Below are 143,459 nucleotides of genomic sequence, written 5' to 3' on the forward strand. Positions count from 1 at the left end.
TTCTCTAAACACGGATCTATGAGCTATTTGGAGTGACTCCCGAAGAGAAGTTTTCAGTACGAGTGCGGGACCCCGGCCCAGGCAGAGACTGAGGCCCCCGACAGGGTCCGAGATCCCCCGCCCGGCCCGCGCCCACCGAGCGGCGCGTCTCCGGCCGTGCGCCCGCGGCCCGAGGGACCGAGGACTACAAGTCCCGGCAGGCCGCGCGCCTCGGCCGCGCCGAGCGCAGTCAGGTGGCGGAGTAGCGCACCGCGGCCTGCGAATTCCCGCTACCGGGCTGCGGCGGGGACCCGGCAAGGCGGCCCTGCTTCTCTCGGGGTGAGTAGCGGCAGCTCGCTGGAGGCCGGCGCACAGCCCGCACGGACCCGGCCGCCGGGGCGGCATGGCGCATGTTGCGCGGGGGTGCGAGTGTGGACACGCCAGGCGCCAGCCCCTGCTCCGGCTCTGCAGTCGCCGGGGGAGCCAGGAGGGAACTCTCGCCTCCTCCCCGTGACCTTGTCACCCCGGCCTGGCGCGCGGCCTCGTGCCTCAGGTGACCCGCAGTGCTCCGCCCCATCCCTCTCACCCCTCCCGCTCCCCGCAGTGACTCTCCAGCTTGGCGCACCAGTGGGCTTTAGTGAGGACTGTCCACTTGGGTGGCACAGTCTTGCGTGCACACGGGTACGTGGAGCTGGAGGAGGGCCACAGGTGGTTCACCCTGACATCTTTACCCTCAGGTGGGCTTGTGGGCTCCGAGGCAGAGGCAGCTGGGGCTGGAGCGTGGTCTGAGCAAGAGCAGGGGGCGACGCACATATCCCAGCCCTCCGCTTGGGCTTTCGACATCCCCCAGCCCACTACTTGCCTCCGGCACCTTGCAAGGCCTTGCGCTTCCCAATTGCATAATAAATGTGTGCTGACAACCGTGGGTGTATGGAGAGCAGCTTTTAGAGGAAAGACACATAGAACAGCTCGCTCTCTCCCAGGGTTAAGTGGTATTTACTTTCTATTAATATTATAGTAACTAGGAAGTCATTCAACAAGTATTTATTGATTACCTCAATACTCAATAAATTATCGATGCTTGGCACTTAGTGGGTGCCCTAGAAAAATTACAGTGTTGAAGTAAATTAGACTTTGTGCCTTCACAAGTTTTCTTTAAGAATTTTCTTATTGCAATGGTTCTCAAACTTTAGTATGCCCAAGAATCGCCTGGAGGGCTTGTTTCAACACGGAATGCTGGATCCCCATCCCCAAAGTTTTTGATTCAGTAAGTCTGGTATGGGGACCAAGAATTTGCATTGCTAACATGTGCCTAGGGGATGCGGAGGCTGTCGGTCTGGGGACTAAACTTTGAGTACCACTGTTTTATAGGAAAAAATCCTGTGAACTTAAAACACCAACTCTTCACACCTGGTTATGGGTCTTTCTGTCTTTATTTGCCAGTTTTACTTTTGTAGTTAATGTGAACACGTGCATATTACTTTGTACACTAATTCCCCCCGTATTTATGTACAGGTTTTCATGTAGTCTACGCTTGTCATTTTTCCTGGTTATGTCATATTCTACCTTATCGTCTCATCATTTAGTTGGCCATTTCTCAACAGGCCTTATGGATGTGAGATTTGACCTCTGCTAAGACAGTTTGTCTTTTATTCCTTTCTGATACACACTCATATTCTTGTCAGACAAGGAACCTCTAAGGTAAGAATAGTGCTTGGTTCAGCCACCCATTTCTCCACCGGGGCAATTCCCTGAATGCTCACCTTAGGTTTAGATTTCCACGTCACAGGGACTCCAGTGGCCCACTCTAGAGACCTGCTTATTCTTGTGCACCCTTTGCTGTCTTGGTTAGAACTGTCATGCCTGGATTGAAGTTCTGGGTCTATCACTTATTAGCTCCTTGGCCAAGTTTCTTACCTTTTCTAAAACTCTACTTCCTTATCTGGAGAATGAGGCTCTAATAGCATGCACCTCAGAATCTAGTTGTGCAAGTTACGTGAGATATTTGAGCACTTGGCTCCATAGCTCTCCTGTTGGAAGCTCACTCACTTTTCTTCTCTTACCTGCTGCTCACTCTTTGCACCTGGCTCTCTACTGTTGTCCTTGAGTCCTCCTTCCCTAGGATGAACTGAGTTGAGAATTTTTTTCTTTTTATTTCTTTTAGAGACAGAGCCTTGCTGTGTCACCAAGGCTGGATCATAGCTCACTGCAGCCTCGAACTCCTTTATTCAATCAATCCTACTTCCTCAGCCTCCTGAGTAGCTGGGATTACAGACATGAGCCACTATGCCCGGCATGAATGGAGAGTTTCTGTTCCTTGCCTGGGTGACATTTATTTTCCTTGTCTACTCTGGGATCTTGGCACCAGTCAGGTGTTCCTTTATTTAATCAATATTGATTCAAGTACCTTGAGTGCTTGGGCTTCAAGCACTAAGAAAGGGAGTATGATTAAAATTTGGTTCCTGCATTAGATTATATTACTATCTGCAGGGCAGACTGTAAACCTGCTTAGGCCAACTATACACAGTCCTTTGGTATTGACCTAGCATCTTTCCAGACTTGAGATGTGATGGTACCGTCCACCTTGTTTGCTTCTTATCCACATCAGGGACAGGTTTCTCTGATCACTCCCTCTAAGGGTATTTTTGGGTCTTTCCCATTCTTGGAGGCAGACAAGAAGAAATAATTTTCATTTGTCTAATAGTATCTCTAGGAAATAGGGGGAGGCTGTGGTCACCCTATGGGATTATTGGAATTAGACCCCTAAGTGTCTTTTGTTTATGGTAATTCTCACTTGTGCACCAAGCAGGGAGAGGTGATTCCAGGCCTATAGTCCTGGAATGTGGCATGGGGAGAGGGCTGCAGATGGATTGTAACTGAAAAGACTTAGCCACTTATTGACCCCATGAACAATAAGTGCTTGATTTCCTATTTAGTTCTGTCCAGGGGATGGACATTTCATGTGTCCATCAACTTCCCATTTGTAGAACTTTCAGATTCTCCTGTTGCCTGGTTTCATGATCCACTGGGGTGTTTCCTGGGGCCCATGGAGATGGATTCCATTCTTGTCATTGATTTGACAGTAAAACAGCTGCGTCAGCTTTGCAGCTCTCCTAATGGTTTTATAGACTGAAATGGCTTATTTCTAGCGAGGAGCACTGGTTGATCTTGTGATGTGTTGTTGATTTACAGGGCTCCAAACAGTGCCTTCCACATGCCTGGCACTGTTTGGGTGTGGTAGAGGATCAGAAATCATAGTCCTTGCCCACAGCCCCTGTTGCATTTACTTGAGAACAGTAATAAGATCCTTAGGGAATAGGGGTCCAGGTGTCCCTAAGGGACTATCTAATGAGATGAGTGTAAAGTGCTCTGTGAAGGTTAGTTAATTGATAATATTATTCCTTCTATTTTTTTTTTTTTTTTAGTAGAGACGGGGTCTCACTCTTGCTGAGGCTGGTCTCGAACTCCTGACCTTGAGAGATCCTCCCACCTCGGCCTCCCAGAGTGTTAGGATTACAGGCATGAGCCACCGTGCCCGGCCATATTGCTAATTATTATTATCTAGTGATTAGGTTTTAGGCTCTTGGTGGCCTCAGACCCCCTGCAAGGTTTGTGTGCTGTTATGAGAGGTAAATCAGGTGAAAGTCAAAAAGGCAAGTATACCACAATTTACTAATCCACTCATGTATTGATGGGCATTTGGGTTGTTTCCACTGCGCACGGTCTGGGGAATGGACACGGTTGAAGCTCTGACTTGGGGGGGTGGGGGGGCCATGGGCAATATACATAACCTAAACTTTTGTTCCCCCATAATATGCTGAAATAAAAAAAAAATAAAAGAAAGGTCAGTGCATAACAACTTAAAAAAAAAAGGCAAGTAAATAGAACAGGGCAGGTGATCCATTAGCAAAGGGTTTAATAATGAAAGGTGTATTTCTACGACAGACATATTTCACGCCTGACAGGGTCTTTTAAAATACCCTGAGGGAAGCAACTCATTTGCATGTTAAAGACTCACTAACACCTTATGGAAAACTCCAGCTCCAGTCTATTTAGACAAAGTTTGGCTCCTATATCATCTATTTTATGTATTTCAATTTCCACCTCTTTTATTATTGAGGACATTTGCACAAAAACCGGGTCTTGACGGTTGTGTCTGCTTTGCTGCTCCTTCTCCACCCAGAGGTGGTCTTAAGAGTAGGGGTGGCCTCACTGCATACAGGCGGCAGGTGTGGAGGTTTGTGTAACAGAAAGAGGGGGTTCGGGGAAGGACAGGGCTGGGAGCTGGTGTTGGAGGTGACAGGGGAGGATGACTAATGAATTATCAGCCCAGGGCATGTGATTTTCACCTGGGGACCTGTATTGTCACTGGCTCTGCATAGGCCTGATGGTGTATAATTTATCCATTCATTGATTCATTCATTCAGTAAATGCTTTTGGAGCACCTACTGTGTGCTAGGTCAGGATTTGGCAAACTACAACTTGAGGCCAAATGTGGCCACACCCGTTACTCTACGTATCCTCTCTGGTTGCCTTGTGCTACAATGCAGACGTCAGTAGTTGCATTGGACATGTTATAGCATGCCAAGCCACAAATAATTACTATATGGCCTTTTATAAAAAAAATTTGGAGGCCAGGCTTGGTGTCTCACGCCTGTAATACCATCACTTTGGGAGGCTGAGGTAGGAGGATCGCTTGAGCCCAGGAGTTCTGCAACATAGCGAGGCCCTGCCTCTACCAAGAAAAAAAAAAAAAAAACACAAAAAAAAACCCAAAACAAGCCGGATGTGATTGTGCATGCCTGTAGTCCCAGCTACTTGGGAGGCTGAGGCAGGAGGATCGTTTGAGCTGAGGAGTTTGAGGTTATAGTGAGCTATGATCAGGCCATTGTACTCTAGCCTGGATGACAGAGCAAGACCTTGTCTTGGGGGGAAAAAAAAAGAAAGAAAAAATTTGTCAATCTCTGTTCTAGACAGAGAGAACAGCAAGTGCAAAAGCTCTGAGACCAGAATGGGCCTGGCATGTTTGAGGATTGCCAAGGAGGCCAGTGTAATTGGAATGGGATGAGTAAAGGGGAAAGTGGCAGGGCCTGAGACCCTAGAGGAAACTGGGGGTCCAATCGCATAAGACCTTGTAAGCTGTCCCAAGGCCTTGGCTCTCCGTCTACATGAGGTGGGAGCCATTGGAGAATTTAGAGGAGAGGAGTGCCTAGTTGGATTTCAGTTTCCATGTTGACTGCGGAAAAAGTCACTCATTCATTCAGTTGTTTATTACAGTTGTCTTGTATTTACCTCTGATTTGATCTCGAGGGCTCTCTTAGGAGAGTCGTCATAAACTCTAGTCCTGCCTTGACAGAAATCCAGGGAATTTGGTTGTGGAAGTTTACAATGTGTCTTTGATGAGATAGTTCTTTACCCTGGTGGACGGCCTGATGCCTAAATGTCCGACTCATGACCAGGTGTCCTTCCCACAGGAAACTTGTTTATACTGGCAGCCACACTGGTAGCACTTGTCTGCCCTGCGTCCAGCTTATGCCTACCAAGATAGCCCCTCTGTAAGAGAGGCCTGGTTGGGACGGAAGTCAGGTTTGGGAGTGCAGGTCAGGTGAAACACAGAGGGGGCAGTGCAACAAAACAGAAGCCTTTTGTTACAGATTCACAAGAGAGGAGGTGTCCGTGAGGGCCCACGGAAGTCTGGAATTCAACCAGTGGGCAGGGTCGGGGTGAGGGGAAGAGAGAGAGAGAGAGATCTGTGTGCCAGCCTTTTTGGCTGGAGATCTGTGCCAGCGTGTCACCCAAGCATGTTTCCCTTGGGGAGTTCTAATGTGTGGGTTTAGGACAAGCAGACACAAGCTCCGTGGAGTCGCGCTGTGCCTGAGGGGTGGTCACAGAGGCATATCTGCTCAGTCCACATGGGGTGTTGGAGGTCAGTGAGGCAAGTCAAGTGGTTGTATGAGTGGTCCCTTGGGAGTGGTCGCCGGGAGGCGGTTGTATTAACAAAAGGTGGGTGTCTGGATCAATCCCACTGAGGAACTGGGGGAGGTGGAAAACTGGAAACCGTCAAGGGTTTGACATGCTTCCGGCATGAGTACGTAAAACCTGTATTTCAAAATGGATAGCAACTTAAAGTCATTGGAAGTCACTGCACGTATTTCTGCGTTTATTTATTGACAAATTCTGCCCTTTGTATCTAGTGGAGAAGGCAGATGTGAGACCAGATCATTGCAGATAAGCAGTATGTGATGAGAGGAGGGCGGAAAGAATGAGGAATTCCAAGCCATTGGCTCACAAAGCATTTCAAGGGGGGTGATGAGGGATTTAGCATGGAGAGAGATTTTGGGAGACGAAGCTGGAAAGGCAGGTCGGGGTGAGAATGTGGTGGGCCTTGAATGTCCTGCTAGGCAGTTTGGAAGTTTGGTAGGTGGAGGGGGTGGGGCTGGTATGAGTGCACTTGAGGATGGTGGTGACAACTTGAGTGGCAGAGTGAAGGTTGGTGGGATGTGGGAAGTCGCTTTGGAATAGGGATCGGTTGAGCAGTTCAGGCAAGAGATGATGGCCTGCCTCCTCCTCTCTATTGACTGTTCAAGGTTGTGCCAAATCCTGGTCGGGTGAAAATTCTACGTATTCTCTTCAGCTTTTCAGAGATGAAGAAATGAAGTCTAAAATAACAAGGAAAAGAAGTCTCATTTACAGAGCATGTTAGGCATTATGTTAAAGTAGCATCTCATTTAATTATGATGATGACCCTATGAGGTCGGTCCCCTCGAGAGCTCCCTTTCGTAGGTGATTACATGGAGGCTTCAGGAAGTTGTGATTTGCTCGTAGTCAGATAGCTGGTGAGCTGTCGAGCCAGGTCTCTGCCCTGCTCCAGGGGCTGGGCTCTTAACCAGCAGGTGCTCTATGCTGCCTTCTTAATGTAGGCTGCTCTGGGTGCCCCGCAGGAAGGGCCCCTGGATCACCCTGACAATCTTGAAGAAGGAAGGTGTGTAAGGAGCTGAGGTCACTCAGCCAAATTTAAGTCCTGCTTCCTGGTCTGATTAGGAACCTATGTCTCGGTGGAAACAAATAAGAGGGCCTCCCAGATTATAGGCATGAGCCACTGCTCCTGGCCTCAAAATAGACTTTAAAGAACATGAAGACACAGCTTGGGGCCAGGTGTGGTGGCTCAGACATGTAATCCCAGCACTTTGGGAGGCTGAGACAGGAGGATCGCTGGAACCCAGGAGTTTGAGACCAGCTTGGGGAACATAGTGAGACCCCCATCTCTACAAAAAACAAACAAAAATGATAACATAAAGAAAAAAGATGTTTGTAACAATACAAAGGGGAAACAGAGGCATATAGCAGGGAGGTGATGAGTAAAGACTCATGCCAGAGCATAAGCACACAGGGTGCAGGGTTTGCCCCTGCAGGTGGCCTGGTGGTCTACTTCTTCTCCTGTGTGGTACTTCTCTCTCCTCTGGCAGCTGCAAGGATTTGAATCTGATGTAAGATGCCCAGGAATGAAGGAGACCAGCCCATTTGGTGCAGTGGCCCCAGAGAACGACTGTGCAGTCACCTGGTGGACTGAACAGGTGCAAATAGGGTGAGGAAAGGTCACACTGACTGAGAGTGTGAGTTTGGTCAAATAGATCAAGTCAGCAGGTACACATTGAGCCCTGAACCATAAAGCACCCTCTTGGACTGTGAGTGGAAAAAGGAGTAACAGTCATGGTGTTTGCCCTCAAGGGGTTTACAGTCGAGACAGGGGCAGTCTACTCTAACCAAAGTGAATACTTTGAAAACCAACCAGATGTGGAGGGCTCCCCTGGCTGCTTCTGACCAGCTGCCGGCTTTTGACTTGAGCATAGAGGCCAATGATGCCTACATGTGCGCGGTGGTGTAATGATACTTACAAGTAGCAATGGTTAACATGCTCTTCTACTTTTCCTCTCTAAAATAGCATCCTTCCCCTCTGCTTTTTTCTCAGCATTTACTGCCAGCTCTGATATTCTAGTATGTATCTGTTTGGTTATTATCTGTCATCCATTCTAGAGTGTAAGCTCCACATGGGCAAGGACTTAGGTACTGGGCAGAGAGTGTTATGTTCACTCTCTGCCCTGTACCTAGCAGGATGCCTGGCACTATTGAAGGAAGAAGGACTTTGAGAATTGACTTGTGCCAGGTACTAAGCTAAGCATTTTATGTACATTAACTCATTTTATCCCAACAACTTTAGAGGTAGGTATCATTCTGTTTTATAAATGAAACTGAGAGGCCCATTGAAATTAAGAAAATAACCCAATGTCATACAGTCTATAAGTGACAGAATTGGGATTTGAATCCCAGTTTGACTGACTATGAAACCCTCTACCGCTACTCTTCCTTGACTTTCCTTTCTTCTGCAGGCTCTGGGGACATGTCCAGAAAGGCTCTCAAGCTTGCTTCATGGACCAGCATGGCTCTTGCTGCTTCTGGCATCTACCTTTACAGTAACAAGTACCTGGACCCTAATGACTTTGGCGCCGTCAGGGTGGGCAGAGCAGTTGCTACGGTAGGTTTTTCTCATTTTGTGGGTAGCAGAGGAACTGTGGTATTACTTGAGGGTGTTCAAATGTGTGGTAGATGAACATGCCTGCCATACACATGTGTCAGAGCTCCATCTACACTGTTGCACAGGCGTGGATACATACACAGCCTCTGTCATCTTGGAGTTAAATAGAATGGGATTGCATGGGTCTCTGTTCTGAAGCCTTTGCCTTTTAGATTCTGTATCTTATTTTAGTGACAGACTTAGAGGGTCAGTGAACACATGTGGAAGGAAGACTTTGCAGCCTTGATTCAATTGTACCAGAAAACTTGGTCTCTCTCTAATGAGCTAGTATGCACTGTTTCTGAAGCAGGACTTAGAGTATCTAGGCCTCAGAGAATTTTGGGAATCCCCTTTGATCCCCCCACTGACAGAGAATCTGAGTTGAACATTTGACATTTAGAGGTTTCTCCAGTGGCTCAACAGGAACCTCATCCTGGTGTGGTCACGTCCTCTTAACCCTGCTGACAGCGACTGTTCCAGACATTGCTACATAATTGCCCCATGGGTGGGTAGACGACTACATGCTTTGGGCATTCTTTCCTCTTTTATCCACTGCAGGATGAACTCATCCTTTCTCCCGCTTGGTGTAGATTCACTCTGACGCAGTCTGTTCTAGTTGTTGTTTTACCATTTCCTTAATTCTCAGTGTTGTCAGCGTTCTTCTGAACCTGGCTCAGGTGGTGCCTGTCCTCAAGGGTGAGCTGAATCACAGAATTAAGACAGACAAATGAACTTTGGATAAACAGCCTATGAACTATGAAATAATTCCCAAGTGCTTACTGAGTACCTTCTTTGGGCCCAGCATTGTTTTTTATGCTTGGAGGGATAGAAATGAAGTGTCCCGCCTAGACCCAGCTTTGAGGGAGCTTCTTGGTAAGGAGTGCACACATATATGAGTTCAAAACAATCTGAATCCGTGCATTATGTCAGGATGACTGCTGTGATGGTCAGACACAGGTGTGAGCACCGTGGCCTGGGAGTCAGGATGAGTGTTCTAGGGGAAGCGGAGTTTGAATGGAACCTTAGAGATTGAATAGTTGGAAAAGAGGGAGGAAGGTACTAACCAATGCTTTAGAAACCAGCCACTAAGCTGTCCATTCTTCAAAGGCCATGCTCTGGTCTTGATCATCCTTGAACACTGTTCCATGATCAGGTCTTGCTCGTGGTTGGTGTTCAGCAGGTATGAGTTGAATGGAATAAAACTCTGGGGAGTGCAGACAAAGGAACGGACCCTTCTTAATATCAACTTTGTAAGCCCCTTAATGTCTAGTGTCCCCAGTTGCTCAATTCTGAAAAGGAAGGTTTGGGCTAGATAGTCCCCGAGGCCTCTCTGCCTGAGATATCTTGGAGCCTATAATGTTCTGATGCACCAGGGATAAGGGGACCTCTCTGGGAGTTTTGGCCAGTCATGCAAACATAAACATACAATAATGTTTATTTGTGATACAGAGAAGGGTGATAAGTTTGTCCAAGAGCATTCATTCCACGAGTGTTTATTGAACATTTATCTGTGTTCCTGGCAGTGTAAAAGGTGCTGGGGGTTCCATGATGAACAGGGAGGACACGCCCCTGTGCTTCTAGAGCTTAAATTCTATAGAGGGAGAGACAATCCAGTAAACAAGGAAACACATGAGTGAGATAATTTTGGATGGTGATTTGTTATGATAAATAATTGAGAGTTCCTGCCTGGGGAGGGAGTTTGGCCTCTCTGCAGAGGTGGGCTTTGTGCAGAACCCTGAATGCCAGGAAGAAGCCAGCCAGGCTAAGATCTGGGACAGAGAATCTTAGGAGAGGGACTGGCCACTGCCCCAGACATAGCAGCTCGACACAGGGGCCTGCAGCTGCAGGGCTTGGGAAGCGTATAGTATTGAGTAATATTATACTTGAAGTCTGGGTGCTGAACTTTTCCCTCCCTTGGTTCACAGACAGCTGTCATCAGTTATGACTACCTCACCTCCCTGAGGAGTGTCCCCTATGGCTCAGAGGAATACCTGCAGTTGCGATCCAAGGTAAGGGACCAATGGGACCCATCTGAGCCAGGCCAGGACTGGGTGAGTCCTGAAGCGGCTGCACAGCTGGCGAGCTTCCTATGTGCAACTAGAGGTGGGTACAGGGCAGTGTGGGGGACTGAGGTTGGGGCCATTGGCCATGAGGGGTTTGGAAGGAAGGAGAGGAGGACCACCTCCTCCTTCATGTGGAGGTGTCTCAGTGCCGATGGTTGGGGGCCGTCAGATGGACATCAAGCTGGATCCCATAGTACTGAGGTTATTAATCTGTTAGGTGCTATTGGGGAGGCCAGTGTGTGTTTCTGGGGTGTACAAGTATCTGTGATGACTCGAGAGGGATGTAGGCTCTGTCCCTGAGACAAGTCAGCCGGCTTCTAAACTGCTTTGTCAGGCAAAACCCAGCTGAAAGAGATTAATTGCTTTCCTGTCCTCTGAAGGCTACTCTGGGGCCTCTTGTAGGCTTCTGAGTGGAGCTGTTGACCCCAAACTCTCTGTTCTCACTTGGAGCAGAGTAGTTGATGTTGATACTACATTTAGACATCCCAGGGAGTTGGGGGATCAAGCAGGAGGGGATTTTTGTGGATGTAGGTTGAGTTTGAGGTCAGGTACAGATACCTTTGGCGCCCCCAGAGAGAGGTCTGTGACAGAGTGGCATGTCTTTGCCCAGGCCGTCCCCTCAGCCAGGGGTGCCCTTTGCCTTTTAGAAAATTCCTAGTCATCCTCCTGGACTCAGCTCAAACACCCCCCTCTGTGATGCTTTCCTTCTCAGTCATCCTATGTGGATGGAATAATTAATTTTTAAATCTTTATTTAAACTTTTTATTATGGCAGTTGCAACCACCCACAAGGGTAGAGAGAATAGGACAGTGAACCTTGGTGGAACTGTATCCAGCTTCAGAAATTATCAACATTTTGCCCCTCTTGTTAGTCATCTACTCCCTCCTTTATTTATTCATTCCTTCATTTATTTATTTGTTATTTTTGCTGAAATACTTAAATGCCAATCTTAGGCACCATATGGTTTCTTCTGTAAATACTTCAGCATGTATCTTGAATAGACGAGGACCTTTAAGGAGACATAACCACAATATTGTGATCGTACCTAACAAAATTAACAATTCCTTAATAATCTCAAATAGCTAGTCCATGTTCAGATTTCCCTCATTGTCACCAAAATGCCTTTTTATAGTTAGTTTGTTCGAATCTGGATCCAAACAAGATACCTATATTATGTTTGGGTGATATTTCCTAAATCTTTTAAAATCTATAGCATTTCCTCACTCTCTCTACTTTTCTTTTCTTTTTTTTTTTTTTTTGAGCTACTTGCTTGTTGAAGAAACCAGATCATTTATCCTGTAGAATTTTCCACATTCAGGATTTGGCTGATTGCATCTTCAAAGTGTTATTTAATGGGAAACACATTTGAATGGTACACAATTCAAAATATATCATATTTGAAATGCACAAAATGACCCTCCTACCCGTGTTCCTCAGGTATCCAGTTTTCCTGCCGGGAGGCAATTATTTCTTCTTGTGTATCCTTCCAGAGATATCTTCCTATTTGAACTTAATTACTTTATCTTTATTGTTGCCACATATGATTGTTGGTTACATGTCTTTCTCTCTTTTTAGACTATGAGTTCCTTTAGATCAGGAAGTGGGTCTTTCTTTTTGGATCTTTCACCTGTAGCACTGATGCCTTGGACTGAGTTACTTTAATATTTCAATGCCAGGCTTTAGCTGCTGCCTCCTGGCCTTTTGAGAGGCCTCAGGAAGAGTCCAAGGTTTGTAGTCAGAAGACCTGAGTTTGTGTCTTGGCTTCAGGAAATTCATGTAGCCTTTTGGAGCTACGATTTCTCTTTTGTAAACTAGAGATGGTTATAGTACTTATTGAGGATTTTATAGATAATGTCTGAGTCAGCACCTTGTGAAATACAAGGCAGGTATCAAAACTAAGTCAGATGTCGCCTGTAAGTTACGCTCCATGAGGACAGACTTGGTCTGTGCTGTGTATCTCCACATCTGCAGCACTTACAGCAGTAACGCCCCCCTGCTTTTCCCTGCCCCCCCTTTCTCCATCTGACCGGTGCTATGGACCTTGGAACCCCCCTGACGTTCTGCAGGGGGCTCCAGGCCAGGACACAGGGGCAAGGCCTTTGCCTTGGGGGATCTGCAGAGCAGATGGGCGATCAGTATCGTGGAGTCAGTTGCCCATCACGTGTAAGTTATCTGAAAGGCAGTGGTGCCGCAGCTCCTGGAGAAGTTGACAGCTTTTGGGGATGCAGTAAGGAAAGTGCAGCCTGGCATTTGACAAGAGGGTAGCACGTGGTGGCTGGCACCAGATAACAGGGTGTGGACTGGCCTCTGGAGTTGTGCCTGGGAAGGGGGAGCTGGCTGGCACTAAAGAGCATGAGTAAATACCGCAGGAGTGTTTTCTTCCATCAGAACGCTTATCCCTTCTCGTCAGCAGGGCTGATAAAGGAATGAGTGAAGGGTAAAACATAATTATCTCACCTGTCAAGGCAGCATCTCCAGGTCCCAGAGTATGTCAGAGCCAGGAAACTAGCTCGGCAGGCGGTGACTTCAAGCAGCACTTCCAAGGTTGGCACTGGCAGGCTGGGATCTCAGTGACTCAGCTCTGCATCCAGAGGGCTGGGAGCCAACGTGCAGAAGTGTGTTCTAGAGGCACAGTAGCCCTTTGCTAGGCAACCGAGGGGCTGGGGAGGGGCTCAGGTGCTTTGGAGAACTAGATTCTTGGTGCTCAGGATGCTTATAAACTGAGATGTGTGTGAGCTGGCCTGCACGCAGAGCAGAAGGAAGTCATTGCAGGTGTAGACATCCAGGCAATGGGCTGGAAAAGGCAGGATGGAGTTGATTCTGACTAAGGGGTTGGGATGTAGTGGATACTTGTTAATTTTGCAGTTCAAGAGCCATTCTCGTTTTGGGAAACAGCATGCAGACTTTCCTTTGGGGAGCTACCCTATCTCAGGTACACTCTATGAAGTTTGGGTGGGTCTCACTCCACCCTCGTTAGCCAGGCAATCAGTGGAGTCTGTTCTGCTGCCCCTAGAGATTGATTCAGGGATGGGCACTCGAGCCAGTTCTGGCCAGCGGGCATCAGATCCAGGACTTTTTTGGGGAGAGTGGTTCTCTCTTTTCTGCTGGGTTAGCTGAGAGTGTAGGATGTTGGCTTCGAGCTGTTGGCAGCCATCTTGCCACCATGAGGGGAAAGCCCATCTATGAATGGAGCTAGTGTTGCAAAGAGATATGTTATTTGAGTCCCTAGATCTGGCTGAGCCTGAAGCTAGACTAACACTGGGATTTTCACTTACATCTCACAGGAAATTCCTTTTTTGCTTAAGGTGGTTTGAATTCAGTTTACTGTTACTTGCATCCAGTGAGTCTTGATATACTGGGGATTCTTAGAGAAGCATAAATAGCATTTTGATAGGTCACAGAAGTGCCCATAACTCAAGGGGAGAAATGAAATTCAGAAATTCTAGTGCTTAATGAAGGTGAGAAGAGGATTGGATGGAGCTGGGTAGAATTCGAGCCATTTTGGGCCTGGAGCCAGGTCCCCAGACTCCTGGTCCACTGCCAGGCACGTCTGCTTTCCTATCTGCAATGTGGTGGCAGTGGCCTTTGCCCCTGCTCAGTTTTTAAGAATGGAGATGAAAAGCTTAGCTTAATTAGACATTGTGGTCTGGGCGCAGTGGCTCAGGCATGTAATCCTAGGCCAAAGAGAGAGGATCGCTTGAGCTCAGGAGTTCGAGACCAGCCTGAGCAAGAGTGGGACCTGTCTCTACAAAAAAAAAAAAAAAGAAAAATTAACTGGGTTCAGGGGTAAGCACCTGTAGTCCCTCCCAGCTACTGAGGAGGCTGAGGCAGGAGGATGGCTTGAGCCCAGGAGTTTGAGGTTGCACTGAGCTATGATGACGCCACTGCACTCTAGCCCAGGTGACAGAGCGAGACCCTGTCTCAAAAAAAAAAAAAAAAAAAAAAAAGACACTGTGGATTATTTAAACCAGCCGGAGAGGAGATCCAGGACACAGGGTCTGCCTTGATAGCTCTTTTTAATTTTAATGAACAAGTTAATGATACTCTATTTTCCTCATGTCTTCTATATATTTATTAATTGGAATTCTGTAAGAAAGAGCTGTCCCTTCTCCCCCAGTTATTTATTTGTTATTTTTATCAGCATGAACGCATGGATATTTATTCAATGGGTTATACATCCCCTATATAACCCAAAGGATCCTTATCCTTTATAACTAAAACAGTCATTATTTTTTGCGTTACTCAAATGGTTCCAACTTTGGCCATTGGGAGCTTGCTCCTTCAGGGTGGCTCCTGTGTCCTTTTGATATGTCTCCAACCTTTTTTGAGTGCTGTCTTATTTTCATATACCACAAGGCGCTCCAGGCTCATCTTGTATTTTACTTGCCCGAGTCATGGCATCAGTCCCTTCTCCAAGGAGCCCTGGTTCCTTTGCTTGGAGAATGCTATTTAGAAACCAAGATGTGGAGGCTCAGTATGCTTGTTGCTGCTGGGGTGCCATTGCTTCTAGGCCCTTCCAGGAGACAGAGCAAGGAAAGATATGTCTGATACTAACTCATATACATGACAGTCCTATCTGTCTATTAAAAAACTATGGGTTCATATGTATGGCTCCAATTCTAGCCCAATACCGCAGAGTCCATTTTAGCTTCCTCCCTTATATGTCACTTCTTTCTCTGACTGTGAGAAACCTGCCTCTTATTATCTACAACATATTTTCTTATTTGTTTAACCTTGATATATACCCTAACATGACCCCTGAGGCATACAGGAGCAGAGAGAGTGGCCTAAGATGAGTGAAGTTGAATGAATTAAATTGGTTTGCAAAGGTGGGTAGGATTGAAACATGTAGCACTGGGGACAAGGAGATTTTGGCTGGGAGTGATGGGTAAAATTCTGGAGGTTATCCATAAGAAACAGATGTTAGTTCAATGTTAATGGTGACTAAGGCACAGACGAGTGAAAGGGCATACTGGCATGTAGGATTAGAGCAGATCACAGAGGGACTCAGGCCAGGTTTTACACCATAGGCAATCGGGAACCATGGAAAGTTCTGGAGTAAAGTTATTAAGCCTTCAGTGAATGGGAATGCTTAAAGTTATCAGTTACTAAATCATTTTTGAGTTTCTGCTCTGTCAGAAAGTGGGTAGAAGTGTGTGAATGTCTGTGTGTGTGTGAGAGAGAATGAGAGACAGAGCATGAGAATGAGAAACTTCTTCCTTCCTTAATCAGAGTCATAAGGTAGGAAGGGACCTTGATTGCTGCTGTGACTATGAAGCTTTCTGGCTGGGCTCAAATTCTTGTTACCAAGTGGGTCCCTGGGCTCCTGTGGTATCAGGTGCTTCAAGTCAGTATGTGTGTGTGTCTGATCAGTTACTATAGTACTTAATATCTGGATTTAAGGAAATAATGATTAATAATATCCTTCTCTTCCTTGCCTGAGAAGCAGAATGAGGAGATTGAAATGTCAGCTTCATTACTGATAGATGCTGGGCTGGAGCATGTGGTTTGGGTGTGGAACACGTGGGCTTGTTGAACTGCACCCCTGAATTTGATAGACTTACCTACCCAGGCACAGGCACGGCTGGACAAGCCTCTCAGATGGAGGGCCTGCCTCTTAGGGAAAGGAAGAGCTGAAAGTCCATGCTCTGCAGGTAAGCAGGCCCCAAAAGGAGAGCAGAGCGGAAGGAGTGAACTGAGCATGCTCTGTTTCTTCTCCTAAACCCTCCAATCCAACTGGTGATCCCTCCTCGCACTAGGAGTGAGAGGGAAGAGAGAGCTCCCTCCACGTGCTCGCCTGAAACTTAGGGTTAGGGTGTTTCTCTGCAGTACTGACTGAGAAGGGGAGGTAGCTATAAGTTTGCTTTAAGAACCTTTTGTACCTATCAAATTCTGCTAACCTTTACACCTTGTTTAGGGACACAGGCTGCTTTGGGTTGGAGCATAGGACGATTTCAGCATTACTGAAATCCACATTTAGAGAGAAAGGTCAGATGCTGTCATCTTTTAGAACCATGAGATATGGGAGGGTGTTTTGGGGGAATGGGACTCCATTCCTTTTTTTTTTTTTTTTTAATTTAACAGAGTTTAATTGAGCAAAGAATGATTCACAAATTGGGCAGCCCCTGAACCAGAAGGACTCCATTTCTTTTTTTTTTTTTTTTCCCCTATATATTTTATTTTATTTTTTTGTTTTTCAGCTCATTATGGGGGTACAAAAGTTCAGGCTATATACATTGTCCATGCCTCCCCATCCCCCCGAGTCTGAGCTTCAATTGTGTCCATTCCCTAGACAGTGCACATCACACTCATCATGTAGGTGTACACCCATCCCCTCCCCCCACCCCTTCCCCCCTAGTCAGAACTTCAAGCGTGACCATTCCCCAGGCAGTGCGCATCGCACTCATCAAGTAGGTATACACCCATCCCTTCCACCCAGCCCCGACCTCTGTCCGATACCCAATTGGTATTATTCCCAAATGTGCACTCAGGGAAACCAGTTTGCTGGTGAGTACATGTGGTGCTTATTTTTCCATTCTTGGGATACTTCACTTAATAGAATGGGTTCCAGCTCTCTCCAGGAGAACCAAAGAGATGCCATATCGCCATTATTTCTAATAGCTGAGTAATATTGCATGGTATACATATACCACATTTTGCTAATCCATTCATGAATTGATGGGCATTTGGGTTGTTTCCACATCTTTGTGATTGTGAATTGTGCTGCTATAAACATTCGGGTGCAGGTGTCTTTTTTATAGAATGACTTTTGTTCTTCTGGGTAGATGCCCAATAATGGGATTGCTGGATCGAATGGTAGGTCTACTTGAATCTGTTTAAGGTATCTCCATATTGTTTTCCACAGGGGTCGCACTAGTTTGCAGTCCCACCAGCAGTGTATGAGTGTACCTGTCTCTCCACATCCATGCCAACATGTATTGTTTTGGGACTTTTTGATAAAGGCCATTCTCACTGGGGTTAAGTGATATCTCATTTGTGGTTTTGATTTGCATTTCCCTGATGATTAGAGATGTTGAACACTTTTTCATATGTTTGTTAGCCATTTTTATATCTTCTTTTGAAAAATTTCTATTCATGTCCTTTGCCCACTTTTTGATAGAGTTGTTCGATTTTTTCTTACTGATTTTCCTGAGTTCTAAATAGATTCTTGTTATCAGTCCTTTATCTGATGTGTAGTATGTGAAAATTTTTTCCCATTCTGTAGATTGTCTGTTTACTCTCGTGACTGTTTCTTTGGCTGTGCAGAAGCTTTTTAATTTGATCAGGTCCCATTTATTTATTTTTGTTGTTGCTGTGAAGAATTGGTGCCCATCCTACATAAACTATTCTCCAATATAGAGAAGGATGGGATTCTCCCCAACACTTTTTACCAAGCCAACATAATCCTGATACCAAAACCAGGAAAGGATGTAACTAAAACAGAGAACTACAGACCAATTTCTCTTATGAATATAGATGCAAAAATTCTCAATAAAATTCTAGCAAATCGAATCCAAGTGCTTATCAAAAAAATAATCCATCATGACCAAGTGGGCTTCATCCAGTGATGCAGGGATGGTTTAACATACGCAAATCTATAAATATAATTCACCACATAAATAGAAGCAAAAATAAAGATCATATGACCCTCTCAATAGAGGCAGAAAAAGCATTTGACAAAATTCAACACCCTTTTATGATAAGAACACTTAACAAAATAGGCATAGACAGGGCCTATCTAAAAATGATACAGGCCATAAATGACAAACCCACAGCCAACATCATACTGAATGGGGAAAAACTGAAAGCATTCCCACTTCGAACTGGAACCAGACAAGACTGCCCACTGTCCCCATTACTTTTCTACATAGTATTGGAAGTCCTTGCAAGAGCTATCAGGCAAGAGAGCAGAATCAAGGGAGTCCAAATAGGGACAGAAGAGATCAAACTCTCACTCTTTGCTGATGATATGATGTTATATCTAGAAAACCCCAAGGTTTCAACCAAGAGACTCCTGGAATTGATCAATGAATTCAGTAAAGTCTCAGGATACAAAATCAATACACACAAATCAGAGGCATTCATATATGCCAATAACAGTCAAACAGAGAACCAAATTAAGGACTCAATACCCTTCAAAATAGCAACAAAGAAAATAAAATACCTAGGAATATATTTAACTAAGGAGATAAAGGACCTCTATAGGGAGAACTATGAAACACTGAGGAAGGAAATAACAGAACATGTAAATAGGTGGAAAACCATACCATGCTCATGGATCGGTAGAATCAACATTGTTAAAATGTCTATACTGCCAAAAGTTATCTACAGATTCAATTCAATCCCTATTAAATTACCAACATCATTTTTCACAGATATAGAAAAAAATAATTTTACGCTTTGTATGGAACCAGAGAAGACCCCGTTTAGCAAAAGCAATCTTAAGCAACAAAAACAAAATGGGAGGTATTAATTTGCCAGACTTCAAACTATACTACAAGGTTGTGGTTCTTAAAACTGCCTGGTATTGGGCCGGGCGCGGTGGCTCACGCCTGTAATCCTAGCACTCTGGGAGGCCGAGGCAGGTGGATCGTTTGAGCTCAGGAGTTCAAGACCAGCCTGAGCAAGAGCGAGACCCCGTCTCTACTAAAAATAGAAAGAAATTATATGGACAACTAAAAATATATACAGAAAAAATTAGCCGGGCATGGTGGCACATGCCTGTAGTCCCAGCTACTCTGGAGGCTGAGGCAGGAGGATCGCTTGAGCCCAGGAGTTTGAGGTTGCTGTGAGCGAGGCTGATGCCACAGCACTCTAGCCTGGGCAACACAGTGAGACGCTGTCTCAAAAAAAAAAAAACAAAAAAAAAAACTGCCTGGTATTGGCACAAGTGCAGGGACACAGACCAGTGGAACAGAACAGAAAATCCAAATATAAAACCATCCTCATATAGCCATCTAATCTTTGACAAAGCAGACAAAAATATACTCTGGGGAAAAGATTCCTTATTTAATAAATGGTGCTGGGAAAACTGGATATCCACATGTAGAAGACTAAACCAGGACACACAGCTCTCACCTCTCACAAAAATCAAATCACAGTGGTTAACAGACTTAAACCTTAGGTCAGAAATTATTAGAATTCTAGAAGAAAATGTAGGAAAGACTCTTACAGACATTGGCCTAGGCAAAGAATTTATGAAGGGGACTCCATTTCTGACCCGTGGATTTTGGTCGGGGGACAGAGTTAGGGGCTAATGTCAGATGATGACTCTATGTCCATTCCCTTGAACTTAAGAAAGACATCTTGGGCATCAGGTAGTTCAAACCTCTAATGTACAGATGCAGAACTGGAGGTCCAGAGAAGTGATGTGATTTCTTTACCTCCCCCCACACCCCCGACACCGGTTTGTGGCAAATCATGGGCTTGATCTTGACATCCAGATCTTGCCCAATCTCATGTTCTTTGCACTTTATAATCTGTTGTCTCCCTGTTTATCTGCTTCCAATCTGGGGAAAAGCAGCGAGTTGGATAGAAGGTGGAAACAAAGATGCCTGTGCAGTGGCTCTTGCCAGCTGGCGGCTGCTGCTGCAGCTGCAGGTGTCCCCTCCCCTCTTCATCCACCCTGGCCAGAGCCCGAGGCTCCCTGCTGCCTGGGGTGGGTTTGGGAAACACAGGAGGAAGAAGAAGGGCAATGGAGCCTTCTCCCTGGAACTTCCTTTACTCATTTAGTCAGTCAACCAAACCATTAATTCAATGAATATTTGGCATTTACCTTCCCCAATGGAGGAGACTGTAGACCCTTCAGTGGAATTGGGGGTTCCTAGATTTTTGCTTCAGGAAAAGGTTTCAATTCTTAAGCCATTAAACAACAGCCAGCTTTTGGGATAACCATACTACCAGTCTACTGAAGGCATAATAATTTAATAAACATTTTAAAGATCTTTTTGGTCTGCAAGGGGAAATATAGCAGTGTCTGTCTCATCAGGACTATTCTCTGAAACCTGGGGACTGTCCTGGCCAAACCAGGACATTTCTTTACTGTTCTTCTCTCCATCTGTTATTTCAGCCAGTGTTAGCTGAGCCTGCTCTGTGCCAGGTACTGGGTGAGGCTCAGAGGAGATAAAGGGAAATGAGGCTCGACCTCTGCCCTCAAATTGCTCATAGTTGGGATGGAGGGTACAGCAGGTGTGGAAACACTGGCTGCAGGAGGACTGATTTGTCTTTACTGTAGCTCTGGCTCCTGGTCTGGAATTACTGCTCCTGACCTCTGACAGCAACTGACTCCTAGCCAAGAGGAGCAAGGTCGGGGGCTTTGCTTGGGAGGTGGCGATGGGGTGCATTCCTCCTCTGGAGTAGTGGTCTTTAGTTCTACCACAGTTCCTTTGCACGTGCAGCCATTGTCGACCTGGCGTGGAAGGTTTTCAGTGAGTTTTCATGCAGCGTTCCTCCAGACCCCCTTCTGCTGCTTTTGTTTGTCATTTCAGAACATTCGCCTAAGAGTGTTCTGCAGCAGGGAGGAGGGAAATGGAATCCTTGCTATCTTGGTGACTGGCTTTCTTGGAGTTTGTGATAATTTCTGCAGGAGCATGAGCTGCATTTAATTTGCTCTGGTGGGTCATCTAAGGACCAGGCCTCTGGAATTAGGGAAACAGAGGCTAGCACCTCCTTTTTAGCTTTCTGTGTACCCAAACCATTCTGAGTACTGCATTGCAAATCTGTACAATTTTCTACAGTGGCCCTGAGCCCAAAGCCTTGCTGATTCCTGGAAAGTTCCATAGGAGTGTGTTATGTGGCTTGGGTGCGGTCTGGGGAGAGACATGGTGGCATCCACTCCCATCAGTGGGGTTCTTGGGGGAAAATGTGGTATGACTGGAACATCCCCCTGGAGATGGGGCTCACTGTGCAGAGGCTTCTGTGTAGGTCCTAGGCAACCAAGGTAATGCCAGTTACCCTCCTAATTGCTCTGGACTTGTTAGTTACCTACGGACCATGGCCAATAATGGTGTCCTATTTTGCTGTATCTGCATATACCTTGTATTTTAAAAAACATGAAATATTTAAGATTTAAGAAAAGGTATAAAAAATAATTCAGTGATCACCCTCATAGTCACTGTTCAATTTCAGAATTAATACCTTGCCCATACAATTGTAGCCCCTGGGTACTTCTTCCCCGATTCTAGCCTTCTTCCTACATGACCAGGATAAGCACTGTCTTGAATTTGTTGTTTATCGTGCGCATGCACTTCTGTATAACCAACTATTCAGATATTTCTATGATTTTTTTTATTCTGTTGATTCTTTTTCCTTTACTTGACTTTGTTCTAAGCAAAAATATCTGTGAAATTACAGGTTTGATTCTCTCTCTCTCTCTCTTTGTGTCTAACTAATGCATATGCAAATAAACGTTCTGGGTACCAGCTGAAATTGCCTTTTGTACCACCTTTTGCATACTATCACTGATACAGGGTCACACTGTGAGAAACAAGGTTATACCATCTGTAGCAGATGTGGGCCACACTCTGGCTGGCACCCACTGTTGCCTTGGTCTTTCCCCTGCTGTTTTTGGTCACTCTTTTTCCAGCTTTTCTCTTTCCTAGCTTACCCTGTTTATCTCCTGGGGTTTCTTTGGGCTTGAAGATGCCTGATGGGATGGTATTTGCTGCTGTGGCTCTGAAGCAGTGATCCCTTTCCAAAGGCCACAGTTGTAATGAAACAAAACAACCCCCTGGGTTTCTGGTGGTCCGAGGTTGTTGCTGTGTGCTGGGCGTCTCTCTGTTCTGCTCAGCACACACTCCTCTCATGCGTGTGTCTGTGGCTCCCTCACCTACGTGGGCTGCCTGGACACGTGGGCTGGCTTCCTGCTGCTGCAGAGCTGCACCTCCAGCTGCCCCTGCCACTGTGTTCTGTAGGATCGGTGGAGGCAGGCAGAGTGCCCTGCTCCCCAGAGACGGTGCTGCATTGAGGGAGGCACAGAGGAGGGCAGGAGCTGAGTGCAAGGCACTCAGGGGGGCAGGAGCTGGAGGAACCCCAGCTTCAGCCTGTCCTTGCCCATCTCAGACCCCATCCCATACTAACCCTGGCTGGGCTTTTCAATCCTGATTGTTTTTCCCACTGAAAACGCCTTGCAGTTTCCCATGCTGCCCTGGACTGAGTGCTTTCCCCATGTCCGAGCTGTTGCACCTCTGCTGAAGGGAAACGGGGTGAAGCTACATGATGAGGGCTTTGGGGTAGGCATAAGCTAAGACTTCCCTGTGGCTAAGGTAATTTAGTCCTAGGGTTGGTTACCTCTCTCCCATCCCCTCAGCCCTCTGTGATTTCTCCTGAAACCCTCTGGGCTGTTCATCCTGGACTCAAAAATCCTCACACCTTAATGTGTTGGGGAGGTTAGGCCACAGGGGCTGTGAGGACAGACTCATACTGGCTCGGACGAGATGTGTTTCTCTTGCCTCAGTGGCCACGTCTCCGGAATGGGACTCTCTGGTGTAGCAGGGGCGTAGATGCGAGGCCGTAATAGAACTAATAAAGTTGATGGAAGGCACTCTGCAGCTGTAAGGGTGATCGAGATGCTTGTTAACAGCAGTAATAATCTAATAGCCTGTTCTTGATTTCCCGCTTCTCACTGTCTTGGCCCCAAGCAGCTATTTTCTACCAAATTAAAATCCACTCAGCTCTCTTCCTGTCCCTGAATAAAACTACCCTCAAAGCTCTTGCCTGTTACAGCAAGACTTTTTAATAGACTTTGCCTTGTAGAACCATGAGACATATGTCCAATTAGCAGAATAACTTCACTTAAATATACAAATAAACTGTTGACTGATAACGGCAGGACATATGTGAGGCTAATTTAAGGCAAGGTGGTTTGGGAATTGGGGTGCTGCCTCCTCCTTCACCCCCCAGTCTGTCTCTAGGCCCCTCTTCCCCTCCAGTTTTTGTGTATGGGACAGATCTTTGCCCCCCACCTCCCATAGGATAAAGAGGGATGTCTCTATGCTGTGCCTGGCCGTGGTGCAAAGTAAGCAAGCCACTATTCATACAGCCAATTGTGCAGCAGGTATTTATTGAACATCTACTATGTGCCAGGCACTATGTGGGGTTCTGGGTATACAATGGTCTGTTTTTGCGGGGACAAGAGATAATTAACTGTTGATGGAATTCAGCAGCATGTCCACTCCGGAGGCAGGGGATTTGGTCTGTGTTGCCTGCTGCTGTGTCTGCAGTACTTGCAACAGTGCGGGACACCCAGTAGTCCCAGTGTGTACTTTTCAGTGAATCAATGAAGTAAATAGGTCGTTTATGCTCTTGCTAAGTGCCCTAAAGGAGATAAAATGTAGTCGTGGGATAAAGAGTGGCTGAAGGTGGGGCTGGGTAAGGGCTCTCTGATGTGAGGTTTTTAGGTGAAACTGAAGCGTCATCAAAGAACCAGTAAGTGAGGGGCTGGGGGAAGAGTGTTAGAAGAAGAGGCAGGGCCGGCGATGTGATTTACGGGGCCCAGTGCAAAGTGAAAATGTGGTGCTCCGGCTGGGCGTGGGAGAGCAGGTCTCCCTTCCTGTGGGCCTGCTGCCTCAACCCTCGGAGGATGGGCAGGTCCCAGGAGATTGCAGCCTCTGCTGGGATGTGCTCAGGACTTGGATCAGGGTGAGTGAGAGGTTCCTGCCAAGTTGCATGCAGAACTTGCTGTGGTCATTCTTGTCTAGGCCGGTGCTGGATGCTGCATGGCACCTGTGTCACCTTGACCCTCCCCTTGCCTGTGCCCTGGCCCCCCACAAGGATGGAGGGCTACAGCAGAATGCAGGCCTCCCCTGCCAATGCTCTGGTTGCCACCCTGGGTGGAGAGCAGCAGCGATGGCAGTGCCAGGGTGGGGAACGGTCAGCCAAGAACCCATTCTGCGGAGATGGGACTGCGTGGGAACTCAGTCTCCCAGCTCACACTCTTTGTCTCATCAGACTTCACTTACAAAACACAAATTCAGAAATAACGTTAAAGAATTTCAAGACAGCTATTATTAATAGTTTCCTATGGCAGTTATAACAAATTAGCACAAACTTAGTGGCTTCAAATAATACACAGTTATTCTCTGACAGTTCTGGAGGTCAGAATTCTGAAATGGGTCTCACTGGGATAAAATTAAGGTGTCACCAGGGCTGTGTTACTCACGGAGGCTCTAGGGGAGAATTCCTTTCCTTGTCTTTTCCAGCTTCTAGAGGCCACCCAGTCCTGGGCTCGTGGCCCCTTCCTCAATCTGCAGAGCCTGCAACATCTGGCTAAGTCCCCCTCCCACTGCCATCTCTCTAGCGCTCTTTCTGCATCTCTCTTCCACTTTCGAAAGCCATGGTGACGACACCAGGCCCCCCTGGGTAATCCAGATATTCTCACTCTTTCAAGGTCAACCAGATTTGCAACCTGCGTTTCTTCTGCAACCTTAATTCTCTTTGCTATGTAAGGCAACTCATTCATAGGTCCCAGGGAGTAGGATGTGGACATCTAGGGGGCCAGGGGCATTATTCTGACTTCCACAGTGACTGTAGAGTATTAAACCACAGGTGCAGGCCCTTCCTAGTGCAGGGCCAGGCTGTCCACCCACAAAGCCAGCCCTGGGAAGAGGGACCAGCAGGCCTACAAACCCCGAGGTGGCAATGAGCTTGGCTCATTCAAGGACCTGAAAGGAGGCCAGTGTGACAGTAGCGTGAACGACAGGGTATGTGGCATAAAATGAGATGAGAGAGGCTGGTACAGGTTGAGGACAGGGCCTCCAAGGCCCTAGTGAAGAGTTAGGAACAGCAGGCTGGGGTCTGCTGTTGTATCTTTAAGAAAAATAAAAAACTCTTAATAAAAAATTTTAAATGTAATTAAAAAAACTGCAGAGAATAATATGATAAACCTCTGTACCTGGCACCTAGATCTAAAATAGGTTGTCATAATTCTTTCATTTATTTATTTTTGCTAACGAATTTTAAAGTAAATTCTAGAAAGCATGACATTTTACCTGTAATTTCAGTGTGCATCTCTAAAAGCTGATTTTTTTCTAAGTAATTGCAATGTGGTCATCACAACTAATGAAAATTAACAGGAGTTCTTTAATTTCATCTGGTTTCTACATGTGTTCAATTGTCCCCCAAATGCCCTGCCTGTTGGTCTTCACGTTGCAGCTGAGCTTTGTGCCTGTGCTAGCTGTCTCTCTGAGGTTAGAGTGTGGCCTACTTCCCGGTGTCTTTCAGGGTTTTGTTTTCTGTTCCTTCCTACCAGCCCCCAGGGGCTCAAGGCTGTGAAGAAATGAAAAAGACTCCTGTTCCTCATACAGGCCCGAAGCCTGGGCAAGCGTGATACGGACAGGAAGGGAGGGGCTGGCTGGGTGCATTGTTCTGCTTGTGGCCTAACACTTGTTTGTCTTGCCTGTAATTGCCATTCCAGAGATGCCCCTACTCTTCTAGCCACAGAACAACTGTTGAGAACAAATTAATTATGCATCTTCTCAGTGTGTGTGATTAAGGGGCAGATGGAGGGAAGGGTTCTCTTCAGCTTTTCTGGCAACCCGGTTCCCAAATGGATGCTTTCCAGACCAAAGAGCGCGAGTCCTGGGCTCCTGTGGGCATCTGGGTTTGTCTGTGCGGTGGCAGCCTTGCTCGCTGGCAGGCGGAGTCACAAGTTGCCAGTAATAATATTATTAATCTGTTAAATTTGCAGCTCGTTTGCTATTTGCTGAGGGCTTGCACAGTCACATCAGCTTATTTGTTGGGATTTCAGGGATGCTGGAACAACTTTCTTTGCTTAATACCTCCCTTAAATCATTGTTGATGCTTGTAATTCCACCATTAGAGAGTAATTCTTTTGGCCTAAAACTCTGTTCCTTATTAAAATGCAAGTATCCTTGGCAGCTATGTGGCATGTTTTATTCATTATGCTTTCTCAGCCACTAGCAACTGCCCTCTCCAAACACCCCCCTCCTGCCACCTTCCTTTTAGGATGGCCTCTGAAGCTGAACCTATGTTTGGAACCTGCCCCATTCCATTGACCTCTGCTCTACGTTAGTTGCCATGGCTGGAAAAAGAAGCAGGGGAAGAAACTCTTGCCGCAGTGTCAATGACTGATCATAATTTCCCATCTCACCACCTGTAGGGAATATGTTTATTTTGACTGGAAACTTTGGGAAAAGAGTGCTTAACGCAGAGGAACCTGTGGCCCTTCATCCTGTCATGCCAGTGGCTTTGGCCTTAGCTCTCCCCTCTGTTGGGGTCCCTTAGAGAGGCCACCTTGAGAGCTGATCCAGTCTGTATAACTCATTGGCCATTGGCCTGGAGTGTGGTTCTTTGGGGGTAGGGGAAAAAGTGGGGCTGACCCCATGATAACATAATGCGACAAAACGCCATCTTACAGAAGGCAGACTGAGACATGTGACAACAATCTCCTTGGAGTTGGGGCTAGAATTAAAATTTTGCCTTTAGTGATAGAGTTGTAGGTTTTTAGAGTCAGAAGACACCTTAGAAACACTCTACCTCTGGGAGAGCAAAGACATTTCCTTTCCCAACTCCAGTTGATAAGTAGTGGTTGTCTGAGTGCAGGGTGGAGAGTGAGTGAGTCTTCATCTGGGCTGAGATGCATGCTGTTGTTGATTAGTGATGTCTGGTGTGTGCATGGGTGTAGCAACAGAGGAGGGACACGTATGCACACACTTGCTGTTCCTAATTCTGCTCAACCTCGTGATTTACAGATGAGCCAGCTAAGGTCCAGAAAGCTGAGATGATTTGTTTAGGATTGCATAAGTAGGGGCAGTAATTGGCAGAATTGGCCCAGAATCCAGGTCCCTTGAGTCATGGTTCAAAGCCTTTTTTCCTGAAAAATATAGGTTTTCTAAGAGGCATTTCTTTGTGGTCTTGGAGTCAGACTGCCTGAGTTCAGATCCCGGCTCTGCCACTAATTAGCTGTGTGTCCTTGGCCAAGTGGGCTTAGAAAGCAGGGCCCAGTCAGAGCCAAGACCTAACTGAGCCCAGGAGCCTCAGAGCCCAGAGCCCAGGTCCTCTCCCTGTTTTAGTCCAGCCATGCAGAGCCCTTGGGAACAGTGCCATTTGGGTGACCCTGAGGGGACCCAGGCAGGCCTTAAGAATCAGGAGTCCATGAGAGTCCTGAGCGCCTGGCCTGGAGGGATGGGACTCTGAGCTGACTCCTGCAGGATGAGCTGCCTGCCCCCTGCGCTATTCAAGGCAGTAGTGGGGACGGCTCTCTGGTGCCTTGTGACGGGCAGGTGGCTCTTGCTGAGTGAATCATCCACGAGTCCATGTCCTGACTGCTTGTTTGGGAAAAGTCCCTGCTCTGGATCCTCAAATAGAGTTCTTCCTGGGGTCTGTCCACCTGTTCCCTGCTGAGAAAGGGAGGAGTAGGGGCTTTGGGAAGGACGCCTTCCCTACTGGGGGATGGTCACATCACCGTCCCTAACATTTGGAAGTTCTGTTGCTCTGGGCCTCTCACCTTGGGTCACAACCTAACTTGGTTGCAACGTGGTCGTGCCTGGGGTTGCTTCCCTGCTTTTCATTCCCTGGACCTGGAGCAGAGCAGCTGGTCACCACCACGGAGCTGCGGCATGGGCTGAAGCCCAGTTTTCTCTAAGGGAGCCTCAGACAAAAGGAGGATTCTGAGCTACGCTCTGCCGTTAGTCCTGGTATCGGGGGAGACGGTAGCATTCTTTGTGAAAGGGGATGGGTGAGGAGTGGACAATGGGCCAGGTCAGGAGCAGGAAGAGGTGCGGGGAGGCAGGCCTGGGTCCAGGCTGAGAGGATTTTCACAGATGAGAAAGAGAGAGGAGTGGTGAGGTTAGGGAGACCCCGTGTAAAAGCCTGTGATGGTTCAGGAAGGGGCTGATCACTGTGGTTGGAGGATAGAGAGTGAGGCTACAGGACAGCTGGGCTGTATCGTCATGGGCCTGTAGGGCCTGGTAGGAGTTTGCACTTCGTACCGAGGACCTTTGAAGGGTTACCATTGAAGATTGTTCCCCTTTTCCCAGTGTGGCCAGTGTCCTGCCCTTCCTGGACCTGCCTCCTTGGGCTGCACAGTCCTCTGGCCTTGTCCAGTTGCTGTATCCAGAGTCCTCATGCCTCCTGGGCCTCCCTCTCTTCCTTCTCCCAGTGGTTCCTGATCTCAGTTTGTGCAAGGAGTGCTTTCCAGACCCGTGTGTGTTCATGAATTTGTTCCTAATCTCGGTGTTGTTTGCTGGGTTACTGGAGTAGCTCCTGGGAGCCCAGACATGACCAGGGCCATGTGGCCCAGCCCTGGGAAATAGCTGAGGCTCAGCCAGGGGCTGGGCTGGGCTGGGCTGGATGATGTGAGCAAGTAAGGGAGGGCAAAACTGAGTGCCACAGCAGGCACTGGCCACCTGATGTTTTCCTTCTAATTTACAAACAATGTTTAACAGTGTGGAAGGGTGGCAGAATTGAGTAGAAAGATAGGGTTTGAGGAATTAGAAGACAATGACTCAAACTCTGGATTTATTGTTTACTGGCTGAGTAACCCTTGGCAAAGCACCCCTAACTTTTTTGAGCCTCAGTTCTTGCATCTGTGCAGTGGGGAGAAAGATAGTACCTACCTCGGGGGCTCTCACCTGGATCAGGTGAGATAATGTGCGTGAAAGGTTTAATGCGTTGTAAAGGACTGTGCATTTAGTACTGAGGACCACTATTACAGAGCTTGTGATGAACAAGGTTTCATTTCCCAGTAGCTCATATCCTATGCTGGTACAGTGAATGAACAATTCAAATAGGAACAGATGATTATAGAGAAGCGTACATGAAAATTACAAATTAGAGATCTATTTATACTTGCATTGTGCTGACAAGGCATTTGGTAACTTAAGTTTGATCCTCATTTTAATATGAAATTATTAACTGAGTTAACTGTTAGTAAAACCTAAGATGATAGGAAAGTCATACATACTTGGGTGTTCACAGCCTTTATCGTCTGTTAATGAGTATTGATCGGTTTGAAATGAAGACAGGGAAGTTTTGTTTCAAAAGACTCAAGGTGAATATGTATAAAGTGTGACTGAAGTAACAGGATTCATTAAAAAAACATAATTTATATATTCTGGAATTAGTAGTGATAGTTGCACAACTTAGTGACTATCCTAAAAACCATTGAATTGTACACTCTAAAATGAGGAATTTGGCCGGGCATGGTCGCTCACATCTGCCAGCACTTTGGGAGGCTGAGGTGGGAGGATCACTGGAGCCCAGGAGTTTGAGGCTGCGGTGAGCTATGATTGCACCACGGCACTCCAGTGTGGGTGACTGCATAACACCCTCATCTCTAAAAATAAAATGAAGAATTTTATGGTACAGGAATTATATCTCAACTTAAAAATGAAAAAATTCATTAAAGCAATAACTATATCATTAAAAATTTAGGGATTCAAGAAAAACTTTATAATTTCACCAGATTGAACTCATTATAATTTTAATACACTCTCTTCTAACCCTTTCCCATTATATCTATAGTGTTCTATCAGTAAAATGAACAGTTTTTCTCTTTTAACATATTATCCTTAGCATTTTTCCATGTTACATGGTCTTTATGGTCTCCACTTAAATTGGGTACTTGTACTCCATGTGTGACTTTCGTAATTTACTTAACTAATCCCTTTCCCACGTTTAGGTTGCATCTACATATATGTTTTTCTATTATAACTGATACTGATGAACATCTTTGGGCATAGGTTTTTTTTACATATCAATTTCATTGCTCTTCTCACAGAAGCAATTTTTGGTTTCATTGACTTCTCTCTCGTTTTTTCTACTTCATTAATTTCTGTTCTTTATGATTTTCCTTTTTTTTCCTGCTTACTTTGGGTTTAATATCCTCTCTTTTTCTGGATTCTCAAGGTGGAAGGTGAGGTTGTTGTTCTGAGTCCGTTCTTCTTTTTCTAACACAGGTGTGTAGTGCTACTATGTTTTCCCCTAAGTACTGCTTTATGGCATCTCACAAATTTTGATATGTTGTATTTTCATTTTGACTCAGTTGCAAATACAGTTGACCCTTGAATGAGGCAGGGGTTGGGATACTGACTTCCTGTGCAGTTGAAAATCCATGTATAACTTTTGATTCCCCTCAAACTTAATTACTGATAGCCTACTGTTGATTGGAAGCCTTACCAATAACAAACAGTTGATTAACACATATTTCATATGTTATATGTATTCTATATTCTCACACTAAAGTAAGTTAGAGAAAAGAAAACGTTATAAGAAAATCGTGAGAGAAAATATATTCATTAAATGGAAGTGGATCATCATAAAGGTCTTCATCTTCATCATCTTCATGTTGAGTAGGCTGAGGAGGAGGAGGAAGAGGAGAGGTGGGTCTTGCTGTCTTGGGTGGCGGAGGCAGAAGAAAATTCATGTATAAGGGGACCCTCACGGTTCAAACCTGTGTTCTTCAAAGATCAACTGTTCTTTCTGATTTACCTTTTGATTCTTCTTTGCCCCATAAGTTACTTAGAATTGTGTTATTTAGTTTTCAAATATTTGGAGATTTTCCAGAGATTTTGCTGTTATTAATTTATAATTTGATTCCATTGTGGTCAGAGACTATATCGTGTATGTCTTGATCCTTTTAAATTTGTTGAGACTTGCTTTATGGCCCAGAATACTGTCTGTCTTGGTAAATGTTCCTTTTACCCTTGAAAAGAATATATATTCTGCTGTTGCGGGGTGGCGGGGGGGGGGGAGGGGGGCACAGTGTTCTGTAAATGCTAATTAGTTCAGATTGGTTGATAGTATTGTTCAAGTCTTTTATCTCCTTACCCATTTTCTATCTATTTGTTCTATCATTTATTGAGAGGCAGGTGTTGAAATCTTTGTTTATAATTGTGGATTATTTCTCCTCGTAATTTTATTTTTGCTTCATGTATTTTGAAGCTCTGTTATTTGGATGCATTAATGATTAGGATTGTATGTCCTCTTAATGGATTGACCCCCTTATCATTATGAAATGACCTTCTTTACCCTGGAATGTTCTTTTTTCTGAAATCAGTTTTATCTGATATACATGTTCTAGCTTTCTTTTGATTTTATTGGTGTGGTATATCCTTTTCCATCCTTTTACACCTATTTGTGTTTTTTGTGTTTAAAGAGCATTTCTTGTAGGCAGCATATATTTGGGTTTTTCTTTTTTATCTAGTTTGATAGCCTCTAACTTTAAATTGGGGGTGTTTAGGCCTTTCACATTTAATGGGATTATTGATATGGTTAGATTTATGTTTTTCATCTAGCTATTTGTTTTCTGTTTGTCCTTTTTGCTTGTTATTACTTGTTTTCTCCCTCATGCCTTTTTTTGGATTGAATATTTTTCATGATTGCATTTTATCTCCTTTGTTGGCTTATGAGTTATAATTCTTTCTGTCATTTTATTTTATTTTTTTGAGATGGAGTCTCACTCTGTTGCCCAGGCTGGAGTGCAGTGATGTGATCATAGCTCATTGCAGCCTAGGCTCAAGTGATCCTCCCACCTCAGCCTCCCGAGTAGCTGGGATTACAGGTGCTAGCCACCACTCCCAGCTCTTTTTGTTATTTTAATGATTCTTTTGTTTATAGTGTACATGTTTAATTTGTCATAGTCTATATTGAAGTGATATTATAGCCCACTTCACAGAGTATAAAAATCACAAACTAATACACTTTCATTTCATTCTTCCCAGCCTTTATGCTATTGATTTAATACATTTTGCTTTTATATGTTATAAACTCCCTATTACATTGTTGTTTTTTTTTTAAACAGTCATATATATATATATATATATATATTTTTTTTTTTTTTTTTTTTGAGACAGGGTCTCACTGTGTTACTCAGGTTGGTCTCAAACTCCTGGGCTCCAATGATCCTCCTGCCTCATTCTCCTGAGTAACTGGGATTACAGGCACACACTGTCATGCTTGGCTCCACTTACCTTTTGAAGAGATACACAATATAAGGCAAAATTTCTTGTGTATTTACTCATGAAGTTACTATTTTTGATCTCTTTTTTCCTTTGTGTAGATCCATATTTTTATATGGTTTCATTTTTCTTCTGCTTGATGGAGGTCCTTTAATGTTTCTTGTAGTGCAGGAAAATAAATTATATTAGCTTTTATATATCTGAAAGAGCTATTATACCTTTCTTTTAGAAAGATGTTTTTGCTGGGTATAGAATTCTATGTTTTCTTTCATTGCCTCAGAGATGTTGCTTCACTAACTTCTGCTTATATCGTTTCCAGTGAAACACTTGTCATTCTTATTTTTGTTCCTCTGTCTGTAATGTCTTTTTTCTCTGGATGCTTTTAAGAGTTTCTCCTTAACACTAGTTTTAACAATTTCTATATGTAGGTTTGCTCTTATTCCTTGTAGTTGGGCTTGAGATTCTTGAATCTGTTTATAGATTTTTAAAAATCAAATTTGAAAAATTTTCAGGCAATATTTCTTCAGATATTTTTTCACCCCTCTCTTCTCTTTTCCTTTGGGGACTCCAACTACATGTTTACTAGGCCGCATGAATTTGCTGCACAGCTCACTGGTGTTCTTTTCATTTTTAAAAAATAGTTTTTAAGGCCGGGCGCGGTGGCTCACGCCTGTAATCCTAGCACTCTGGGAGGCCGAGGCGGGTGGATTGCTCAAGGTCAGGAGTTCGAGACCAGCCTGAGCGAGACCCCGTCTCTACTAAAAATAGAACGACATTATATGGACAACTAAAAATCTATATAGAAAAAAATTAGCCGGGCATAGTGGCGCATGCCTGTAGTCCCAGCTACTCGGGAGGCTGAGGCAGTAGGATCGCTTAAGCCGAGGAGTCTGAGGTTGCTGTGAGCTAAGCTGACGCCACGGCACTCACTCTAGCCTGGGCAACAAAGTGAGACTCTGTCTCAACAAAAAAAAAAAAAAAAAAATAGTTTTTAAAATTAAAAAAAAATTTTTTTTGAGACAGAATCTCACTCTGTCACCCTGGGTAGAGTGCAGTGACGTTATCATAGCTTGCTGCAACCTCACATTCCTGGGCTCAAGCAACCTACTGCCTCAGACTACCAAGTAGCTGGGACTACAGGTGCATGCCAAGATACCCAGCTAATTTTTCTACTTTTAGTATAAATAGGATCTTGCTCTTGCTCCAGCTGGTCTCAAACTCCTGACCTCAAGCCGTCCTCCCACCTCAGCCTCCCAGAGTGCTAGGATTACAGGCATGAGCCACCATGTCCAGGCAAAAAATTATTTTTCCTCTGTGTGTTTCATTTTGAATAGTTTGTATTGCTAGGTCTTTAAGTTCACTAATCTTTTTTTTCCTGCAATGTCTAATCTGCCATTAATCTCATCCAGTATATTTTTCATTTCACACATTACACTTTTCATCTTTAGAAGTTTGTGATTTGTGATTGTGTTTTGTGCATGCTTGGTTGCTCTCTCTCTTTTATATTATGATGTCTCTGGTTACCTTTTTAAACATACGAAGTGCAGTTATAATACTTGTCTTAATGTCCTTCTTTACTTATTCTAACATCAGTTATAGTTTTTGGTTGGTTTTAATGGATTGATTTTTTTTCGTTATGTATCATATGTTTCTGCTTCTTTGCATGCCTAGTGATTTTTTATTAGATGCCAGACATTGTGCTTCAATTTTTTGGGTGCTAGATATTTGTGTATTCTTACACATATTCTTGAGCTTTGTTCTGGGACACAGTTAAGTTGCTTGGAAATAGTTTGCTTTATATCAGGTCTTGCTTTTACTATTTGTTAGAGGGGAATGGAATGGTGTTTGGTTTGGGATTTTCCCCTTTACTTAGGCAAGACCTTTCTGGGTAATATAACAAATGTCCTATGAATTATGAGATTTTTCCAGTCTGGCTGGAGGAAATAGGTCTTGTCTGAGTGCTGGGTACCCTGATCTTTTTGGGTTGTTATTTCCCTGGACTCAGGTAGTTTTTACATATACGTGTGCTGATCTGTATTCAGCAGAGTACACACAGTGGGCCGTCTGCACATCTTTAGTGTTTTTTCTTTGTACAGCTCTCTCTTCTTCAGTACTCTGTCCTTTGAACTCTTCCTGGACTCTCAGTTCTGTCTCCTCATCTTGGGGAGTCCTCTGGTCCCTGCCTGGGTTCCCTTCTTGGTGCTGTGGCCCGGAAACTCCTGGTACAATAAACTGGGGCAATCGTAGTGCTCCCCTTGTCTCTTTCCCGTCTCTCAGGAATCACGTCCTTTATTGCTGGATGTCCTGTTCCTTGAAAACCCATTGTTTTATGTATCTTATCCAGTTTTTTGTTGTTTCACATGGGAAAGTAATTTTAGTTCCTGTTTTGGGAGAGATGTCAAGGATGACATCAAGATTTATGGCCTGAAAAACTCTAAGTTTAGAGTTGCCATTTTTTAAGGTGGAGAAGAGTGTAGGAGGAGCAGATTTGGTGGTGGTGGGAGTGGAGGGAAAGTCAGGCTAAGTTTAAGGGGCCTTTTGGTCATTGGAGTGATGTCAAAGAGGCAGTGGGATGTGTCAAGCCTCGAGTCAGGGGAGAAGTCTGGGCAGGGGATACACATTTCTGTGTCGTCAGTGTGTAGATGGTATTTACAACCATGATGCTTGCTGAGATCCCCAGAGGGAGTATAGCTAGAGTATGTATTAATCATGCTTTTTATTTTCTATAGGTTTTCTGATACTTTGACATCTTGGGGTTTTGCTGGCATTGGAAGGACTTCTCCTTCTAGGGCTAACTAGTTCCTAGAGATAGCAGCAACTCTTCTAGGGGTATGCCTTTCATATGCAAACCAACCAATCAGGAGCTCAAGCTCCCACCTCCTTTATCAGGATCTTATTCTTTGGGCCCTAATCACCCCAGGGCCAGGTACCAAACAGCTGGAGATGGAATTATTCAAACTAGCCAGGCCCAAGCCTGTGTACCCTGCCTCACCCCTTCTTTCCCGTGCATCCACGGGGAGGGCTCTCATCCACATTTCCCCTTTCTCTGCCTTTGACCCACGCTGGTGTTTCCCCAAGTCCTCCTGCAGGGCATGCCATGCCCCCTCCTCCCAGGGATTTGTGAGTAAAGACGTCTTCCTTCATGATAATTATTTCTAAATTTGTGTATCTTACTGACCTGCTTAAAACAAATCCCAGATACCCTTACAATGTGTATAGAAATGCCAGTGCTGGCTACTTGGATACATGTATCACCTCACCTCATTTAATCTTCACAGCAGCCTTGCGAGGTGTAGGTACTATTATTATCTTTCTTTTATGGATGAGAAGACTGAAGTAGAGAGGGCTTACATAACCTGTCCAAAGTCACCAGCTTCTAAGTGGTGAAGTTGGGATATAGCCCAAGGCACTCTGATGTCCTGTGCTCGTAACCACAGAACTGTCCCCTGTGTGGTCAGAGTGGGATTCAATCTGGGGCCAACCTCCTGCAAAACATTTATAAACTGCAACTTCTTTTTTTCCCCAAGACATGATGAGTTTTACTTTGTTGCCTAAATGACAAAGCAAAGGGTAACATCCAGAAAGGGACCTTGGAGGTAGCCCTGGCCTGATTTCTTGGGGATGAGGAGTTACAATTCTGTTTTCATGATGGAAAACACACACGTGGATCCCGGCACCCTGCCAGGCCGGGGAGAGGTGCTGGATTCCTCTCTCTGACCAAAGCTGTCCAGTCTGCACGGCGGAGTCTTGTCCATTTAAAGCTGGAAAAAAAAAAAACAAAAAAAACAGCTGCACTTTTTCATTCCCAGAATATGATAAAGAAGAGATAATTAAAAACCAGTTCTCCCCCATTATTGATGTAATATATTTTAGTTATAAGAAATTTGGGAAATACAGAAAACCTATAAAGAAGAAAAAAATACTCCCATAATTTCATAGCCCAGAGATACCACTGTTAACATTTCAGTCCTTCAAGGCTTGAGTTTCTGACTAAATGAATTAACCAAAGGTCTATTTTGGGGGACTGTCTGTTGCCTTGTCTTTCAGTCTCCCCCTCTTTCTCTGGGTGTGCGTGTGTGTGTGTGTGTGTGTGTGTCTGTGTGTCTCTTCCTTCTCGGTGTCACACACCCCATCAGAGACATTCCCATTGCTGATGGGAGCCCAATGGATTCAGTCTGATGGTGGTTGGGGCCCTGCTCTCGGGGATTCAGACGTGGGTAAAGAATTGCCGTCCGTGGGCCTTGGCTCCATCGGCCCAATCAATAACTCTTCAACACGGCGTCGATCTTATTAGCTGTTCAGTGCCCCCCTCCCCAACCCCAAACCAAGCTGGCTAATGACAATGCTTTTAATTAATATGAGGCAGATTAAAACTCATTTCAGCAAGGTTATTGGTAATGAGATAATCATAAGGCAAGTTACTGAGCCGGAGTGAATAGGAAGCCGGAGCCGGGGTAGGGAGGCTGTGCCAGCTGTTCTGTGATACTGTGACAGGATGAGGGGAGAGCGTGGGGGCTCTGCCGTGAGGGTGCTGCTGCAGGGACACACCCAGACAGCCAGGGAAGCCAGGTGCTGGCTGAAGGCCAGGCTGGGGTCCAGTGAGCAAATGGGTGCTTGTAGTCAGAATAGTAGCAGAAGTAGGGAGATCTTTGGGGAAGAAAACCTGAAGTCTGTGTGTTTAGAAGAACACTCTGCAGCAATTTCATTTCTTATGCACTGGTGCTTTACAATTTAGATGACGGAGCATGAAATTAGCTATTAGACTGTGGTCCAGACTTGTTGGACTGAACCTAGTACTGTGTAGGGAATGGAGGGGCCTGAAGTGTTATTTTTTTTAGTATTTCTTTTTTCCAGGAAGATTAATTTTTTTCCCTTCTTTGTCTCTTTCCATTTATTTACTGAACACTGACTCTGCTGGACCCTGTGCTAAGCTCTTTTTTATGCATACCTTCATTTAATCATCACAGTGGCAAGTATAATTATTATCCCTCTTTCACTGATGGGGAAACTGAGGCTCCAAAGTTAGTTAGCCAGTCCAAGGTTATATGACAAGTAAGTAGTGAAACAGGATTTAAACTCCGGTCTTTCTGATTCCAAAGCTAATGCTATTAACCATTATTATGTTATATGGTCCCTCCTTGTTTTACTGAAGACCAAGTAAAGCTTGCATTGGCCTTTGAAACTGTATACACTCTACTCAACCTCCAAGGCCACCTGGCGCCCAGCCTGGCGCCCAGCCTGACGCCTGCTCCTGCACATGGCACACGCTAGAGTGGTTGGACAGCTATTATAGCTCTACTGCCTGCTATTGGCAATTTTGGTCTTGTGGGTGCCTGTCTACATCTAAGTCTACACTGTAAGCTCCGTACCCATGAAGACTGTGTCTGTACCTCTTTGCAGCCCCCCACAAGGCCTTGAACATAGAGAAATTCAATTCTTGTTCCCCAGCTCATGGTACACAGTATACCAGGCTGGTATCTGACAGATCAAGGTTTGAACACACTATGGTTTAACCATTTACTGGCTGTGCAACTTTGGGAATGTCACTGAGCCTCGCTGAGATTATTTTTTCCTCTGTAAGATCTTTTTTTACAGAGATGTTGGGAAAATTTAAAAACAACCTGCATTAATATTTGTGTTTACTGTAGGCCAGGAGTGGTACTTCGAACAGGGAACTAGATAAATGATTGTATGTTTATTGTAGTTGTTGCTAATTTATAAACCAGACTTGTCTAATATGGTAGGTAGCCACTGGCAACATGTGGTGACTTAAGTTTAAGTTACTTGAAATTTAACTATTTAAATGAAAATGTGGTTTCTTCCCCATCACTGTGAGTGCTGGAAACAAAACAAAACAAAACAATTCAGTTTCTCGGTCTCAGTAGCCACACGTCTAGTGCTCAGTAGCCACGTGTGGCCATGTAGCTAGCGGCCACCGTGTTAGACAGCGCGGCAGCAGAACATTTCCATCATTGCAGAAAATTCCACTGGACAGTGCTGTTCTAAACTAACTCTCGGCCGGGCGCATGGGTCACGCCTGTAATCCTAGCACTCTGGGAGGAAGGGGTGGGAGGATCGCTTGAGCTCAAGAGTTTGAGATCAGCCTGAGCAAGAGCGAGACCTCATCTCTACTTGAAAAACAAACAAACCAGCCCCCAGACTAACTCTCATTTACCTGCATGTCCCTCATGGTGCTTAAAGATATGTGTGTTATGAAGGACTAGATTTGAGGGGATGCAGAGGTCAGGAGATTCTGGAAGCTTTGCTTTTTCCAATGTCTACACTCACATGGCTGGGGGAAGGATCCCAGGAAGAGAGAACTCTGCAATCCCTGTGTACAATCCTTACTGCCAGCAGACTGTCTCTGTGTGTGTTGCTCTGTGTGTGGGGGTTGCTGTGTGTGTATGTGTGTGTGTGCATGTGTTGCTGTCTGTGTGCACGTTGCTCCATGTTAACTATGATGCCAGATGAAGCGAGTGAGTGCTGAGAGCAGGAGTGTCCCCTGAGCCAGTAGTTCCCTGGAGGTCTGAATGGGGCCTGGCTTCTGATCCGAAAGGACAGTGAACCTGGAGGAGCTGGGGCTGGGAAGAGACCCCGCAGATCAGAGTACCTGCTCTGTTCTTTAGCATTTGTGTCTTTTGGCCTTAAAAGAATATTTTAATTTTTTGGTGAGTAGTATTATCCATCACTTGTGTGTGTGTGTGAGAAAGAGTGAGTATGTATGTGTGTGAGTTGAGTTAGAATCAGGTTGAAGGTGACTTTGGGGCTTTTTCAGTGGAGATGTAGGTGCCATTTGCAGTAGGTGCTGACTCCGCTTCATGGGTGATGGTTTTGTGAGCGTATGGCCCACAGTCATCATTTATGGCATGTGTACGACTTGTGGAGGTACATAGAGTGTACAGGGGACACACATGGCTTCTGTCCCCAAGAGCTGATGTGCCAGATAACTGATGAGTCAGAGCAGACTGGCTTTTCTGGGCTTGTGTGACCAGAGAGGGCTGCATTGTCCTGAAAGTCACTGTCACTTTGTGCCAAGGGACACCCTACTTGGGACTGGTTCAAGCCACACTACAAGTGAGGGGCACTAGAATCCTGGCTCTATCCCTGGTGGGAGGGCTTGGCTGGGTGAGGCTGATGCTTTCTGAGGGCTGCCAGCAGCAGAGACAATGCAGATGTCAGTCCAGTCTAAACAAAGTGATGGAGCAGGTATGTCCACGTGCGCACACACAGCAACACACATACACACCCACACACAGCGACACACAGCACACACAGAGCAATACACACACCCACACACAGTGATGCACACAGCAGCACACACAGCACCATGCACACACCCACACAGAGCAACACGTGCATACACATAGCAACAAACACAGAGCAACACACAGCAACATACACACAACACCCCCCACACGTACATACAGTAGCACACACAGCAGACAGGCACATGTGCCTTTGCTTACATTGTTGTCTCGATCTGAAATGCCTTCCTTTCCCATCTTAATCTATTCAGGTTTAATTCCAAGGGCTTAACCCTGTACATCAGCCAGGGTCCAGCCACACCAGTAATTTGAACAGGGAAAATTTAGTATAAAGTATTATTAATTAGTAAAAGGTTGTTAACTCCTAAAAGGAGTAGAAGAAGATTCCAAGGGAACAGAGGTAGCAAACACATAAAGCACCTCCTCCTTTTAGGGCAGAGGGATAGTGAACAGAATAGAAGTAAGGACTTAGCCAGGATCCTCCTGCCCATGAGGCTGAGGGTCAAGCCTCAGTGGAGCAGGCTGCTGGCAAGGGGACACAGTGGAGGCCTAAGCCAGAGCTGGCCCATGGGAGCAGCCTGCCAGGGGGAAGTGGGCCGGAGCTGATCTGTAGGAGCGGCCTGGTGGGTGGTCAGGGCACTTGCTGGAGGCGGGGGCCTGAGTTGGTCCATGGGAGGGGACCACTGGGTAGTCCAGAAACTTACTGGAGGGTATGGGCACAGCTGGTCTATGAGGCCACTGCAGTGGGCACTGCCAGTCTCTGACCTGCTGGCTGTGTGCTACTGACAGTACCCTGGGACCAGCAGGGGAGACCCCTTGCTCCTGCTGTGGCCTCACAGTGTCCCTGCAGAGCCCCCACTGACAAAGCCTGCTGTCGAGCCGTCTGACAGAGGAGAGGGAACACAGGACCACAAAGCAGGCAAGGAAGAGTGGATTGGGCGCTGAGGGGCCGTGTGCTCATGACCGACACACACCCCGGTTCCCCCTCCCCGTGAGCCAAACCCCTCCAGTGCCAACCCTCTTGTTCTTTCATCTGTGAGTTGCCACGGTACCCAGTCCTGGGCCCTTTCCTCTACTTGGGGCTGTGTGTCATTCTCTGCTGTGCGAGCGGCTCTGTTGCCCTCCCTGGTGGTAGAGGGCCCGTGGCTGGGCCCACAGTATGTCCCCAGGGACTATGTGGTGGCTGATGTCTCTCCTGGGAGAACCTTGCAGAGCTGGGAGGTGGCCCTGTCTGCCCCCTGGCTGTGCAGCCCCAGTCATCACTCCAGCCCAGAGCCCAGCTGGGGGGCTTGGGCCTCTGAGGGTCCCGCCTTCCAGGAGCTATGGCCTCTGAGGAAGATGGGGCCACCGACACGTACATAAGACAAGGGCTCTCAGTGCCCTGGGGACCTGCTACTGCCTCCCACCAACCAAGTCAGCAAAGAGAGAGTGAATAACAATGGATTTGTGCTCTCTTAGGTGCCATGAAGGATGTAGACGTAATTAGCACATATCAGGGGCAATAAAACCATGCAAGGAGTTAAATAACAGTTGATAACAAAGATGGAAGACGGGTTCGAAGATCCTATATAATTAGTTGCCAAGTGAAGCACACAGGAAACCGTTACTTTAGAAATTCGGAGGAGAATGCTGCAGTCCCAAGCACCCTCTTCCCAGAGCCGGGGCTCGTTGGCCCCCCTCCCACCAGAGCAGAGCGATGACCCAGACTCCAGGCTCTAGCAGGCTGCCCAGGTGGGCATCCTCGTGGGCAGCAGGACGTCAGTTAAGGCTGCTCTGTCCTAGACAACCTGCCCTGCTGCCAGCTCCCTGTGCCTGATGCCCCCAGCACGGTTATTCCTCCAGTTAATGAGGAGAGCCCTGCTAAAGTTTACTGTGGTAAAAGAGCCTTAGATTTGGAGTGTTTTCTACACTTTCTTTTGACATTTATTAGCTATTGCTTTATAAACACAACAACTGAGTTTCTGATCTTTAAAGCTACTAACACCTGTCTCCCTGAGCTGCTGTGAAGATTAAAAGATGTAATGCATATGACCATGTTTTATAAATTGTAGAGATCTCAACAAAGTATTATTAGTATACCTGAGGGGTGAGTGGCAAGTACCTTAACTCAGAGTACCCTTGAATGAATCACTAGTAGATTAGGCTTGGTTAAAAGCCTTGAATGCTCACTTCTAGGGAGGGGGACCCAGACCAGGTAAGTTTGGATGGAGAGGAGGAGATTGGAAGCACTGGGCTGTGTATGAAGGCCGGCTCGGCATGAGGTTGGGGTTGACTGCTGTGTGTACCGGGAGACTGAAGGAGGACAGTGAGGGAGGCGAAGGGAGGAATGTGTGTGTATGTGAGTGTACATGCACCTGCTCAAGACACGGGGGTGGGGTGGGGCTGGGGATTAGAGTTTTCAAGCAGGAGAAGGGAACAGTCTGTACTCACACCTCTCTGGCCCCGGCCTGTCTCCCTGCAGGTGCACCTCCGCTCTGCCAGGCGTCTCTGTGAGCTCTGCTGTGCCAACCGGGGCACCTTCATCAAAGTGGGCCAGCACCTGGGGGCTCTGGACTACCTTCTACCAGAGGAGTACACCAGCACCCTGAAGGTGCTGCACAGCCAGGCCCCGCAGAGCAGCATGCAAGAGGTCCGCCAGGTCATCCGCGAGGACCTGGGCAAGGAGGTACCCGCCTTTGCTGGGGGGACAGGCCCAGGGTGGCATGTTCAGAAAAGGCCCTGGCAGAGTTCTTGTTGCCTGGGCCCAGGGTACCAGTGACACAGAGCCAAATGTCACAGCAACTCGGTGCCCAAATCAAAGAGCTGGAAGGAACCTCAGTGGCCCTCAGTAAAAAAATACTAGTTGAAACATATGAAATTGTTCGTGTTTGACTATTTTTGACCTACGAGGTAATATGATTCATATATTTCAATCTAATAATATCTATCACTTATTGAGGGCTTAATGCCTTACTGAAAGTTTAAATCTTTAGCAGGGCTTTCAAGATCCATCCTGTCTGGTTTCAACTTACTTGTATGTTTTGTGACTATACCTTGGGGTAGAGTAGCATTTTGGCTAGAGTTTGGGCTCTGGAGCCAGGAGCTTGGACCTTGCACAAATGATTGATCCTGTTGATACCTCACTTCCTTATCCATAAAGTGGGGATAGCCATGGCGCCCACCTCATAGGGTTGCTGCGAGGATTAGAAGTGATAATGAATATAAAGTGCTTAGTATAGTACCTGATGTGTAGAGCAAATGCTCAACGAATATTAGTTACTGCTAGTATTTTTGTTATTTCCCTATGCTCTAGTCACATTGTGCCACTTGTCTCAAACTCACTGTGTACCCTCAGTCCTCAGGGTCTACGCTCATGGCCTGCCATGTGCCTGGAATGTCTTTACTCTGCTCTCTACCTATCAAGTGATTCCAGGCCATGAGTCCATCTGTCCATCCATCTAGCAAATGCCAGGCTGGGTTGCTCGGTGCTGGGATTCCCATCCAGCCCCCAGCTTTTCTATGAAGTCTTCTGTGACTCTCCCTGGACCAATCTTATGCCTCCTCGGGGCTCTGCAGAACTTAGATCCCTGCACTTGTGTAACTTGTGGCTTGGTTAGTTGTGTCTAGGGTTTCCTCTGCAAGTCATAAAGTCTTTGAGGATAAAGATCATGATGGTCCTTTTACTCTGTGTCTATAGTGCCAGGACAGTATCTAGTACATGGTAGGTGTCAGGGCTTGTTTAATGAGCCAGTGGGTGAACTAGTGACAGCTTCCTTAGGCTATTTGGCGCAGGGCTGAGAGTAGGGGCAGAGGGTTGATAAAAACCACTTGGTTCCATTTTTATTGATCTATACGAAAGTGGCCCTATTGGTACCTTAATGTCTCAGTGACTGGCTGGCCTGGATGGGGGCCCAGACCTTGTAGGAGGTGAGCATAGAAGTGTCTGTGACTCCCTTGCCCCTTAGGAACATTTCTCCCAAAGGGAGAGACATTGAGTGAAAGGTAAACTCGCTTTGGGGCTAGAGTCAGGGAGCAGGCCTCATGCTAGGAGGGTCAGGGTGAGGATGGAGGGACCCCAGGTAGAGGGGACAGGATTGGCGCGATGCCAGCCCACACGTAGCTTTGCCTCTTGCCAAGACCGTGGGCCTCTGGCTTCCAACAGCAAGAGATTCACCCTCAAATTAAAACTAAATAAATCACTGTAATAACAGTGTGAAGTGCATCATGGCTGGCATGTGGCAGCTCACTGGGGGTGGATGTGCAGGAGGGGAAGGCAGCAGGAGATTAACCCCTGGAGGGTTAAATTACTTGTCTGGAAAACTGGGGAGAGGGACAGGGCAAGAGCAGGTCAGCCGCTGCCTCTAAGCCAGGATGAGCGAGATGGGAAGTTTGGGGTGTCAGCAGTCATGGTGGGTCCACCCAGCTGGCTGAAGGACGTTTGGGGATGGAAGATGTTACCTGCATCTTTAGGGACTCTCCTCCAGCCCCTCTGCCCCCTGCCAGGTGGTCGTGAGCACGGTGGCCATGTAGCTCCTGCCCTACAGTGCCTCTCAAGCCCCCAAGAAAGAAAGGCTAACGTCAAGTCGTGGTTCTGAGGGGGCGTCCCTCACAGCTGGGAAGCTTCTTACCACGGCCCCACAGGCACACAAAGCCTTCTCTCCTTTCCTCCTCTTCCTCCTCCTCCCTTGTGGGAAGACAGCATTTGTTCCCCGGTGACACACTTTTTTGGTCTGTGGGTGGAGGGAGGGGAAAGGGGCTGTGTGGGAGTGAGGGCGGAGGCAAGTCACTCACTGGCTCTTCCCTCCTCCTCCCACCCTCCCGTGACACTTCCTGGGGTGCAGTCTCACCCCCAGGATGATGTCTGAGTGGGCCCCACTCATCCTAGCTCCAGCGCCAGCCCTGGGACCTTCTGTGGAAAGCTCGATTCCATCCCTGGTTTCGGGAGTGTGCTCAGAAGGAGCTGAGTCTGGCACACATCACCGTCTTCCTGGGGCCCCGTCCCTGGAGAGCCTTGGGCGTAGCCTGAGCTCAGAGACTGCGTGCTCCGGAGCGTCAGGCTGTGGAGAGGGGCTCAGGGATGGTGTGCGCCAGCCTGCGCTGCTCAGTTCCCGTCAGCAGCAGCCTTAGAGGGCCGCTGGTGTCCTTAGACCTGTCCCTGCCCCAGGCATGTGGGGGTGTCCCTGAAGGGGTGTCCCCAGCTTGGGAGTGGGAGATAAGGTTGAGGTTGCAGCACTTTGGGACCCACGATTCAGTTCTGGATCAAAGTCCCTGGACATCAGCTGGCACCGTCGGTGTAGCGGTGAGGGGGAACGAAGGGGCATCATCCTTGCGTAGGATTGGCTTAGGCAGGAGAGTGCCGGGGGCCACACAGCTGGGGCAGGGACAGTGACAAGCAGCAGGATGAGACTTCAGATCTTCTGACTCCCAGGCCAGTGACTCGTCCCCTACATAACAGAGCTTCTGTGTGGCAGAAAAAAAAAAGTAGGGATGTGTATGTGTCTTGGAATACTCAGCTAATAATACCAGAAAGAAACTTGCTTTTTTCCTTTTATTTTGATATTAGGCTTATGTCCTGAAAGAGAGTTTCCAGGAAGCAGTCAGGAGCCCAGCCTCCAGGGGGTGGGATCACTTCTGCTTTCCCAAGGGTGACCTGGGTCTGGACTAGGATGGGGATGGTCTTACTGCCCTTGGGGCCGTGGGTCCGGATGCAGTGCTGACCTTGGCCAGAAGATGGCGCCTGAGCCTGCGAGTCAGGGAGGGGTGTTGACGACCGGCCCTTCCCTGCAGGGGGAGCCTTGAGCAGGTGGATGAGACTCTCCACCTGTGGAATGAGACTGAATGGCGCCGGCGCAGATCTACGCCATGAGGCTGTTGACCACCCTGGCCCCCATGAGCCCTTGGCTCCGTGTTGGAGACCCTGGCATGGTTCTTCATGACAACCACAAACCCAGCCTTACGCATCCTCATCTGGGTTAGCAGTTCTCTGAGGCTCCTGCAGGCTCTGACAGCTGATGATTCTGTGGTTCAGCACCTTTTCCGTCATTCTTTCATTGTTTCCTTTTCTTGCTTGTACACGCAGCTGGTACTTAGTGCAACAAGCACAGTGCTGGACACTTTGGGTGTAGCCAAGGACAGGTATGACCTCATTCCACCAGCCTCCGGAGTCCAGGGTCATGGGGAGGTGCACTCACTGTAGTGACACCTGGTCATGCGAGTGCCCGAGGAGTTTGCAGGAGAGAGAGGGGTCACATTTGGATGGACGGGGGCTTGCTAAAGCAGGTGGCATCTGACCCAAGCCCTCAGAGATGGGTGGGATTGGTTGGAGGAGGGATTCCTGATTAATGAAGTGGCTCTGCAGAGGTGCAGGGACAGGAAAACATAAAGCATGGAGGGTGAGCAGGGAAGTCCTGTTGGCTAGAATGTGGCCAGGGCCAGAGAATAGTGGAGCTGAGGTTGCAAAATTGGGGCCAAGGCCACATTATGAAGGGTCTGGAATGTTCTTTTCAGACTGTGAGCCTGAGGGAGAGGAGAACTTGGAGCGATACCTGAGCAAAGGAAGGGCGAAGAGACTGAGATGTACAAAGTGGGGTAGCGGGTGAGGTAGGGGTGGTTGAAAGAACTTTTCTAACAGTCAGAGTTTTCAGTAGTGAGGGAAATGAGGTCATCTTTTACAAGTGGCAGGGGAAGGTGTAGGTGGGGAGGTTGGAGGTGGGTGGAGAGCTTGGGGATAGAGTTATGGTGGGACTTAAAAAGAGATGACCTGTAGAACTGTCAACTGCACTGGTACAGTTATCTTTGGTTATGGACATACACACACACACACCCCCCCTATACCTGACCCCACCCTAAACACATACATGGTTGCATCAGATAGGTTCTTTCTAGCTCTGAAATTCTATGAGAAACTGAAGGAAATGAGGCCAGCCGCTGGAGTGGAGTGCAGAAGTACCTTTGTTAGGGGCAACACTCGTGTTGGTGAGTAGTGTGGTTTGGCTCGTGTACTCAAAAACACGTCTTATCAGCCTTTCATCCGTTGACAACCTCTCCCAGGGAACCTGATTTTATAGCTTCCCGTAGTACCCAGGGGCGAGTGCTGCGAGTTGCATGTGCTCGGCATTCTTGATGCACCATCTGCCTGGCGTTGCTGCAAGAATGCAGAAGAGAAGGTGTGGGAGCACCACTGCACACCGGGTGGAAGGATACACACCAGTTGTTTTGTATGAACCCATGGGTGCAGGTGGAAGGCAACTTTTTTGTCTTGTTTCATTTTAGGTTTAAGCAAAAGTTCAGGAAAGAGATTAAAAAAAAAAAAACCTCTTTCCCCAAGAACATCTACTGTTCATCAAGCTTGGTGGTGGTGGCAGAGGGGAGGCACTGTAGGTGTGAGGACCAGCATGAGCAAAGGCAAAAGGGGAGAGGGAAGGCAGGAGAATGCCTGGCCTGGGCGAGGGACACACAGCACCTCTACTGTCACATAAGGAACTTAGTGGGAAGTAGGAAAGTGTGGCCCCATCGGGCATCCCTTCCTCCAGGCTGTGGCTGCTATGCCAGGGCTGGGATGGAACTCATTCTTGTATTAGTCAGGGTTCTCCAGAGAACTAGAACCAGTAGGATATGAATGTGTGTGTGTGTGTGTGTGTGTGTGTGTGTTTATGTGTGTCTATTGGTGGAGGAGGGTGGTTAAGAGGGATTGATTGCTTTTAAGGAATTGGCTGATGTGATTATGGAGGCTGGAAAGTCCAAAATCTGCAGAGTGGCCTACCAGGCTGGAGACCCAGGAAGCGCTGATGCTGTGGTTCAAGTCTGGAGGGCATCTGCTGCTCAGGGGAAGTCAGTCTTTGTTCTGTTCAGGCCCGCCTGACTGTGTGAGGCCCTCCCATGTTGCGGAGAGCAGTCTGCTTTGCTCCAAGTCCACTGACTTAACTGCAAGTCTCATTCAAAAACTCTCTCACAGAAACACCCAGAAGAACGTTTGACCCAATGTCTGGGCCCTGTGGCCCAGCCAGGTTGACACATAAAATTAACCATCACAATTCCCCATGTGGCCCTTGGCCAGGACTATATATTTGTGCCCTCAGTCCTGCTTTAATAGGACGTCTCAGCTTCATATTGAGCCTTTGAGGTGGGCAGGAGCCAAACTGCCTGTTGGTTTATTAGCTTTGTGCCCTTGGGACGTTACTTACCCTCTCTGTCCCTCAGTGTGCTCATCTGTAAAGTTGAGATGGTAACAGTACCTGCCACGTGGGCTTGCTGTAAGGATGGGCTGAGTTGGTGAATGTGGAGCCCTTAGAGCAGCCCTGGCACGGGGCAAAGGGCCAGTAAACATTAGTTATTATTTCTGTGCCTTGTCCTGGTTGCTTTATGTGAGCAAAGAACTTGGGTTCCTTGGTTCTGGGAGACATAAATTGCATAGTTGGGCCTTTAATGAGGTTTTCTAATATCTGGTTCAGCTCTTTGTCCCATATACAATCACGCGTTGCTTAATGATGAGGATACATTCTGAGAAATGCGTCATTAGTTGATTTCATCACGGTGCAGGCGTCATAGAGTGTAACTGACACAGACCTGGGTAGTATGGCCTACTGCGTGCCTAGGCTACAGAGCTGTGTGGCATGTTACTGTACTGAATACTATAGGCAAGTGTAACACAATGGTGTTTGTATATCTAAACATATCTACACATAGAAAAGGTACAGTAAAAATAACAGTATTATCTTATGGGACCACTGTGGTATATGTGGTCCATCATTGACTACTGAAATGTTGTTATGCGGCACATGACTATTCTATTTTTCTAGAATAATCTTCCTTTCTCTTCCCCTCCTGATCAGTGCCCGGCATCTTATCCATTGGTCGGCTCCTTCCCTCCTGCTGTTAGAAATCCCTGTAGGCTGCATGTGGAGAGCCTGGGTGTCCAGCACACTGTCCCCCACCGTGGGGGCTGCTTGGCTAGTCATTGTTAATTGCAGCTTCCCAAGGCCCTTTGGCAGCATTTCCTCTGGGTTAGGGATAGGGACTCTGACTTTTGTGCTCTTAAGAGGGCTAATTCCATTGCTGGGGGGAGGAAGTTGGAGGAAGAAGTCTGGCTGCTGCCAAGGAGGAGCCACAGGAGCCCAGGGTCATGGGGTTTGTGGCCGTGCTGTATTCAGGACCCACCTCCATCCCTCCTCACTTGCAAGGTGGCAGCTGGACTCAGCTTCCCTTACAGTGTCCTGGTGGAGCAGAGTGTGGGGTGTATGTACGGGTGGGCATATCCTGGAGTGCCAAGGGAGCCCCTCCTACCCTGAGGGCCAAGTCCACCTGTGGGCCTGCAGCCCCGCTGGGGATAGATGCCCCCAGCCTCCCGTATTCTTTGCCGCCTTCTTTCCCATGCCAATCCAGCTTCTCCCTGTCCTGCTGTTATTTGCTTATGCGTATTTGTTGAGCACCTCCTCTGTGCCAGGAACTGTGTGAACCCCGGGGGTCTCTGCCCTCTGGAGCCCTGGCCCTGTTCTCCCACTGGCAGCGCCCGGCGGAGGTCAGCTTACCCTGTACCGCCCTGCAGGCTGCTTCACTGGCCTGACGCCACCTCTGAGGACACCTGGATGTCTTTAGCTGTCTTTGGATCTGCCTCTCCTGGTCCTGAGCACAACCTTTGTTTGTTCAAGCATCTGGGTTTCTTTGTCTCCCCAGACTGTCCCCAAGAAGGCCATCAAGTGAGTATTCTGGGAATGGAACAGAAGGATCTGGTGGCTGCGAAGCCATGTACCGGGAGGCCAGGGTGGGGGACCAGGGACAGAGATACCCCCTCCCAGCTCGGCCTCGTCCTGCTTTCCCAGCAGCTCTCAATAACAAATACATTTGTATTAAAAACATAATGAAGATAAAAAAACATTTTCCTCCCAATAATGCTGACGTTAAAAGGAGATTTTTATCAATTATGAGAGAGATTTTGGCCATAAAACGGCAATTTAACAAGAGGGAGATGGATGGTGGGAACCATTACTGTCAGCGGGACGGATGGCCTGCTGTTAGTCACCGAGGGAGAGGCAGGTGGCGTGGCCCTGGCCGGTCCTTCCCCTCCTGGCCCGGCCTCCCCCCGAAGCTGCTGCCCTCCCCCACGCCTGTGCCCCACTCCTGGCCTGCGAGTCTCCCCTGTGGGGCCCACTCCAGTCTCTGAGGCACCTTCAGTCCATTTATTTCACAGCTTCCAGATGTATCTTACGCAGCTCAGGCTACATCTCTCTTGTGCCCATGGAATCAAGCCCCGCAGTGCGCAAAGCAGGAGCTGCTCCTGTGTGCCTTCCACCTCCTCAGCTTCTCCACGGTTCACACGGCTCCACCTGGCCCTCCTGGGGACCTCCGCGGACCTGCAGGTGCATGCCCAGGACTTTCCCCGGTCCACCCTGTTCTCTCCCTGGGCTCCTTCTCATCCTTTAGACTCCAGGTCTAACAACCAGCACCGCCACCACCAGATACACGCACGCACACTCTGAATGCTTGCCGGGGGCCAGGCACTGTTTTAGAAGGTTTCACGTGGATCACCTCACTTATGACCCTAGGAGGTAGATGCTGTTATTGACCTTATTTTACAGATGGGAAACCGAGGTCCAGTTTCTAGTGAAATTTTCTTCCTTCGTCTTTTCTCGCACCTCCAGTCAGGATTCCCAACTCTGTTGTGTCTCCCCAGGATACTTCCTGTCTCCTACTGAAGCTCTTATGCAGTTATTTCTTGGTTATTTCCCAGACTTGAATCCTCCGCAGGGCCCAGCGTGGCCTTTGCACATAGTAGGTGTTAGCAAATGTTGTTGACTTGGATTGCAGAACTACTTCGAATGCCTCTGTCCTTCTGAAGCCTTCACGGCCCCCCTGGCCAGGTTGAAATACTCTCTTGTGGACCCAGGGCCCGTGGTTTGGACTCATAGGTGTTCTCACACTTCAGCCTGGCTGTGTGGTCATCTCAGTGCCAGGCTTATGCCCTCGGGCTGGCAAGTCTCCTTCCACTTATCTTAGGGTTCCCTTGCACCCTGCCCAGGGCCTGCACACAAAAGGTGCTTAATAATGGATTCTTACATGAACCTAGACACTCCGTCTGACTCAGGGCATTATGGCTGAGGCCCCGGGGCGTTACGGGGCCTGGAGCCCTCCAGTGGCCAGCTCTGCCTCTGTTGTTGGTTCTCTTGTCCCTGGGGCATTCCTGTAGGAGCCTGTGAGAGCCAAGGGAGGGTACATCTGGGACTGTTTAAACCACCAGCCGAGGGCAAGGGCAGGCTCTGGCTTCTAGCAGGAGCAAAAGGATCACTGCTGGGTCAGTATGGCATCCGGGTTATTAGAATAGGCTTTGGAGTCAGCCTGGCTTGAATCCCTAATGCCACCACATTCTGTGTCATCTTGGGTGGGTTTTATGATCCTGTTGGGTCTTGGTTTCCTCGTCTGTGAACAGGATGATGACAGAACCCTCCCACTAATAGGGCCATGGTGAGCACTGAGAGCTATGACTGCTCTAGAGTGCAGCGCCTGCGGTGTGGTAAGCGCCAGTGACTGTTAGCTGTGCTTATTATGTGTAGGGTCATTGTGAGGATGAAATTTGGCAGTGAGAACAGAACCCTCATATTACATATATCCGGGACCTCACCTAGTGCCTGGATCTTCCTGGGGTTCAACAAATGCTGACTCTGTTTGTTCATCTTCTGTTGTTCAGTGGCAAGTGCTTTAGACAAAAGTTACCTGGGAGAATCTCTAACTCACAGGTTGGAAGGGTTTAGAAATCATCTACTGCAATCCCTGCATCTTACAGGTGAGGAAACTGAGGCTCAAAGAGGGGAAGTCACTCCTAAGTGCACAACTGGTTGATGGTAGAAACAGGGTTAGAACCCAGGTGTCCTAATCCCTGATCCAGGATGGTTGTGTCCCAGGGTGGAAGCTTAGTGTCCAGCACTCGGAATCAGGCTGGCTTTGCTGTCAGGGAAAGCCAAGGCCCTCGAGTAGCCTTCCTCGTCCCTGAGATCTTGTGGTTTCCAGTGGACTTCAGGTAAGCCATGTTTTCAATAAGTCTATCCCTCATGGTGATAGGATTCTAGAGTGTTCTTTATGTCCTTCTGTGAGTGGCTTGGGGCTGTTACACTAAGGGCTCACCAGTCACCCTTAGTCCACAAGCCATGCTTGGGGTGCTTCCCCCTCTTTGGGATCCACTGCTCAGGGCAGCCCCCAAGCCCTCTGGTCAGCTGGGGTATCTGCAGTGTTCCACACGCTCTTCCTGCAGGTAAAGGGCCTCAGCTCACGGCAGCCCCATTCGCTCACCTCAGGAAGGTGGACCCACCACCTGTTGGTTTGCTCACTCAGAGAACACAGATTTGTTGAGCAACTGATGCGTTCTTACCTCTGTGCTGCCAGCACAGTGGGGGATATAGCAAATGTCAAGGCCATGCCCCTCCCTCCAAAGCCACGCAGACAGCACCATGCACAGAGGGAGTAATTAGAGCACAATTAAGCACTCAGCTGTGGGGCTGATGGATTGAAAGTTCAGGGGAAGTTCAGAGGCGGGTTCCTGGGGGAGGTGGGCTTTGAACTGGCCCTTGGAGAATGAGTAAGATTTGAAGAGGGGAGGTCCCAGGGCATGCGAGGTTGGCAGTGTGGCGGTGAGTGGTGGACACGGGTCGCTCGGTGCCCAGAGAGCAGGCCAGCTGGGCTGGAGTGAGTGGCAGGGAACTTTGGATGGATGATGTGTTAGTTTGTTAGGGCTGGCCACAAACCGGCGGCTTAAACAACAGAACTTTATTGTCTCACAGTTCTGGAGGCCAGAAGTCTGAGATCAGGGTATCAGCAGGGTTGGCTCCTTCTGAGGGCTGCGAGGGAGAATCTGTCCCAGGCCTCTCCAGGCTTCTGGTGGTTCCCTGGCAGTCTTTGGTGTTCCTTGGCTTGTAGAAGCATCACCCATCTCTGTCCCCATCTTCACGTGGTGTTCTGTGTGTGTGTGTCTGGCTCTGTGTCCAGATTTCCCCATTTTATAAGGGCATGGTCCTGTTGGGTTATGACTTTGCCCTACTCCAGCATGAGCTCTTCTTAACTAATTACATCTGCAGTGACCCTGTTTCCAAATAAGGTCTCATTCTGAGGTACTGGGGGCTACGACTTCATCATATGAATATTTGGGAGACATAGTTCAACCCACGATAGATGAGTACATTAGGTCTTTTGTGGTTGTAAGGATCATAACCGCAACTTGAACCAGCTGAGGCAAAAAGGCAGGTGTGTTCCAGCTTAGACAGCGTTGGGTGGAGGGGAGTCTTGGAGTGCTCTTCCAGGATGCTGTATCTCTCCCCTGACCTTCTTTCTGTAGGGCAGCTTCATTCACAGTTGGTTCCGTCCACGCCAGCTGCCACTGGAAGCTCAGCCTCATTTTTCCCCAGCTTCGCCCCCAGGAGGGACTGACCCTGCTCCCAATTTCATTCTATAAAACTCCAGATCAGGATTCTGATTGGCTTAGCCTAAGTCTGATGTTGTATTGGGTTAAATGATGTCCTCTTCCCTCCCCACCCCCAAATTTATGTCCAGCCGGAATCTCAGAATGTAAAATAAGATCTTTGCAGGTGTAATTAGCTGAGTCAAGATGCAGTTATGCTGGAATAGAGTGGGCCCTAAATCCAGTGACTGGTGTGCTTATGAGAAGGCCATGTGACAACCAAGGCAGAGATTTGAGTGATGCAGCTACAAACCAAGGAACTCCAAAGGTTGCTGGCAATCCCCAGAAGTTAGGAAGAGGCAAGGGAGCATTCTCCCCCAGAGCCTTCAGAGGGGGCATGGTCCTGCCAACACCTTCATTTTAGACTTCTAGCCCCGCAAACTGCAAGACAATACCTTTCTGTTGTTTTAAGCCACCCAGTTTGTAGTCATTTGTTGTGGCAGCTCTGGGACACCAACACAGGTGTACAGTTCTCAGACCAATCACTGTGGCCAGAGGGTGTGTGTAAAAGCCTGTGGCTGTCCAGCTTGGAGCAGGAGCCTGTGCCCAGGCCAGTCTCTGTGGCCGGGGAGCTGGGGCCTTGCGAAGATGTTGTCCTCTTAGTTAAAGCCCCAGGTCAGAGTTGGGGTGGGAAGCAGCACACAGGCAGACAAGGCATAAAGATGGGTAAAGGAAGACAAACTGGAGACATTCATGTTAGTGGCTAATAGCATGTTGTTTCTATTTATAGAGTGTTTGCCATGTAGTACACGTTGGCTGGATGTGTACAGATATTGTCCCTAATCCTTACAGTGATTCTGCAAGGCTGGTAGATTTTGCCATTCTGGTTTTCCATGTGAGGAAACAGAGGTCCCGAGAGGTTAGCAATGGCCACAGTCACGTGGCTAGTAAGAAGCAGAACCGGGATTTGAACTCTGATGACTACATCCCCACCCCTTCTGCTATGCAGCTGCCAGCCACGAGGAAGGCCTGGTTTGTGGAGGACATTAAAGTGGGCCATAGGCATTGGCCCTTGGTGGGGCAAGTTTTAGGGGGTTGCTTTACTTTACTTAGGCCCCAGGGCTTAGAAGTCAAATGGAATCAAATCAGCTAATATTGTGTGTGCACGTAAAAGTCCCCGTGACTGAGAAAGAGGCATTTTAGGCAGAGCCAGCCGACAGTGCAGGATGGACGGAGGGGCCCGAGGCAGTAGCTCTGTAAGGAGGTGCTTCCCATCATCCATATCTGGCAAAGGTGAGCTCTCCCTGTGGGGCCTTTTTAGCTGTCTCCCTGAGCTGGGACAGGGCCAGTTTCTCCCCTCTCACCATCCCCTGTGGAGCCCAGAGCATGATGGTCCCAGGCTGGGCAGTGAGTCAGGAGGACACAAGCTAGAGGACAGATGCCTTGGCTCTCAAAGGAGCTGTCCTGGCAGCTGACCCCATGCCTTCTGGAACTTGTGGCCTTCCTTCCCCTCCCCAGGTGGCAGGGCAGTGGGTCTCCTACCGCAGGCTACTCGGGACTGGGGTTGGTGGTGTGGGCAGGGCGGGTGTGATTGCAGTGGTTTCTGACGCCTCCTTCCTGTCTCCTTGTGAGCCAGCGGATTGTCGCTCCTGGTGACACCCTGAGTAGAAGGGATGATTTGGTGGGGAGGTCTCAGACCCGCCCCGTCTTGCAGGGAAACTCATTGCCAACCTTGACCAAATGCTTGCTGAGTGACAGGTGCTTGTCCCAGTCTGGGCTTTCCCGAAAGCAGCCTCCAGGACAAGAATTTGAGTGAAGGTGGGTTTGTGGGACTCTCAGGTGCTGCCAGAGGGAAGTGGGGCCGTGTTCAGGGAGGAGGGGACAGCTGGACACTGTGCTCCGAACCTGGCTGCCACCGTGAGGGAAGGAAGCTCAGTCCTGTGGAGAAGCTGGGAAATGGTGCCAAATACGCTGGCTTAGAATTACCCACTGAGGGCCAAGGGAGAAGGTAGAATTTTTATGCACCAACTTCCTAACTTCAGAAGGCCTGGGGCTGTCACCTGCTGAGACTGTGGGGAAGGGGCCCTGCGCACCGATGCAAATCCTGGAGGTTCCAGCGAGGGCTGGAGGAGAGGCCTGAAGCTGCACAGCTGCCCTGTGAGGGCGAGTACTGTTATCATTATTCCTGTTTCACAGAGGTGGAAACCGAGGCAAGAGAGTCACATGCCTGACTTGAACGCCTCCTGCGTTCCGTGCTCGGTGAGGAGCCCTGTGCTTTTCGCAACGGTTCTCGGTTTCTCGTTTTAACAGCTGACAGCTTCTGGGTGTTCCAGAATGGGAGGCGGGGCATGCGGATGGGGCCCCCCAGAGGGTCAAGTTGAATATTTATGTTTCCTCCATCCCAAGCACTGGATGTTTTCAGGTAGTCCTTGCAACAGCTCAGCGAGCTGGGTATCCGCTTCCCGTTGTTTCCAGGTGTAGAATCTGAGACTCAGAAGTGTTAGGTAACTTACTCAGAATCACACAGCAGGACAGGGGCTGAGCCAGCAACTGAGTCCGAGTGTCATTGACTCCAGAGACAAGACACACAGGCTGCTTCAGGGAGGCGAGTAGCCCAGGAGATGGCCCAGGTTCAAGGCTACACTGATGGATCTGTGAGGCCAGGTGGGGCGGACACCTTTCCCGGACCTCACAGCAGTCTGCTCTCTTGCCGTCTGCCCTGATCTATGTTGCCTCAAAGGCCAATCAGATGATGACTGAGGAGGTGCTTAAGTAAGTGGCAGTGAGGCTGTGGCTGGCCATGAGGGAGCCCTTCCCTGCCAGCAGGGTGAGGAGGGGGCTGCCCTCCTGCTCTCTCCACTCACCTCCCACCTGCTGCTGCTTGGCCGCAGAGGGAGGCGAGCCCTCCATGTCTAGCTGATTTATGTTCTCCGTTGAAACAATAATGTTTAATCTGGAAAGGGCTAATCAATTTTTTATGCTGATTATGAATAGGCCAGCTGTGCCTGCTTCTTTATTCATGGAGCTTCAGGAACAAGCCCATTTCCCAGGCCAGGCTACCTCGGTGATCTATGCCACGGAGGCCCTGTGTCAAGGGGAGTCCGTCGGTGGCCTTGCCTGAGCCACTCTGGAAGGGAAGCCACAGTGACTCCTGGTGCGTGTGTGTGTCTCTAACCAGGGAGGGGAGCCTGACTCCAGGTAGAAAGGCAGACGTGTGTGTGTGTGTGTGTGTGTGTGTACGCACATACATGTGTAAGGGTTGGCTGATATAGGGCTGGGGCACAATTAGGGGAGTGTAGGATGAAAGGTGAGAGTTATAGGATCATGGAATTAGAAAGGCTAACAGGGGTGAAGCAGTCTAACACTGCTGTTACAAGTCAGGAACTAAGACCCACAAACAGTGAGGGGACTTCTCTAAGGCCCCACAGCTGGTTGGTGGCAGAGGTGGGACTAGCCCATCCTCCCACCCTCGTACCCTTACTCAGAGTGCAGAACTCTCTCCATGGGCTACAAAGAGGGTGGAGAGCTGGAGGAAGGGACTGCGTGGGCTGCTTTACATGAGTTGCTTGTGGACTCATCACAACAGCTCTGCCATCTCCGAGGAGCTTATGTTTTAGGCACCAGTGAGCTATAGTCATAACTTAAGAGGTTAGGACAAGTGAGAAAGTTTTCTGGGGTGTGGGCTACAGCTTTTAGGAGTTCTTGGAACCACAAATAGGGTCGTAGAGAGGAGTGAATAGGGCTTTCTGGGGGAGGTGAGACTCGAGCAGGACTAGTGTGGTCAAGATGAGCAGAGGCAGAAGGGCAGGAGAGGGGCTTTGGGAGTGGGAAGAGCTGAGGATGTCATCCCTGCTGCTGTCACCTCAGCAGGATCTGAACCATGAGCCAGACTAGGGAGGCCTGTGCCACTTTGGCTGGGGCGGGGCAGGTGCTGGGCTGGACGGCTAGGGTGCCCACAGGTGGGGGGTCCTGTGTGTGTGGACTCTGGGCAGCCGCTCTCCCTTCTGGGCTTCACCAATCATTTGTGTGTTCATTTATTGACCGGCAGGTATTGGCTGAACCTCTGTGTGCTGGCCCCGGGGATTACGTGGGTGAACAAGTTGCCATCAGGGCACTGTGACCTAGTTATAGGGGAATGTCCACTGTTAAATGAGTGACCAGAAAAATTAAGCTTTAATGACTCTTGTGATAAATGCCCTGGGAAAAAGTCTAGGGTGTTCTGAGTAAGGAGAGGGGATGGGGGTGTTGAAGCTGAGGCCAGAGGGTAGTTAAGGGACAGGAGGGCAGGACAGAGAGAATGAGAATGCAGAGGTCTTGGGTGGGAAGGAGGTTGGGTCTGACCAGGGGTGAGAAGGGGCTGTGGTAGCAGCGCAGACAGAGACCCTGAAAGATGAGGCTGGAGAGTTCAGCTGGGCCTCTAAGGAGATCAAGGCCGGTGTAGGGGACAGGAGTAGAACTCACCAGAAGGCCAGTTAACGAGGCTGTTATGGTTGCCCAGACAAGAGGTGACGGTGGCTTGGACCTCAGTCGGGGAGGTGGAGAGGAGTAGACTAACATGTTTTGGAGACTAACTCAACGGGAGTTGGGATGAATTAAGTGGGGAGGGCTGAGGGAGATGGAGAGGCTACTCCCAAGGTCTGCATGGACAGAGGGGACCCCCTTAGGGCTGTCCACAGCGCTGAAGGGGATGGGGAGGAGCAGTGTGCCTGTGTGTGTGTGTGTGAGAGAGCAGGCTGTCCTGCTAACAGTTTGGGGAAGGAATCTCCTATAGGGCTGGGATTTGCAGTCGCCCCCTTTTCCTGAGAGTGGGAGGGATGGGTTGGTGGTCAGAAGGCCAGTGGGTCTGCACAGGCCTGAGCCGTTTGGGGTTCAGCATTGAGAGGCTGAATAAGCTAAAGTCCCTGATTTCTAGATAATGAAAAAAAAATCCTCCCTGATCTAATGAGATCTTTAGGCGGTGTGTGTGTTTCTCTATAACTGGGTTTCTGGAAGCAGAGGCTCTTCCTCTGACAGCTGGAGCTGCGCCTGCAAATCAACCCTGAAGTCCTCGTGGTGATGAGAAGTCTCTCGTGGGCCCCACTGCGCCTCCGTCTTTGGCGTGAGACCTGAGGACTGGAACTTGCGGGTGAAGTTGCAGAGGAAACTGGGCTGAGAGGAAAGCATCATTTCAGCCCAGAGGTTTTAGCATCTGGCGCAGGGGCTGGGAAGGAGTAACGTTTAGGAGGCAGCCCAGGAGCAGAGGACCCCTTGTCCTGGGAGGGGAAATGGACTGGTTCACTCGGCGCGGTGGAACTAGGAAGCTGTGATGTACCCCTTCCTGGTCCCACCTTTTGGGGTTCATGCTTGGCCTCTGTTCCCCTGTCTTGTTCCCCAGCTTTCCAGCCCTACCACTGCGCTGGGAAATACAGCAAGAGACTAAAAACTGACTTCTGAGTCACTAATGCTCTATCGGGAGCCGGCAAACTTTGTAAAGGGCCTGTGTTCAGCTCCTGTGGCTGCTGCAACAAATTACCACAAATTTAGTGGCTTCAATAAATACACATTTAGGCCGGGCGCGGTGGCTCACGCCTGTAATCCTAGCACTCTGGGAGGCCGAGGCGGGTGGATCGCTCAAGGTCAGGAGTTCGAGACCAGCCTGAGCAAGAGTGAGACCCCGTCTCTACTAAAAATAGAAAGAAATTATATGGACAACTAAAATATATATATACAAAAAATTAGCCGGGCATGGTGGCGCATGCCTGTAGTCCCAGCTACTCGGGAGGCTGAGGCAGTAGGATCACTTAAGCCCAGGAGTTTGAGGTTGCTGTGAGCTAGACTGATGCCACGGCACTCACTCTAGCCCGGGCAACAGAGTGAGACTCTGTCTCAAAAAAAAAAAAAATAAATAAATAAATAAATACACATTTATCATCTTACTGTTCCGCAGGTCAGAAGTCCTAGAGTTAAGGTGTTGGCCAGGCTCTGTTCCTTCTAGAGGCTCTGGGGGAGAATCTCTTTTCTTGGCTTTTCCAGCTTCTAGAGACTGCCTGCGTTCCTCCATCCTCACAACCAGCAGTGTAGCATCTTCCGATCCCTCTCTCCCTCACCCTCTCTCCTCTGCCTCTGCCATTGTGTCACCTTTTCTAATTCTGACCCTCCTTCCTCTCTCTTGTAAGGACCTTGTGATTCCATTGGGCCCACCTTTGTGGTCCAGGATACTCTCCCATCTCAAGAGCCTTAACCTCATCACACCTGCATAGTCTCCCTTGCCATGTAACATTCACAGCTTTGGGGGACTGGGACATGGACATCTTTGAGGGGCCATTTTTCTGCCTACTGCAGGGCTAGATAGTGAATCTTTTAGGTGTTGCAGGCTGCATGGTTTCTGTTGCAACTGCTTACCTTTGCTGTTGCAGCAGGAGAGCAGCTGCAGACATGCATAAATGAGTGGGCATGCTGTGTCCCGATAAAACAGCCCGACCTTGGCAGAGAGGGTCGCTGACCCCGGAGATGGCGTTTTTAATCACTGCTCTGCTTTGCTGGGGTGAGCCAGTAGTGTGTGTGTGGTTCCCCGCAAGTATGGGCTTGGTCTTCCCAGTAGATCCATGGAGTCTGGGTTTACCTTCCTTTAAAATTCCTGGGCATTGCTGCTATCACATGTAAAGTGAGTCTAGAAAACTCTCACTGGGTGAAACATACTTAGGTGTACAGAGGGCTCTGGTTCCTGAACTCTGGCTCTGAGGCATGGGGACACAGCTTAGGCTATGCTTGCCGTGCAGCATTCTGCTACCTCCTGAGGCTAAGGAGGTCTGTCCTGACACCATAAGCAAAGGATACTGTGCTTTATTTGCTCTCTTCCTGTACTTTTGGGTGTAGGAACATGTGAAGGTTGTTGGAAAAGGCATTTCGGGTTGTGTGGTGGTGAGCCCATCAGGTTTTAGAATTGGTGGGCCTCGTCAGAAATGAGTGTGAGCCCTTGCTGCCCAGCTTTCTCCTCAGTGTGCAGGAGCTGTGGGTGAGGACCCCTTCCCAGGAGGGAGACCAGGAGCCCATGTCTGCCTGGATTCTGGTTTGGAGTTGCTGGCCTTTGCATTTCCAGCTTTCTCCTGTTGCTGCATCTCATTCCCCTTATTCGTGGTTCACACATGCTGTTCCCTCTGTCTGGAAGGGTCTCCTTCCTTTCTTTAGCTAGTTAACTGGTTCCTCATCCTTCAGATCTCAGGTCCTGGTCACCTTCTCAAAGAAGCCCTCCCTGCCCTCTTGTCCGGGTTCAAGCCCTGAACGTGGCTCTTATGGTATCAGCTCTCTCTTCATCACACTTACCAGAATTGGCCATCTTACTTTTATTTGTGATTACTTGGTTAATTTCTGTCTCCCTCCCTGGACTTTAGGTTGCAGTAGCAACTCCAGAGGATGGTGCTTGTGCCCAGTTTGGACCCTCTCCTTGTCTACTGCCCAGTGACTGGCACAGTGACCTGCATGTATTGGTCATTCAGTAAACGTTTGTTGGATGAATAAATGAAGACCTTTAGCGAATGTGTTCTCCACAGAATGGAGGCAATAACATCTCCTCTACCTAACCTCGAGAGAGGGTTGAGAATTACGTAAAAGCGCTTTGAAGGCAACAAACATTATGCAAGTAGAAGGAATTGCCCATGGTTGAGCACCCAGTCCCTGCAGAGTAAAGATGTCCTGGCATTCCCTTACACCGACCCAAGCTCAAATTCAGGGAGGAGGTGGTAAGCCCTCCCATGGGCAGGCCTGCCGTGGAGGGTGTAGAACTCAGCTTGCCTACCCTTGTCTAAGCTCCCGGCATGAGCTCTCTCTCGGCCCTGTGCTGGGTGGGGTGTGAGCACTTGGCCTCCCAGCATGGCTCCGAGGGCGGCTCGTTGCCTCTGTATTCTGATCATCCAGTGGATACCTGCCTAGGCCGGGCCGCGGCTGTGGGATTCTCCAGTTCTTCCTGCTCTCTGTCCAGGATCTCTGGTCTCTCTTACCCCAGAGATCTCTGTCCCAGGCAGGGACATTGACATGTCACCCTGTGAGGCTATAGGAGTTATTAAGATGGGGACTGCTGAAAGATTAGATTTATGGCGGCCAACGGTGGATTATGAAGAATAATTTATCAAATGTCAGTGCCTGCAGCCTACAATTTACAGAAGGTTTGCTTAAACTGAGGAGATGTGATTGGACTGCCCCCTCCCCCACCCCTAATGAATGACAGCTCTAATGGATGGCTCCCCAGGCTGGCCAGCCACACTGGGTGTTTATCTGCTTTTTATTAATCATTATTATCACAACATTTCCATAGAGTCCCTTCACCCACAGCTCTCGAGGTGCCCAGCACCAAGGAGGCTCTGGGAGGTGTTTCAGCTCCGTTGGATCGGCCGGGAGGCTCAAAGTCCCTCTGTATGGAAAGGACAGGGAAAATCCAACCTCAGCTCCATTCATTTGTTAGGAAATACTGAGTACCAATTATGTGTCAGGCGCTTTAGGTACAGTGCTGAGCAAAAACAGAAGTCTGTAGTCTGGAAGGAAAGAGGAGATCAAATAAGCAAATATAAATGGAGGCAATTGCTCTTGAGGAGGGCACGCAAACTCAGAGAAGGTACGCGGGGGAGGCTTCTCTGAGGAGGTGACAGTTGAGCTGTGATGTAAAGATGAATGGGGGATGAGGAGCCTTCTGGACAGAGCGGACTGCCTGGGCGAAGGCCCTGTGGTGGATAGGGATGAGTGTGCTGATGGCTGAGAGAGGCCATCTGGTTGGAGCAGAGGGAGGAGGGTGGAGAAGGAGAAGTAGGCAGGGTGAGGCCCTGTGGGTCCTGATTAGGGTTTTGACCCCTGGAAGCTGGTGAAGTGACTTAAACAGAGAGAAGTGACATGGTCAACTTATATTTGCAAAACTAACCCTAGCTAGATGTGGAGGATGGATGGGAGGAGGTGGGGTGGGCTAATTAGGAGGTCATTGCAGTCTGTGGGGACACAAGGATGGGGGCTTATGCCCCCTGACAGGGTGGGACTGAGAGGCTGGAGTTGCTGACTCAAGGTGGGGTACTCTTCGTCATACACCCCTGCCTTCTTCACTGAAGGGACCCATTCTTCTGCCACAGTTATTGAGGGGCTACTATAGTCTCTATTCTAGACCCTCTGTGTGTGTTCTCGTACAACCCTATGAGACCAGTATTAAAATAACCATTTTACAGATAAGGAAACTGAGGCACAGAGGAGTTATGTAACTTGCCCAAGCTGGTGCACTGTGGAGCCAGGATTTGTGCCTGGGCAGCGTGACCCAGAGCGCGCATTGGAATCATCATGCCCTCCAGCCTCTCAGCCCCAGCTGTCCTGACCAGCTGTCAAGCGCGTCCTGGGGAGCCCGCCCATGACCGTCCTGCAGCGTGGCTGCCCCAGGCTCCTTGCCTCCCTACCTGTCAGCTGCTGGGCACCATCGTGTGGGAGGAAAGAAGCTTGGTCTGACCTGTGATGCTGTTGGCAGAGCCAGGTGGACGATTACCTGTGCTCGGAGGCTCCTCAGCAATGGGTAAGGGTTGAGCATTGTGCCAGCCTCCATGCGGGAACGCAGTTTGGTAATTTCTGGGCTGGGTTCTTGTCAAGAGGGCCTCAGGTTCTGCTGCCGGCCCTTCATTTTCTTCCCAGCGTGGCAGTAGCAACAGCTAATGGCTCTGCAGAACTGACAATTTGATCTTTCAGAACCCCAGAAAGAACACAAACTCCGTGGAAGACAAGGTCTGCATGTCCTCGAGCTGTTATTGCTGTTATTATTTTTAATATAATAATTTGCTCTGAGTGGGCAGCTGAGGGTGGGGGTATTCCCACCTGGAGACAGGGCAGCTGTTGAGGGGGGCCCAAGCCCAGACTTGGAGTGGGGAGGGAGAGAGACACTTGATGCCTGTCCTCTCCTCTGATTGTCCAGGGTCGACATGGTCACACTGGAGTTCTCCTCTTCTTACCTTGCCAGACATTCCCTTCCCGACTGGGTGAAGCCACAATGGGCAGGAGGCATTGTCTCTTGCAGGTCCTGCTAAAATGCAGGTGTGTTTTTCTGAGAGGCAGTTGCCTTCTGAGGTCTCCTCATGGCCAGAGACTGTATCTGGTTTTTGGCCTACGTACCTAACATGGTTTCTGTCACGTGACAGGCCTGCAGTAAATGTGTATTGACCAATTGGCGCAGGCTAAGGAATGGCAAATTGGTTTCATTTCGTATATTAACTCTGATCAATTGGTAGTGGCTGCCTGGAGCACTGTGTTGAGAGAGATTCCAAGGCATCATCTGAGCTCAGCAGGAATGGATGCTGTGACTGATTAGTGATGTCTGGCATGGTTGTGCTTGGGGTGTATTAGTTAGTTCTTGCCGCATAACAAGTTACCTTCCAAAATTCTGTGGCTTAAAACAACAAACATTTGTTGTCTTACAGTTTCTATGGGTCAGGAATTTGGGAGTGATTCACTGGATGATTCTGGCTGAGAGCCGCTGATGAGGTTGCAGTCAACATGTTGGCCAGGGCTGCGGTCCCGTGAAGCCTGTCTGGGACTGGAGGATTGCTTCCAAGATGGCTCACTGTTGGCAGGAAGCTCAGTTCCTTACCACACGGACCTTTCTGCAGGCTGCTTGAGTGTCCTCATGACATGGCAGCCTGCTTCCTCAGAGCAAGCAATCCGAGAGAGAGTGAGGAGCATGTCACAGTGCCTTTTATGACTTAGTCTTGGAGGTCATACACTGCCACTGCCTCTATATGCTATTTGTTACGTGTGGGTCATTAATTCCAGCTCACACTCGAGGGGAGGGGAGTAGGCTCCACCTCTCAAAGGGAGGAGTATTTAAAAACTGTGAACATATTTTAAAATGAGTGTGCATGTGCCACTTATTTGCTATCACTCTCAGGTGTCACCTTGGAAGGTTCAGAAATGACCTTGAAGTGGTGTAGGGATGCCTGGGGCAGAACCCTGGGAAGTGGCTCCAGGAGGAGGAGCTGGGGTCCAGGCAGAGGACCAGGAGAGGTGGCAGTGGGTTTTCTGCCCAGGCAGGTGTCAGAGTTTTGCAGAGTTGTCGCTAGCTAGCTCCATCTTGTCAGCCTTAGGCTGGGGGCACCGAGGGGGTGGGTAAGGTCCACTCCAGCACTTCCATTAGCGCAGATGGAGGCTTGTCTCTCTCCCCACCAGGCTCCCGTGGATGGCAGCTGGCACCCAGCCAGACGTGGGGTGGGACATCTTGAGACCGCTGCAGCTGATGCCATGGTAACCTGCCCCGGGTTGGCTCTGTCTCCGGTGCCCTGGGCAGTCTCCCCAGCTCCTAAGCGGGAACTGTGTGGCCTTGGCATCTAGGCCTGGACTTGCCTGCGTTGATGCAGGCTCCTATCTGCATCTGGAGCCAGGCAGTTCAGGGTTTGTGAGTTGCATTATTGATATGGCAATGTAGTTTCTGAAACCACAATTGGCCTGATGTGACTGAGTAATGGGGACAGCAGGCTGGAATGTTAGAAATTGGGCCATTTTGGAAAATCCAGGCCATCCCCTGGCCGGTGACTGGTGGGCCTGTTGTCGTGAGGGGGCCTGAGCTGGCTAGGCTGCAGATGCTGGTGGGGCTGGCTAAGACACCCCAAGCGAAATTCCCCCAGGGTCCTAGTGTGGTTTCTCCAGAAGATCCTGACTTCCTGTCACCTTATTTTGGGGCCAGTGCCTGGCTGCTCAGTGTGGCATTTGCACATGCTGCCCAGTAACCTGGCTTTGTGGGAATCTGCATGCCTGACCTTTGGGAGAATCTCTCACTCTGCTCATGGATTCGGGTTTGATGTCACTTGGTTTCCCGATTCCCAGGCCCCAGCTGAAGCCAGACTGTTGAAGACTTAACTGCCCCCCATTTGCCAAGCCCCTAGGGGATGACACATTTCTTCTTACCCCTCTGAGGTTTTTCTTTATACATGTGTGTGCATGTGATCGTGCACACACAGACACACACACACACACACACACACCCCCAAACTAGAGAAACTGTTTTCCTGATTACGTTTCCTTTTCCAGATACGGACATCAATATATTCGAATCATGGGCCAGCAGTAATTAAAAAGCACATAACTAGTCATATTAAAATGCAATTGTTTTACTTAATTGATTTTGCCGCCAGACCCAAAGGGGAGAAAAAAAGGAACGGGAAAGAAAACCTCAGAAAGGGAGACCAGTTTCTGCGAGTGACTGGAGGCAGCTGAGGGCCCTGCTTGAACCTAATCACTGCAAATGCTGCAGTTTGTTTCTGCTAATGATTTCTGCTGGGGGGGCTGGGGGACGGGGCCTGATTGTTGGGGGGTGGCATTTGTTTCAGCTGCATGGGGGGCATAATTCTGCTTTCGGGACAGGATCTATTTTTCCTTACCATCTATCAGCATAAAGTACTTCCACTGAACACTTTGAATCAAGGTTCCATTTAGAGATACTTTATTCATATTTAATTACAGGCTGCAGCACCAATCTTTAATCACCTTTTTTATAAGCCAGCTAGGAACATCCACGAGCAATCAATTATTGTGTGTGTATGTGTGTGTGCCCACTTAAGCACAGGAGGGTGTGGGCGTGTGACTTGCCTCCTGATAGAGAGGGACGGGATGGCTGCAGGGGCGCTGGGAGGTGGCAGGGTGGGCACCTGCCTGGCAGGTTCCCTGTGTCCCGTGAGTGGTGCACCCTCATTTCCCATGCCTCTCTTGGCTTCCACTGGCAAAACTGGGGATGTGGGCAAGTCCTCGCAGCTGGGTCTTGTTCAGGGTGCTGAGTTGCTTGTTGGGCTTGGGTAGTATTTTAGGGCCCCCTTGATTCCCTGGTGGGGGCAGGGAATTGTGGGAGGCCCCCTTCCTGTCCCCTGGGGGTATGGTGGGCCAGACTTTCTTTCACCCTGGAGATTAGGATCTGCTTATCTTGGCCCTTTCCTTCCCCCACCTCTCTGTGGGGTGCTCTTGGCAGCTGCTCTTGCCACATGGCCCTAGCGATGCCATGTCACTCTTCAGTTGCAATGACTCTGCAGTGTCCCTGCAATGACACTGGTTTGAAGACTGATTGTCCTTCTCAGACAGTAAGCAGATGTTCCTGGGAGCCAGGCAGAGACTTGGGGTTGGGAGTGAGGTCAGATGACCCCCAAGTCCCTTTGCAGCAGGAAGATTGGGCCCGTCTGGCTACCTGGAGGATGAGGGTCTGAATTCACAGCTCTGCCCCAGAAAACCTTCTCCTTACTGCTCTGCTCCTTCAGGAAATACCAGAGGGTTTCCAGAGGGACTCAGTGTTGATCTCATTATGTAACATCAGGGAACGTTGCCGGAGGTCTACGTCCCTTCTACTCCGGGATCCCTGCCTCAGCAACAGAGCGAGGATGGGATAGAACTCATACTCACTGAGGCTTTTGGGGGTGCAGGACACCATGCCTATGCTGCTCCCATTTATCCACGCCGGGGCCTGAGAACACACTGTATCAGTTAGAGCCCCTTCAGTTGTGTGTGACAGAAAACTTAAACTGACTTGCGCAAACAAAGGAATTATGGGGTGGGTACTCAGGCATGGCTAGATCAAGAGGCTCAGACACTGAGACCAGGATTCACTACCTCTGTCTCTAGGCTCTGCTTTCTTCTTTGTTGCTATTATGTGACCCTCAGCAGCTCGACTCCAGGCTTATATTTTTATGTTCAAGTTCAACAGAAAGAAAGCATCTCTTCTGTAGTTCAAACAAAAGTAAAACAGTTGAGTCTGATTGGACCAGTTGAGTCACGTGTCATCTCTGAACCAATCAGAGGTCTTCAGGGTTCTGATTGGCCAGGCCAGGGTCCCACACTCACCTTGGAGTAGCAGGTGGAGTCTATCCAGGTAAATCTCACACATGACCTGTGCTTTTACTATTTTGGAAAGTTATACATTTGAGGTTTTTGGATTAGTAGGAGTGTGGGATGGGAGCAGAAAGGTCTAGCCATTTCAAAGGGAAGAGAAAGTTGATTTAATTCTTCTCCAATGGAGAGAATAGTGGATCCAGTCATTCAATGAATATTTGTTTGGCACCAACTAGTTCTAGCCCTGTTCTAGGTGCAGGGAATTCAGCCGTAAACAGAACAGCAAAAACCCCTGCCTGCTTGGAGCCGATGTTCTAGTGGGATTTATAGGGGTGGTGGTCCTGTTGTTCTCCCATCCCAAGGCCAGGCCCATGATAAAGGGTTCTTGTGCTGACAGCGCCAGCGCGATTGGGGTGAGGAAAGAATCTTGCCATTAGGGAGCCTCAAACTCAGGAAGGAGGGAAAGACAAGTGCGTGCGTTGTGGGGGAGCGGGGAGCACCAGGCACAGGGAGGGGTTCCTGCGAGAAGGACACAGGACAGGAAGCCAGACCCAGATCTGTCTCTCGTGACAGAGGAGCGTAGGCTCTTCCCCAGGGGGCCCGGGCCCTTGGCCTGGGCAGGATGTTTGATAAATGGGATGGAGATTAGTGAAAGTTCCAAAAACGATGACAGAGCTGGAGGGACTGATTTATGAGGCGAGATTAGCAAGGTGATGGTGCAGCCTGGCAGACAGGGTGGGATGGTGGCCGTGGGGACTTCTGACATCCGAGGAGAGGGGCTGCAGGGCAGGGCAGAGGGGCTGCTGCGGAAGCGGGGACCAAGGGCTGAACAGGCCTCAGTGTGAGAGCCTGGGGGGTGGCGGGAGGGAGGCATGGCACTGTTATATCCGTACACATCTGTGCCTGTGCAGTGCGACCGTCTGGACTTTCCACAGTCGTGAGGCTGTACAGGGGCTTAAAGCAATGGAGAGGATTAGGATTTCAGCCATTGTTGAAAAAGGCCATTGGGTGCTCCTTCCCGTCTGGTAGAATATTCATATCTGGACCGTGTAGGTAGGTGCGACCACTCAAGTCAGAAAGAATTTTTCCTTCAGGAGAATTGGTTTGGCATTTCTAAGAGGGAAGCAGGGAGGAATAGAAGGAAGAGTAAGGAATATATTTTCCACTTCATAGAAAGAGAATGTGAGGCACAGAGAGGGCAGGGGAGGGTCCCCTGCCGTCCCCTTTGGCTGGCTCTGCAGGTGAGGACCCAAAGCAAGGCTCTGGCTTGCAACCCTGGGATCTCTCAGGGTGGCTGGGCCGTGATGGGCTTGGGGACCCATGTTGAGGCTGCTGCTCGGGCAGGGACGAGGGGCAGGTTGTTGGGTCTGGAGTCTCTGTCCGGGGCTCCTTGAGCTTTCCCAGTTGGTGAGATTGGAGCATCTTCTGTCTGATCCCTGTCCTGGGCTGCTGTGGGCCCGTGTTCTGTTAAGTCTGGATTGTCAGGTGTGACCACCCAGGGGGCACAATGGTGGATAATTAAATGGGTGGATGATACTCAGCTCTGAACACTCCAGACAGCACTCTTTGGCTTTTGATGGAGTCCCCCGTGCATGCACACGTAGGAGGTCATGCCTGCTACAAGCGTCTTCTGTCCTCCTTTCTGTATGTGCCTGGTGAGAATCTCCACGGCAGCCAAGGGTCCAGTCGAGGCCCTGGGTTGGTGCACAACTGATAAAGCAGAAATCTGTCATGAGGGCAGCAGACAGCCCTGTCTCTGGCCCGTCTTCCTGGACCCCTCTTGCTGAATTGGGTCATCGTCTCAACTGCTCTGTCCTCCCTCCACTCTTGGCAGATCCATGATTTGTTCATGAGCTTCGATGACACCCCTCTGGGGGCAGCCTCCCTGGCCCAGGTCCACAAGGCGGTGCTGCGTGACGGGCGGACGGTGGCCGTGAAGGTCCAGCACCCAAAGGTGCAGGCTCAGAGCTCGAAGGACATTCTCCTGATGGAGGTGAGAGCCCCTTCTTCCTTTGTCCTCAGCCTACATTGCCCCTGATCCTGGCAGCCCCAGTGACGCTGGTTCAGGCTGGCGGGTGGAGAGTGGCCCTCTGAGCAGCAGAGTGGGAGAGGAGAGCTGAGACCACCACAGAGGAGGGGTCATGGCAACTCTGTGATCACAAGACCCCATGGCGGGGTTGTCAGTTCTTGTCCCTGGAAACTGCCTGTGGTGGTCTCAGAACACTCTGAGCAGCTGCAGGGACCGAGGGGGAGGGGACCTCACGGGAATGTTGCAGAAATGAGATGAACCAAACGTGATTTCCTTGGGGGTATACAAAGTTACATCTTAACTTGTTAAATTATAACAAAAGGGAGTATGTGGTCTACAGGGGTATAAAAATGACTTTCAGATCACAAATATTTTTGCAGATTATAGGTTTGCTTTTCTGATGGTTGTTTTGAATGGACGTACTTACCTGCCTGAAAATGGCCATGGGAAATGCCCTAGTGGACTTTTCTAGCTCCATGCTCAGAGCAAGGGAGAAAGAGGGCGAGCCAGGCATTGCTTGGGGCAGTAGCCAGCACCCCACATGGGAAGGTCAGCAATCTGTTTAACATGCCAGCATGTCCCTCTCCTTCCTTTTCTCTTTCCCTGTCCTTTGTTCCCTTTCCTCACTGTGGAATTGTAGTTTATTCTTTGAACTCACTTTAACCAAACTTGACACATACATGGAGAGTCTCTTCTGCACCAGGCACTAGGTGGGTGCTGGGGACATGTGAGTGAGAGAGCTCCATCTTCATCTCACAGAGCTCCCCATTTAGGAGATGAGACAGGTATGTCAACAGTCACAGTGTGGGGACGTGAGCTCTGTCAAAGGGGTGTTTGCAGAGTGCCATGGACCACTGTGTCTGGATGGATGGGGGGTGCCCAGAGGCTGCAGTGAGGAGGTGACTCCTGACATAGCTGGGCAGGGGAAGGACAGCCCAGCATGTGTGAAGGCCCGGGTCCTAGAGGAAGAGGGTGTTCAGATGGTATGAGCTGGGAGTGGCTGGAGATGAGGCTGGGAAGGCAGGCAGGACAGAACCAGGAGGGCCTTCCGTTCCAGCTAAGGTGTAGAACGTTATATACAGGCAATGCTCAATGCATATTTGGGACCTGAGTAAATCTGATTTTCTCCCGTAGTCAGTGGGGAACCATTTAAGAATTTTAATCAGGGGACTGTCATGATCAGATGTGCACTAGAAATACAAATCTGTTGGCAGCCTGGAAGATGTATCGTAAGGCAGAAAGACTGTAGCCAGGAGACTAATTGAGTGGCTGCAGCATTGGTCCGAGAGAGAAACAATGATGTGAAGCAAGGCAGTGCGGTGGGGGTGGAGGAGATGCAGGGCTCGGGGTGGAGTCATCAGGACCACGTGACTTGCTTTATGTGGGGTGGGGGCGAGTGCTGTCATGAGCGAGGAGGAGACTGCAGCACCTTAGGTTTCTGGCTTAAATACTTAAGTTTGGGTGCCTTTCACCCTGTACAGTTGTATCCCCTTATCAGTACAGGGTATGTTCTAAGACCCCCAGAAGATGCCCCAGACCTTGAATAGTGCTGAACCTTATACATACTGTTTTTTCTTATATGTACATACCTATGATAAAGTTTAATTTATGAATTATGCACAGCAAGAGAGTAACAACAGTAATAATAATAAAATAGAACGATATGCTATAATAAAAGTAATATGGGCTGGGTGTGGTGGCTCACACCTATAATCCTGGCACTTTAGAAGGCCAAGGCGGAAGGATCACTTGAGGCCAGGAGTTTGAGACCAGCCTGAGCAAGAACGAGACCTTGTCTCTACAAAAAATAGAAAAATTAGCTGGGCGTGGTGGTGCGTGCCTATAGTCCCAGCTACTCGGGAGGCTGAGGCAGGAGGGTCACTTTAGCCCAGGAGTTTGAGGCTACAGTGAGCTATCATGACACCACTGCACTCTAGCCTGAGCAACAGAGGGAGACTCTGTCTCAAAAAAAAAAAAAAAAAAATGTGAATGTGGTCTTGGTCTCTCTCTCTCTCTCTCTCTCTCTCTGTCTTTCTTTCTCTCTCTCTCTCTCTCTCAAAATATTGTACTCAGCTATTTTCAGGCCATAGTTGACTGCAGGTGACTGAAACCCAGGGAAGCAAGACCCTGGCTATGGGTGGACTACCGGATATCAGACAAGGTTCAGTCAGGAAAAAAGAAATTGCTCTAGGTATTTCAAACAGAGGGAATTTAAAACAGAAAATTGGGTTTACAAGAGACAGAATTGCTGAGAAGCCAGATGGTGTGGTGAGACGGTCATCAACACAGGAAGCCACTGCCACTCTCCAGGTGGAGACACAAAGAGGTGATGTGGTTCTCTGAAGCCCAGGAGCTGGGACCACTTGGCAGAGGTTGGGACTATGGAGAGCTTGTCCACTGGGAGCCATATCACAGATGTGGGGCTTGTCGCCTGGGAGTTGGAGCCACAGATGCTATTTGAGGCAGAGTCTTTTTCACCTTCTCCTGTCCCCCGATATTCCATCAGCCGGCAAAACTTCACTGGAAGCAAATTAGCACGGGAGCCTGGCAAAAGTAGGTTCTCATGAGAGTAAGGGGGTTGGGGTGGATCTCAGAGCAAAGGGACATGGGTAGTGGTACAAGCATGGGGGTAAGATACTGCTGTCAATAGTTTTGGATAAGGCTTTCCCTGTCCATCTGGAGTCCAGGCTGCAATACAGATTCAGGACTTAGAGCAAAGATACTCATGGCAGCCAAATCTGGGGGAGTAGTTGAGATCACTTAGAGGAGGTATGTAGGGTTATAAAAGAAGAAAGAGGGCAAGGAATAAACTATGAGGAACACCACTGTTTCAGGTATGAGCCCATGAGGATAAATTCATGACTAAGAAGGCATGGTCAGAGAGGCTGGAGGATAACCCTGATTGAGTCATGCTGCTACTTCCAGTGAAAAAACATTCAAGAAGAGAGCCCTGTTGTCAGTTATCTAATGCTGCATAATGACTCACTTCAAAACTTACTGGCTTAAAACAAATCATGTGTTTTGCTTGTGAATCTGCAGTTTGGCCAGGGCTTGGCAGAGAAACTCATCTGTTTTATGCAGCTCTAGCTGGGGTAGCTTGACTGGGGGCTGGAGGAGCCACTTCCAAGGTGGCTCATTCCCGTGGCTGGCAAGTTGGTGCTGGCTGTTGTCCGGGACCTCAACTGGGGCTGTGGGCCAGGGCCTTAGTTTCCCTCCATGTCAGCTTCTACATGGCTCTTTGGGCTTCCTTACAGCATGGTGGCTGGGTTGTAAGAGCAGGTGTCCCAAGAGAGTAAGGCTGAAAGTATATCACAGTTTTATGACCCAGCCTTGGAAGGCATATGGGATTACTTCTTCCTTACTCTATTGGATGTAGCAGTCACAAAGGCCCCTTAGCTCAGAGGTGAGGATATAGACTCTGTTTCTTAATGGCAGAGTGGCAAGGTTCTAGAAGCATATTAGAATGATGAGATATTGCTGCAGCCATTTTGGAAAATGTGCTCTACCAGAATTACTCAACATTGTCAAATGGGAGATCAAATCAGTAAAGCACTGAGAAAGATATTTTGGATTTGGTGATTTAGCATTGTTAGGAAGAATAGCTACAGTGGCCTGAGGGGGTGCAAGAGAATTAAGACCCGAGGAAGTAGAGACCCTTGATGGAGAATATACTGTTTTTAAATGTTGAGCTGTAGAAGGCTGAGGAGAGTTAGGGTCGTGGTTAGAGCAGAGCATGGGATTAAGTGCTGGGGAAACTTGAGCAGGCTTGTAGCTGACAGGGAACGAAGCAGGTATTTGGGGGTTCAGCAGAGACAAGTAATTGGTAGATCAAATCTAGGAGGAGATTCAAGAGATTGGGCACCAAGAACACAGTTGGAAACATTAGCCTTTGCTCAGTCTTTGTTTTGAGCCCAGAGGAAGGTGGTAGGGGTGGGTGCAGACAGGTGTGTGGGGCAGAGGGGAGAGGGGGAGGGAAAGTGGGCAGTGGAGTGTGTAGTGGCCTGAGAGCCTCTATTTTTTCTGGGAAGTAGTAGGCAAGACCATCTGCTGAGAATGAGGGGGTAGAAGGTGGCATCGGAGGCTCGAGGGGGGTGAAGGTTGGAATAGCTGCTGTGTGCAATGGAAGAGTGGGACGGCAGGACTGCTGAGTGACACTGGGCATCCTCCTGGAAACTTGCGTTTTTGAGCACCTGTCAGGGGCTATGGAACAGCCATAGCTAGGAGAGAAGCGGGAGTCTCAGAGGATCCCTGGGCTTCCTAATTCCCAGCAGCCATTCCTGACTCAGGCAGGAACCTGCCTCTGCCCAGCAGTGCCATCAAGGCCCACTTGGGCTGGGAGGACAGCTATCACTTTTCCTCTGCTCAGAGCCTCGCTGGCTCCCTAAGTAATGTTTGCTGTAAGGTCACAGCAATAATAGCAGTAATAAAGATTTGGCATCTTCCTCCCTAAGATAAGCATCAGATGCTTTTCTTGGGAAGCACGGCCTGGCGGGCTGGGTGCAGAGTACAGAGTGGCTCCTTGGCAGTGGCTGAGGCAGTGCTGGGGCCAGGATCACAAGGCACAGCTGAGACCCACGCTCACAGCCTCAGGAAAACAGCCCCAAGGACCAGCAGCATCAGCAGCAGCACCGGGTGGCACTGCCTTCTCACTGGGCTTGGTCTCTGGTGGAAAAAGTCCTGCCTGGCTCCTTCTCTGCTACAAAAGCAAGAAGAGCCCAACTAGAAAGCTAATCTTGTTTGATATTTGAAACGAGTTATGTTTTCTTTCCTGAATCCAGACCTAAATGGTATCTTGGTTTTAGGAATGACAACCCCAGAAAGGTGCTCAGGCATTCTTGGCAGGAGGAGAATGATTTCTAGGGGTCATTAGCGCTACATTAGCCACCAGAAACTTAGAGGGGAGGCAAAGCTACTTTTCTGCATAGTCCTCTGTGCCTCGTCTCATACCAGTTCCAGGTATTGTGTGCCTTCCTGCTCTCTCCTGTTGTCCATCTCTTGTCCCTCAAAGTTAGTTTTATTAAAAGGATTTGTTCTATAAAATTTGGATTTAGTCAAAAAGTCACGCTCACAGATCTAGAAGGCCATACATGTCCCCAAGGCTGCAGGTTCTCCATCCCTGCATTGTTGAGCACATCCTGTCTTGCAAGGAAGGCAATCTAGTTAAAATAGTTCACACTAAAGAGAGTGACTGATAGGTTTAACCTCTGCATATTTGCATTTTAAGAGGTGAGCTTATAAATACAAATATATATCTGCTGTAAGGATAGAGGAGGGTAGAGGTCTACGGGAGTGAGACTTTGGAACAAGGAGATGGTGACTACTGGTTGTATCAGTTAGGCTGTTTTTGGCTCTGGGAATCAGAAAATCCAATTTGACTGGCTTAAAAAAAAAAGAATCAGAAAGTCCAATTGAAAGTGAAATAGATAATAATAATCCATATTATCTCACATGTGAAGACATCTGGAAGTTGGATCAGCTGGACTAATCCGGCACCTCACTGTGGTTTGTGAGGACCCAGGTTCTTTCTGTCTTTCACTCTGCCATCTCAGCTTCCTGGCTTGTTCTCCTAAGCGAGTGTCCCTCAGAGGCCCAAAACAACTGCAGTAGTTCCTGTTGTTACAACTAGGTCACACCCAGATGCCAAAGAGGGCCTGGTTTCCCCCCACCCCCTTTCATATTCCTTATAAAAAAGGAGTTCTCTAGTGGAATTCCCTTCATTTCTTCTTGGCCAGAGAAATGCCCATGCCTAAATCAATCTTGGCAAGAGAAATGAGACCACCTTGATTGGCTTAAACCAATCTTGATTCACCCTCTCAGGCTTGCTTTCCTCGGTGGACATGAAAGATGCACAGCATTGGGGTTCTGTTAGCCAGGGAGGTAGGGGAGATGGCTGTTGGGTTGGCACCCAATAGCACATGGCACCCTAGTGCTTTGTGTCTCCTGTGAACCTGACATTCCTCTTGGGGAATGGAGACGGTCTCTGGGTTAGACTGTTAGTGATGGCAGAGAATGGGGGCTGATTCTCAGCAAATGGTGTTCGGTGAATCTGATGGTGTCAATGACTTTGCATAAAAGAGAAAGGCACAGGGAGGGATGTTTTTCAGCTTTGTCATTATCACCTGATAGCGTCCCTTTAATAGTTGGGGCAACTCTACTTCTAGATGCACGGCCAGTGACTCTTATTGATTTGAGTGGCTGTCCAGAGCCAGACTAATTGGGCCTAGAGATTGGAACAATGATTCAGCAGGAGGGGGTGAACTGACAAGCATAGTCCATCCGTCTGCTGGCAGCAGTTCCTTTCTGCCCACATTAGCAGGGAGCTTAGCGGGCCACATCTCATTTCCATTCTCACTGCCTGAGGGCAGGGTAGGACTCAGATGATCTGTGAGCTGTGGGAAGGCCATAATCCCCAGGTCCCAACCACCCCATATCACTCCCGGTTCCTCTCAGGCTTCTGATTAGTGAAAAACACCCCCTTGCTCTGTCATCCCGAAGGAATCTAACTCATGGCCAAGTACTGTGCCCACCATGTACCACCAGTCCCTAAGACTCTGCTATGTTGGCGCAGAACTCTCTGGCCTGAGCACCACTTGATGTCATTTGGCCCATCCCAAGGGTCTCTAAAAATAAAGACCTGTGACAGTCGTGCTCTTGTGTTTTTTTGAGCAGCATTTGCAGTGCGTGCTGTCTGTCATCTTGTTTCTTTACTAAATGTGTTGATTGAACAGTGGGTGGCTAGGTAATGTTTGTGTTGGCACAGAAGCCAACAGTGATTTTATTTTTAAAAATATATGTAAAAATATCCAGAGACGTAGGCCATCCCATGGAAACTTCTCTTCACACTATAATTCTGTTTTCTAAAACGTGTGTACTTTAATAACTTATCAGAACAAAGATAAACCCTGTGAATGGCAAGCTATCTACATCACTCTGAATTGATTTTCGATCTTGTCGGACGTTCATTTTTACCAGTTTGGATTGGTACAGGCATTCTATTTAGTGTGCTCTTTTTCTGCAGCACATTATTTCTTTTATAATATATAATAACTTGATAACAGTAACTCGCATTTCAGTTGCATTTTACAGTTTACAAAGCTCTTTCTGTGTCTTATCTTGAGCTTCCTATTGCATTGTCCTGTATTGTGTTGCACGAGGCAGGGCTGCATAAAGAAAGAACAGAAAAACCTGGGTCCGGATCCTGTTTTGGCAATTATAAACTATGTGACCTTGACCTCCAGGAAACTGTTTTCGTCTATGTAAAACTGGCAAGAAGAGGATTAAACAAGAGTGCGTCTGTAAAATGCCTTGTAGCACAGTGCCTGGCATGTAGTATGTGCTAAATAATGATAATTTCCAATTTTTTTCTATTGCAAATAACAGTCACTAGTTTTCAAACTTCTATGTGACTCTTCATTTTCCCCATTATATTTCTTTGTGGCCCACGATTGATTTTTTTTTTTCCTCCTGTGAACCAGTGACCTTACAAGAAAATAGTTTTATTATTTTACCTGGAAGAAAGTATTAATTTTTGAATGTACCTTGATTGACTCATAAGGTTCCAGATCAAGTAGAGAATTCTCAGGGATTCTGAAACTGTGATTCCCCCAAATGTAGAGGTTCTTGCTCTTTCCACCAAGACCTCAGAAACAGGAAAACTCAATCCCTTTGGGTAACACACAGGTGAAACTATAATTGTCTCAGAGGAGAAGACAAACTCTTTGCAACATTCATTTGTTCCTTCATTCGTTCGTGTGAGTATTTAATAAACATCTGCTGAGTGTTGAGCACGTGGTAGATGCTGGTGAAAACATTGGCTGTTGGAAGAATTTTATGGAGAAGATACATTTGGGGAGAAAAATCAAAAAGTTGAATTGATAACAACACCTGTTTTATTTTAGTTGATTGCATCTGTTGTCAAAAAGGAAAAATGAAACGAATCTGCTTAGGGTAGGCTAAATAGATTCATCTAGGAAGGGAATTGAATGAAAACAGAAGGTGAAACTGAGGAGTTTTATTTTATTCTCTTCAGCCAAGAAAAGTGTAAAATGGCAGCAGCCCAAAACTGCTTGGACCAGATGACTCTTAGCCTGACCTCCCCTCCCCACCAGTGAATTTCAAGGGTTTGGTGAACCCCCTGAGTTATGTGCAAAATTATGTGAGTATGTACGTTTTCTGGGCTTCAAAGCTGGCATCAGGTTTTCAAATCGATAACCTCCCATAAAAAAGATGGTGACCTCCCATAAAGCTGAGAACCACTCACTTGCATTCAAACAAGGCTGTTCAGTTTAAAGTAACCAAGGGACTGACCCACGACCCACAGCATGCTTTAGTAACCAGTTTTATGAGCACTGTAAAGTTTTTTGGGTTATGAATCAGTTTATTAATTAGTTATTAGCAATTATTAATAAAATCGATGCCTGCTTTTATGATTAATGACATCAGGTATTAATCATAACCAATAGTGTTAGTAATGGCTAATTATGTCATTGATTAGTACTAGAAAAAATCTGTAATGTGCATCTCAGTGCTATTTGGATATTAATAATAATTTAAAATTTCACAAATAACAACGGCCATATGGTAAATGAGGAATTGTTGTTTGGCCATAAGCTTCACCCCCCAGGGATAGGCCTCACTGGGCTACCGGTAGCTCCCTGTATATACTCCTGTGCGGCCCAGGCTAATTACCTAGAGGGTAATCAGTGAATTATGATGGAACAAATGAGGGGGCCTCACTGTGGCTCCTTTCCTTGCCCTGCCTGGGCGAGGCCGTCTGAAATTTAGATGGGAGCAAAATGCCCGCAGGGCTTTTCTCAGAGCCCGGAGAGTGGAGTTCGGGTGCCTTAGATGGCGTGCTTGGCCACAGCCCGCGTGAGTCGCTTCTGTTTCCTGTGCTGCTCGGCCCCAGCTTCGGTGGCTCCCGAGGGCCATCTGAGGGCACCGTGACTAGATGCGATGTCTGGAGGCTGCCATGCCCAGGTGCCTGGATCTGACACGTGCAGTTTGGGCCTTTCTGTTGCCTCCTCTCCCTCCTAGTCTCATGTGACACAAACAGAAACAACACATAAACTAAATCGATTATCATAAGGTCACAGGTCTTGCCCATGAAAGACCAGACAAGACTGAAAAGAAATTAAACTACATCCTAAGATAATTAAAAGGGGTTTTGGTAGAAATTGAGTATCATAGCCCTGTGTGGTGATTCTTTGAGAATGGCATCTGGTACCCAGGACATAGGGTTTGAAAACAAAGCCATAAGTGCCTTTTAGTTAATGGCCTGGCTTTAGATTTATTTCTTTTGGATCACACGTGGTTAATGCCTTTTTGGGCATAATATCATAGACCAGGGCAAAAAGAAGCACAAGACAAGGCTCTTAGCCGTGACCCAGTGGGTCCTTCTGGGGAGATTAGAAGGGGCAGGTGTTTTGATACCACCAGGCCCATGGCTTTTTAGTCCTTGCTCATTGCCGTCTGCTGTAGCCAGGGGTGGAGGTGGGTGTTTTCAGAGAACTTGGACTGTAATCTATACCAAGAATTACTGGGACCAGCAGTCAGTGGTTCTCCCCAGGCCTGGCTTTGAACACCGACAGGACAGCTTATGGGAGAGCAGGGGAGTTGCCTTCTATGTTTCCCTCTCGGAATTCTGGAGAACCTTCCACATCCCTGGTATCACCCTTGCTCGCTCACTACAGAGCCAGCACCCGTGAACTCGTGAAACCGTCTCAAATCCTGGGCCCTGGTGGTGGGGCTGCCCCAGGACTGAGTCCCTGCCCACGGAGGGGCTGTGACGTGCTCTGTATGTATCACTGGGCTCTTGTTCTCTGCCGTGATGTTTAATTTCACGTCATTAAACTGACACCTGGATGTCAGATAAGTCTTCTAAAACCCGCTTTTTATCACATCATTGCTCCAGAATCTACTGTGGATCCAAATTGCCAAAAATTCAAGCTTTTTATCCAAGTGGTCAAATCCTTTATCTCTTGTCATGTCCAGCCTTGTTTTCTTATTCCAATTTAATTTTTTATTATGAAATATTCTAGATATTCAGAAAGTATAGAAAATAATATTATAAATGCTCGAGTACCAACCAGTCAGCTTAAAAAAGAAAAAAAAAAAAATGACAGTTACAGTTGAAGCACCCTCTCAGTGCTTTGTAAACAGGACCATGAAGAACAAATCTGGGAGCAGCAAGAGCAGCAGTTGAGCGACGTGCTTCAGAGTAAGGGCCTTGGAGTTGGGTAGACCCAAGTGGGATTCTGGCTCTGTACTTCCACTGCTGGGCAAATTTGGGAAAATCATATAACCTCTCAGAGCCTCAGCTTCCTCCTGTATGACATGGGGGTGATAGGATGTGCGTCTGTGCACCTCCCAGAGTTGTGAGGATTAAGTGGGGTAGTAAGTAAAGTGCTTAGCCCAGTGCTGGGCACGTGGGGAGTGCATAGCAGACAGTAGTCATGGTCACTGCCGGCTATCATCATCTTGGACTTGGTGTAGACTACAGAGATGGACCCCAGGGGAGCAGTTTCTCCACCCACCTTTGCTCCCGAGGGGACCCAGCAGGAGGGTAGGAAATGGACCTCCCTTGGTGGGTGCTGTGGGCTGACTGACGGGGTGCTTGGTGGATTTCAGGTGCTCGTCCTGGCTGTGAAACAGCTATTCCCAGAGTTTGAATTTATGTGGCTGGTGGATGAAGCCAAGAAGAACCTGCCTTTGGAGCTGGATTTCCTCAATGAAGGGAGGAATGCTGAGAAAGTGGCCCAGATGCTCAAGCACTTTGACTTCTTAAAGGTAGGCAGGGCAGGGCAATGGGGAGTGGGGGGTCTGGTGGAAGAGTGGGGATTGGTACCCCCTTTCAGGACATAACTGGGACATCTCCTCTCTGAGCCTTCTTACTGAGGATGAATCATTTTTCACTGCTGGTGCACATTAAAGCCCTTGAAGGCAATTTATAAAGAAATACCAAGTGTGACTGTTGTCCTGTCAGTCAATTAAACAGATGTTTATTGAATAATTGACAATTGCAAGACACTGAGCACTACCCAAGGGCCTATATGCCATGGTCTGTGGCTCCATGAAGCATGGAATGATGACAGTGGTGGTGGCGATAGCTAACGCTACTGTATTCTGGCACTGTTCCAGAGATATGTGTATTACATTAGTTCATTTAATATATGGTTAGTTCTGCTATAGCACAACATATGTGTTCCTAGAAATCACCACGGTGTATGCAGAATCGCACAGTGGAAACCACAGGGCCTATGAGGAAAATGGAGTTAGGGGGATAACACTGAAAAACCTCATCAGGAACACAGAAAACAAAAGAAAGTAAGAATAAAAACAGTAGCATAGTTTTACACACGTTAAATGTCTAAGAAATACATAAGACCACAATACCACATGGCACTTTACCTTGAAATCAGCTGATGGAAGTGGGCTTCAGAAGGGTTACTGCTTGTGAATGATTGTGTGGTGGTGGATGGAGGGTCCTCTTACATGGGACGGAAGGCTGTAACCCAGACGGGGGTGACTCAGCCAGGTGCGGCGATGTTTGAGGTCTGTGTGTTGTGTGTATTCCCAGGTGGCATGGTTCAGCCGGATATAGGTTTCTGCATTCACAGTGTTTCTCGCAGATGATAGTGCATGTAAGCTAACATAAAATTTGCATTTTGATCAAACTGTTTCCTAATATATCAGTCACACTGGAACAAATTTGTGTTTTCAAAACAAGTATTATAGCAGAACTGCCCTCATGTAATAGAAGACACTTAACGTGAGAAACAATATCGAATGGTACAAAGTCACAACTGTATCATGAGAGGTATTGTAAGTGCTCCGAGGATTCAGAAGAAGGGTCTCTCATGGCCCATCAGGTCAGGACAGGCTCTTCTGAGGAGTGGCACTGAGCTGGTCTTTGAGGACCATCCTGATGTTCCCCACAGGGCACTCGGGTTGGAATGAGAGAGATGCATGCCAGCACCCTGTTCTTCCAGCACTCCTTGTCCTTAGTGGGGTTCGTGCCCATTACCCAGGGGTACCCCTTCATCACCATGGTGCAGGGGTTGGAGGGCCCCTCTGGTGGTCTACACAGTCAGCTTGGCTTTCAACTCTAGAAGAGATCAGCCCTTCTGTCTTCACTCAGGAGGCCTGGAGAACGCAGGACAGGGTCCCAGAGCTCTCGGGAGCTCTGTGTGCTAGTTCCAGAGCAGATGGTCAAGTAGCGCTCTTCTTGGGGAGAGTAGCTCAGAACACTGAATGGGAAGGGCTCTTTTGTTCTGGACTAAAGTGTTCGTGTGGCTTTTGGAGATGTCATGAGAAGCGGAGGTAGTGTTTATGTTTTTGCTGTCCAGAATGACAGAGATGGAGTGACTGAGGATGTGTCTGAATCTCACCACTTGACAATCCTAAAGCTCGGATCACAGGAGGAAGAACCACAGTTGTGGCGATCAGTGCAGTGTCTCGACACATTGATTTTGGTGGATGGTGCAGCCACTGGAGGAGTTTCGCTCTTTGAGTGGTTTGGGAGTCAGGTCTGTCTCGATGCTCCCAGCATGCTTGATTGGCATTTTGCTGGCCGCCATTGCACACGTGGATGTACAAATCCTCTTGTGCGTGTAAATCCAGACGTGCAGACTAGATCTGGTGACTCTGCCCCAGCCTTGAAGCTCAAACCACCAGTTCAATGAACGCTTGGCTTTCTCAGACAAGTAATGATGTTAACTAATTAGCATAACATTGTGGCATCTAAGATATGCTTCTACTTGCATATCCCATTTCTTTCATTCTTTTATTGAGCCTTTCCTGAACCTGTTGTGCTAGGAGCTGGAGGTTGGCCCCTGCCCAGAAAACTTTCCATCTAGTGGGGGACCACATGCAAGTTGGTTAGCCCTGTGACAGACCCTTATCCATGTTTCTGTGGACTCCCAAGGGGCAGGACTTAATTCCACCTACGATAAAGAGCTCACGAGAGAGCTCCCAGGAAGTATTGACTATACAAAGGGGTGGAGAATATTTCTTCTGTCTTGTGCTGTTGCATTGAACACTGTGCAGGCACTATGATGTTGAATCCTTGCAACAGCCACCAGCCCGTTTTACAGATGACAGTTTGAGTAGAGGAGCTACGGGAACAACCCATATTTTCTGACTCCAAGTCTGGTGCTCCTCTCAGCGTACGTACTCTGCTGCCTTTTACCCAGCAGGGGTGCCCCTCAGAGCCAGAACTCTGAGCAGACAAACAGAACCGTCTCCTCCACTGTTCCCATGGAAACAGCAAAATTGTCCCCTGGCTGGGGCCAACTAGCAACTGCCAGACCAAGACACATAATAATAACAATAACAAACATTTTTCGAATGAAGATGCCAAATGGATAAATAATTAATGTACCGATTTGACCTGCTGCTTCCAAAACTCTCGCCCCATTCCTAAGATGATGGTGGAATTAAGGCTCCCGAGTAATTAATTTTGCCTACACACATAACAAGCGGGAAGAGAATTTTGCACTGTGAACCCTGTGCAGCTCCTCAACCTGGAGATAGATTGCTTTTGCACACTGGCAGCCCATCACAACATCTGTGCATAATGAAGCCTCAGCAAAGAGTTCACCTCTCAGGGTGTGAGGCGTCTTCCTGTGCTTTTGCGGGGTTTAAGAACCTTAGCCCTGAGCTGTAAATCTCCAGGCCTCAGACAAGCATTGAATATGAATGTGGTGACTGGTAATGGGAGAGGGTGAGGGGCAGCCAGGCCAAAGGTCAAGACCAGCACTGTGGGTTTGGCATCAGAGTGGGAGGGGAGGGGACAAGACAAGTGGTGAGGTTTATGACTAACCTGGGGGCCAACTGGGGACAAAGTGGCAGGGGGAGAAGGCTTATACCTACAGAGTTTGGGACTGGAAGTGGCGAGAGTGTGTCTGCATGCGTGGAGGTGCAGACGGGTGAGGGCCATCTTGTAAGCAGGGCCACCCCAGGGTTTCTTAGTGGGAGCTGAGAAGCCCAGGGCACAGGGTGGACATACACTGAGGGGTGTGCGTGCTTTTGGAGAAGCGTCATAGCTTCCTAAGAACCTCAAAGATTAAGAACCCCTGATGTGTGCTAATTAGTACATAACTTTTATATGTCTGTGCTGTGGTAAACACTTTAGAGTGCTTTACACGTATTTATTCTTTAATCCTTGTAATAGCCCCACAAGGGAGGTGCCATTATTAACCTCATATCATCAGAGAGGAAACTGAGGCCTTAGGCGATCAAACCATTTGCCCAGGGTTACACAGCTCACCGGTAAGGGGCAGCCCAGCTCCAGAGCCTCGGTGAAGTGAATTTCACCCCAAGCCCCCTTGCCCACATGGAGATTTATGGGCAAGTCACTTTTCCTAACTGAGCAGGGAGCACTTTGGCATTGGCAGTCATTTCCATGTTTCGTCTGTTGAGGTGCACCTGCAGTCCTCGAGCTTCCATGGCAAACCCCTCTGTTGCCCAGGTTTGATGTGTCACATCTGAGCAGCTGAAGCCAGGGGCACATTCCATTTTAGACTGGAGAGGTTACATTTGGAGGGAGACTTGCTAAGGGCGGGGGCGGGGGGGGGGGGGTTGGCAGGGAAACCTCAGCACACTCAGGACCCTGATTAACAAACACAGGGAATCTCCAGCCTTGGGTTTTCTCTTTCTACCTTTTCTCTTTCCTGGCTGTTTTCCAAGTTGCCCTAGGCAGGCCTAGCTGGGGGTTTGACCTCCTGTCTCCGGAGCCCCAGGGTTCCACCGTCAAGCCTGGGTTTCCAGACAAACCCAATGGGAAGAATTTAAGTCCAAAATATGTCCCTTTCATTTAAGCTGTGAACAAAAACAACAAACTTGCACTCATTTTTAAAAATGTACTTTTTGAAAAATGCCTAGCAAGTCTACATTTTAAGTTCAAGGTTGCAGAGAGTTACAGATTTCTCTCTTGGCCCAGGTTTTCAAATGGCAAAAACCACAAGGAAGTAGCAACCAAAATAGCACCTTGATTTTCGTCCAAGCAGAGCGTTTCACTTGTATATGTGGCCCCTTTACCCTCAGAGCTCCTTACTGAGATGGGGCGGAAACAATTCTCCTTCCAGCGAGGAAGACTGAGGCGCAAAGGAGTTAAGGGGCTGCTCTCACACGCAAGTTTCTAACAGAAGTGGGAACAAGAAATAGGTTTCTTGACTTGAGGGCCACTGTGTTATTGCTAGATGAGTTTATGGGGTCAGGGTGAAGGAAGAACTTATTCTCCAAAACATTTCAATTAGCTGCCCTTGTTTCTTTATTTGGAAGAGAAAATAAACCCATCAAAATTCTGGGGAAACATGGCATGCTGAAAGCCCAGCAGTTCCTCCCTCTTGGCTGGGGTGGTCCTCATGGATGTCACTCACTCATGGAAGGTCAGCAGCCACGGTGCACTCTGGTCCCTTGCCTACTCCTGGAGAAATCTGTTGTCTTTTTGGGTTTTGGGTGTTTTCAGAGTCCGAGGGAGTTGGAGAATGTGTCAGTTAGTAATGCATCTCTCTGCAAGTAACTGAAAGCTCCATTTGGAGTATACTAAGCAAAAAGGATTTATTTTCTTCACATAGCAAGGAGGCTTGTAGCAGTTGCCTGTTCATATTGTTTTTGTAGTTTGACAATATCAGGGCTGGCATCGTGTTGATTTTCTTGGATTTTTCTTCATGGTCACAGTATGGCTACTGCAGCTCCAGGAATCACACTCTCCTTCAAGGCAGGAAGAGAAGTGGAAGAAAAGTAGCACCATACAAACATCCCCTTTTATCAAGAAAATAACAACCTTCCCAGAATCCCCTGGCAAACCTCCACTTACGTTCATAAGCCAGAACTGTGTCACATGGCCACACCTACCACAGAGCAGGCAAGGAAAGTATTAATATTTAGTTTTTTCATCTCTGGAGAAGAGGAAGATTGAGAATAGATGTTGGGTTAAGATCTAGCATTGTCTCTCACAGGGGGCTGGTAGGAAACTGGCGTGAGAGACAAAATCTATCATTTGGTAAAGATTCACTCGTCTGCTCAATACCTGTAACACACCCAATACCCAGGTGAAAAACTGAGGCAGAGGGTTAAGATTCACGCGAGGAGCCTGAAGTGGGCCTGATGGTGGGATGGAGACAGGGAAATAGCTTTAAACACCCATGTCCAGGTATGAGGTGTTTCACATGTTTTCTTCCCAAGCTCAATTTTAGTTTTGGCCCTTAACAGTATGTGGGATGCAGGGAGGAGAGTGGGGGAAGCCGTCCTCTGAGGGAGCGGGCTGGGGCCTAGCCTGCAGGGGTGGAGTAGCCTGCCTCTCTCAGCCTGGCCACCACCCCTCCCTGTCCCCAGTCACTGCTGAAGTCCCTCTGGGGTCTCTTCTGCCCTGTTCTGGGAGGGAGTATCTGCTGCTGTCCGGCGCGCTGTGGCTCGTGTGGTCCTTGCCCCTGACTCCCAGCCTCCCTGGACCGTTCCCACCCGCCCTTTCTTCCCCCAGGTCCCCCGAATCTACTGGGAGCTGTCCACCAAGCGAGTCCTCCTGATGGAGTTTGTGGACGGTGGGCAGGTCAATGACAGAGACTACATGGAGAGGAACAAGATCGACGTCAATGAGGTGAGGTCGAGAGGTCGGGGCTGCTGTGCCAGGGGACGTGGGCTTGGTCGGGGCAGCCCAGGCAGGTCCAGTGTGTCCAGGTGAGGCCTCGGAGTCTGGCCGCACCGTCTGCCTGGACAACTGCAAACTCTCTCAGCAAGAAGGACCCTTCTAGGTCATCCAGGCCAACCCTCTGTACACAGGGGTGCAGGGAAATGCTGAGCCCCTCCCTGCACCTCCTGCCTGGACAGGCAATTACTGTCTTTTCTTCTGGTGTCATCTGCGCCCCACGCAGTTGGGCAGCCACGGAGGACGATGGTGCAGAATCTGTGGGACTTAATCCTTCTGCCCTGCAGGGCCTGTTTACAGTCTCCCCCCTCTTCCCACTCTCCCCTCTCCCTGCCACTACGCAGATCTCAAGCTATCAGACAGAAAGGGGACAGCAGTAGCCAACTGCATCGGCCTCATAAAGCAGGGAAGAAAAGGATGGGCTCGTGTCTCCCTCCTCCCATCTCCTCCGTCTCAGGGAAAACTGGCCAGAGGGTGGGACCTGTACCCCATTTTCTGCTTCTTGGTTGCCACAGGGTCCCACAGGAAGGAGTGGAGCCGGACTCTTTCAACAACATTCATCAGTTTTTAGTACCTGCTGTGTGCTAGGTGTGGGGGTTCACCAGGAACTAGACCCAATCCCTGGCGCCTAGCGTGGGAGTCAGATACGCTTCTAAATCCTTCAGCCATGTCTCAGGCAGCCAGACCCCAGGGAGCTGCGAGAAGGAGGCCCTCTCCCCTGCCGCAGTCTGCGTCCCCAGCAGCATGAGTAGGAATTTGCCGGGGAGCGGCTTTGCAAGGAAGGGGAAAGGAATGGATGAAGTTGGGCAGGGCTGGGGCAGGGTCCCTGGGGCACGTGGGGAGGTAGATGCAGAGACAGATGGTGAAGGTCTTGGGTGTGAGCCTGGGGGTACTGGGGAATCACTGAAGGGTCTTGAGGAGTGCAGTGATGTGACCTGCCACTCCAGCTGGGCGGGTGGAAGCAGTGCAGGGGCCAGACCTGATGGGGGTGAATGTTCTCTCCTACTCTGCTTCCCCCTACCCCGAGGTAACACATGAAGATGAGCATGTGGTCCCAGTGGTGAGATGGCCCAGAGGAGCAAGCCACACTGTGGCTCAGCAGACGAGCCAGCTAGGGTGGCAGTGGGTGTGGTGGTTGCACAGGCCTCCTGGTGATCTCTGTAAATGGGGATAGTGATGGGACCTCTGAGAGGGGTTGCAAGGACTGTGTGAGTTAGGGCACGAACAGTCCTTAGCATGGTGCCTGCTATGTGGTTAGCGCTTTAGAATGGCAACTAGATTGTGGTTGATTTCATTATATTACCTCTGGGCCCTGTCCTTTCCTTCTTCGTCTCCTTCTACCATTAGTGTTTATTGAATGCCTAACTCCCTGTGTCAAGCCCCTTTCTTCTGAATAAACTTATGAGAGTGGTTTTTATCATCTCTACTTTGCAGATGACAAATCAGAGACTCAGAGAGGGAAGGTAACTTACCCAAGGTCACACAGCTAGTAGAGTTGGCACTGAAACCCAGGTCTGCCTGATCGCACTACTCCTCTTGGGCTGCATCAAAGCATGTGAGCTGCTGCCGGGAACATGGCAGGGAAAGGTGTCGTTATGGCTGGCCAAGGCCTCTAGGAAAGCTGTTGTTACCTGACTTGGGGAACAGTGCTCCAAAAACCCATCTGGGGGCCGTGGAGTATGTGTGGGCTTGTGGGGAGCCTGCACGGACACAGGGCCCAACCTGTTTCACCCAGGGCAGTGCTGCCACCGTCTGAGCTGCCTGTCCGGCTTTCCTGGGAGGGTTCTGCTGCTTGAGGGGAAGAGGATGAGCAAAAGGATAATTCAACCTTCCGCTGCACAGATGGGGAGAAAAGCACAGCGAGAGCAAAGCTTTCCCGAGGTCGCTCAGCCAGTAACATAACTAGGGGCTCTGACTCTGCGTCCCTCACTGAGGGTGTCTAGGGTGGGAGCAGGGAGGGTGTTCAGGCAGAATACCAAGTCTTTGGCGCCAATGAAGAAGCAGTTGGATGGGGTGAGAGGTCACCCTTGGCTTTTCCTGAACAGCCTTAAAGGGAGCAGGATCTTTCTGCCTACGCTCAGGAGGGAGCCCAGAGGCCTCACCCCTGCCAGGTGACTGGCATTAACTTACTACCAGCTGCGGTGGGATTTGCATTCCAGCAGCACCCTCAAATCCATTAATCTCCTTGGATCCAGCAAGCCCAGAACTGTAATGGCGTTTAATCAGAGGCAACTTTGACTTTCCAGGACAAGTGCAAGCTGAAAGATGCACTCTGGTAACGTTGCTTGCTAGTGGCCAAGTGAGGGGCCTGGGAGGAGGGGGCAGCTGGGCCAGGGTGGGCAGCGGGAGCTGGCAGGGTGTGCCCTCCGAGGCCTGGGCTTATCTGTTCCTGCCTCCGCCCTCTTTCAGTACCTTGCAGATGAAGCCAGTGGTCTGTGCAGAGCAAGTCCTTGGTAGGCATCCATAAATGAGCGAACAGGTAAACAAACTGGCCTCATGCTCTGGCCTGGCCTCTGTGAGGCCTGGCAAGGGGAGAGTGTTGGTTGTCTTCTGTGTACATGCAGAATGGTGCCTGCTGATGTCACAGTTCTTTGGGAATAACAATGATAATTATAATAAGCAACTAATATGTACCAGGCATGTGACACATATAATCTCCTTACAGCTATCCTGTGAAGTATTAATATATAATATTAACCCTGTTTACAGATAAGGAAGATAACACTCAGAGGTGTTAAACAACTTACCCAATATCACACAGCTAGCAGGGGCAGAGCCAGGATTTGAACTTGCTCCTTCTCTGTCTCCCTCTCCCTCCCAGGGATCTATCTTGAGCTGCTGGAACCTGGAGCCACCTGGTTGACGGCTCACATCAGTAACTGCTCTAAGGGGCTGGAGTACCGACCGGAGCTTTGCCCAGTCCTTGAGTGCTTCTCTCCCTGGTGTACATCAAGGGTCACTTTATCCATTTTTGTAGAAACAGTTTCCCATTTTTTTTCATACCTAACTTTAGGAGACATTGATAAGACTATATGAGCTAATGCACAAGCAGAACTTAGCACAGTGCCTAGCATGTGGGAAGCACCCCAGAATGATAGTGAGATGGTCGTCATTGTTATTTTTGTTGTTGTTATCATTGGGACCTGTTATTTCCTCCTTTGTCTCCTTTTACCATTAATGTTTACTGACTGCCATGTGCCAGGCCCTGTCTGCATTGTCCGCTTACGAGGGTGGTCTCATTGTCTCCATTTTGTAGATGAGGAATCAGGGACTCAGAGAGGGAAGATAATGTATTAATATTACACCTCGGGTCACAAATCTTAATTGTGCACTTCTATGAGTTTCCATATGGATATGCTGTGTAATCACCATCCAGATAAAGTTACAAGTCATTTCTAGCCCCTGGCAAGCTCCTGGGCAGCACCCTCGCCCCCACCAGAGATACTGCTCTGCTGACGTCTGCCTCCAGAGATTACTTTCGCCCATTACTGAACTTCACATAGATGGAATCACACAGTTTTGGGGGCTGGCATCTTTGTCATTAGTCAGATCTGGGTCTTTTCTGGAATCTGTTCTTTCCATTGGTCTATTAGTCTCTCCTTGCAATACTGCCCTGTCTTAATTTCTTAATCCCTTGCCCCTGGCTTCTAGGGTTCGCATGACTTGGGAAGCTCTCTGGTGGTCCGAGATGTTGTCATTAAATACTTGCTCCCACAGAAACCCCCACGGTGGGCCGTGGGCTACTGCAGTGCTGTACCATGCTGTTGCTGACCATCGGTGATGTTGGGAGTATATTAGGGACAGGACTTACTCTGTAGAAATCAATCTGTTATGTCTCCTGCCAGCCAACATCAAAGCCACAGGCCTTGTAGAAGACTAGTGGGGGTGTGTGCATGTGTGTTGTTGAGGGCGAAAGACTCCACATTCCTGAAAGTTTCCAATAAATAGACTCCTGAGGTTCTACAGTCTCCCTAGGACCATGGGACTCAGCAGGCCAGCCCTGGAGTGACTCTCCTTCCTGAGGACAGCCTGGTTGTGAGCATTCCTTGGAGAGGGAGATACAAGGATACAAGGGCTAGATAGGGGTGACAAGCGGCAAAAATCTCACTCCAAATCCTGGGGGTGGTATGGTTAGTGGCATCTTGGCTGCTACAAGCTGGTGTCTCTGCTGGAAGGTGGCTGTAGAAGGAAGCCCTCTCGAGGTGGGTGGGATAGCTCCAGATTCCTCCAACCACTTGCTGCATCAGTCTTACTCCACTTTGAAGAGGCCTCCTCACCCCATAGCATTCCAGTTTCACTGGGCCTAGCTGGTGAGGACCTAAAGACCAGTCTAAATAGCCAGTTCCCAGTAGACTTGGATAGGGAAGTACCAGGTTAGGAGACAGGAGACACAGGTTCAGGCTCCAGCCCTGCCAGTGACTTGCTGTGTAACCTTAGGCAAACCACATCTCCTCTCTGATCCTCATTTTTCTTATTGAAGATACTGGACTAGCTGGATTCTAACCAGGGGTCCTTTCTGCTGGAATATTTTATGGAACAATGATTCTTCAGATTTTGTTTGTCTTTGTTGCTAAGACTTGTTCATGAACCATCTCTTCCACAGTCACTTGGGGAGCTTATTGAACAATGTGGATGCCTGGGCCCCACCCCAAACTCACTAATGAAAATCTGGCATGGGAAGGATTGCAGAGGGTTGCAAGAATCTGCATTTTAACAAATTCTCCAGGTGGTTCAGACACTTACTGAAGTTCAGGATCCCCATCCTTCACCCCAACACAAAACCAGGGGGCCCAGGCCACCCCAGGTGAGCCATCAGAGCTACTGTGCTGTTTTGTACCTCTGGGCACGAGGCAGCCCTGCCCAGGTGTGCTCACCTGCCAGGGCCTTGGGAGCCAGCAGCCTGCAGGGGCCCTTGTCTGTTTGTGTCTCAGCCCAGAAGCAGGTATTACCAAGGGCCTGACCTGTGATCATATTTGCCAGTCACTTTAAGAGCTGGTGACAGTGACTGTCATTGATCTTATTAAAAGTAAAGGTCGTGCAGGAGTCTGCTTTTCCAGGCTAGATGGAGCCTCCTCAAGCCACAGAATGACTATTGATTGCGGGACCTTTATCGAAGGTTAATTGGATTTCAGTGAGTGTGTGTTTAAGACCCTGCCTGGGCTGAGGCCCAATTTAATTTGTGTGAAATTAGACAAGAGAAAGGTGGCAGAGTCAGGAGTAGAGAGGCCAGCAGGGAAGGATGACTGAGCCCTGGGGGGCAGACAGCGCTGTCTGTGAAGATGGGGAGCAGATCAGGGACGGGGGCTGAGAAGGGACGCCAGCCTGGCCTTCCCAGAGGCACGGAGCCAGCTGGGGCCAGAGGGTGGGGGCTCCTCAGTGGTCACTAAGTGGACTTTGACTTCATCCCCTGTCCTCAGGGTGGCCCTCTGGAGTGTGGTGTAGCCTCCAGAGCTTGTCTGTTCACCTCTCCAGAGAGTCAATCGCTGTTTTCTGTTAGGGTCGGAGGGCATCTGGGGATGTAGCCGGTGCTTATAAAGTCTTTCAATTAATCCTTCTTTTTCAGCACCCTCAAATCCTGTTTTCAGAGGTGCCGGGGCCCTCAGTACCTGAGCCTTCCTGGGGCTCAGAGGTAATAAAGTCGTCCCATCACCAGCTCAGGGTTCCACGTTTTCTAGCCTGCTAAGTCATTTCTCAGGAGCCGTCCGTTCCCCACAGCAAACACGGTCTTGCTTGTCTCATTTTGTCTGCTGCTGTTGCCTTTTGCTGCAGTGGGTCTTGGCCTTCCTTTTTCATTTTAGTGGAGTCCGTGAGGGAGTGGGGTCAGCGGCGTGGGTTCCACCTGCCGTGCTTAGGCAGGAGCCCTGCCGTGTTTCTTCTTTCCAGTAGTTTTCAAATCCATTCTGCATCGTTGCAGGAGCAGCAGAGGTGTCTCACATTCGCTTCTCAGCACATGTGTTGCTGAGCACCTGCCACGTGCAGGCGCTGCGTGTAGGTGCAGGACGGAGGCGTGGGCAGTGCAGGAGCGGGTGGGCTGCTGCGGCATCCCACAGGCTGGGTGCCGGGGCGGGAAGAGCCTTCTAAGCGAGGGCACCTGAGATTGTGTCCGGCTCACCAGGTGCCCTGGGCCAAGCGACTTCCTTTGTGTCTGAATTTTCTCATCTGTGCAGTTGGAGTGAAAACAATACTTATTTCTGAGGGTCCTTTGTGAACTTTGCAAGTCATTGATCACGCATATGGTGATCCCCCACCACACACACACAAAGCGATGCTGAAGTTCCCACCTTTTCCCTTATTTCTACCACCACCGCAGCTGGGTTGAATAGGACATTACATTTTTGCTCAGCAGCATTTCCCACCTGCCAGGCCTCCCTGGCTCTCTGGTGGAAGATGCCCAGAAGACCAGGGCACAGCAGCTGCAGGGGCATGAAGACCCTCATTACTGAAATCACTAGAAAGACAACATCTCCTTCCATCGTCCACCTTCCATAACTTCTTGAACCAAATCTTTAGAAGCTCGGGATGTTAGAGGGCTCCAGGTGCACGAGATGTGTTCCTGGAGCCTTATTTCCTCTGCAGCAAAGGTGTCCGGAGTGGGTAGCAGTGTTGCTGGGGTGCTGGCCTTTCTGGATTCTGGTGCTGGCTCTGCTGCTTACAGGCTGTGCTGCCTTGGTGAAGCTACTCACCCTCATGAGGTCCCAGTTTCTTTTTGTAAAGTGGGATGGAAGAGAGTGACCATAGGATTGTTCCATGACTGAAACAAAGCACTTGGTATGGTGCCAAGCCCAGCATATGTGCTCAGTGCACTCTGGACTGTGCTGGAATTCCGACCCTCTGCCCATTCTGTGGTGCTAGCAGTACAGTATTTGCCAAAAGATGGGGGAAACGTGTAGGGAAGAAACCTTTTCCCCACTTGTCATACTGACCCAGGTAAGGTGAAAAGACAGGAAATATTTCTTTGGAGTGAGTTGTTGCTGAGGCAGGAGATGTCAGATGTCAGCATTTCCTCCTTTTCTCTGTGTCTTCCGACAGCCAAGGTCCCCAGGACCCACCCCCATCCCCTCTGGTATCCAAGGCAACAGTAAGGAGTCTCTCTGGCAAGAGACCCGAGGAGGCTTTATTGGCCTCGTGGACACCCCGTGCCCTGGCTCCTGGGTGATGTCCCGGTTCAGCCCTGACCTAGAGAAGCTTTCACCAGGCACCTAAAAGCTCCAAAATTAGAGTAACTTCCCCAGCTTCCTGTGAGTAACCCAGCACCTCTTCTTTCTTCCTCAGTAACTCTCCTGACACCGTGTGTGACTGAAGCGGTTCCCAGAACCTTCTGTCCAGGGACTTCATCTCAGCATTTGCTAGTCTAGGATCGCCCCACGCCGTGACTAAGTTTGGCCTCAGTGCTGGGCAGCAGTGGGTAGACTGAGGTTTACATACCCCAGAGATGGTTCCTGGGAATGGGGTGGGGGTGAAGATTATCTCAAAATGCTCCAGGCATGGTCTGGTCTGGTCTTTCCAGCTGTCCTGTCTGCCTCAAGGAGCCTGGGCTGGGGGAAAGGCAAAAAGAGTTTGAATGATTAACCTCCTTATACTTAGTATCAGGCTACTGACATGATTATTAATATCCTGCAACACCAACCTCCTGTTTCTTTCAGAGATCTTGGCCTTGCTTTTAAGATGCACTCCCCCCCCCCCCCCGAACATAAATAGACTTTCTCTTGGGGATGGGAGTAAATTAATCTATGCAATTACAGAATAATTAAAGTACTTGCAGCCAATTCAAGTTTTGAGAAAAATCCAAAAATAACTCCTTGATTTAAATATTATTTACTAAATTAATCCTTTACTCAGCCTTTTTATAGATGCCTGGGTTTTTCCCCCCTCCCTACTGTTAGAGAATAAAGGCATTGCATAATTACTGAAATTACTTATATGAGTGGCACCTTCCTTTTACATGTAACAATTAAAAGACTTCTCATTGATTTTTTTTCCTACATGGCTCTGTACCGTGGCGTTAGTTAACAGTGTGGTTTTGGTTAGCTGACAGTCCCGGGTTACCCACTGAGACTCTTTTCTCCAGACAGAACATCTTATCGGCAGGGGAGTGGGGGGCTTCAGAAGTGGTTGGTGCAGCCCCTGCATCCAGGAAGAGCTTCCCTGTGAGTGGCAAGGCAGGGTGGCCTGGCCACTGATAACCTGTTCTCTAGATGGGCTCAGACCCTGGCTTCACTAACTGCTGACCAAGTGACCAAACTCCTTCCCTTTTTGTGTCTCGCGTCCTTCACCTGTTTACTGCTGAGCATGGCTGGGAGAGCGGAGTTAGCCGGTGTCGAGTGCCTGGCACAGTGCCTGGCACTGCGTGTGAGCTGTTACCCTACATGGTATTAGTCCCTTGTTTTTATGCATATGCCACAGGCATGGGCAGTGTTAGGGACATAAAGTATTACAGAAGGGGTGGGAAAGGGGGTTGTGTGCCCAGGGATGGTCTTAGGTCTCTCCTCGGTGCTTCTGTGAGTGGGAGGGATTGGCTGCCCTTCTGGGAAAAGCAGTTTCCGGAGAGACTATTTACCATGACTCTAAGAGATGTTAAGACACATTATCCAAAACTCAGAAATAAGGCCAAGAGAGTGTGATGTGTCATTCTTGGGCATTGTTCAACCAGCCCCCCAGAGGATTTTTTAGTATCTAGGGAAATGCACTTTAGTTTGGCTTTGCTATTGACAATTAAGTGCTCAGACTGAAGATCTTTCCTGGGAGAAGTACAAATAATTTCTGTGCAGTAGAAAAGATAACGCCAAAAGTTATGATTTCTTAATGCACTGTAGGACAGTAACCAGTTTTGTATTTAATCCAGGAATCTCAGTTTCTTATTCCTGTTTAAGTGCCCGTGAGTACCCACTTCCTCAAAATTCTCTTTGAACTAGTTCTACCACCTTACTTGCCCCCTTAGTAAGGAGTTAAAAAATCTTTGACACGTGTTCATTCTATATTTATATGAGCTGTGTTTTAAACTTCTCAAAAATGACGCTTTGAGAGTGATGGTATGTATTTTTTTCCAAGTTAGAAATAAGCTACCGTGTTGAACACAAAACAGCCACATGTGTGTGTGTCTTATGGTGTATAAAGCACTTTCTCATACGTGGTCGTATTTTGACCTTGAATCTAGAGGTTGCTCTGGGAGGAAGTAGAGCATATGGGGTTAGGCCCACCTAACTGCAAAGGGAACTTAGACTCAGACTGAGAAGGGAGGTGACTTATCCCGCAGGTCACCCATGCCCAAAGTGACAGAACCAAGATGACCCCAGAGCAGAGCCGCTGACATAGGCTGGCTCCCCCTCCTGTCTCTGCCTTCTACTCCTGTCTATCCCGGTGCACTCTGGCTAAAACAAACATCAAGAGCATCCCCCAAATGGAAAGACACTGCTGGATGGGGGTGTTGCAGTGGGGCGGGCTGCTCTGGTGGCTCCTGTGCTCGTGTGACTATGAGCAGCAATTGGCAGCACCCACCTGGCAGCAGCAGCTCACTCCTCGTGGGCAAGGGCTCCCCCATCCTGTGTCCCCAGACCCCTAGGGGCCATCTTTCAATGTAGTAATAGGGGGCCCAGAGCGATTAGCGATATTTCAGAATGCTTAAGGGAGATCATACATCTCCCTCTGACAGGTCTGCCCAGACTAAATGAAATGTCATTTCTCTCCTTTTTGGCTGGAATTCTGTCAGCTCAGTCTGGCTGCACTGCTTATCTTGGGCTGATCAGGAGCCCTGATTGGACCTTATATGCATCCTTGGCAAATAAAAATGAATGATTACTTAATAAATGCAATTGGTTTGGCAGATACAGCTTTTTAAAGCATAGCTCCACAGAGCTCCAGAGAGCCTAACAAAGGGGCTTCTTGGTGGCACAGAGGTGGGGACATGCTGGCTCACCCAGGGCCAGCTCTGGCTGGAGCCCCCTCTTCAGGGAAACAGAAAATGGGGGCCCTGAGAACTTGACCTGGGGCAAAGTCCTGCTCCTAACGCAGACAGACACTGAGTATGGGGATGTCCGCATCACCCCAGGAACATGGAGGGTGCTGGGGTGGTAGCAGGGCACAGTGTCTTAAATGTCTTCATCTCTTAAAAAGGTACAGTGCAACCTAGTCTGCCAGCCTTCCAGGGGTGTTATGAAGAATCAGAAACCACAACGACAGGGGCACTCACCAGAGGCCACCAGGTCACAAGCACAGTGCTATTCTCATTTACCTTTCCAGTGGCCCTTGAGAGTGGCACTATTATTATTTCCGTCTTACTGAAGCCGAGAGTCCAAGCAACTTGTTTAAGGTTACAAAGCTCAAGTGAGCCATGCAGAAGTAGGTGTGAGCCAGTACAGAAGAGCAGTTACTAGCAGCCTGTGGGGTCACAGCTGGCTTCAATCCTGGCTCGGCCTTTTTCTAGCCATGGGTAAGTTAAACCTACGCAAGCCAGTTCTTCATCTGCAAAATGAGGATCATAAATGTATCCTGTGGTCCCCAGCCTTTTTGGTACCAGGGACTCTTTTCATGGAAGACAATTTTTCTACGGACCAGCTAGTGGAAGGGGGAGGTTTTGGGATGATTTGAGCACATTACATTTATTGTGTACTTTATTATTATTACATTGTGATATATAATGAAATAATTATACAACTTACCATAGGCTGGGGACCCACCCCGATTGTACCTCCCTTTAGGGGCTGTTCATAAGGATATCAGCCATTGTTACTAAAGTAGGGTCATTCTTGATGATTTAATTTGGGGCCAATTATAATTAATTGGGATTCAGAGGAGATTAATGGGGTTAGGATAAGCATCAGAGGCAGGAACTATGGCATCTCACAAAAACATGGAGAAATGGGGTCTCACGCATGTTAAATGCAGAGTCCTGTATTCACATGTTTGGCATTGTTACAAGCAAGTGGATATGTCATAGAGCCAGTCTATAGTATAATATATAAATTATACCTCTGTGAAGCTGTTTAACAAAACAGAGCCAGTCCCTGCTGTCTTGGGAGTTTATGATAGTGGGCTAGATGGTCATGAATCAAATAATCACACAAATAGTGTGCTAGTGCCATGAAAGAAAGGAACAGCATCTTATGGGAGTATATTGGGGGAAAACCTCAGCTAGCCTAGGAGGTTAGGGAAGGCTTCCCCAGGGGGGTGATGCTGACCTGGGAGGGGAAGAAAGGGAGGGAGGGAGCCAGGTGAAGGGGAAATGGAAGGAATGCTCCTGGCAGTGGGAATAGCATGTATAAAGGTCCTGTGGTAGGAAAGCATAGAGATCACTGGGAAGGAGAAGGGAATGTGGCTGGAGTGCCAGTGTGGTATGAGATGAGACCAGGAGGGAAGCAGGGCCTGGTTGGGCAGGACTTTGTAGGCGGAGGAAAGGACCTGAGACTTTATTGAAAGGTCCTAGTCGTGTTCCCCACCCCATGGGCCCCAGCTGCTTTCCTCTGACTAGGATATGTTTGTTAATGACCGTGGGGTCCAGCCGAAGCTGAGAGGAATGCCAAGGGCAGCGTGGTCCTGGGGTGTCAGCTTTCTGGGTTGAGCATCTCTTTGTCCCCTGGAAACCCGTCTACAAGACCCTCTCGGGGCCCTGGTCTGGCTGTATTCAGCAGCTGTTCCCTAGCTGGGAAGAGGCTTTTAGCTTTAATAAAAACGGAGTAGAGATAAGAAGACTGCCTCGGCGGGGAGAGCAGCAGTGACAGGATGATTTAAACGGCTTCTCTAGTGTCATTTCTTCTGTGCAGACATCATAAATCAGATTAGCATTGGGCTCCGGTGGGGAGGGGGCAGCCTGGAGCCAGTGGGCAGCCATGGAGGGTGGTGCTGGGGTCGCCTGCTCCTCATCCTCAGCCCCAGCCCTGTGCTCTGGAGAAGGGGTGGTTGGAACGGCCCCCCGACCTGGCTTTTCAGCCCATTCTCAGCTTTGGGGGAAAATGAAGAGGGGCTGATAAGAAAGTAGGAAGAAAGGAATGGGGGCAGGGTGGGTGCGGGAGGTGGAGAGTTATGGCCCTCGGAAAGCCGGAAGCAGCATCCTCCCACCTCACTGCGTTAGTGTCACCTTCACTGATGCCTGGTACCACCTACATTGTTTCCGAGTTCTAGGGGAGTCTAATGTGCAGCTAAAGTTAAGGAGTGGATTGGACTCAAGAATGACATCGTCTCAAACCATCACTCCCGCCACAACCGCTACAACCACGCAGGCTGGCCCCATCCCTCCAGCCTCCTCTTGAAAGTGACCAGACTGAAGGACCAGAGTAGAAGTCCCTGAGACAGGTGTGGATAGAGAGGAGCTCCCACCTGCCTCGCTTGTCTTACAGACTCCCTTCTCTTACAGATCTCGCGCCACTTGGGCAAGATGTACAGCGAGATGATCTTTGTCAATGGCTTCGTGCACTGCGACCCCCACCCGGGCAACGTGCTGGTGCGGAAGCACCCGGGCACGGGCAAGGCAGAGATTATCCTGTTGGACCATGGACTCTACCAGGTAGAAGAGGCCTTCCCCACCCAGCCTCGGGGCCTCTGGGGTTAGAGCCTGCTGGATTCTTTGGTCTGCCCAGAAATGGGAGGCAGATAGTCAAGGTAGCTGGAGAGGCCCCTGCCCTCCTCCTAGGAGCTGTCATTTTGTGTAAGTCACTGTCACAAGAGCTCTCTGAGCTTCAGCTTCCTCCTCAATAAGGTGAGGTTGATATCACCTCCTTCACAGGCTGTTAAGAGGAGCAGATGGAAATATGCTTGTACAGGTGATTGTGCCTTCCCAGGGAACCTCAGGCCAGCCCAGACCCTGGGAAGTGAGCTGTCCTGTGCATGAGCTGGGACTTCAGGAGTGGGGGTAACTGTGTGTTCAGCCCCAGTAAGGATGCAGTATGTAGTGGAAAGGGGGCAGGCAGCTGATAGGGGCCAGAGGGTCTCAGACTTGTTCCCTGGAACTCGGGATGCAGAGCTGGTTCCAATGAGCTGTGAGCTCCTGCCTGGAAGTTGGGAAGTTCACTGCCAGTCTGGGACCCGGGGCCTGGCTTGATTCCATGAGGCAGATGGTCCTGGGGAGGTTTCCCCAATAGTCTTCCTCCAGGGCCCTGATCCTACATCCTAAAATCTTGGCCTCTTCTGAAAGGCTCCATGAAGGTAGGATGCATTAGTTTAAGGTAGGCCAGCTGTTGTCACACGTGGCCCCAAAATGAGTGATGGCCCAGACACAACAGAAGCTTAATTGCTGGCTCACGTGCCAGGCCTGGGTGGGTGGAGGCATCTGCAGGGCTCTGCCTCCCAGGCTTCCGTGGAGGTGGTGTGCTGTCAGCTGGCGCAGGGGCACGGGCTCAGGGGAGCATGCCTGGGGACGTTTTTGTGGCCTGGACCTGAAAGTGGAGCTTCTGCCACGTTCCGTCAGTCGGAGCTCAAGCAGAGGGCCATGTCCGACTTGGAGGGAGGCTGGGGAAGTAGCCTGCACCTGGGAAGAAGAGGATATAGGTTTTGGTGGGCAGTTAGCAGTCTGTGCCACTCAGGACCAAGGCTTGCCAGATAGTAGCTTTGGGTTTGGGCCTTCAGGGATGGCTGAGCTTTGGGGGAGAAGCAGACATCGTGAGGAGGCACAGCCCACAGTCCTCATCGTCCCGCTTTGCAGGGGTCAGCATCGCCAGGGACTTGGGCGTTTGGGGGGTAGAGGAGGCTCAGGTCCTACCACTGTGCCCACCACAGGTGCTCACGGAGGAGTTCCGCCTGGATTACTGCCACCTCTGGCAGTCTCTGATCTGGACTGACATGAAGCGGGTGCAGGAGTACAGCCAGCGCCTGGGAGCCGGGGACCTCTACCCTTTGTTTGCCTGCATGCTGACGGCCCGGTCGTGGGACTCAGTCAACAGGGGCATCAGCCAAGCCCCGGTCACTGCCACTGAGGTAGGGGGCGGCCTGAGGACCCCTCCAGCTGAGGTCTGAGATTCTGCACTGGGGGGCTGTGTGCAGGGAGGGGCAGAATTGGAGCTGTATTGGATGAGATGGAGGGAGACGAGGAGAATCAGTGCTGCTGAATGGAAGGAGGGAAAGAGGGGGGTAGCTCAGTGGAGCCCCTCTAGGCCTTATCAGCCTGGAGTAGAAACAAGGTCGTGGTAACTGTCATTACCCAGACTTCTGTGGCTTTAGCTCCAATCTGCTCACACGAGATGCCAGGCTTCACCCACGTTCTCCCCCAGGACTTGGGGGACTCCCCGGAGACTGTCTCATAAACACGTCTGGCAGCACTTCCACTGTCCCCTGCCTGGCACTGTCTCCTGTCACATGGTCCTCAGAGGCACTGTGCCGGGAGAGTCCTTCCCTTCCGGTGTGGCACCCCGGCGTTGCTGGTCATCCCACTGTGCTGCACGCTTGCTGGAGAAACAGCTTTTCTGTATTTATTTGTAGCTCGTTTCTCCACTGGCTCCAGACAGGAGTCTCATGGAGTCTGGGCTGGGAGACAGATCCCAGCAGCACCTTCTCCCGTATTCACAGCCGCCTCTGCTTGCGTGCCACAGGCCTACGGGGGCGAGCGCGTTCTCCCTGGCTCGGGGTGGACTCCTTCCAGGAGGCTTCTCCATCCTCTGTGGACCTGACTTCTGTGTTCCCAGCCTGTCAGTGTGCCAGACCCATCCAGACTTGCCTGAGTCCATGGGGGGGCCGGACTTGGGCTCCAGCTGAGGCCCCTGTTCACATAAGGGACAGGGTCCTGCATGTGCAGTGAGAGAGCTGTGCACTGTAGTTCCAGCACCGCCCCTTCCTGGTGGTGTGACCTTGGTTAGTTTTCATCGTCTCTTTGAGCCTTGAGAAAACCTCACTCAGGCAGCTGCCTTGCGGTAGCTGGCTTTAGGAGTGGCTGGATCCAGATTCTCAAATGATGTCACCAAAGAGGCCATCTCTTGCCCTCTCTTGGCTCCACTTTCCTCCAGACTGACATCATTCTCCAGCAAGCGTGGTGACAAAGATGACCACCAGCTGCTCTGGGCGTCCACAGCCCTGAAGCTTGTCATCTCAGAAGAAGAGAGATAATCTCCTTCCTTTGTAAACAGGGACGAGAGGGACGATAATTGCTGCTTTATTGATAGTGCATGGAAAGTGCCTACCATAGTTCCTGAAGTTCATTCATTCAGCAAACATTTGTTTTTGCTGGACCTTGGGCTAGGTGCTGGGGATCCCGTGACGAACAGACAGGCCTTTCTTGTAATTTACACCTTGGTTGAGGGAGACAGTAAACAAGTGAACAAACAGGTAAATGGAATAATTGCAGGTTTTTAGGGACCATGCAGGAAACAGGCAGGGTGCTGTGAGTAAGGGGGTGCAGTCGACGTTCAGAGAAGACCCTGCTGAGCTGTTGACCTTTAAGCTGAGGCCTGAAGGGTAAGAAAGATGCCAGCCCCAGGAAGAGCTTGAAGGATGCTTTCCAGACCCGCTAAGGCTTAGGGGAAAGAAAGAGTGTGGTGTGGTCCAGAGTGTGGTGTGGAGGATGGTGTGATGAGAGGCATTTGGAGTGCTGGACAGGGAAGGCATCACACTGGGCCTTAGAAGCCACGGAAGGAAGTTTGGCTTAATTCTCAGCATAAAGCGAAGCCCTTGACAGGCTTTAAGCAAGAGAGGGAGGGGCTCAGACTTGCTATTTTTAAGTGTCTCTCTCGAGTGGGGCGAGGTGAGCACAGCGATCATTTAGGAGGCTGGGCCAGGATTGCAGGTCGAGAGATGACGGGGGCTCAGACTGTGCTGGTGGCAGCGGAGATGGAGAGAAGCAGGTGGAGCCCTGGTGACGGGAGGTGAGACTGCGAGGGTTTTTCTGCAGGACGGATGTGGAGCAGGGGAAAGGGTGGAGCTAAACTTGTGCCCAAGCTTTTTGGGATGTTATAGGGTGGGGGGCGGTGCTACTTCCTGAGGTCGGGAAGACTTTGGGAAGGACATATTTGGGTGGGGGTGGTCAACAGTTCTCTGGAGCAAATAGAAATGTCATGGGCAGTTAAGACTAGAGCTCAGGGCCAGGCAGGGTGGCTCATGCCTGTGATCCTAGCACTCTGGGAGGCTGAGGTGGGAGAATCGCTTGAGGTCAGGAGTTTGAGACTAGCCTGAGCAAGAATGAGACCCTGTCTCTAAAAAAAAAAAAAAAAAGATGGAAGCTCAAAGAAGAGGCCCAGACTGGAAATATAAGTTTAGGAGTCTTCACATACAGATGGCAAAACCACAGGGCTGGATGAGGTCACATGACTCGTAGGTACTCAGTATATGATATCTGTTTCATTAACTAAGAGAGAATTTTGGTTTTGCATTCGTATTCATTCATAAACACCCAGTTTGGATGCCAGTCCTTGGAAGAATTCTCTCCTCCACGTAAGCCTCCCCTCATCAGCTTTGCCAAAAATCATCTTAATACAATACTTGTATCAGTCACGGGGCAAGTGCATCATAGTCTCTTGCAGAGAGAGTAGTTATTTGTCTATGTGTCTTAACTCTCAATGTAGTGAGTGCCTAGAGGGCAGGGACGCTGTGTTGTACATCTTTTTGTAAGGTCCCTGCTGTCCTGGGACTGTATGTCGTAGAGAGGTGTTTGCATGGGCTCTGGAGACACTGACTCCACTTGCTCACTTTGGACAGGAGCCCAGATGGAGGGTGAGCTTGGCCGCTCCAGGCCAGCCCAGCCTCAGCGGTCTGAAGGCTCTGCCTTTCTGAGCCCTGCTCTCATGGAGAATCAGGGGAACCTCCAGCACTGTCTCAGGGGGGATGTTTTCCCCAATTTCTTCAACAATAAGGAACTTGTTCTCTCCATGATGGGAAGCCTGGAGGTAGGTGGGTTCAGGCTGGGCACCTCAGCAGAGCACCACACTCAGGGCTCTGGGCTGACTCTTGGGATTCTCTTGGTTTTCCATCATCAGACAACTGCGGCAGCTCCAAGCTTTATGTCTTCGTCCAGTGGTGACCAGAGGCAGGAGTAGGAGCTATTTCTTCTCTATCATTTCTTAAGAGCAAGAAAACCTTTCCCAGAAGTCCCCCAACAGACTCCTCCTCGTGTCTCATTGGCCAGAATCTTGTCACATGTCTGTGCCTAAACCAGTCACTTGGCGAGGGGATGCGCTCAGAGCCAGCTTTGGCTGAGACCAGTCCAGATTCCCACTGCGGCTAGGGAGGGGCTCTGCCTCCCCGCAGAGCAGGATCTCAAGGGGTCACATGAACAAAATCGGGTCCTTTCAATAAAGGAGAGTGACGGGATAGCTGTCAGGTGGGCACCCAACAGGGTCTACTGCAGACACCCCCTGTGGGGATATATCTAGGCTTGAAGGCTTTGCTGCTTTGGGAGAGATCCCTGGGAGGTAGCCAATGCGGGAAGGTGCTGAGAGGGACTGTCGGGCCAGCCTGACCTTGCTGAGCGGGGTCCCTGTGCTGAGCCGGGTCTAGGTCTGGCCTTAGCCCTCAAGCAGGGGACCTGCAGCTGTGGCAGCAGACACCTCTGGGCATCTGGCTTTGTGTTGAGATGTTCCAGTCTGATAGCTCCTGCCTGAGAGACATTTCCAGTTTCGCCGTGACTCAGTTATCAGCAGCGCACACGCCCCTGAAAGGACCGAGGGTTCTGCTTCTGCGGAAAGCAGCCGGGTGCTGATGCCTTTTGGCAGCACCGCTGGGCCCCTTATTGTGACTTCACGGCCCGAGTGCTTCTCCGACCTTCTCTCTGGTGACCCTCCCGCTGCTGTGGGGCGATGGGCACAGATGGTGTCAGCATTCCCAGTGTCGGGATGAGGGCACTGACTAGATAAAGATTATGGGACTTACTCAGGGTCACGCGGTCCTGCTGTGAGGTGGCGAGACGGCGTCGCCAGGCGGTGAGGACGTGGGCTCCGGGGCTGGACTGCCTGGAGTTAAGTCATGACTCACCACTTACTTAGCCGTGGACCTTGGGCAGCTACTTAGCCTCTCAGTATCTCAGTTTCCTCATCCTAAATGAGATAATATACCTAACCTGATAGGGTTGTCGTGAGGATGAAATAAATTAATCCACTGAGCATTGTCAAAGTGCTGTCGTCATCATCATCTTTCTGGAGGCTGGAAAGGGGTCAGAGCCACACTGTCACACTCAGGATCCTGGCTGGGGGCAGTTATGTGCCTAGAGCCATGCAGAGCTCAGGGACAGGGAAGCGGAGAGAAGCCAGACCCTAAACACCAGATGGGTCAGTGTCTGTGAGATGACCAGCGTGAAGGGCTAGCCCTGGGTCCTACGCTGGGGGCATCGGGACCTCGGGGTACATGTCGAGTGAGACAGGCTTCAGCATGGAGGATAGTGGTAAGCATCGGAGCGTGGGCAGCAGTGTAGGCCTGGTGGGGTGCAGGGTTTGGGGCAGGATTTTGGAGTTGGGTTGGGGTCAGGAGCTCAGATCTATGAGCTGTACCAGCCTGCACTTGGCTGGGGGCATGGGGGACCAGACTCAGCTGGTATCAGCTTCCAAGGCTCCTTCCAGGCCTGGCCTAAAATCGTGGCCAGCACAGAAGCCCTGGAGAATAACCCGGCCCCTCCTGACGTGCTCCTGTGCTGCATCCAGCCCTCGCCCACACGTGGGGCGGAGACATCCCCTGTGGGTTTGTCAGGTTACACGGTCCCTCGTGTCAGGCTTTTCTTTGGGCACTTCTCTCTCCTGGAGCTTCCTTACAGCCCTTCCATCACAGGCTGCCCAGCCTCTCGCCACCCCACGCCAACCATCCGTTTCTGTCTCCCTGTTGCTGCCGCAGGACACAGAGATCCGCAACAATGCGGCCAACTACCTCCCCCAGATCAGCCAGCTCCTCAACCACGTGCCGCGCCAGATGCTGCTCATCTTCAAGACCAACGACCTGCTGCGCGGCATCGAGGCTGCCCTGGGCACCCGCGCCAGCGCCAGCTCCTTCCTCAACATGTCACGTTGCTGCATCAGGGCGCTGGCCAAGTGAGTGTGGGCTCCGGCCGCTCCCCGCTCTCAGCCCCAGGGCTCCCGCCTTTGCCTCTCCTTTCCCCACTGCCTGAGCTTCCCAATCTCCAGATCTCTCTGCAGGGAAAGTGAGGGGCAGAAAACAGCTCTAGGGAACTCGTTGATGCCTCAGGGTGGTATTTTGGGGTGGTGCAGAGAACTACCTGTGCTTAGTAAATGGATTCTAGGGCCTCGCCCTCCCAGTCCAGCTTTCCAGGCAGTTCTTACCCGCAGTAAAGTTTGAGGTGTTTTCTTAGAGTTTCAGCTCCATCCCAGTGTCCCCTGGGCTTGGGGTCAGGAAGCCCTGGTGTGTATCTCACCTCTAACTGGTCCCGGGACTTGGCTCCTTAGGATGCCAGGCAGCCAGGCCAGAGTTCTTTTTCCTGCAGGTGTGACTATGACTCATGGAAGCGTGGCCAGCAGGCTCTCGCAGGGTCTCTGATCCTCTCAGATGCCCCAGCACCGTTAGGGTATTAATGAGGAAGAGAGCTGTGCTTCCTCGGGGAGAGAGCTCTAGAGGAACGAGGGTTCTAGGACCTTCCACTGAGGGTGGCAAATATGTCAGAAGGGCTGTGCTCCAACTGAGTGCCCTCACCCAGGAGAGAAGGCCTAGGTGGTGGTCGGTGCCCAGCCTGTCCATCCTGGGCAGGGCATGGGTCAGTTCTGGGAAACTATCTGGTGAAGGGAGATTGACCCCATGGATCACGTATCCACTATCAAATATTGAATTAGTTTGCAGCAAAATACACTGCATGCGGAAAGGGCCTACTGAGATTTATTCTTCCTTTGAGGGTGTAGGAAATGAACTCTTCAATAGGTCATCATCATAAATACCAGTTTTCATCACGTCCTTTTGTTGGTGTCGAAGGGGTTGAGCTGGGCTGAATCCATAAGGGCCTCAGCCTCCCAGGACCACCTGGCCAGGTTTCCAAGTGATTCTTATCCTCGGAGACTTTGGAAAGGCTTGAGTATATTTGAGTTTGGGGGATTCCGCATTGGCACATATTTACTATACTTTTGGAGAAGGAAACACGAGAATATTCTACACAATGGGTCTATCATACCTTTGATGCCCTGTGAAACAGCTGCTTTTGCTTATCTCACATATTTGAAAAACTCCTTTGGAGTATTTGAGCTTCTCTAGTCCCTGGCTGGGCAGTGGTGGGGTCCTGTAACCGAGAGCAGCCCCCAGGGGCAGGGAGCTGGTGAGCTGGCCAAAGCCACCATCCGTTTTTCTGAATAATGCCGAGCTAGTGTTTCTTGCCTCTTTATCTCTTCTTCTCTCCTTTCTTCTTTCCCCTCCTTCAGGCACAAGAAGAAGAACACCTGTTCGTTCTTGAGAAGGACGCAGATCTCCTTCAGCGAGGCCTTCAGCCTGTGGCAGATCACCCTTCACGAGCTCATGCTGCGTGTGAAGGGGCTGAGGCTGCCCAGCTGGGCCGTGGCCCTGCTCTGCTGGCTGTTTCCTGCTCCACACTGAGAGGACTTGTGTCCCTTGCCCCTTCCTGGTGTCCTTTCACTTCTCGGTCCCTGTTTTTGCTGCGTGGTGGCCTGCAGCCCCAGGGCCATTGTCCAGGGCACTGTTACACTCCGCCTTTGGAATTCCACTCCCCACCCTGCGGCCCTCGTCTCAGGGCCCCAGGCTGAACTGTGGAGTAGCTTTCTCGCCTTCTCCAGGGGAGGACTCAGCAGCCCACTTCCCTCTCCTGGAATGTGCCATTGGGTTGGGTGTCCCCCGACTTCGTCAACCCTTTCTATGGTCAGGATGGACCACACGTGCCACTGAGGGCATATTGAATGTGTAGGATGTTTGATTTTGTTGTTGGTGAGCGTGGTCTCTGAACTTGCTAGAGAACAGTTCCCTCTCCTTGCCATATCAGTCCCCAGAAGTGTCACACCCTAGCGAGGTGGTTTGGCCTCTGAGGGCAGACTCTGTTGCAGCTGTGAATTCACTGCCGTCACAGTGAGCCCTTTGGTGTTTTACGTACTGTGTTTCAATAAAAACCACGCCAAGGTTGCAGGGTTTGTCCATCCTAGCTCACTGCACCACCCCCCCACCTCATCTGACCCCAAGCACATGCCCTTCCAGAGAGCTTGCCAAGGGCTTACAGTTCCTCTTGGTTGCTGCTTCCTCAGGGTTTCCCAGGGAGACCTAGGGAGGATAAGGTCAGGGCCTGGTTGGTATTCTGGGTTGGAGTGAGTCCACGCTGGCTGTTAGGTAGGAGTGGACCTGAATGCCAAGTGCTGGTGTGATCTTTTGCTTGGCCTCTTATCCCTATAATCCTTCCAATCTGTGGGGCCACTTCCTGCTTCTTGGAAGTTTTTCCTACCTTCCAAGACTCTGAGACCTTGGTTGGAGGACCCGAGAAGTCCAAGGCCAGGAACTCAGAGGCTCAGCCAAAACCTTGGACTTTGGTTCCCTTGGGTTCTCACCTCATTTCCTGTTACCCAGGCACCTGCTTTGTTCTAATTGTTTCCTGACTTATTTGGTTCTCATTCAGTGACCTCAGTTTCAGGCCCGGGATTCTACCAGGTCCCCCCAGTGCTTCTGGAGATGTTAGTCCTACTGCTGAAACCTTGGTCGCTGTGGCTAGGTTGCCGCTCTGACACCTGTGTCACCTGTTTGTACTATGTTTCTACCCCATCCTCCCCCCAGCCTGGTTGTCTGCTCCTTTTTCTGGGACATCCCCAAATTCCTGCTCTAACTCCTGTGTGTGGGTGGTCTCCAGGCCCCTGAGATCCTAGATTCAGAAGATCCTGGCTGTCACTGAGCACCCACGCTCTCGGACAGTGATTGCATTTGAATCTCTGATCTGACGTCACCCCATTCACAAGGGCAGAAAAACCCTGAGTTTGAGCCTCATTTTCTGTTCTCTATTCATAATATGATGAGCAGGTTTTTCAGTGACCAAAGACGATTCGCAATCCCTTTATTTCCTGAAAGAATTAATTGTTCTTAGTGACCAGTTGGGTGCACCCAGGGGCCTGCGAGTCATTTGCAGTGTCTGTTGTTAATCATGAGGATGCATGCTGCATATTATATTTTATGGTATCTTTTATAGCCACTGAAGTAAATATAAATGTCCTTTCTGTTCAAGGTAATGGTTGCTTGCTTTTCACTTTTGGTGTACTGGTTGGCTGCCTGCTGCCCTGGGATGGAAAACATCAGCGTGTTGTCAGTGGGCCCAGCACCCAGAACAGTTATCCAGGCAGAGCAGAGAGGCGGGAAGAGTTGGGGGTACAGGGCAGTATGAGAATAGGAGGGGAGTAGGTGGGTACTTATTGAGTACCTTCCACATGTGAGAGGCCATTAGGCTCTGTAAATACGTTACGTCATTGAGTTGTCCCATCAGCTCTGCGAGAGAGGGGTCATTAGCCTCATTTCACAGAGGTGAACCAAGGCTCAGAGAGGCTTAGTAATTTGCCTGTGGTCACACAGCTGCTGAGTGGTGGCCTAGGCTTTGTTTTTTATTCCACAGTGCTGTAGAGATAGATTCACTTGCACCTTGGGTTGTCTCATGTGGCTGAGCTAAGTCTCAAATTCCCCAATTTCAGAGGAAATTATATTTCCAGGGAAGGTGGGGAGTGGGGGGAGAGAGTGAACGGGTAAAGGAGACAAAAGTTCTGAGAGATGCAGACTGAGCCTAGGTTTTCTCCAGGGCCTAAGCCAGGGTGGACCTGAACCACTGCAATACTGCAGTGCAATTCTGGCCCCCGCCACCCGGAGTTAGCGCAGACTCTGCAGGCTGAAGGGCACAGTTCCCCATCAGACTGTCCTCACTTCAGATACAAGCTGCAGGTTTCGGGGTCCCAGACTCCCTGCACTTCTGACCAACTGCCTACAAATTGAGGGGTTCCATAACCCCCTTGTGTTTGGTAATTTGCTATTGTACAATGACCCACAGAACTCAGGAAAGCACTATTCTTGTGATTCCAGTTTTATTATAAACGACACAACTCAGGACAGCCAAACGCAAGAGACGTGCAGGGGAGTCTGGGAGGGTCCCGAATGCAGAGCTTCCATGTAGTCAAGGTGCAGTGTTCCTCGCCCACTCCCAAGATCAGAGATGTTCTGTTTCCGAGTTACAGGCTGCCCAGGGGCCCCCTGCCAGAGTGGCAGGGCTCCAAAGTCATGAGCATCTAGCGCCATCTCGGAAAAACAGAAGTGGCTTCAAGAGGCACTCCAGGAAATCCTGGGGAGCGAGACCTGTTGGGGGTTTTGGAATGACCCTCGGTGTAGGCAGATGTGAGAGGAGTCTTACATGGAGCCATGCAGAGTGGCACTTGGGGCTTCAGGAGAGGTGTAGCCACGAGGAGCCAGGATCTAAGCTGGGAGCCGGCGATTGGGCAAGATCCTCACAGATGATGAGCAGAACCACAGAGGGTGGCATGCTCCTGGCAGCCGGGCCTGTTGGAGCAGCGTGTTTGTCGGGCTGGATCCGGGGGTCCATATTTGACAAGGGGCCTTGACTGCCAGGTGACCGGTGCCACCGCTACTGGTAACTGGCCAAAGGGGAGTCGTGGGAGGCCCAGCCCCTGCAAGCTTTATCTGCAAAAGATTTTGGTAAAAGCCAAAAGTTTGGTAAAGAGCAATTTGTTCAAAAAGCCTCTGTTCTTACTTCCTTTCTTCCCTTCCTTCCTCCCTCCTTTTCTTCCTTTTCATCCCCCTCTCTCTTTCCTTCCTCTCTGCTTCCTTCTCTCTCTGCCCACTCCTGGTTATGGGGCTGCACGGACTGGCTCAGCTCTCTCCTTTTCTAAAGGGAGGACGGGATCAGGCCTCGGAAGAATAAATGATAAACCCTGGGCTGTAGCTGCGATGTCCATTTTCCTGCGGTCAGTGCCTCCCGGCCTGGTTTACTTGGCTTCTGTGGAAGCTGCCTCTGCCCGGCCATCAGCAGCCCCACCCTGAGCCAGGTCCCTCTGCCCCTGGCCAGCACTAGGGGGGAGAGGAAGGCTGTTTCTCCCAGTTCTGCCTTTGGCTCGGCCGTCGCAGAGTTCCTCTGATGCTTCCTCCTGTGTTCTTCCCTGCGTGTGAGAGGAACGGACAGGCTCTTAAGACTGGTGAAATGACGGCTCTTCAGCCTGCCTGACCCCTGCCATTGCAGCTCCTGTTTCCTCGCCCCCTCGCCCTACACGTTCATTCTGGAGCAGTGCCTCTTAGACTTTCTCGTGTAAACAAATAACCTGGGATCTCATTAAAACACAGATTCTGACTCAGTGAGTCTGAGGTGGGCCTGAGGTTTTGCATTTCTAACGAGCTCCCAGGGGACGCCAGTGCCGCTGGTCCGGGAACCACATCTTCAGAACCACTGATCTGCATCCTTGCGACTGAAAAGTGTGGTCCGGGGGCCAGGGATTTTTGTAAAATTGTGTTTTGTTGTAACTTAATTTTGAAATAATTTTAGATTTACAGAAGTTGCAAAAATAGTACAGAGGGTTTCTGCAAACCCTTCACCTACGTTTCCCCAATATTAACGTCTGATATAACCGTGCTACCTTGATTAATAAGAAATTAACATTAGTACACTACTATTAACTAAACTCCAGATGTTATTCCAGCTTCGCCAGTGTCCTCACTAACATCCTCTGTGTCCCAGGATCCCATCCAGGTTGCACCTTGCATTTAGTTGCCATGTCTCCTTACTCTCCTCTGGTCTGTGACACCTACAGAAGGGCCACCAACTACTTAACATCATTCCTGACTGGGTGGGGTGGGGTCGTGGTCTTGATACAGCTGGCCACCAGCCCAGGTGAGAGTCTCACGTGCCCGTGCTGGGCACCGGTAGGTGGCTGCCAGGTCAGGCTCATGCAGAGGGCTCCAGCCTCTGACGTCCTGGTCTTTCAAGACCTTGACGCTGTTGGAGAATACTGGTCCTGTGTTTTCTCATGTAGACTGGGGTGATGGGTTTGGGGAAGAACACAACAGAGATGGCCCTCTCATCACATCCTCTCTGGAGAACGTGATATCGACGTGGCTTACTGCTTTTGTTCTTTAAAGCTCCCCAGTCAGGGTTGGGACCCTTGATTCTGGCTCACATACCTTCCAGGTGTCTTCAGAGAAGGAAGAAATGCAGCCTCCACACGTGGGCTTCAGGCAGAGCCTCTGGGAGGAAGAGTCCTGGCTGCTTCCAAAGTAAAAGGCTCTCGGGAAACTAAAAACTGCAGATAAGCCTTAGTCCGTTTTTGTGTTTCTATTAATATAAAGGAATACCTGAGACTGGGTAATGTATAAGGAAAAGAGGGTTGGCTCGCAGTTCTGTAGGCTGTACAAGAAGCCTGGCACCCACATCTGCTTCTGCTGATGGCTTCTTACCGCTCACGGCTGAAGGTGAAGGGCCCCACAGTGAGACAGAAAGCAAGAGCCTGAGAGGGGAGGGAGGATTCAGGCTCTTTTTAACAACCAGCTCTCAGGAACTAATATAATGAGAACTCACTCGCCCCAACCAGGGCATTAATCTATTGATGAGGGACCTGCCCCCAGGACCCAAACACCTCCCATTAGGCCCCCACCTCCAACAGCAGGGATCAAATTGCAACATGAGATTTGGAGGGGACAAATATCCGAATTATAGCAATGCTATTTACCACAACTTAACTCTTTAAGCAGACACACAAATGTAATGACAAATAGATGTAACATTGAGTTCTCCCCAAAAGAGATCTAGCATAGGGATTTTGTTTTCCAAAGGTATTTGCAGTTCTAGAAATGGTAGTCACCAGTGGGTCACTGGCCGGATGCCCTCTGGTCAGTCACCTCTGAGTGGTGGGCCTGGAGCCCTCTTGCACTAGCCTGACCTGGCAAGCCACCTACCGGTGCCCAGCGAGGGCACATCAGAGTCTCACCTGGGCTGGTAGCCAGCTGTATCAAGCCCGTGACCCCCCCACCCCAGTCAGGAATGATGGAAGTAGTTGGTGGCCCTTCTGTGGATGGGTGATGATGGAGATGGAAGGCTGGAGGGACGGACTGCCGGCACGTGGACTTTCTTCTCTCCAAGGCTAACACTGGATGGGACACGAAGTCCTTCCAGTCTCCCCATGCTGGTGAATTGGGGACAGAGGTCGGGGGCTCTGGCTCTTCCTTGTCCTCTTAAAGCTGCCAGAAAGCACAGCTCAGCTGTGTAGTTGGTGGGAGAGCACCTTCTTTGTCCCCTGGTTCCTTTCTCCTTCCTCTGCCAAAGGTAAGTGTATGCACATTGGTATCTGCACACATCTGTTGACAGTGGCTGCCACCATTGCTGAGACAGGCGTTCTAGGGTGTCATTAAGGGCATGGGCACTTGAGTTCACCTGAGTTCAAATCCTGTTGGCCTCATGGTTCTGTGTGATCTTGGGCAAGTAGCCCAGCCTCTCTCAGCCTCAAGTCCTCAGTTTGAAAAGTGGAGATAATAGTACCTCCTTCAAAGGTACGTTGGGAGGATCAAGTTAGATAACATAATGCAGTGAACTTGAAAATGTGCTTGGAGAAGAGGAATTGTAGTAAGTGCCCAATAAATATTGTTTATTTTTATTATCAGTTGCTGTGGCAGACACTTCCCAACCCTCTGAGCTCTCGCCTGCCTTCTACTTGAGAGACTGAAAAAAATGAAGTCTTGTTTTCCCAGCCTCCCTTGCAGCCGGCAGTGGGACATGACAGGAGAGGTGAAGAGGAGTCTTAGGGAGGGTTCCTGGGAAAATTTTTCTTTAGCAGTTAATAAGGGTATAGTTTCTTAGTGTTGCCCTTTCCTCTTACTTTCTGTAGGGGAGGCTGGTGTGTGGTTTTGGATGTCTGGAGCTAAGGCAGCTACTTTGTAACTTCAGGCAATAAGCAGAACATGATGTTTTATGTGGGCACTGTTATGGACTGAATTATATCCCCTCACAAATTCATATTGGAGCCCTAACCCTCAAGTGACTGTATTTGGAGATAGGGTCTTTAAGGAGGTAAGTAGGTTAAATTAGGTCATAAGAGTGGGAGCCCTAATCCAATAGGACTAGTGCCAGCAGGACCCCAGATGCCCACCTCCTTGGGCCACTCTGGGTGCTGGGACACCCCCTTCTAGAGAAATTCTTGTAAGAGGAATTAAAAATGCTGGCAGAGATTCAATTCTGCCCCTGGTGAGTAGGAATATAAAGAGGAATATAAAGAGTAGGAATATAAAGAGGTTTCTTCCTCCCGAGTATTTAGGGAGAAGATACAAGATTGTAAGGAGGTTTAGGAGAGAAACCATAAACATTCAGGATGTTTTTATGAGCTGACTAGAAGTGAGTTCTAATTCGTACTAGTTTACATACTTAAGAATCTGGTGGCAGGATGTGCCCAGGTAGGCTCTGATCCTGGATTGGATTCTCTGGGCAGGGGCCAGTGTCACCCGCCCTGGGCAAGGCAGCTGGAGGTCAGGCCCATCATCCTAGTTCTGCTGTCATTGGGCGGGTTGCTCTGGTCCCTGAGCCTCAGCTTCCCTGCTGTGAAATGGTGATGGTTGTCCACAGGTTGCTCTTCTCGAAGGGCTGTGAGGATGTGAATAAACAGTGTAGTGAACATGGCAGGGAAAAGCGGCACTGAAAAACCAACAGACACACAGCTTGGTAGTGGACATATCTATCCCTTGTAGCTTGAACAGGACTCTCCTTTCCCACAGGAATACCCATTCCTGCACCTCCCACAAGCCATGGGGTAGTCAGATGGTCAGCCCTCTAGCCACAGAGATTGGTTCCAGTATGAGCTCATTCATGCCCCCAGCAGACCTTCCTGCATCTTTCAACTGGAGCAATGGAGAATAATTACCTTTCCACTGGTTGCTAAGCTCTAGGGGCTATCATGCCTGCTTTATCCTTTGAGCCCCTGGATCCAGCCTTTCCTGCAAGCCAGATCCACCCCTGATTTTTCAATAATATGAACCAATACAACTGCAATCTGCCCCCCCCTTTGTGTGTGTGTGTGTGTGTGTGTGTGTGTGTAAGTTACTTTAAATTGGTCATCTGATTTTTAACGGAAAGAGCCTGATCATGACAGCTGTTATTTTTAAGCATCCTGGATCCGTGTTTGGAAGATGTGAGAAATCTAGAAGAGAATCCTCTTCTGCCTATACAGAGAAAATAAAGACATCTACAAACTGGACACTCTCCAGAGAGCTGAACAAAAGCAAACAGGGTTAAATTGCAGTGAGTTCTTACCGCTCTTGTTGAGATTATGAGAATAAGGGGTACTGATTGGTTACTTTATATTCCATTTTCTTGTCAAAAACAGCAGAGAGGCCCACATGATTCTGGTTGGATGCCAGTTGTGTGGCTATATTTTTCTAATAGTAATGCCTGTGTTCTAATGACCCATGGGGTTCAGAACTGGCTATTTAGCTGAAATTGGCTTAATTTTTCTTATTGATTCTGCTAGTTGCTGTCCACACAGGTCACCCCCAGAGAGTTGGCAAAAGCTGTTTCTTTAATCACAGTTTGATACAGACATGCCTGGAAACATTTAAGATAAAGAGAGTCTCATGTGGGTATTCCCTCTGCCTGCGAGCTGGGCTGGCTGGTTCATAGGACCCGTGTTGAACCAGGGATGAATTTGGCGACTGGGACTGTGTGTGTGGAAGCCTCTCTCTCTCCCTCTGCTCTTCCTACTCTCACATGTCTGGCTGAGTAAAGTTAGAACTTGGGAGGGTGGTTGCCTCTGTCTCCCTGTCTGGGTTGTGTCATTGTTTAGGAATTCCTGTATAGGCTGATCTTGATGGTTTACAGACACCAGGCTCACTCACACCCATGGCCTTGCTCTCTGCTTTCTACACTGGAGACAGGGCTCAAGTCCTGCCTTCTGCAGGGGACCTCCGAGACCACTCTGCCCTCGCTGACTGCCTCCGCTCCCAATTCTATGGACATTTCTCTCCACTCAACTGTCTACTTGCCCTGTGCCATCCTTGGACAGCAAGGATCATTTCTTCTTTGTCTCTTGCATGCCTTTTTACACCACGACAGCGGAGGCTATAATCAGCCTTTCACTGTTGCCTGGCCATTTGGATATGCCGCAGTCCATGTGTGTAGCGTGCATTCCTTCAGCACCCATTTACTGCGGAGCAGAGTGGAGAGACAAGGTGAATCAGGTGTGATGCCTGCCTTGAAGGAGCTGTAGTCTTTCTGACAAAAGGGGCTGGCTTTGGGTAAGGAGGGGGCTAGTGCTGGTGGGAGCAGTGGTGAGCAGGGATCCTGGGGTCTTGGAGGAGAAAAAGGGATTTAGACAACTCTTGAGGACCAGCGGTGCCAGCCAGAAGCCTGGAAGCAAGACTTGAGCCCATCTCTATATTTCCTTTTGAGGCCAGGATTTGCCAGAATTTCATTTTGACCAGGAAGTCTGCATTCACTGTCTCAGTGGATGGTGCTGCCAGCAGGCAGCTGGTCCAAAAGCCAGAAGTCAGCGTTCACCCCTCTTGACCTTCATCGCGTCACCCTCCCACCCAGACGCTACCTCCTTGTGTCTCTTGTGTCCACCACCTGGTTCAGATCTGGTCTCCTCACCTGCTGTCTTGTGTCCCCTACTTCCCCCACCCCCCCACCGAACTGCCTCTTGTTTGATTCACCTAAAGCCAACTTGCCTGCAGGCACATTGCCAAAAACCCAAGGATTAACTCTCCCAAAGACCATTTTACCTAAATTTAAGTATTCTTGAATGTTTTCAGATCCATTTGACCTTCCTATTATTTCTTGCCTTTTAAAGATTTTTAAAACCAATTCATGAAAGAAAATTTGACTTAACTTTGTATTTCTAATAAGTATTTATTAAACATGCAGTTTTTTGTGAATGATTGTTTGGTAGTCGTATGGATGTCTTTTTCTAGGTTATCTAATTTCATTAACTTTAATGATAACCAATACTTAGCCATTTTGTTTAAAATATAGCTGTCCCAGCAATAAATATTCAAGACATTAATTATAATCAATTGTTATGCACTGTGCCATTATGATCCCTTAACAAAGGGCATATTAATTTCAGATAGAAAAATAGTGGGTATTGATGTTGAGTTTTGTGTGGTGCATATGTTTTATGAAACATTAGGAACCTTGAAAAATAGTGATTGTTTTATGCAATAGATTTGCTAAATCTTGCCATGACCAATGCCTGGCATCTAGCTTATGCTCAACTTGTGTGTCTTGAGTGAATGAGTGAATGAGATTCTAAGACAAGGCCCTAGTGCTACCATTTGTTGCAAAGAGGTACACAATTGAACCGTGTCAACTATCATGAAGGAGACATTTGCCTCAAATTTTATACATGGAAACCAATGAAATGAAATAGATTGGGGCTGGGAGAATGAATGTGCTTTTGTCCCAGAAAAGTAGATCAGATTTTTCTGGGGTTCTAAAACAGATGTGGCAAAAACCTGGCGTGGTGCTGACACCCCTACCACGGCCAGTGCAGGCTCCACAAATTGAGCACTGCATCCTTTCAGGTTGATCTTTCAGCTAGGATCTGGCCCCAGAATCCTCCTTAACACAGCACACCTGTCCAGGGCTATTGATTGAACAGTGCTGGCATGTAATGCTCAATTGCTGTATTTGCTCTTTAACTAGGAGCCTTCCTTTTTTTTTTCACGGAAGTTAGGCATACAAAGGAGCCTTTCTTGACCTGCGATAGTTTCAGGGCTCTCCAAAATGAAGGTAGGAGGATGATCTAGTTAACTTCTCTGCAATGCCAGAACATTCCTAGCTTTCTGATGATGGGGAGGAGACATCTTGGGCTTGTTTGGGGAGATTAATTTAAAGGCATTGTAGTGATAGTCCATTGTTTAGAGGACTTTTCCACTGAAACTGTATGGCTGTGTGTTTTCTTTTGCTAGGAGTTTGATTTTCTGGGGTATAGGGAGCCATGCTGAGTCATTTTCACTGAAACCCAAAGGAGTGCTGACACCTACAGTGTTGAGTTTGGGAAGCTGCCACATGGAGCTGGGAAGGACCCTCGGATGGGAGTCCCGAGACCTGTGGGTGCTGGCCAGCTGGTCACATGGGGCAAATTTCCCCCTTGTTCACTGCCCTCTGACTGCTCACCTGTAAATTAAGGAGATTGGGTTAAATCAGTGGTGCTTAGTGGGGGTCCCAAGGACTTTCTGGAAATGTGTGGGGATAATTTTGGTTATCACAATGATTGGGGGATTGCTACTTTCATTGAGTGGGTTTGGTCAGAGATGCCAGATGTCTTCCTATGGGCAACACAGCCTCACTCAACAAGAATTTTCCTGTGAGCTGTGTGATTTCCAAATGCTCCACAGGATATGCATGTAGTGAAAATCCTGTTTGTAATGAACTAAATCAACAACCTAACTCTGTTTTACATGTAAAGGCAAAGCGTTTTGTTTGTTTGTTTTTGTATGGTTTTAATACCCATTGAATTTTCTAGGAATGCAATTACTGTGAAAATTGAGGGATGGTTTGTTTCTTTAGGAATTATTATTCATCATTTTGGGAAAGTACATAACCAACAATAAGGCAAAGCCTGCGTTTGAATGGCCAGTGCAACCTGTCTATATCAATCCGACTTTCAAAAATTATGCAGTTATATTGGTAGATATAGTTCTTATTAATTTCATTTCAGTATGGTAAGGGGACATTACCCAACATTGTTGTAAAAAAAGTGTGTTAGGTCTGGTTGGGTTAAAATACACTGGTCTAAAGATCCCAAAGATCATTTTTTAGCTCTAACACCCTCTGAGTCTGTGAGAGTCGAGGAGAGATTCAGATGGTACGAAGAATGGAAAGTATAGAGCAGTAGAAATGAGTCAAGACAAATTAATGTTTCCAAATTAAGCAGCGCCCACTGTTGAGAGTGATCATTCTCTTATAACCCAGGTACTGGAGTGAAATCCTTGATTTTGGACTCTGTATCCAAATGGAATTCAGGATTAGAACTTGCTAATTATGCAGCCCTTTGAATTTTGTACTGTTGGTAAATGTCATGGGCTGAATGTTTGTGTCCTCCCCTAATTCATATGTTGAAATCTAAATCCCCAATGTGATGATATTTGGAGGTGGGGTCTTTGAGAGGTAATTGGGTTATTAGAATGGAGCCCTCATGAATGTAATTTGTGCCCTTATAAGAAGAGACACAAGAGTGACAGGTTCTCTCTCCACCCTGTTAGGATAAAACGAGAAGGCTGCTGTCTACACGCCAGGAAGTGGGCCCTCACCAGATATCAAATCTACTGGTACTGTGATCTTGGACTTCCCGGCCTCCAGAACTGTGAGAAATAAATGTATGTTGTTCCCAGCCATTCAGGCTATGGTATTTTTGTTATAGCAGCCTGAACTGACTAAGGCAGCGAGGGATCCAGCTCAAATTTGTATCTACTGTATGAAAGCATTACTTATAGCTCCATTCCTTTTGTTTGTAATCCTCCCTCATGCCCTGTTTCCATGATATAAATTTTAGTGGAATTAAACTTGAGCAGCCCCAAATTATATAATTAGTTATACTCAGCTTCAATTACAATCACTAATTGATCCAAGCCTGCTAGCACAATACTTTCATTATTTGGTACACAATTATTGAGCGATTACTTTGTGCTGGGAATAAAGTAGGAAACGGTCAATGTCTCCCAAGGAGGCAGGGTGGTGGTAGAGGGTACAGTTGTCAGAAAAGCCTCCTAGGGAAAGCTGATAGTAGTCAAAGATTTGGTGGGGAAAGTGACAGGTAGGTAAGTCCTGCTGGCCTTTCAGGTCACCTGTGAATATTTGCATGCTAAAAATCTCAAGCGGGCCACACTCTGGGATCAGGCAGGCTGGTTTGGCACCAGATGTCACATACTGCATTTTAGGTCTCTGGTTTTCTCTTTCATTGACTCTTAAATAATAAGTAGTTAAAAAATAAATAGATACAATGAATGCCTGCCACCCAAGGTACTCTAATCTCCTCATGAGTCTTCCCACACCTGACCCTTTCTCGAGGCTCTTCCCTCCCCACCACACTGTAATCTAAGGCCTTGCCTCTCAACCCTGAACGTGCATTTGGATCATCGGGCCTCTTGTTAAATGCAGAGTCTGGTTGAGCAGGTCTGGGGTGGGGCCTGAGATTCAGCATTGCCAACAAGCTCCCAGGTGAGGCCAGTGCTGCTGGTCTGCAGACAACACTTTTAAATCCCAAGGTGCTAGGGCCACTATGTTACTGTTCTTTCAGGAGTAGTCATTCCTTGAGGGAGAAGCCAAAGCAAGGTTTTTAAACACCAAGCGTCTTAGTCCATTCGGAATGCTATAACAATACCATAAGCCGGGTGGCTTTGGATGACAGGAATTTATTTCTCACAGTTCTGGAGGCTGAGAAATCCAAGATAAAGGCACTGGCAAATTCAGTGTCTAGTGAGGGCCCATTTTCTGGGTCATGAAGAGTGCCTTCTCCCCTGGTCCTCACATGGTGGAAATGTCAACCTAGCTCTCTGAGATGTCTTTCATAAGGACACCAATCCATTCATGAGGCTCCACCCTCATGACCTGATCTCTGTCCAAAGGTCCCTCCTTTTCATGCCATTATTTTACAGGTTAAGACTTCAACATATAAATTTTGGGGAGACACAAGCATTTAGACCGTATCACTGAAGCTCTGTCATGGAGCTTAGCAAGGAGATTGTACTGTCATAGCACTCCTGGAATGGGACAATTACTACCTAATGGCATTGGGGATTACTTTCTCCCTATCCTTCTGTGTTCACTCTTTGGAGCAGGGCATGTTTTCTTACTTTTCCTGGTAGTAGTTTTATTGAGTCATTCACCAAGTGAGTTCTGATGTAGTAAGGATGGTGACATGTCTCAGAGGTTGGATAGGCGTTTGTTACGTGATTTATTCACATGGTACTTCCTGTCCACTTAGGAGGAGCTTGGCCCTACCAAAAAAAAAAAAAAAAAGAGAGAGACAAAGGTAGAAAAAGATAGCCCTTGGGGTAGGAAAGGCAGGCACGTGAACAAACACATGGTATTACAATGTGATCTGCACCACACGTGGAGCAAACTGTCCCGGTTGCTCTGTTCCAGGGAAAGCTAAGGACCAGCTCTGGCTGGTGTAAGGGTGATTCTATATCCACGTTACCAGGGATGTGGGCAGGCCGATCTCCTTCAGAGTCAGAGGACCCCCTGGGAACCAGCTGGCCAAAAAGGAAAGAGCCCCACTCCCAGAGATCTTCCGCCTCCATCTCTTTCCCCATTTGTCTCTGCTTTTCTTTGTCCTTTGTCCCTCCTCCAGTAAAATGGAGGAGTCTAGCTGCTGGGCAATCAAGAAAGAAAGGGGGTTGGTTGGCAATTGGGCTCTTTCTCAAAGAGGAAAGAGGAAGAGCTGTAATCATGTCTATTGTCATCTCAGCCCATCTGATAACAGCTCATCAGGCTGAGAATCCCAGGAGTTGTGGGACCCCCTTCTCCATCCTCTCCCTTGCTGCTCAGACGCTGCTGCACAGATAAGCGCTGCTTTTCACAGGGAGTGCGTTTCACCTGCCCCTGCCCCTGCCCCTGCCTGCCTGGGCTCCTTGAGCTGTGCTCCAGAGCCATGTTCTGAATATCTCACTGTTGAGGCTGAGGTCAGAGAGGTCAGAGGGGCCCCTGGATCTCCCCACTTCAAACTCAAGTCCATTCAGCTAGGAGGGAGAGATGTCATCATAGTCATTTCTCCATCCCTTCCCTTGGATGACAGTCAGAGTCCTGAGGGTTTCCATGGAGGGGGCATCTTGCCCTTGGTGCTGTCCAGCTGTGCAGGCACTGGGATGTCTGGTCCTCAGTCAGTTTGAGCCACTGTTCTGCATTTCCTTGTAAACCTCTAACACTGTGTTTGGGTGATGTTTCTCATTCCTCTCTGCTCAAGCCCTTCAGGGAGGGCAGCTCCATCGTGACTTCTGTGTACAGAATTCACAGTGTCCACTGTTCCTGAACCATGCTGGGGCACGGGGAAGCTCTGAGACCACAAATCTAGACATGCATGTGACCATTTCTTGTCTGGGGTCATACCTCTAGTCCAGAGGCAGCTGTACCTAGGAAATGGTCCCAGGTGTCCTAGGACCACACCCCTCTGGACTCCTGTGAGTGGATCAATAAAGAGGGTGTAGAATTCCTTTCCTAGGACCCAGTGATGCCTCGGCTTTCATAATTTTCTCTCTGACTCTCTCCCTCCTCCCATCCTGGAAAAAATATATGTTTTGAGTTAGGGTTGGGATGGGGGAGGTGGTGGAGGATGTTGGGGGGAGGAGGGAATCTTACCCTTACTCATCACGTTTTCTCATTGTGAATGGATTCCATTCTCTGAAGAAAGATCCAAATAATTAACTTTTTGAACTCAAAAGCCAGTAAGAGACTCCTCCTCATCTTGCACCGCAGCCTTCTATGTCTCATCTCTTCCCCAGGAAAATGCAAGAAGTCTGGGTGCTGCTTGATGGTGGGGGAGGGCAAAAGGGAGGTGGAAAAGGAAATTGGAGGGGGAGCCCCATCACTGAATAGTGAGAAAATCAATTCATCATAAATATGTGGAGTCTTGCATTTGCTAAAGAATCTCCAGTAAGGTATTTCTGATTTTCTCGGTTCTCTTTTGGCTTGTAGGAGCACGCACCTACCAAAGGGTTCCTCTCTCTCCCTTTTTGCCCTCTTTCTCCACCAGCAGATATGCTCTGGTGTCATGCTCTGATCTAGCAGGACACTCTATCAGTTTGCAATTAACGCTCTTAGCAGCTAGATCCCCCACCTTCTGGCCTCGGTTTCCCAGGCCTGCCCTTCCTCACAGGAAAGCCCGTGGTGAGGCAGGACAGGCAAGATTGCTCACTGGGCTTTTTCTTCTGTTTTTACTTACAGCTGTTTTGGAGTTTGGATGTTCTCTGCCTTTAAGTTATGCTGAGAGTGTGGTTTTCATGTAGCTTTATTTTTGCTTCTTGTTCTCTGCTGTTTTAGGAGACAACATCAGGAGATGTGGATGTGGGCAGCTACTGTTGTCTCTGTAGAATGCAAGGGAGAGGCATCTCCTGGAAGTTGAGGGGTGAGGGGGGTGAGAAGCAAAAGGGTACCATTGAAGATCATATAAGATGAAAGAGAACCCTCCAAATCAGAGGGCATATAACTCCTCCCCTCCACCAAAAAGAATTCACTGAAAACCTGGGCTTTGCTATACTGGCAGGAAAAGGCTCCATTGAACTAGGGATCTGGTAAATCACTCCAAGACCACTAAAATGAATAGGGGAAAATAATTAAATCCACACAGAGTAGTTATAAAAATCATAAAACTAAACTCAACATGTATCAATTGATAAAAATGACATGGTTGAAAAACAACCATGAGGCAGAAGAAAACTGTAAGACACCACTCCAGACTGATTTAAACAGCCTCACATCAGTATTTGGGGATATGAAAAACTGCCACGAATCAGAAATTTGAAAACTAAGAACAAAAATGGACAAAAACAGAACCCTTCCTTATAGCTCTGACTTTTAGAATAAATAATTCAAACCAACTAGGATGTGGAGGAACCTAAAATGGGATACTAACAATAACAAATGAAACTAACTCTATTACAGCTGAATAATACAACCACACTGAAGGGTGGGAAGGAAAAAAAAAACTAACATAAATAACTTAGGAAAACAGAATTTTGACTCTATACTTTAAGGCTGCAGATAAGAAAGAACAATACACAATATTGTACTCTAGTTAGTAAATTTATTTTTCACAGGAGTATGAGTTAGTAATTCTGAAACTACTAAGATTGAACAAATAAGTAAATACAGATAAGGAAAGCCAGGTTTCTCACTGTCAGAGAAAGATATTACAAATAAGAAAAGAGGGAATGCTGAAATGACCCCTGAAACTGATTGGAGGCATCATTATTAACATGCACATATAAATATATGTGTATATATATCTCACACACATATATGATTTTTCCTAACTGTGCTAAGAAGGCCAAGAAACAATGACACCTCAGTAGCAATGAATACAGTTAATACCTAGATGTTGGTTTCTTTTTTATTTATTTTCTGAAAAAAAATTTTTTTTTTTAAATTTCAGCATATTACGGGGGTACAAATGTTTAGGTTACATATATTGCCTTTGCCCTGCCCAAGTCAGAGCTTCAAGTGTGACCATCTCCCAGACGGTGGGCACCACACCCGTTACATGTGAGTATACCCATCCCTCTTCCCTCCTCCCACCTGCCCAACACCCAATGAATGTTACTACTATATGTGCACATAAGTGTTGACCAATCGATACCAATTAGATGGTGAGTACATGTGGTGTTTATTTTTCCAGTCTTGTGATACTTCACTTAGTAGAATGGGCCCCAGCCCTATCCAGGATAATACAAGAGGTGCTAGATCACCATTGTTTTTTGTGGCTGAGTAGTACTCCATGGTATACATGTACCACATTTTATTAATCCACTCGTGTATTGATCCACTTGGGTTGTTTCCACATCTTTGCAACTGTGAATTGTGCTGCTATAAACATTCTAGTGCAGATGTCTTTTTTTATAGAAGGTCTTTTGTTCTTTTGGGTAGATGCCCAGTAATGGCATTGCTGGATCAAACGGTAGTTCTACTTGTAGCTCTTTGAGGTATCTCCATATTACTTTCCATAGAGGTTGTATGAGTTTGCAGTCCCACCAGCAGTGTATGAGTGTTCCTATCTCACTGCATCCATACCAACATTTATTGTTTGGGGACTTTTTGATAAAAGCCATTCTTACTGGGGTCAAGTGATAGCTCATTGTGGTTATTCTTTTCCTCATTGTGATTTTGATTTGAATTTCCCTGATGATTAGAGATGTTGAACATTTTTTCATATCTTTGTTGGCCATTAGTCTGTCTTCTTTTGAAGTTTGTGTTCATGTCCTTAACCCACTTTTTAATAGGGTTGTTTGATTTTTTCTTGCTGATTTTCCTGAGTTCTATATAGATTCTAGTTATCAGCTCTTTATCAGATGTGTAGAATGTGAATATTTTCTCCCATTCTGTAGGTTGTCTGTTTGCTCTTGTGATAGTTTCCTTGGCTGTGCGGAAGCTTTTTAATTTGATCAGGTCCCATTTATTTATTTTTATTGTTCCTGTGATTGCCTTTGGGGTCTTCTTCCTAAATTCTTTCCCTAGGCTGATGTCTATAAGAGTTTTTCTGACATTTTCTTCTAGAATTCTGATAGTTTCATGCCTTAGGTTTAAGTCTGTTATGCACCATGAGTTGATTTTTGTGAGAGGTGAGACACATGGATCCTGTTTCAGTCTTCTGCATGTGGCTATCCAATTTTCCCAGCACCATTTATTGAATAAGCATTCTTTTCCCCAGTGTATGTTTTTTGTCTGCTTTGTCAAAGATTAGATGGCTATATTAGGATGGTTTTATACCTGGGTTCTCAGTTCTGTTCCATTGGTCTATGTCTCTGTTCTTGTGCCAGTACCATGCTGTTTTAGTTACTATAGCCTTGTAGGATAGTTTGAAGTCTGGTAAACTGATGCCTTCCAGTTTGTTCTTTTTGCTTAAGATTGCTTTTGCGATATGGGTTCTTCTCTGGTTCTCTACAAAGCTTAGAATTATTTTTTCTAGATCTGCAAAAAATGATGTTGATATTTTAATAGGGATTGCATTGAATCTGTAGATCACTTTGGGTAATATAGACTACATTGTCTATACAATGTTGATTCTGCTGATCCATGGGCATGGTATGGTTTTCCACCTGTTTACATCCTTTGCTATTTCTTTTCCTTTTTCTTTCTTTTTTTGTCTTTTGAGACAGAGTCTCACTCTGTTGCCCGGGCTAGAGTGAGTGCCGTGGCATCAGCCTAGCTCACAGCAACCTCAAACTCCTGGGCTCAAGCGATCATACTGCCTCAGCCTCCCGAGTAGCTGGGACTACAGGCATGCACCACCATGCCCGGCTATTTTTTTCTATATATATATTTTAGTTGGCCAGATAATTTCTTTCTATTTTTAATAGAGACGGGGTCTCGTTCTTGTTCAGGCTGGTCTCGAACTCCTGACCTTGAGTGATCCACCCGCCTCGGCCTCCCAGACTGCTAGGATTACAGGCATGAGCCACCGTGCCCAGCCTGCTATTTCCTTCTTCATTGTTTTGTAATTCTCCCTGTAGAGGTCTTTCACCTCCTTAGTTAAATTTATTCCTAGATATTTTATTTTCTTTGTTGCTATTGTGAAGGGGATTGAGTCTTTGATTTGGTTCTCAGTTTGACTGTTCTTGGCATATAGGAATGCTATTGATTTGTATACATTGATTTTGTAACCTGAGACATTGCTAAATTTGTTTGTCAATTCCAGTAGGCTCATAGCAGAATCTTTGGGGTTTTCTAGATATAAGACCATTATCATCAGCAAAGAGAATAGTTTGACCTCTTCTGCCCCAATTTGGATACCCCTGATTTCCTTCTCTTGTCTGATTGCTCTGGCTAGGACTTCCAGCACTATGATGAATAGAAGTGGTGGTAAAGGGCAACCTTTTCTGGTTCCAGTTCAAGCAGGAATGCTTTCAGTTTTTCCCCGTTCAGTTTGATGTTGGCTGTGGGTTTGTCATATATGTCTTTTATAATTTTCAGGTTAAGTCCCGTCTATGCCTATTTTATTAAGCATTCTTATCATAAAGGTGTGCTGAATTTTGTCGAATGCTTTTTTTGCGTCTATTGAGAGGATCATATGGTCTTTGTTTTTACTTCTATTTATGTGGTGAATTACATTTATAGATGTGCGTATGTTGAACCATCCCTGCATCTCTGGGATAAAGCCCACTTGGTCATGATGGATTATTTTTTTGATAAGCATCTGAATTCTGTTTGCTAGGATTTTATTGAGAATTTGTGCATCTATGTTCATAAGGGATATTGGTCTGCAGTTTTCTTTTTTTTGTTGAGTCCTTTCCTGGTTTTGGTATCAGGGTGATGTTGGCTTCATAGAATGAATTGGGAAGGGCTGTTCCCTGGATGCTGGAGATCAATCCCTGACCATGCCAGAGAGAGGAACGCTGATCTCAAGTCACCCATGGGGTGCCCAAGCTGGGTCACTGTCTCTCCACCTCAGGATTTGCTCTGCTCTGTTGGAGTCACCAGGCAGATAGGGAGCTCACAGTCCGAGTACCCCTCAGTCCACTGCAAGGACCCAAAATGAAGGTCTCATTTCCTGTGGATGCCTCTGTGTGGTGGCTAGATTGTCTTTCTCAGCAGCTGTGGGTAGGGTAAAGGAAGGGGACAATGAAGCAATATGGTGCCTGCCAACTGGCTTGGGTCTGTGGGACAGGAGGTGCCCCAAGGGAGCTGGAAACCTGTTGCCCTATGCACAAGAGGCTCTCCACTCACTGGCGGTAGCAGTCTCTGGGCTAGTGTCTGCAGGTCTCTCCAGCAGCTCAGGAGCCCACCAACAATCCAAGATGCATGGGAGTGGAATTTTAACAGCTCCACCTACCCTTTTCGCTGGTCTCCAAGCCTCTCTGGGGTTTAATCCCTGCTGATGCCTTTCTCCTTCCAGTTCTGTTCCGCAACCTCTTTCTGTGGAGCCTCCTGTAGGTTCAGGCAAACTTCATTCTGACCCTCATCTGATATATGTTTATCTGCCTGTTTGTTGTTTTCTCTTTCATCTAAAATTTCTCCTTCTTGCAGAAATGCTCTGGCTGCAGGTGTTTCTTGTCTGCCATCTTGCCTCCTCTCCACCTAGATGTTGATTTCTAATACCATTCTCCAGTAAAAGAAACCTGTGCTGCTTAGAGTAATGGGTGATTCCAGGACTGGGACAAAATTGTGTTGCCATAAAGTAATAACTGCTCTAAAAAATGATGGGGCATGTTGAAAGGACACAGAAGCCAACTAGAAGGAGTTCCCAATGGCCAAATCTGGTCAATTTGAGCAACCAAGTAAATAATGACAGTACTGAATTATAATTTACAGGATGAAATACATATCCATGAGTTCATACTGATATATATAACTGAATAAAGAAATTAATGACAGAGAAAGGACAGCTCTTACAGTAGAATTTGAGTTAATTATTGTTGTGGACTACATGTTTTTATCCTCCTAAAATTCATATGTTGAAGCCCTAATCCCCAATGGGATGGTATTAGGAGGTGAGGACTTTGGGGGGTAATTAGATTTATATGAGGCCATTAGGGTAGAACCCCATGATAGGATAAGAAGAGAAAGAGACTAAAGGTGGTGCTCTCCTATTGTCTGTGTGAAGATATAGGAAGATGGCCATCTGCAAATCAGGATTGTGTCAATGTTAGTTTCCCAATTTTGACAATTGTTCTATAGCTATGTAAGATGTCAACATTTGGGGAAGCTGAGTGAATGGTACACAGGAAGTCTTGCTACTAAAGTTTTTCAAATCTGAGATTTTTTTAAAAAGAAAAAAGTTAAAAAATACACTACAGAAAAGCAAACCTGAAAAATGTAGAAAATGTATGAAGAAGAAAGTATACATAATTTTATTGCTCAGAGAAAACTCACTGTTACCATTTTGGTATATTTTAGTCCAGTTTTGATTTTTTTCTCCTTTAAATAATTTTTTTCCCTTCCCTTCTCCCACACTATGGCATAAGCACATTGCTGCCTGGTCTTAGAACCCTTTTATATACATATTTCTATAATATTTCTCATCAAATAAATGTAATACATGATATAAATCTTTTTACAAAGAAAGCTCTTTCAGTCTATTCCAGAAATGACAAAATTTGACCAAATCTCTTTAGCATACCTGCAGTGTTTGTGTTTGTACTATGTTCTGCCTAGCTAGGCCATACTTGAGCTATATTTCCATTTAAAAAAAAAAAGTACAATTTCTTCCAAAAAGTAAAGAAGAGTCTATATGACTGTTACGGGCTGAACTGTGTTCCTCGAAATTTTATATGTTGAGGTCCTAACCCCCAATGTGACTGTATTTGAAGACAGGGAGGTAATCATAAGGTTGGGGCCCCACTCTGACAGGACTGGTGTCCCTATAAAAAGAGAAAGAGACATCAGACAGCTCTCTTGAGTTCTGAGCACACACTGAAGAAAGGCCATCTGAAAGAAGAGGCCCCACCACACGCCAACCCTGATGGCACCTTGATCTTATACTTTTAGTCTCCAAAACTGTGAGAAAATAAATTTCTGTTGCTTAAGCCACCCAGTGTGTGGGTGGCACAGACTTAGGCAGCCCGAGCTAACTAATACAGGGAGTCTCCTCACTCATGTCCCTGTTGCCCGTCAAGGTGGAACCTCTGCCTGATTTCAAGGCTCTCTGAAGGGGCCACACTACTCCTCCAATGTCACTTCCTACTAATCCTCTGGGACCATCCTCCCCTCGATGAGACCCATCCCCTGGTACCTCCCTAATCCACCAAAGATGGGCCTGCCTCTGGGCCTTTGGACTTGTGGTTCTCCCCTCCTGGGTCCACCTCCACTTTCCAATCCTTCATGCCCCATCTCCACAAAGCCATCTCAGACTTTCTGGTCCACCCTACTGCTGATCTTCTCTAATGTCTGCCCTACCATATAGTCTGCCCACATGTTAAACACAATCACAGGGGCCGTGCTGGGTAGTCTGCACACTAAGTGTAGTGTGTGTTAGTGTTGTCTTCACAACTTAGTGATAACTTAATAACTTTTAATAACTCAGCATCTCTTGGGAAGGAAGGAAGGAGAGGGACTTCTTAAGTTCCTATTCTAGGCCGGGCGTGGTGGCTCACGCCTGTAATCCTAGCACTGTGGGAGGCCGAGGCGGGTGGATCGTTTGAGCTCAGGAGTTCGAGACCAGGCTGAGCAAGAGTAAGATCCTGTCTCTACTAAAAATAGAAATAAATTATATGGACAGCTAAAAATATATATAGAAAAAATTAGCCGGGCATGGTGGTGCATGCCTGTAGTCCCAGCTACTCAGGAGGCTGAGGCAGGAGGATCGCTTGAGCCCAGGAGTTGAGGTTGCTATGAGCTAGGCTGACACCACGGCACTCTAGCCTGGGCAACAGAGTGAGACTCTGTCTCAAAAAAAAAGAAAAGTTCCTATTCTAGTTGCCAAATATGTGGCAGAGGCGACACCATGGTCCACCCCTTGCTCTGAGCAGATAGCACTAATTGATCATGGCAAAGCCTAATCCCTCTTAACCCAGAGCTTAATGTAGCCATGTCCAGGTTGACTTCATGAAATGAAAACTTATTTGCTTTCCCTCTTCTGCTTTGTGCTAGGCATTTTGCAACACACTGATTCAATACTTCCAACAATATCATACTCCCATTTTACATAGAGGGAAGCCAGCTTTAGGAGTGGTTATTGTCCAAGGATGCATGGCTTGAAACTAAATAGTGGACCCAGGATCTTAGGTCTCTCTGAGATAACCCCTGTTCTCCTCCCCCATGCACCATTTTGCCTTTTTCATGGGCAGGACCAAATGTCTTACACTTGTTGAACTTCTCCCTGCTCCATAGCATAGTGTCTTACAGAGTGTTGGCTGGTTAGTAGGCACCTGTAAGTCCTGCTTAGAAATTGGTTCACCTGCACATTGCTCCCTGAATATGCCTTGCCTGGATCTCCTGCCATGCATTTACCTGTGCTGTTGCCCCTGCCTTGATGGCCTCTCTGTCCCCAATCACTGCTGCTCATTCATGTCCTAGCCACTGGCCAAAGCCCATCTCATATCCCATGTGCTTCATGAAACCATTCCTGATCCCCTTCATGGTCTCCCCTGCAACAGTGCTCTGCTCTCCTCTAAATGCCTACACTCTTGGTGTCTGTTGAACAGCATTTATTTCATTCTATTGTGTATTAGTTATTGGTGTGCTTATCTCTCTCACTAGACTGGGAGCCCCAAGAGGTGGCATCCCACATCTGATTCTTCTCTGATTCCCCCTTGGTATCTAGCACAGGATCTTAAACATAGTAGATGTTCAACAAATGTATGCATGGAATTTGCCAGACAGAACTGATTAAAATTCTGGCTCTGCTTTCTACCAGCCACGTGAGTCCTTGGGTACATCTTGCCCTTTCTGGTCCTCTGTATATTCTGCTACAACATGACAATAGTAACAGTTCCCACTTGCAACCCTCTTGGTGGTATTATGAGGATTGAATAAGAGGCACTTAAAGTGCTTAGCACATACTCAACACTTAGTAAGTTAACTATTATCATTATGATTACCATTATTGTTATTGTTATTCACTCCCTATCTCAAAGAAACCTTTATCCTTGACAAGTATAAACTGTGATAAGAATGGTTTAAGGAGACCTTATATTTTAACATTAACCGTTTTCCCTTTAATTTTCTTAGGTAGTATCAGTAACAAGTTTCCAGTTTTGGTTTCTGATTCTAATTAAATTCCTTGTCTACCACCTCCTTCCACATAGTAAGTAAATGCTTAATAAATACTTGTTAAAGGAACAATACTCCATGTTCTCAATTATAATCCAAAAATGAGGCCATGTTTTTAATTATATTTCCTCTCTCTCCCTCTCTCTCTCTCTTACCTACACACACATCCTTAAACAGAATTCAGCAAGTTTTTAAGCAGAAATATAATGTATATTATTTTCTATTGTGTGTAACAAATTACCGCAAACTTATTGGCCTAAAACAGCACACATTTATCCACAGTTTCTGTGGGGAGGAGTTTTTTTAAATTTTTTTTTTATTTCAGCATATTATGGGGGTACAAATGTTGTTTAAGTTACGTATATTGCCCTTGCCCCACCCGAGTTAGAGCTTCAAGAGTGTCCATCCCCCAGACAGTGTGCACCACACCCATTAGGTGTGTATAAACCCGTTCCCCTCCTCCCCCCTCCCATCTGCCTGACACCTGATGAATGTTATTACTATATGTGCACTTAAGTGCTGATCAGTTAAAACTAATTTGATGGTGAGTACACATGGTGCTTGTTTTTCCATTCTTGGGATACTTCACTTCTGATTGTGTTCTTAGCTGAGGCTCGAGATTCTCTTCTGAGCTCATCCAGGTTGTTGGCAGGGTTCAGTTCCTTGAGGTTGTAGAATTGAGGCCTTCAGATCCTAAAGGCTGCCCCTCCTTAGACAGGTCACAACATGGCTGTTTGTGTCTTCAAGATCAGCAAGGGAGGGTCTCTCTGATCAGGAAAGACCCAGTCCCTCTCCCCTGACTAAGCCAGGCCCGCCCAGAACGCCCTCCTTTGATTAACTCCAAAATCAACTGTGCAGCAAAATCCCCTCACTTTTTCAGAGTATGGTAATCTAATTATGTAGTGACATCCCAGCATATCCACAGGTCTGGCCCACATTTAAAAGGAAGGGATTATAGGAGATGTGTAGTGTGTGTGTAGCGGGTGGGGGGTGGGAATCTTGGGGGCCATCTTAGAATTCAGCCCATCACAGAATGTGTTTTCTACATGTCTATTTCAGCCCAGGAGATATTTTTACAAAGAGAAACTCCAAAATGTGTTTGTTTCTGTGTTGGATTTGGTATGAATTCAGATGCGGGAGTGACCATGATGATGGCAATTCCTGACTATAGCGCCATAAAGTCAATAACAATAATAGTTTCTACATGCCAGGCGTTCTTAAGTACTTTAACATCATTTCTTAAAAATAAAAATCTAATTCTCACAACTACTGTGCCGCGTTTTACAGAGGAGGAAACTGAGGCACAGAAAGGCCAAGTACCTTGCTTGATATGTGCCAGTCCGACTCTGGGACCTGCTCTCTTAACTCCTGTGTCCTTAACAGAGTTAGAAAATATAGTGCACCGGAAAAACGCACGCATGGCAAATGATTTAAAAGGACGATCCTGAGGATTTGCAACCCTCCGTTCCCTCTCTCTGGCTCTCTGACATTAAATGCTTGGTTACTCAAGGCCACAGTTGCGGGATGTTAAGTAAACATCCCCCGCCCTTTTATTTCCAAGACACAAGATGGAACAGGACATTAAGTCTCCCGGCGGTCACAGCCAGCCGCCCGGGTTGCTGTGACCGCGAGCGGCTCGGTGTCCAGGGCCACCTGTCCGCCGGGCGCCAGGATGTTCCCGCGCCGGCACGTGTCCAGAGTGGCCTCTCCCGAAACGGGCTCTGGGGCTCAGAGGGCGCCAGGTCAGCAAGACGAGCTCGGCACGCGCTCCCCTCCTTTGCGTGCCACTGTGTTTCCTCAAACCAAGGCTCCGCTCTGACTTTCCCCCCCCAGCCTCTCGTGACCCTGTGCCGCTGTGCTTTCCTGCTTTGCGGGGACTGTAGCTCTCCGCTTGCTCGCCAGGGGTCGCTAGTCCTGGCCCGCTCTGCCGGGCCGGGCTGGTACCGTTTCTGAGTCCTGCTGCCTACACACACACACACACACACACACACACACACACACACACTGTGTATGTTAAGACATATATATATATATAGTTTCCATAAAGAAATATGAGCGCTCCTATTCTCTGCCACCCCCCCCCCCCCCCCGCAGAAACAAGCAAACAAGCAGCTCTGGCTTTTATTCATTTCTTCTGCATATACAGAAAAAATAGGTAGCCTATTCCTACTCAGAAACTCATTCCATGTGGTTTGGGTGCAGCTAACCCTTCCCCCACCCCCATCAGCACAAGAGTGGGAACACAATTCAGGCCTTGCCAGTCAGATCGTCTAATTCCTCTGGCCACAGTGATTGGGTAGGAGAAGTTGCATGAGTTGACTTGGACCAATCAGAGTCCTCCCTGAGACTCCCTTTCCCCCCAATTTCTGGGAGGAGGGGCTCCTTCTGGGGCTAAGCTGGACCCAGCGGCAGCTATTCTTACCCCTAAAGAAGCTTGTATGAGAAATGGCAGTAGAGGCAGAGCTCTGGTGACATCCATTGAGCTCCTGGATCCTGCTATGTCTGACGCCTACTGCCTTTTTTGTTGCACTTTGGAGTTATAAAAATCAATAAGTTCCCCTCCTCCATTTTTTTTTAAAGTTGGTATCAGCTAGGATTCTGCACTTGTGACTGAAAAATCCTTATACAGGAGCCAAAATGCTGAAAACTTATACCATGTGTCAGGCACTGTGCTATGTACTTTAAATGCATTATCTGTTTTAATCTTCTATTTAAGGACTTTGCATGGTAGGCATGATTATCTTAACAAACTGGGACATGGGGGCTCAGATAGGTAAGTAGATTTCTCATGAGCATACAAGTGGCAGAGCAGAAATCCTAACCCTGTGCTTTCTGCCCTAAACTCCTATAACACTTATCATCTTTGCTATTCAATGGTATTTGGGTTCGTATCACCTGATAGCATTGTTTTTATTTCTTCATGAACTTATATGCGACTAAACCATCTAAGATCCTTGATGACAAGGACCAGAACCTATGCTCCGTTTGCTGGCCCCACTGCCACTGCACAGGCCCATAGCACCTAGCACTAGACGAGGCATATCACAAATCCTTAACAAACCCTTGCTGAATTCATGGCATATCAATAGCATATTAATGGAACTTCACAAAAGCCTTCACAGGAGGCCTCCCGTAACTGGAATCATGGAAAAGGATACATGTGCAGAGTGTGCAGTTGCTTCTGTTGAACTAAATATGCTCTTTGCAACCACTACCACTCAGTCCTCCCCAGGAGCTCCCCAGTGAGTCTCCATCACTCATTCATTCAATATCCATCCATTCTTAATATTCAACAAACATTTTCTGAACATTTATCAGGTACCAAACATATTGCAAGACTCAGGATACTGAGTGAGTAAGATATGGTTCCTGCCCTCAAGGATCTTGTTTGTAATTATCTTTTAATTACCTTGAAGCTAATTTCCCAAAGCATTGGCAAGTCGCCGTTAAAATTGTTGACCACCCCCTGGGTGGTCCATCATTGGGGCTCATGCATTGTCCAGAAGAGGAAATTCAGCCTCCATATTGGTCTTTATCAGCCAGCTGATAAAGCCAACAGGACTGCCACAGGACTGCCACGATGCACAAGTCCAGGGAGCATCATTCACATAGACTAAGGATGTTCTCAGAAGTTGAATGGTGCACAGCCTGTGCAGCTGTACATGGCAGCCCTGAGAACCCAAACAGAATCCATTACTGCGAGCCCCCTCCCCCCATTCACAGTCACATTTGTGGAATACTTTACATTTTGCAAGGATTTTCACCTACATTATCTCAGTTGAACTGAGTGATTCTATTTTGGTTCCCATAATGTAGTCTCTTTCTGCTGCCCTTCACCCCTTGGGACTCCCCGTTGGCTCCATGAGCCCCCTGGAGCCCCCTCTCCGATGGTGACAGCCCAAGTGAACTCACAATAATTACCAAGCACCAAGTTGCCTTAGGGGCCCCAGGCTTTCTTCCCCCTGCAGCATTTACCTGGAATTAGCGGTGGTGGCAGCTCAGCAGAGGTGACTGTGCTGGTGATTACGAAGGCATTCCTTGTTTGTCTTTTCAGCCCTGAAATCCTGTCAGTGAGGAGAAGTGATAATAACATGTTATTAAGCTCTTTCTGGGTAATGTAATTCAGGAGTCACGAGGCAGTTTGGTCATTTATGTCTGTGAAAAGCTTAGAATAATTTTCAGTGTCATTATCCCCCATTTTAAAGAACCAGGTTCCTATATATAAATATATATCTGGCCACTCCTGTGGGTATATATAGATACACATGTACTCTTAGATGCATACGTGTGAGTGTGTGTACAGGCATGTATACATAAGCGCAGGAGTGTGGGAAGGTGTGTACAAAAACACAAATTTCGATTTATTTATAGGTCTGTGTATATGCTCAGAAACTCCTCCTTTCTATTTAATAGGATCATGGCTTCTGTGATCCAGGTTTTCAGGAATTAAATTATTTTATTCCTGGCCTCTCCCCTGGCATGTTGTGGAGTCTACATATTTGCTTGCCATTATAATTGTTACACCAAAAGGATAGGAATCCTAGTTATGAACATACCTCCAAGGTGAGCAGTGCCAGCCTGTAGGGACAGCATTTCAGTCACCTAGTCCTTTCTGTAACTCCCCTTTTCTAAGTCCCTAGTTCCTAGTAACCTTTTTCTGATTCTACCAGAAAAAGGCTTTCTAGCAGGCACCAATTATTTGTTTATCTTTCCTTTAATGCCTTGTACCTGGTAACTTAGATACTTTAGTCAGGAAAGGTGTGTATATGGTATAATGGAGTTGGTTGCCTTTTTTTTTTTTTAAAGAGACAGAGTCTCACTCTGTCACCCAGCTGGACTGCAGTGGTGCCATCATAGCTCACTGCAGCCTCGAACTCCTGGGCTCAAGTGATCCTCCCACCTCAGCCTCCCAAGTAGCAGGGACTACAGGTGTGTGCCAACACACCCAGCTAACTTTTTAATTTTTTGTAGAGACAGGGTCTTGCTATCTTGCCCAGGCTGGTCTCAAACTCCTGGCCTCAAGCGAGCCTCCCACCTTGGCCTCCTAAAGTGCTGGGATTATAGGCGTGAGCCACTATGCCCAGCCAGAGTTGGTGCCTTGATTGTAGACTGTGGAATTTCCAAGCTGGAAGGAACCTGTGATCATTAGCCGGCTTTCTCTTTGCACAATGAGGACGGGGATGATGGTAGCAGGGAGTAACTAGTCCAAGGTTCCTGAGAGTTAGTGGCAAAGCCAGGATGAGAACCCAAGCCTCCTGGGCCTGCCGCAAGAGCTCTTTCTGTAATCGTGGTTCAGTTCCCCAGAAGGCCACTTCACCTCACTCCAAGTATGCTCTTGCCTTATTTCTTTCTGAGCACAGAGATGGAGAGTGGACTTGGCACAGCCCTGGTGCAGTCCTAATCAGCTCTTGTCAAACAGCTGTAATGCAGTGGTGACAGCACAAAGACTAAAGTCAGGCTCCTAACCCCAGCTGTGCCAAGTGGCCTCGGGGAAATCCATTCACTCTGTATCCCTTTGTCGGTCGATTGAGGACAGTAGTATTTAATTCATAGGATTGCTGTGAGGGTCAATTAAATTAATATATATATAAAATGCCTGATGTATTTTGTATATTGGCTGTTACCATTAACCCTCACCTTCTCTGTGGCGTTTTTGTCTCATCCTCACTGAACTCTTCGTCTCCAGTTCAGACACCTAAATTTTAACACTGCTAGGTGAGTTAGTATTTCCCATCTATAGCTTCACCTCCTCCCTCTAAGGTGATTTCATCTAGTCCCACGGCTCCCCAGATCTACATCTCCCGGTCCTATTTACACGAATGTCCTACAGGCTATATGTTAGCACTCATTCATTTGTTTATCCATATAAGTATTTACTGAGTACGCATCACATGCCAAACGTTCTAGGTGCGAGGGATTTGGCAAGGGACAAAACAAGCTCAAATCCTTGTTCTTGTGGAGATTCCAATCCTAGTCAGGGAGACAGAATTGTGACAAGTGCTGTGTGTGACGAGGAAGTGAGAAGCAAAGATTGAGAGTAAGGATCAAAGTTACTGTTTTGAGTAGGAAAGGCCTTATTGATGACATTTGAACACAAAGTAGATGAGGGAGCCAGCTGCATTCCAGGCAGAGGAACGAGCAAGGACAAATGCCCTCAGTCTGGAATGTGCTTGGTGTGTTTGAAGACCAGGAGTCCAGAGGGCTCCTGGGGAAAGTAATAGAGACAAGATCAGAGACAGTGTTGGGGGTGGGGGAAAGAGATTCTGTAGAGCTTTTCACGCTATTGCACGAGTTGGCTGTTACATACAGTAATATTGGAATCCAATGGAGGACTTTGATTTGGATACATTGTGTAGTGACATGACATGACTTGTGATTTAAGGGAATTGTGCCAACAGCTGCACTAAGAGTATATTTAGGGGACAAGAATAAAAGTAGGGAGACCAGTTGGCAGCCACTACAATAAGCCATGGCCATGGTGGGGCTGTGGACATGATGTTCTGGATGAATTTTAAGGGTAGGGCCAACAGATTGAGATAGAGAGGAGTCAGAGGACAGCTAGGCTTGTGGCCTGGGCAACTAGATGGTGTTGTGCTATTAACTGAGATAGAGAAAATGGTGGGAGTAGGTTTTATTTTTGTGGAAGGAAGGAGTCAGGATCTTGACTTGGATATGTTTCGTTAGAGATGACTTTTAAACATCCAAGTGGAGATTTTGAGTCGGAAATATAAATTTAATTAAGTAGAAATGGTCAGAAGCCCTGAGACTGGGCCAGATCATGTGCACAAGGACATCAATAGAGAAGGTCTGAGGACTGAGGCCTGGGGCAGCCCAACGCTAAAAGGTTGGGGATGTGAGATGGAACATACAAAAGGAACAGTGAGATGGGGGGACGCTAGGAGAGCCTGGATCCTGGAAGCCGCGTGCAGCAGTGTCTCAAAGAAGGGAGACCATCTTTGTTAAATATTGCTAATTGTCAAAATAAGAAAAGAACTGAAGGTTGATCAGTGGATTTGGCAATGTGGAAGTCTTTGGTGACTGGCATGGTCAGAGAACTGGAGTCCAAGCCTTGTGGTTGCAGCTGTGTGACATAGTAAGCTGGTGGCATAATGCACAGAAAAGGAAGTCCATGTGACATCTAAACATTTGAAAAGATGCTCACCTTCACTGATAAGGAAAGAAATGCAAATTAAACTATACAAAGATTCCTGTTTTGCCTGCCAGACTGGTTGAAAGTCAAAAAGTTTAATACTACACTGTGTTGCTTAGGGTGTGAGGCAACAGGCAAGTTCCAGCTTTGCAGGTGGGAATGGGAATTGGTACAAAATCTGTGGAAGAACATATCAGAGTTCGGTTCAGGAACATGCTGGGTATTTGTAGCAGAAAAATAGGTAATATAGGGAATTAGGTGATAGTAAATACACTGGAAGGACTAGAGGAGCTAAAGTTAGGATTATGTCACTACTTTTGGGGGGGGTCACAGTGCCACACACTGTGATCAAGCAGTCTGGAAAGCGCTTGCTCCACCCAGACACTAGGAAGCCACTGCTAAAGTCATAGCTGCCCTGCAGTGACAGGTTGGCCATTGCAAAAAGTCACAGTGACAAAAGTGTGCTTGTCAACTGCCACCAGAACTGGAGTAAGAATGGCTTCTGCCCCCTTTAATCTTTCATATCTCATAACTGCATTCATATTGCAGTTGGGAAGGAAGTCTGGAAAATGTAGTTCGCAAGCATCTGGCCCTGTGGTCTATATCCTGTCTGCCTATGGGAGAGTACAGAAGAGGATAGAAAGGGGCACTGGGTACCAGGAGACAATATCTAATACAGTCTAGCCCTTTGGCCTCTCAGCATCCAAGCATATCCTTTTCCATATTTAAATTTCCAACAGCAACAATAACATACTTTCGTCTAAAAGAAGCCATACTTGCATAAGACAATGCGAATGAAAAGGTGGTCTCTTTTCCAAAGAGCAAAGACCCGAAGTCCCATCAGTCATCGAGTCCATCTCTGGCTGATGTTCTTGTCTTTTCTAGTTCAGTCATAATCCCATTTAATATTCTAAAGACTAAATTAGAAGATTAACCACTACTAACACTCCTTGTATAAAATAATAGGAGAAAGAAAAAGGAGGGAAATACGTGACAAAGCAAGGAAGAATGTGTGCATGTTTACCATACTTTTGCAACCAGCATTTGTTGATCATTCATAAATGCCTTCTGCTATTCATTCCTTATTCCCTTTGCTCTCAGCCAGCATTCAGTTGTTTGGGATTCTCTATCCAGTGGGGTGACCCAAGCCTTCCTTCTGGGAGAATATGATCCCTTGATGGTCCTGCCTATAGTAGGTTACTGTGATTTTCCATTAACTTGTACTAATGGACACAGAGCTATGTATTAATTAGCGTTCTCTAGAGAAACAGAACTAGTAGTAGAACTAGAGAGAGAGAGAAATATAGAGAAAAAAGAGAGAGATTTACAATGAGGAATTGGCTCACACGATATGGAGGCTGAGAAGTCCCATGATCTGCCATCTGCAAGCTGGAGGCCCAGGAAAGCCAGTGGTATAATTCAGTCTGAGTGCGAAGGCCTGGAAACCAGGGGAGCCAATAATGTAAATCCTAGTCCAAGGGCACGAGAAGACGGATGTCCCAGCTCAAGGCAAGCAAGAAGCAAAAAGGGGTGAATTCCTCCTTCCTCCGCCTTTTTGTTCTACTCAGGTCTTCAGCAGACTGGATGATGCCCACTCACAGTGAGGAGAGCCATCTACTTTACTGAGTCCACCAATCCCAACACTAATCACACTGGGAAACACCCTCACAGACACACCAGAAAAAAATGTTTAATCTGGGTACCCCTTGGGGCAGTCAAGTTGACACATGAAATCAACCATCTAAATGTACTAGTAGGCATCCCAAAGAATCCTCTGGGTTCCAGACATACTCCTCTCCCGGAGTAGCATCAATCTTATTTTCCCTTGACAATCAAGATCAGTCAGAACCGAATTCTGCCAACAACTTTATTGAGGTTGGAAGAGGATTCTGAGTTCCAGATGAGAATGTCGCCGGCTGACACCTTGATTTTAGCCTTGTGAGAGCATAAGCAGAGGACCTAGCAATGCCATGGCTGGACTTCTGACCTACAGAACTATGAGCTAATAAATAGGTGTTGTTCTAAGGTACCAAGTTTGCAGTAATTTGTTGCATAGCAATAGAAAACCAATACACATTCAGAGATCAGAGAGCTATAGGAACTCAGTGTTCAAAATTATCATCATTAATAGTGGGTCAACTAGACATTATGTGCCTGCTGATATGATATGAAGTCCAATAGAAAGTTCACAAGCACTGCTTTAAAGCATTTTGATGAATTGTGTTAAATTTGAATCAAACCAAGCTTTTAGATCATATGACTATATTCACTTATCAAAACGCATAAAACTAAACTAAAAAGGATGACATTCATTATATGTAAGTTATACCTCAATAAACCTCGCTTTAAAAAAACAAACCTTTAGATCTATCTCAATTTGCAAGAAATACTAGGGGTATTTAAATGACAGCATGAAGAAACAGACATAGTTAGAATGTGGGACTTTCTACATGACAGCTGGCCTGATCTCTTCAAAGAGCCAACGTCATGAAAAAAATTGATGAGGAGGGATTGTCCTAGGTCAGACAAGACTTAAGAGACATAGTAAATAAATTATGGCATGAACTTTATTGGATCCTTGTTTCAAAGAAACAGCTATAAAAGACGTTTTTAGGACAATTGTAGAAATTTGAATATGAAGTGAGTTTTAGATGATATTAGGGAATTATTGTTAGTTTTGTTAGATGTAATATTGATATTGTTGTTAATTGAAGAAATTTCTCTCCTTTTCGGGGATACATGTTGAAGTATTTAGGGGTGAAGTGTCATGATGTTTTAAATTTACTGTGAAATGCTTCAGTTATGAGACAAAAAATGGCAAAATATTAATGATTGTTGAAATCAGGTGGATGGTACATTGTATTCTTTTCTTTCCTGCATGCTTTAAATTTAAGTTGAAATTCCATTGATACAAACAAACAAACAAACAGCAGGAGAAAGCGGCTGCAGGACCCACGTAGCTAATCTACATCCCATAGCCCCAAAGTGGGTGATGAACCATGGAACGTGAAGCCTAATGGCCACTGCAAAAACTCATGTCTGCTGAAAACAACCTCAGCCACTTCCACTGGTAGAGGAAGAAGGGCTTCTGCCTCCCTTCTGCACTATCCAGAAAGTATCCACGTGATCATATGCCTTTGTAACCATCTTTGCAAAAGTAAGACGTTTCAATTCTAACTAGTTAAGATTGCTGTCTCTTTCTACTCTGGTTTTCCCTGTGTCATACTTTCCCTTATGCTGGGTGATATTGGAGTGGCCATGGGAATTTTGGGCATCCAACTAAAAGGAAGTTGATCTGGGATGCATTAAGTTGCTGTTTGGTAGGTGTTTCTGTAGTTTGCAGTCATTTTCTAATCATCCTATTACAGGAATGGCTTCCATGAATACCTGTACTTCTCACAATGCCAACTCACCTAGCTTTATGACACAAAGGTGCAGGGCCAGAGGTTATATCATGATAAGAATGTGTCCTATGTCAAGTGTCAGAAGGATATTTGCAAAAATTAACTCATGATGGATAATAGACTTAAACCTAAGGCATGAAACTATAAGAATTCTAGAGGAAAATGTTGGGAAAACTCTTACAGATATCGGCTTGGGCAAAGAATTTATGAAGACGACCCCAAAAGCAAACACAGCAAAAACAAAAGCAAATGAATGGGACCTGATCAAATTAAAAAGTTTCTGCACAGCCAAGGAAACAATCATTAGAGTGAGTAGACAACCTACAGAAAGGGAGAAAAAATATTTGCATGCTATACGTCCAATAAAGCAGCAATCCTCAACCTTTTGGGCACCAGGGATCGGTTTCGTGGAAGACAATTTTTCCACAGACTGGGGTTCAGGGGTGGGCAGAGCTCAGGTCGTGACACAAGTGATGGGGAGCAGCTGTGGCCCAGTTCCTAACAGGCCACAAACTGGTAGCGGTCCACAGCCTGGAGGTTGGGGACCACAGCAATAAAGGGCTAACTAGAATCTATAAAGAACTCAAACAAATCAGCAGGAAAAAATCAAACAACCCTATTAAAAATTGGCCAAAAGACATGAACAGAAACTTTTCAAAAGAAGACAGACTAATGGCCAAGAAACATATGAAAAATGCGCAACACCTTTAATCATCAGGGAAATGCAAATCAAAATCACAATGAGATACCACTGAACTCCAGAGATAATGGCTTTTATCAAAAAGTCCCCAAACAACAAATGTTGGCGTGAATGTGGAGAGATAGGAACGCTCATACACTGCTGGTGGGACTGCAAACTAGTACAACCTCTATGGAAAGTAGTATGGGGATACTTCAAAGAACTAAAAGCAGACCTACCATTTGATCCAGCAATCCTACTCCTGGGTATTTACCCAAAGGATAAAAGGACATTTTGTAAAAAAGACACTTGCACCTGAATGTTTATAGCAACACTATTCACAATTGCAAAGATGTGGAAACAACCCAAATGCCCATCAATACATGAGTGGATTAATAAAATGTGGTATAGGTATACCATGGAGTACTACTCAGCCACAAAAAGCAATGGTGAAGTAATGCCTCTTGTATTAACCTGGTTGGAACTGAAAACCATTCTTCTAAGGGAAGTATTACAAGAATGGAAAAACATGCACCACATGTACTCACCATTAAATTGGTATTAATCAATCAACACTTATGTGCACATATGGAAATAACATTCATCAGAAATCAAGCAGGTGGGAGGGGGGAGGAGGGCATGGGTAAATTCACACCTAGCGGGTACAATGCACACTATCTGGGTGATGGGAACACTTATAACTTTGACTCAAATGGTACAAAAGCAATTTATGTAACCAAAATGTTTATAGCGCTGTAATATTCTGAAATAGAAAAAAAAAAAAAAGAAGTATATTGGTAGTAGAGGAGAAAAAAAAAGTAAAATGTAGAAACCAATAGCTAGTCTGTGTAATACTCTTCCACTTACCAGTTGTATGAAATTGTAAATAGGGAATTTGGTACTCACTGATGCCTAGTCAAAATGAAAGCTTTCTGTTTTCAGGAGAAAATGCTCAATAATTTAGCTTATGCACTTAGAAACACACCAATTTTTTTTAATGAGCATCATGAATCATAGAGTTTATCAGAATTCCTATATTTGTAGGGCATAAACCTGTAGTGGTACTATAAATAGTATGTCTCACATGGTTTGTACACATCACCTATCAATAATAAAAATAAATTTTAATGAGCTATGTATGCTAGAGGAAAAATTCAATTATCTTTCTATTTATTCTTCAGAACAAATAGATGATATTATAAAATCTTTTCCTATGAAAAAGTGATCAAAGACCACGTAGCCAAAAAAATGTAGGAAAAAATCTTTTGTAAAGGTATGTTGGGCAGCTGAATAATTATAACGTTTTTGCTGAATTTTGTGTTTATATAATTTCAGCTTTTAAAAATTTGTAATACATTGTGATTGTTTTTGCATTCCAATTATTTTAATTTTGTACTCTTTTAAAGAAGACGTCTGCAGTCATGTAAGTTTTGGACAGAGAGTGGCAGAGTAAAAGGACAAAAGCCCCATCCCTCATGACACCGAGGAGCCTCATGGCAGCTCTGGGTAGCCCACCTCCAGACTTCTTTTATTCAGGGGAGAAATAAATCTCCATCTTGTTCGAGCAACTGTTATTTTGCTTTTTCTGTTATGAGCAGCCAAACAAAATCCTAACTGATATATGCATTTGCCCTTTGACTCAGCAATTCCACTTCCAGGAATTTGTCCTACAGATATACTGGTGCATATGCAAAATGATATATGGTGAAGGTCATTCATTGCAGCAGAAGACGAGAAGCAATCTACATGTCCATCCAGGGGGACTGGTTAAATAAATTATATATATAGATAGTGTGCTAGTACGAATCACATATAGGGGAAAGCTTGTTATATCAATATGGAATTATCTCTAATGCATATTGTGAAGAGAAAAAAGTAAATGTAGAACAGTGTGAATATTGTGTTATTTCTGTAAATATATATATATATATATATATATATGTGCTTGTATATGCATAAAACATCTCTGTAAGTACCTATAGGAATTTGGTAAAATTGGTTGCCTCTAGGGACAACTTAGCTCAAGACAAGGCTGGGAGGGGGACTTTTCACTGTATTCCTTTTCAATCATCAGGTGAACTTCTAATCTATTTTAAAATGAACAAAATTAAAATGAAAACTAGAAAACATTCTTACATTTAATACTTGTAGGACAAAACATATTATATGCTTTAAAACTCTTTTCAGATCAGAGAATAAATAAATAAAAATCCCTTAAGTTACCCAGAAAGAGGGATGTCATATGTCTGTCTTGCCCAGGGCAGGCTCAGTTTATGCCTCTTCTTCTAGTGTATTCATCAATATTGCCTCACTTCACTCTCAACATTTGGATGATAAACCATCCAGTTACCCTGCCCACAAACTACATCACAGCCCATAAGAAGTCCAGCACA

At 47.8% G+C, this 143,459-nt stretch overlaps 1 protein-coding gene across 1 annotated transcript; it reads left to right on the top strand.

Annotated features, from left to right (window-relative positions):
• Nucleotides 1-254: 254 nt before the first annotated feature.
• Nucleotides 255-106,122, top strand: ADCK1 (aarF domain containing kinase 1). The gene is made up of 11 exons (XM_069465174.1): nucleotides 255-318; nucleotides 8,367-8,512; nucleotides 10,477-10,560; nucleotides 42,258-42,461; nucleotides 68,788-68,946; nucleotides 79,612-79,770; nucleotides 85,466-85,582; nucleotides 97,977-98,126; nucleotides 99,335-99,532; nucleotides 104,360-104,553; nucleotides 105,883-106,122. The coding sequence occupies exons 2-11, from the start codon at nucleotides 8,378-8,380 to the stop codon at nucleotides 106,052-106,054; spliced, it is 1,572 nt and encodes a 523-aa protein (XP_069321275.1). The 5' UTR covers nucleotides 255-318; nucleotides 8,367-8,377; the 3' UTR covers nucleotides 106,055-106,122.
• The last annotated feature ends 37,337 nt before the right edge of the window (nucleotides 106,123-143,459 follow it).

Source organism: Eulemur rufifrons, chromosome 2 (assembly GCF_041146395.1).
Source record: "Eulemur rufifrons isolate Redbay chromosome 2, OSU_ERuf_1, whole genome shotgun sequence".
NCBI classification, from domain to species: Eukaryota; Metazoa; Chordata; class Mammalia; order Primates; family Lemuridae; genus Eulemur; species Eulemur rufifrons.

What these genes read in the sequence shown, in the direction of transcription:
- ADCK1 (XM_069465174.1), top strand. Translation starts at nt 8,378, where the DNA reads ATGTCCAGAAAGGCTCTCAAGCTTGCTTCATGGACCAGCATGGCTCTT. An exon ending in AGCACTTTGACTTCTTAAAG is followed by an intron (nt 79,771 to 85,465) that starts GTAGGCAGGGCA and finishes TTCTTCCCCCAG; the next exon opens with GTCCCCCGAATCTACTGGGA. An exon ending in TGGACCATGGACTCTACCAG is followed by an intron (nt 98,127 to 99,334) that starts GTAGAAGAGGCC and finishes TGCCCACCACAG; the next exon opens with GTGCTCACGGAGGAGTTCCG.